The sequence below is a fragment of the Pelodiscus sinensis genome, chromosome 1 (assembly GCF_049634645.1).
Source record: "Pelodiscus sinensis isolate JC-2024 chromosome 1, ASM4963464v1, whole genome shotgun sequence".
In the NCBI taxonomy this organism is placed as follows: domain Eukaryota; kingdom Metazoa; phylum Chordata; order Testudines; family Trionychidae; genus Pelodiscus; species Pelodiscus sinensis.
Window position 1 is genome coordinate 313306698 of NC_134711.1, and position 144179 is coordinate 313450876.

Consider the following 144179-nt stretch of genomic DNA (forward strand, 5'->3'; position numbering starts at 1 on the left):
CATCCTTAAGCCCTGTTCAGAGTCCACTCAATGTGGACTTACTAGTTCGAACTAGCAAAACGCTAGTTCGAACTAGTTTTTAGTTCTAGATGCGTTAGTTCGAACTAGCTTAGTTCGAATTAACTAATTCGAACTAAGTTAGTTCGAACTAGCGCTGTAGTGTAGACGTACCCAGACAGTGGAGCTATTTCGGGATAGCTATTCCGCGTCTTTTACACGGGCCTGTTATTTCAAAATCTATTTCAAAATAACAGGCACACCATTCTGGCATCTCTGTAACCCTCGTTCCATGAGGGTTAAGGGATGGCTCGAAATAGCATGTTATTTGGAAATACATTCGAAATAAGCGATGCAATTTTCCTAGCTTATTCTGAGATAAGGGTGCTGTCTAGATGCACCCCGTGGAACCTGGGGAGTTTGGTTTGTACCTGGCCAGAGAGAAGAATTTTCTTGTTTAATTCTGAACTTTAACTTTATAAATTACCCCTAAGGAGTGCTGTTGGGATTGGATTGGAAAACCCTGTGTGGAGTTCATTTGGGGAGCTCAGAAGGGAACCTGAGGGGAGAGCCTGCATGCAGGGCTATGCTGAGACTACTAAGGGGTGCTGGACGCAGCCACTCCCCTGTGGTGGGAACCGTGATGCCGTTTCTACTGAAGGCAATCAGGCCTGTCCATTGACTTACTTGACAGTAAGGTCAGGGGCAATGTTAATTTAAACAATGCCTCTGATTATGGTTCTAATATGGGGTATTAATCTAAGATTTCATTAGGATTATTTTGCTTTCATTTCAAATTCATGCTATTCATGGAAAATAAATGGAATAAACTTTCAAGGTTTCATAAGCATAGGGATTATGCATTTCTTTTCACACCGAGTGAGTTCCTAATTCTCCTTATGCAGGCACTATGCTTCCATAACGTTGCAGTTAATCATTGACCCAAGCCAGGATATTACAAATTGATCACAACAGCGTTTTTCCCCAGGGGTTTGCAGCTAGTCTTTCTGCTGATGTGACAACCTTGGTTACAGATACTGCATTTCTGTAGCCTGAAACGTGATGTGCAGAGGCCTATTATAAAGGGTAGATCATGGAGTTACCAAAGAAAGAGAGAGCCTGAGACATAAGCCCTCCTATCGAGGGTTGTTCTTAGGATTTATGGGGACCTATGCAGTACTATTAAACTGGTGCCCCTATGCCAAACGGCAGCCCAAGTCAGGGGGAATGATGATATTTTGGAGATGCCATTTTATAATCTTCAGCAACACACTAATGACATATTTTAAACTAAGGTCCTGTTGACTAACACAGTAAATTCAGAAACTGAGGCCATGTCTTCACTATGAAGGAAGGTCAAATTAAGATACGCAACTCCAGCTACATTAATTATTAGAATTATTACATTATATAGTTATTACATTAATTATGTAGCTGGAGTCAATATACCTTAATTGGAGTTTCTGGGTGGTCTCCATGGGAGGTCGACAAAAGCAAATGCTTCTATTGGCTTCCCTTACTTCTTCCAAGGAGCAGGAATACCAGCACCAATGGGGGTGCCATCTGAATCCAATTTAGCTGGTCTTTATTAGGCCCACTAAATCAAACTCTGGAAGATCAATTGTGGTAGCATCGATCTTCTGTGTTTTGAAGACATGCCCTGTGAGCATATACCTGGGGTTGGCAAATGCCTGTTAAATGGCTTGTTGATCACTTGAATGGCTCTTTCCCAAGTTCTGCTAATAGAACTAGAAGGCTTTTTCACATTCAAGTTAACTAGATCCTCTCCAGAGGAAGCAGAGTCACAGACCAGGGATAGGAAAAGGCAGGTGGTTGGACGATAAAACCCAACGATGTCCCAAATTTTCAAGTGCTCTATGCAGCTGCATATTCTATATATAGTTAAGAATGGCACTGCTTGCATCAGGAATGGCATGGGGCCTGAGGTCTGAACTAATATAAAGTTAGCAAAAAAGTTCTGCTTTTGGTGGAAAAAAATTGACTTTTAATTTAAAAGCCAAACATCTGAAAATTAAAAATTATTGTCTGAACCCCAAAATCTTCAGTTCAGAAATTCCACTATGGTGCACCATGGGAGATATAGTTTGGTCCATTCTCCTCTATGGGCTGGGCTCCCAAGATGGACTGTTTCTGATGACATACCATAGCCATGGGACTCCAATGTTGCATGATAGCAGCTCAGCAAGAGGCCATGAAACCATGATATGTTATGGAAGATGTTGTCCGGCCAGGGGGACCAGCCCATTGAACAGAATGGGGTCATGAGGCACTTGAAATACAACTCTCTTGGAGTGCTAGACATTTAGAATTGAAATGTTCAGTTTTCAGCCAAAAGTTTAACATTTCCAATTTTTTAGTTAAAAGTCTAAATACTCCACAGAAAATAAGCCTATTTTGTGACCATCTCCTTTCCATCTTTTGTGTGCATGCTACGGTTGCAGGGACCAGCTGTCTGTGGAAACCAGTCCCAAGTTAGAGACTAAGAACTAGTATTCATTTCCATCCTCTGAGCTTTTACCCTCTCCCAGTTTCTGAAAATGTGCTCTCTCCTTGTGACTTGCCTCCCTGCTACTGGGTCCTTCACCCTTTTGAAGGAGGCTCTTAGGAATTCAGTTTAAATTTAAAAACCAATTATCTGTGTCATCTCAAAATGAAAACAAATCTTTGCATCACATTTCCAGCAATTAATCAATAATCCTCTATAGCCTGGTTCTTTAGAACTGCCAAGTGACCTATTAATGTGCCTACTGCTCAGATCCCCCAAGCAAGAGCAATGCCTCGTTTCTCAATCAATGCTGAAATTGAAAAATCGTGGTGCACAAGCCTGTCTTCAAACTCTGCACAGTAGAAGGGGACTGACCATCTGATGCATCTGAGAACATCTAAATCTACAACATTTACTCTGATTCTGGCAGAATAAAATGTCAGGGAGGATTTAAGCTTTGCAAGGAGAAAGGCAAGTCAATTAAAATCAATATTAAATAAAAACATTGCTTTTTCCCTAGCCAAAGTAAATAGTATTACTGTAAGCTTGTTTTTCTTACAGAGTGCTTTGTCCATGAAAGCACATACAATATTAGTTTATATATGACAGCTATTAAAAGCTCTTTTAGTTAAATCTTTGAAAATGTGTGATGGATTTCACTAGTCTAACAAAGAAAAACAATCAGTTTCTCACTAGGGTTACGTAGAATGGTCATGCTGGCATGCATCCTGTGGAAGAGGCTTTGTGAACCACCCCTTGCGGTCCACGGGGGGCCTGCAGCATGATGGAAAAATATGGATGTATTCAGAGGCATGGTGGTCGGGGCCAGGATGGGGCTGTGGGTGCTGTCAATGATCCCCCTGCAGTTGGGGAAGCCTATGGCGGCAAAGCCAGTGAAGATGGGGTCCATGTTGCCCAGCGTAATGACCTTCCGCAGCAGGAGGGCGTTGATGTCCTTGACCGCCTATAGAATTATAGAGACGTAGAATCATAGAGTTCCAAGAGACTTTGGTCACTGAGGTCCAATCCAGTCCAACCCCCTGCCCAAAGCAGGGTCAACCATTACTAAACCATCCCAGCCAGGGCTTTGTCAAGCTGAGACTGGAAAACCTCCAGGGATGGAGATTCCACCACCTCCCTAGGAAATCCGTTCCAGTGTTTCACCACCCTCCTAGTGAAATAGTAAAAAAGAGTCAAACCTGCACAAGCACAACCCTGACCGTGGGTCTCCCCATGCCAAATTGGTTCCTGATAGTGCAGTAGCTGTCTGGTGTGGCGAGCTTCCAAAGTGCAATGGTGATGCACTTCTGCAGGGGGATGGCAGTTCTCATCTGAGCGTCCTGTCACCAGAGGGCAGGGGTGGGCCAGTCACAGAGCTCCAGGATGGTGGCCTTCCACATGTGGAAGTTCTGGAGCCACTGCTGGCTGATACCCTATATGTTGCCCACCTCTCCTGGAAGGACAACAAGCAGATATCCATGTCTCACCTACCCCTGAGTGCCCAAACCCAAGGTCTGGTAGCCCATGGAGCGGTGTAAGGGGGATATTTCCCCCCCTTTTTATGACTCATCCAGGAGACAGGCTAGCCCTAAACATCTTCAAATCAAAATACAGAAACACTTAACATCCAGCAGGCTAGCAGAGCATGCAGGAACTAATTCAAGCACATTGAATCATATTGTTGAGTTAGTTTGGGGGATAATCACAAAGGGGGGCTACAACCAGCATGTACTTCCCTATCCCCTACAGTGACTGAGCTGACTGCACAGCCACCCTGCACATTATTACTGTAATTCAGCTTGCACCATGCACCTTAAGTCAGAAGGCAGGAGCTCCCAAGGTCAGACTAATGAGAGTTTTCTCTTTGCTGATCTAGGTTAAGCTCCTCTCAGCTGGAAGTTGTTTCTTTGCATGACTTACATTCATTTGCAAGTTCACAAGTATTGTTAGTGCTAATATCATCTCTTCAAAGCAGGGAACAGTTTCTGACCATGTGCATGTGTTTGGAACAGTCCCACTTGGTTTTTAAAAATGTTTATTAACAGTATCCTGTGTCTATCCAGTGGTTGACATCGTGAATGATTCCAAAGCACATTACAAACTCATTGGCACGTATGTCAACACTCAGAGGGTGACTGGTGCACATGTACACCTTCCCAAGCTAGCTTTGATCTAGTTAGCTTGAATGACAAAGGCAGTGAAGTCGTAGCCACACAAAGCTAGCTTGAGTACGCCTACACACGCTGCAGTCACTCCTCTGATTGCAGTGTTGATGTATCCTATGTGTATAGGAGCCACTTTTTCAGCCACCAAAATGAAGCCATCTCTGGGGTTGTATGCACCAGCTAATAAACAGAAAACAGCAACATTGCACAAGAGATTATGGCACAAAAAGAAGAAAGTGCAGTCAGTTGAAATCAGAAGCAGAAGGCTGTTCGGCAAGTAGGAGTTTACCTCAGAACATTTGCAAAAAGTGAGACGGAATGTTTAATGGACAAATGGTCAGGATTCCCAGTTTTACATCTCATCCAAAAGACAGCGTCTCCCCCGACGCAGCATTCCTTACCACTGGGGCACTGACTCAGCTCTGACTCAGAAGGAAGAGCTCCACCTACTGAATAACCAACATTCAAGTACTGACCAAGATGAATTGGAGGCTATGTCTAGACTGCAGGCTTCTTTCGGAAGAACCATTTTTGGAAGAGATCTTCTGAGAAAACTTCTTCTGAAAGAGAGCATCCACACACAAAAGCACATTGAAAAAGTGATCTGCTTTTTCGGAAGATAGTGTCCACACTGAATGGACGCTATCTCGCATGTAAGTTGTGATTACTATGGATGGAGTGGCCACCAGGGCACCTGTGCTTTTTCCTCTTTCCTCTTCTTTCCAAAGAACTCTCTTTTTCCTGTCCACACACACCTTTTTCCGAAAGAGCTCTTTCGGAAAAAGGCTTCTTCCTTGTAGAAAGAGGATTACCAATGCCAGAAAAACCCCTCTGTTCTTTCGATTTACTTTCAGAAGAACGCAATTGCAGAGTGGATGTAACTCAGGTTTTGTCGGAAAAACAGGGTTTTTTTCAGCAAAATTCTGTAGTGTAGACATACCCTGACTTAGCCTAAGGTCAGAGAAGGGCACAGATTTCAGTGGTGTGGGAGATAATGACTTCACACCTCTTCCAGCCTTTTGACTGACGTCACTGGAATCTGTATGTGCCCAGCAAGGGTAGAATTTAATGAGATATATTGTTGTAAACTCTGAATATATGCATGACCAAGTTACTGCTGTATATTTGCATTTTTATCTCAAAATTATGGGAGATTTATTGTTTCTGAGACATCTGTACAGGACATGAGTACTGCATTGAGAGATATGAGAAGGACAACTCTATTTTAGATATAATCTGGATGAATACTTTATAATTTATGAGGAATTATAAAAGTGGTTTGTTTTTGTTTCTGTCTTACAGTTTGTCAGAGTAATATCATCAACCTCATGCAGTTTGACATGAATTCTTCAAAACATTGCTGGAGATGCTACAGAAACTAGTAATACAGCTATTTCTTTCTGTATAATGAACCGATCATCGCATTAGTTTTCCTGAGAGTTACACAGCATCAACAAGCTAATGCTAGTTCTCCATCTGGATCTCAGAAGCAGCAAAGCATTTAGAGATACACAAAATTGCTCCAGGCACCCAGAAGAGTTAATCTGGCTCTGCTAGAGGATGGTCTAATTTGCACCAGCCTGCTTGGATTCCTGAAAGCACCATATACCCACTAGACACTGCTGGAGCACTCCATGTACGACTCATTCCCAATGTCTTCTGCACCAGGAGCTGGGAGAGGGAGGCCTTAGGAGCTGCCTTCTACCAGATCTGTGCCTTCAAGGGATCACCTTGCTCCCCACAAAAAGGGGTAGAGTGTGGCTGACAATCTCTCTCTTTATTGATATATACATACCTCATTCTACTCAATGGTATTATTTCAGAATAACTGACATTATTCCGAAATAACATAGTCTGCATCTACATAGCAAGCCATTATTTTGAAATAACATTGAGCAGGAGGACTTCTTATTTTGACTCCTGTAACCCTCATTTTACGAGGAAGAGTGCTTTAACTCAGATTTCCTGTTATGTAGGCAGCACCAAAAGCCAAAATAAGCTATTTTGACTTAAGCTACGCAATTGACATAGCTCAAGTTGCGAAGCTTATTTTGGCTTTAGCCCTGCTGTGTAGACATGCCCTTATTGTCTTATTGTCCCAGCTGAAGCCAGTGGTAAAGCTCCCATTGACATTAATCAGCCCAGGAGTGAGGGAGGAATTTAATCAGAGTGCTGCTATAAGGGTCAGAGATGGAGAAGACTGATTAGTTCCCATATAATCCATCTCTGCCAATGCAGGATTGCTCTCAGCAATACATGATCTTGTATTTTTGGCCAGTCTAACTTAAATGTCCCATTGGATGGGGATTCCATAATTCTCTTCAGAGACTATTCTATAGACAAGTCAGTCAGTCTCTCAACAGTTTTCCTCCTCCTCATCAGAAATGAGATATCACTATATAAACCAAAGTTGTTGCCATCCTTCCAGTGCTTGTATATTATTATTGCCATCCTTCCGCCAGGTGTTATCATCAGTGAAAAGAGCTAAACTCAGATATCATGGGGGTACCTCTTAAAGCTAATAAACAGCACTGGCTTCTGCTAACCCTGTATTCTATCCATGCCAAATGTGGATCAATATTACAGTCGAGGGATGTTGGTTGTACATGAGAGTGCACATGCTTTGCTTCCACTTCTGCATCACCTCTTGCCATGATGCTTCTTAATGCTGAGTCTGAGTCCTCAAACTTCACCAGATCCAGATCAGTGGTGTCAGATAGGGAATTCCATAGCAAAGTTCACTCTGCACTATCATTAACCATTCTATGTTTGTGTGTGTGTGTGTGTGTGTGTGTGTGTGTGTGTGTGTGTGTTGTGGAATGGGAGTGAGGGGGTCAGTGGCATCATAGGATGCTTGAACAGTCTCCACCACCAGGGTCTCATTCCTAGTCAAAGGCAGCATTCCCTTTCCCCTGCCTCTTGTTTCTGTAGCTTATGTCCAGCTCTACTGGCCATCCATGCAAGGTTGGAGACTAGGACAACTCCTCACTCTTGGACTATTAAGTATAGTTATTTGCTCCCCGCCCCCTATAATATAGATAACAGCAGTTAACAACTTGAATGAATTTTAATCAAAACGACCAGAATGTCACAGTGGGAGGGTGGGTAACTTGCAAATAAGGCCGTCTGGTTCTATTCCTCACATTCGCCAACAGATGGCAGCAGACAACTGCGTCCCTAAATTACAGAGCAGCTGCAGGCTTGCATCTGTATTGGGACAGTGTTTAGGAATTCCAGTTGTGGATTGGGATGCATGGTGGGGGGGGGGGGGCGGGGGAAGGGGAGGTGCTGCACACTCTCAGAACAAAAAACACTCTCTATAGTGAATAGTTTACTGTGACTGTGCAATTAACAAAACCAATGATTGCCCATTCCCTGTACTTCTAGCTTGAAAAGGCTGAAGATAGGGTAGCAATACTAGTTACCCCAAACAGTGTATGTCGATGTTTAGGGTATCCACAATAGGTGATAGAATATTCCCCTTTACTTTGGTCACTGATTTCTAAAGCTATTGCTATTGAGCTCTTTTGATTTTTTCACAAATCAATCCCTCCTTTCCCCTACTTATTTTAATTGCTGTTCTCTGAACTGTCTCCAGTGTTCCAATCTCTTTCTGATGATGTGCTGACAAAAGCCTTCACTATTCCTGATGCAGTTGCTCCAGAGGCAACTAGAGAGGACCTGTTACCTACCTGCTCTGCAAAATGCTGCTACTACCTGTGGAATCTAAATTTTCATTGGTCTTTTTTGCTTTCAGATTACATTGTGCACCTGTAGCTTTCTTCATCTCAGTCAGTATCTATGGTTGGTTTTGAATCTCAGATTAAACCTTGCTTGTTAATTTGTTTCCTGTATTTTCCCCATGTTTTTCATCCCTGCGTTTCATTTCTTACTCCTCACAGGAGTTCACAAATCCTTTTTAGTTTGTTATTTGTGTTACAGTAGCTCATGGGGCACTAACTCAGATCAAGGCCAGAAGGAGGAAGTGGGTGACAGGGGATGGATCACTTGATGATTATCTGGCTCTGTTCATTCCATCTGAGGCACCTAGCTTTGGCCACTGTCCCAAGACAAGATACTGAGCTACATGGTCCTTTGGTCTGATAGAGTATGGCTGCTCTTGGTTATTACTGAGCTAGATACAATACCAACACATTGTAAGAGACACTCCCTGCCTCAAGGAGCTTAGTGTCTAAGTAGGAGAGACTGACAAAAAGTGAGGCGAGAAGTACTGTTTTATCGCAGTGGACAGATAGGGAATTGAGGCAAGAGATTAGGAATTCAATTCTGTAAGGGGGGCTGAGATCCAAGCAAAGGTTTTAAATGTTAATGTTATGCATGTGAGTAGATCCACTGAAATCAGCAAATAAATTGAGCTAAGTAGGGCTGCTTATGTGTGTAGTTAAACCTGTGAATTGACTCTTGAGCAGAGGACAGGTTCCAGGAGGGAAATTTTTGGAGGATGGACTAATAATAAATTTCAAAAAATTACTTTTGCTCCTATGCAGAACAAAAATGAGACCTTGCAACTTTTTTTTTTTCAGGGACAGAGAGACCACCCAGTGTAGCAATAGCTAGATTGCTACGTAGGGGAACCAAAAGCCTGCACAGGTCCCTGGCAAAGTGTGTAGTGCCAGAGGGGAGGCACCTTGGGTTGAAGAGGGGTTGCTGTGGGCAGCCAGATCGCCACACTGCCCGGAGTATGGCTGTCCCCCAGCCCTGAGTGCGGGGCTTGGTGCTTTGGCAGTGATTTAAAAGGCACAGGGCTCTGCCCACTGCCGCTTTGAATTGCCAGGCCTTAGAGCATCTGTCCTCTTTACTCCCAGCCCATTGACAATCCATCGGCAGGCCTGTGTTTTAGGTACTGAGCAGGGATGAGGGTGACACTGCTTCATATCCTTGCTCAACTGATTCAGGCCTTCCCCATCCCAGACAAGTGTCCCAAACACTAGGCTACTGAGTGACTCTCTCCCTTTGGGGCTATTCTCTTTTTGTCACTGGGAGGGAGAGGGAGAGAAAGAGAGAAAGAGAGGGTATGTCTACACTACCACCCTAGTTCGAACTAGGGTGGTTAATGTAGGCAACCGGAGTTGCAAATGAAGCCCGGGATTTGAATTTCCCAGGCTTCATTTGCATCTTGCTGGGCACCGCCATTTTTAAATGTCCGCTAGTTCGGACTCCATGCTCGCGGCTACACGCGGCTCGAACTAGGTAGTTCGAGGTGGTTCAAACTAGGGTGGTAGTGTAGACATACCCAGAGAGACTCTATAGCCTGATGCTCAGAGCACTTGCTTGGTTTATAGCAGACTCAGTACAAGTCTGCCTGATTTAGCACAGGACTTGAGCTGAGTCTGCCATGTCCCACCTGGGAACACCTGCCTGACCCTGGGAAATTCTCAGGAAATGGTAAATATTTTAATTTGGACAAAATGACCTTTTTCAACAGAAAAATGTTTTGTTAATTTTTTTATCTAGCCCTACTCTCCTGCCCTTATTTTTTAAGATTCTTTCCAGTGAAGAAGCAAAATGTATCTACAATGAATAGGGGCCTGCTTTCACTGAACAGCTTAATAAAATCCCACCACTGCCGGTATGTTAGTATAACCCTAAACCTGCTAGCAGAAATGTACAACGCTTGCTTCTCCTCTTACTTGCACTGGTATTAATGAGACGTAAACTCCATCCAAGTCAGTGGAGTCAGCCCATTTAAGAGCTGAGGAGAATGAAGCCCACAGTTCTGTAAGTAGTCCTTGAGCTGCGCTAGTCCTCCTGAGTACTATCCACTTATACCACAGGGAAAATGTAATCAACCATGTTGCAAGTGGAATTAAGAGAAAACATCTCCCTCAACTATATTAATTCGTTAGGCCAATTCTCTTAATTACAGCTAGATAAACCTTAACTTCATGTTCAGATTCCCCCTCAGGCCTGGCACTTAAGGGAAACTTCTTGTTCCACACTGCAATTCTTTCCTTTTCTTTTTGAATGGTGTTTTGCTCCATCTCATCCAGGGATGGAGAACTATGAAGATTAAAATGAAAAGCCTCCTGGAGTTCAGCTCCTCTATGCACTGGTTGCTGCAATGTTAGACTATCTTGTTGGTTGCTGGCACCAAGCTATCCTCTTACCTCAGGCTGATTGCTGGCTAGTTTATAAAAAAAAAACCATTTCTCTCTGCTTCTGACACAGAGGCTTTTGGTGGGGAGAAGAATATATTAAACATGTAGAAGAAATAGGGAACCGTTTCAAGTTTCTTAAGAGTTGGTATAAAATAAAGGCAGGCTGCTAGCAGGAAAAAAAAATCAAGATCTTTAAAGGGCCCTTCTAAAGTGAATTCTTTCAAGTCCCACTTCTGCAGTTTGATATACAGTCCTAAGTGTGGGGGACTATAAATCTGGTCAACATACACTATTGCTGTGAGCAAAATAAGCAAGTTGGATCCACCACGTGATGGACAAGCTGTGGCATGCTGGTGAACTACTGTGCTGGCAATTAGCGGAGCTTGACTATATATTCCATTTTTTGTAATGAGTTGTGGTGGAGGCGGAGCTAGAACTGAGTGTTTGGCTTTTTTGCCATCAGCTAGAGAAGAAAATAAAGCGAACCACGTAACTCTGCAGAAGGCATGGAAGAGGGCATCTGTGCATAAGGTATTTCACTCATCATCAATTATCCTAGAGTGCCATTTAGAACAAGGGCTGTACATTAGGCCTGAAATATTGGGCTTGAGAAAAGCAATTGTTTTGCTCCGTTAGAAGATTAAATATAAGTAGTAGCGGTGGGATTTTCAGAAGTGCAGAGTAGGGATGTAATCATTTACAGCCAAATGACTAAACATTAGGTTAACCGAATGTTTAACTGGTTAACCTACTAAGCGGGATCCTAGCCATGTGGAGTGAGTCACCAGCTGGGGCCCAGCAGGGCAGGAGCAGCTATCTACCCGTGACAGGCCATGGGTGGGGGCTGTTTCCAGGTAATGGGTTAACTGTTACCCAGTAAGCATCACCCAGAAAGGTTACCCATTCACCTCCCGGTTATCCATTCACATCTCTTGTGCAGAAGTGTTAGTCATTGAAGTTAATAGTCCAGCTCCCATTAACTATGATGGGAATGAGGCCAGTGCCAAGTGCTTTTGAAAATCAAAGGCCTAAGGTTCTGCAAATACTAACCATGAGGGTGTTCCCCCTCTTGCACGGGTGAGTTTGCCAAGTCAGAACCCATTTCCTTGCTAGCATGTACATGATTTATTTACTTATGGGACTTCATTTAGCTTGTGCATTGATGCTAGACTAGTCTGCTTCTAATACGTTTCATTTTCTGGGGCTCATGCATTGGCACAATGCTGTCTTTGTGTTACAAGTGAAGTCATAATGTGCTGGTTTCCTGAAAAGTGGCACATTAAAACCCCCATCTGGACTTCTGGGTGATTTGAATATTTTCATTTCCATCTGCCCCTTCCTAAGAGCCACTCATTTACCATTTCAATACTGTGGTATCTGCAAGAACTGTAGTGCTAGAGCATGAGAAGTTGAAAAAGCACAGTGACTTTGAGGGGACCATTGTGATGGGGCGTTCCATATTCTCCATGGAGATGCGCTTATGAATATGACATCACTGGAAAAAGGGAGGAGGGAGGAACAAGGAGTCTGTGCAGCTCTCTTTACATTGAGAAAGATGGTGAATTTCATGAGTTTATACTGTGCAGATCTCTATCCAGCATAAGCCGGATTTACCTATGGTTCAGCTCCCAGACAGGCTGTGTACTGGAGTTCTGGGGAAAGGCCTTACACTAAGCTGCTTACAGTGAGTGTTTGCAGCCTTGGAAGTATGACCCTGTCCCTGTATCTGTGCTGAAGCAGGCTGGAGAGCTGGGCTCAAGAGAACAAGGTTACAGGGAGCCCAGCTGTCAGGGAAAGCAGGCTCAGTAGAGTTTCAGCACATCAGGTAACAGTCTCAAGAGGTATGTCTACACTACCCTCCTAGTTCGAACTAGCGGGGTAATGTAGGCATACCGCACTTGCAAATGAAGCCCGGGATTTGAATTTCCCGGGCTTCATTTGCATAAGCGGGGCGCCGTTATTTTTAAAACCCCGCTCGTTCGAACCCCGTGCAGTGCGGCTACACGGGGCACGAACTAGGTAGTTCGAACTAGGCTTCCTAGTTCGAACTACCGTTACTCCTCATTCCACGAGGAGTAACGGTAGTTCAAACTAGGAAGCCTAGTTCGAACTACCTAGTTCGTGCCCCGTGTAGCCGCGCTGCACGGGGTTCGAATGAGCGGGGATTTAAAAATGGCAGCGCCCCGCTTATGCAAATGAAGCCCTGGAAATTCAAATCCCGGGCTTCATTTGCAAGTGCGGTATGCCTACATTACCCCGCTAGTTCGAACTAGCGGGGTAGTGTAGACATACCCAAGGGGATCCTGACCTGTCACAACCACGTCGTCTTAACTTCTCCAAGTCAGAAGTCAGTCCAATGAAAGATATTGTCTCACCCACTTCATCTCTCTAAGCAGATGTCCTCACAGAAGCACTGTTTTGTTGGCTTCACTGCATGTACACTGGCGGTTTTGCCAGCATATCTATATCTGGTAGGTGGTGTAATTTTTACACACTTCTAATGAACATAGTTAGATTGGTAAAACTTTGCCATATAGATGAGGCTTGGTTCAATCATTGAACACATGTAGAAGAGCTTTACCTATCTCAGTACATCCCTGAAAGCAGAGATATTACCCCCGATCTATAGCTCTGGCTATTGCTATATTCCCTAAGACTGGGGAAGAGTTGTGGGCTGCTGTCTGTACATGCGCTACAATCAGGGTAGCTCAGGGAAGATGAATAAGTCTTTATTAACATACAGGCCCGCCAATGGCGAGGGGGAAGGAGGGAAAGAGGACAACTGCTCTGGAACCTGGCAATCTAATGGGGCTTCTGGTGACTGCTGCTGATCCGCTGAAGCCCTGGGACCCTTAAATCACCACCGGAGTCTAGAGTGGTGGGCTGCAAAGTCCCAGGTAGCGTACTCCAGATGGCACTGAGGGGGGAGGCAGTGCAGTCTGGGCAGCACTGTGGGCCTGCTATCCCAGCCCTGCCCCTTCCACTGAGGCTCCACCCCTTCCAGGGACATGGAGCTGGCTCCCCCCTACCTTGCCCAGTGAGTTTGTCGGCTCGCCTGTTAACATAAGCAAACTGCAAGGGGCAGATGTGGCACATTGCGTTGCACTGTGTGACCTTGCCTTTAGAACTTTCTGCCAGTGGGCAACTCCACAATGCTCTTGTATATGTGATTTTTAAAGCAATAAAATGGGAGACAGACAGCTATGATGCCCATCTTCTGTATATGTGAATGAAAAATATCTGTCATCCTGTGCAATGAAAAGTCACAAAACTTCATCCTTGTCTTGGGAAGGAACCAGCCAAGTCTGAGCTAGTTGATTTCTTTTTCCATTGCAGTTTTTCAATGATAGATTCTCAGCATGTTTTTAGGGGAAGCAGGTGGAAGAAGGGCAGCATATGTGCAGAATTGCAAAGGGATTTTTAAGTTGTTTTAATTTATCAGCGCCTACAGGAGTTGACAATTCAGGTGGCATTAAATAATGAAGTGAACAGTGCAAATTGCTGTACAAAAACAACTTCCAATCACTTGAATCCTGGTACCCAATTACTACCTGTGTGAAACATCTTGACAGCCCATATACTAGCCTTACACGTCATCCCATCAGAGACCAAAATTTTTCAGAGTTTAGAAACAAATAATATCACTGAAATATCTTAACCAAGAGAAATAAATCATGTCAAACCAAATAAATCAAAAGACATTCATTTATTTCACTTAATTCTCTTACAAATGCTCTAAGAAAATGGTGAAGAGGCGTGTTCTCTACCTGTGATGTATAACAGGCCTGTACGGTCTCAAGGCTGCGATGTTGACAGATTCCAAGGACAGAAGAGACTACTGTCATCATTTAGTCTGACTCCAGCACCTCACAGGCCATAGAATTTCTCAGAATAAATCCTGTTTGAACAACAGCATAGATTGTAGAAAAACATCCAATCTTAATTTCCATCACAACCCTTAGCAGTTTGTTCCCACAGTCAATTACCCACTCTGTTAAGCCTTATTTCAAGTCTGAATTTGCTTCAGTTTCCAACTACTGGATCTTGCTGTACCTTTTTCTGCTAGACTGAAGAGCCCATTTACCACTTTTTTGTTCCCCACTTTGTTATTTATGGACTGGGATCAAATGACCCCATAACTTTCTCTTCGTTAAGCCAACTGGATATAGCTGTAAGTCTATCACCCCAAAATGTGATCAGATCCTTATCATTCTCATGGCTCTTCACACTTCCAGGATGTTGATAAATGGGAAACAGTTCAATGAACCCCAGGACTGGGACTGGCACTTGCTTTGCCCAGAGGGATATTGGCACATCCCCCATCCCTCATGAAGCCCCATCCAAATCAGTGGTCATTGATTTCAGCGGGATTTGGTTCTAAAAAATGGTTAGTTACAGTAGGACTAAGGGGGAAAGGAGAGCACAGGATTGATTAAGAAAACTCCAATAAAACTCCTTCCACTTATAACATTTTGGACTTTCCTTACTTTGAGAACAATTCTCATATGGATGCTTCATTTTTTTTTCTCCCAGGCTATGTCTACGCTACAGAGTTTTTTCGGAAAAATAGCCATTTTTCCAAAAAAACTTCACTTACATCCACACACTGCAATCGCTTTCTTTCGAAAAAAAATTGAAAGTACAGAGGGGGGTTTCCAACATTGGTAAACCTCTTTCTATGAGGAAGAAGCCTTTTTCTAGAAGAGCTCTTTTAGAAAAAGGCATGTGTGGATGGGGAAGAGGGAGTTCTTTCGAAAGAAGAGGAAAGAGAAAAAAGCACGGGTGCTCTGGGCTACTTCTAGACTGCAATCCTCTTTCGAAAGAGGCTTTTTTGAAAAAGAGCATCTAGACTACAACCAGTACTTTCGAAAAAGCAAGCCGCTTTTTCGAAAGAGAGCACCCAAGCAGTCTGGATGCTCTCTCTTAAAAAAGCACAGTTTGCATTCAATAGTGCCTTTTTTCAAAAGAGCACTTTTGAAAAAAGGTGTTATTCCTTATAAAACAAGGTTTTCCGTGGTCGAAAAAACTGCTGCGTTCTTTCAATTTACTTTCGAAAGAACATGGCAGCAGTCTAGACGCAGGGGAAGTTTTTTTCGAAAAAACTCTGTAGTCTAGACACACCTGGTGACCACTCTGTCCATAATAATCCCAGCTGAAATGTGAGATAGCACCCATTCAATGTGGAAGTGCTTTTGAAAAAGCAGATTGCTTTTTGATGCACTTTTGTAGTGTGGATGCTCTCTTTCAGAAGAAGTTTTTTCAGAAGATCTCTTCTGGAAAAGCTTCCGAAAGAATCCTGCAGACTAGATGTTGCCCCACATTGTTATATTTGCCTGCAGTTCTGAAGATCGGTAAAACACTCAGACTTTTACCTTTAAGAGGGGGAGGGGAGGGGATTTTCTTACTCATCAAGAAACATCTCACTTCTCCAATCCTCCCGCCTCCTAAACCAAAAGAAAGCAAAAAACCAAGCCCCGTGGTGTTACTAGCATTGCTTGTAATACTATTGAAAACACCGTCTTGGTCACAAATCTCTTGTTATGTTTTAGGAGCTACTGTAATATGCACAACTGCAGAGAAGTGGGTACATTCTGAGAACTGGCATTTGAACAGTGGTCAGAGCTGTTTGTGGTTATAAACTTCACCTGGATATCACATCCCCAAAGCCAGCTTACTTTGGGATCACACTGTGTAATGATTTTAATTTTTTTTTTACTGCAGTTAATATGGCATGAACAATGCCTAGAGCTGCCATAAACTGGTAAAGAGAAGGTTCCAGGGAAAGTACAAAAATGAGGGCTTTGGCTTGACTGAGGTTTTCTTATAGCATGAAAGCTGCAAGCGACTGCTTTTCATGCTCAGACTGTCTTAGGGTCACCCTACTTTTGCTGAAAAGACACAAGGTCAAGATTCTCTGCTGTGGCTATGGGTAGGCATGGCCCAGCCAAGGGGAGGGCAATATGGCACTAAGCCACCATTGTGCCTCTGTGACCCTCTTCTAGAGTAATTTTTGTAGTAGCCCCAAAGGCTCCTCTAATGTCTCCTCTTTATACTGCTATCTATGGCCTGTCTATGGCCTGCTCCAACTCAGAATCCTCCTCCTTTTATTCATTGCCATGCCTCATTTGCATATCTTCTTGTGCAAGAATGCGCAATGTAGATGTAGCCTCTGAGTATAAGACATGTCCCTATATTTACATGAGCAAAGTGCTTCTTGTGTAGATTTGACTTTGATGAGCCTTGCAGGTTAGGTTTAATGCTCACTGAAAGAGCCAAAGTGTGTGGGAAACAGCTGCTGATTGTGTACACAGAGTAGCGATAGAAAACAGGGAGCTTCCACTCTGTCCATATATGCAATTCTTGTAGTGGACACACAGGGAACCTCCTGGAATTTAGATGCCATTTGAATTCAGACCTACCGTCTACTTTGCATCTCAGAATACTCTGCAAATACAAGCACTCCTGAATTGTGGAACCAGACTTCATAGCTTTTGGCCCACTATTAACTGTGAGGGATAAAATATTTATCCAACATCATTTTAATCCTGTCATGGATTTTCCCATTTTGGAGGCTCTTTGCAACACTAATGATTAGCTTTATTCATTATATTTGTTGGAAACTGATACAGCTGTATCTATCAAATCTACCTACGAAGCCCAAGACACAAGAACATGTGCAAATAACGAAACAGCAAAAACACAATCAAATATACAAAGATCAAAGGAACTCCTTGAAATTCCACGTGTTATAGAAAAAAAAACTCAGGAAGAGAAAGAGAGAGAGAAAAGTGAGAGGAAAGTTCCATGGTTTCATATAAGTTAAGGCCAGAAGGGATCATTAGACTATCTAATCTGAGCCCCGGTATATCACAGGTCATTACATTTCCCAATGACTTTAGTTAAGCTAAAGCATTTCAGGACTGTGTCACAGCTGGAGAACAGGAGAGATTGAGGGGTCACCAATGCCTGGGGCCCCTGCAATGGCAGGGAACTGATTAGATGAGATATGCCCTGATAATGCTAGCAGGAGATCTATGCTATCTATCTTATTTTGCAGAAGAAGGTGGAAAATGCCCAAAGTCCCTGCCAATCTGACCTGGGGGAACATTCCTTCCCAACCTTGAACATATGAGCAAGAGACACCAGGCAGGCATTTAAGACAGCAGATTCTCTGTAGTGCCTAAGCCAGTGTCCTGTCTACAGCTGTGGCCAATCTCATGCTTCAGAGGTAGACAAAAACAATCCCCAAATACATCTGGTCTATTGTGCATCAGTTTTCTTGAATGATTTTCCTGTACAATTTTTCTAAGCATCTACTATTGTATTTACTCTCACTGGTGACAGACATGGTATAATAATGCTAACACTTATTTAATGACTACTGCAGTATTACCTATAGACCAGAGTCAAGCTGGGTCCCATTGTGCTAGGTGCTGTACAAACACAATAAATGACAGTCCCTGCCTGAAAGCACTTTCATCTACCTGTTACACCTTGCCTTTTAGATTGTAACACAAATACCCAGATAGGGCAAGAAAGATGGAGTCATAAATATAACAGGGTATACACATTTACAGCCACTCAGTAGTAGTGATCCCAGCTCTCTCCCTGCCCAGCAGTTATCAGAGTGTAATTTATGAGTTTTGAGAGGGAACCTGAAGGAAGACAAGGTGGTGGCTCTGCAGGGAACTTTTCCTACTTGTAAGTGGCAGCATGGGAAAAAGGGCAGAAGTGCTTGTTGGAGAGGTGACTATCTGAGAAAGACACCATTGGCAAAGGTGGAAGCTGACCATTTGAAAAATTACTAGTCGAATAGGTAGTGGGTTGAAATTAATATTTTTCATCCCTGTGCAGAATAAATTTTATGTGCACCAAGGCATGCACAAGTGTGAACTGCCAGTAGAAACACATGTTGTTGGCAGTGGGTGCTCTGCTAATCAGCTGAATGGTATTAGAATATCTTCTGGATGGCCACCGAAGAACTGTGCTTACTGGGAAACTGGTCTAAGTTTTGGATGGCTTTGTGAGGACAAGAAGTTTGCAGCTGGCACAATGGAAGAGGGGAAGTCAATGGAGGACTATTAGAGAGGACTGAATAGTCAGAGCAGTGGGCCGAGATGATCTTAGCATGTTGAATGGATTTAACCAGGATTCAAGGCCTCGGTCAAGCATCAGTGCTGTGGAGTGGTTATACAGCTCCTGATCCTCTATAGTTAGCAGGCAGGACCTGCTACTGGGGAAGTTTAATAAAGAAAGTTACTTCCTAATTAGGGAGTTTTCTAGTTACTGCTTAAGGCATGGCTCTTCATGGTTATAGCCTCACTATAAAGGTCAATGGAGGGAGCAATTACAAATAATCAAAGTGTGAAATGAGCAGGGCTTGGGCAAGAATTTTAGTAGCCTGGGCACTGAGAAAAGGTCATATTTAGAAACATTGTGCAGAAAGAAATTGCAAGATTTGGACACTGTGTGCCTATGGCAAAAGTGCCTAAATGGTACAGTGTAAAGGAACATGCTCCTTGGACAAGAGAATTTACTGTCTGAGACAAAGGGAGTATTGGGCTGATTCAACTCCAGGCAAGGGCAGTTGGATCAGAGTCACAGCCTGCACAGTTCACTGCAGAGCTGAAGGACTGCTGCTCATGATACCATTTTATGACTAATTCTATTACTATAGGGCTGTGTCTAGACTGGCAAGTTTTTCCGCAAAATCATCTGCTTTTATGGAAAAACTTGCCAGCTGTCTACACTGGCTGCTTGAATTTCCGGAAAAGCACTGATGATCTCATGTAAAATCATCAGTGCTTTTCTGGAAAAACTATGCTGTGCGAACGACTTTTGCACAAAAGGGACAGTGTAGACAGCACAGTACTGATTTCCACAAAAAAGCCCCGATCATGAAAAAGGCGATCGGGGCTTTTTTGCAGAAAACCGCGTCTAGATTGGCCACGGACGCTTTTCCGCAAAAAGTGCTTTTGCGGAAAAGCATCCTGTCAATCTAGGCGCGCTTTTCCGAAAACGCTTTTAACGGAAAACTTTTCCGTTAAAAGCATTTTCGGAAAGTCATGCCAGTGCAGACGTAGCCTAGTAGTACCTAGAAACCTCAACCAACAGGACTCCATTGTACTGGGCACCATGATGATGTAATTGTTGGTGAATATAGGGGACAGACTTTAACAAGGCCTGGCAATCAACATCTATTCTAACTCAGCTACCTCATTAGAGGTTGCATTTACAAGCCTTCCTGGTACGTAGTAGTTACTTCTTCTACTAACGTCTTTAGAGTGTTGCTATACCCTCTTCCAGGGGAACAAGATTTGACTGCACTCTTCTCTATCTGGATGTTTGTTTACTGTTTAATCTGTGTCTGAGATCTTATGATGACAGAAGAAGTCATTTAGCTGACCACCATATTCCTCTTTAATAGCCTGACAGCTTCCTTCATACCCCCTCTGAAGCCTGCCAAGTGCACTCCTTTTTCATACAGTAACTTAACTACTCCCCTTAAAAAAACCTAAAACCCCATAATTCTCCTGTGGGTCTTTTTTTTATTTCCACAGTGATATTCTTAGTAAGATACTCTAATGTAGGCACAGGTGTCTAGAAGTAGTCTCCAAAGCACTTAGAACAATTTCCTCTGAGCTTGATTCCTCTTATACATAATGTAACCATAAACTGTATTGACAGTTTCATGGTATTATCTATTATCCATTCTCATTCTCATAGTCTGTGCATGAATTCTTAGCATATATTCTTTTCTCTGAAAACATATGAGCTCCTTCAAACCGAGGGACCCAGTGGTGCTGTAACATTTTAATAGTGGGGGGAGAGGCGGAGCTGAAAGCCAGCCACTGTACCCCTGTCTACCCCCTCCTTCCCAAAGCCGGGGTCAGGAACAGGACTGTGTCTCCAGGTGCACAGGGGCAAGAGGGCCAAAGATGGGACCAGTAGCCAGGTGCCTGAGCAGCAGCTGGGAGCTTGTGTGTGGAGCGGCAGTAGAGCCCCGTGTAAAATGTGGGGGTGCTGCAGCACCTGTGCACCTAATTCCCAACCCTATGTATGAAATTGAGCAAGTCAAGTTGATATATTTGTCTGTCTTTGATAAGTTTCTGGAAATAATTTCTTCAATGTTGTTTGCTGGTCCAACCGGTCAGGAACGTATAGAATTCAATGCCACATTAAGCTGCATTTCCCTCAGAAGGCTTGCTCTTACCCCTATGGTGGGCTGTGCCAGCCCCACACCGGCTCAGAATGGGTTAACAAGAACTTGTAGGCTCAATCAAGGGGCTAATGGAAGCCTGGGCTCAATGAGACTTGCCCTTCTGCACCTGCAGAACTATCAAGACTGGAGGGGAGAATAAAAAAAGGCCTGAAGCCAGCTCAGCTGAGGGGGGGTGGAGCTGGATCTTTGGCTATCTCTCAGTGAGTAAAGTGTGGTTGGAGTCAGGGAGTTGGGCTGGGCTTCTGGCAGACAGCACCACTCTGAAGAGAGTTAGGCCTGCAAAGAGGAACCCAAGGTAGTTGGGAAGGAAAACAGGAGGATGAGAGTTCACCTGGGATTCTCTGTGCTGGTGAGTGGAAAAAACTCCCCTGCAGCTGGATGGTAGAAATTGCCAAGAAGCTCTGCACTGAGCCTGTGAAAGAGGGAGGAGCTGATACTGAGAGTCTCAGACAAGGCACAGGACCCAGGCTGGGTAAGGTAGGAAGTGGGTGAGGGACTTGGCCAAGAGAACCTGTGTAGTCAGGCTTTGATATCTATCAACATGTTCCTGGTCCAGAATTCAGTGGAGAGAGGCCTGGGTTCCATTACCAGCCCATTGAAAAAGGAGGCACAGAACTCTGAAGGAACCTTAAACAAGGGGAAGGATTATTGAAAGCCCCCTGAAACTGGGCTAAGAACTAGTCAGTCTGGGCTTAGGCTGAAGCCTCTGTGGGAGGTCAATGGACTGATCATTTGTTGGACTATAGGTTTACCCCAGAAGAGTTGCAAATGTGATGATTGGCAGGGGGCTGAGACACTGGGGGGTGGGTTCTGAGGTAGGAGAGCCTGCTATGCCCAGCTGTGAAAATACACACTGACAGTTGAGTCATGCTTGCATCACTGTAGAGATCAGTGGCCATTTTGCTACTGACACTAGGAGCAGGGGTGAGCTTTTAGAGCATGCCTACACAAAGAAAAAACCCATGGTGCTGAGTCTCAGCCTGGGTCAGTTCACTCAGGCTCATGAGCCTTTCGCTGCCGGACTGAAATTGCAGGGTAGACACTCCTGCTTGAGCTAGCAGCCAGGCTCTGAAAACTGTTGATCGGGGAGGGTCCTGGTGCCCGAGTGCAATATTTACACTGTCTTTAGTCCTGCACCCAAGAGCCTAGTCTATTAACCTTTACTCTTTAACCCTGTGTAACGGGTTTTTCCTTTCACGTAGACATACCCCAATAGTGACTCAGGTAGTACTTCACTTGTCACTCTTCCTCCTGGGCCCTGTGTTTATTGAAATACACCTGCTGCTTCCTAGCCATTCCTTAGTCACCCAAGGATAACCCCTTTCCCTGTTGTATTTTCTAACCTTATTAGCCTACTGTGCAATACAGTGTCAAATGCCTCTTTCTAATCAAACTAGATTATCTCTACAACATTGCCCTTTTTCCCCCCCTCACCCTCTGTTATCTCCTTGAACAGTCCAGAGGGGCTTGCCAGGAGAGATTTACCTTTTATGAAACCTGGCTGAGTAGCTGTGACCAGCTCATTCTTTTCAGTGTTTTGCAATATCTGGATTTCTCCTGCATCTTCGATTGGATGAGCCAGTCAATCGGCTTTTCAGCATCTGCCTGTTCTTATCATGACTAGGTTAGGTTTGTCCCTCTCCAAAGAACAGCTCAAAATATTTGTTACTAAATGAGACCTTCTGGCATTTCCTTTGAGCTTCTAAGGCAGGAGTGGGGAACCTCAGATACACTGGCTGCATGAGGGTTAGCTGCTAGCAGGCTACCAGATGCTTTGTTTACCTGAGCGTCCATGGGTACAGCTGCTTCTAGTTCCCAGTGAATGCTGTTCACTGTTCCTGGCTAGCAGGAGGTGTGGGGAGTGGCGCAGGCTAGGACACTGCATCTTAAAGTGCCAATTGGCAAGAAATGGTGAACTGCAGCTACTGAGAGCTACAAGTGGCCATGCCTGTGGATGCTCAGGTAAAGAAATTATCTAGTGACCTGCCAGCAGCTACCTCTCATCAACTGCATCCAGCTCATATGCCAGAAGTTCCCCACCCCTGTTCTAAGGAAATGATTTGCTCAGTATTGGGCCTTGACTGTGTGCAGTGATTTGATTTAGCCCCTCGAGGGGCATCTAAGTGTAACCCACACACCTAGTGAGGTTCACTGTCCCATAGTGGCACTTAGACCACAGCAACAGATAAGACCAAGAGACCTCTACAGCATGGGCTGAGAGTCAGCTGGCTTTTAGCCCATGCTGTAGAGGTCTCTTGGTTTTATCTGTTGCTGTGGTCTAAGTGCCACTGCGTGGGACAGTGAACCACACTAGGTGTGTGGGTTACACAAGCACAGTGTAAGTGTCTGATGGTTTTTATACAGTGTTGAGCAGTGTTCCCGCTAAGATTTCTTTCCATCCATGAGTAACCAACATCCTCAGTTTATAGCCCTCTCTTAGACCCTCCCCCAGGATTAGATGATCTCTCAGGGTCCCTTCCCATCCTATGATTACTGTCAGAGTTCAAAATACCAAAAGGACATTGGTGGGTTTGCTACCAATATCATAAGTATGAGATCCAGCAGAAAAGTTTGAACTATAGCATCTCTCAACTTTTATTAAGATACCAAGATATGACCACAGTGTGTCAATGTTGCAAAAGTGAAAAGTATTTAAGCTTCCTCTGTACCTTCTGTATTGTCCATCTTGCCAGAAGCAAGTCCAGTTGCTGTTGTATGTTAGATTAGCCTCAAGGCTGCTCTAAGTCTGCACGACCCACAGTTCCACAGAAGTCATATGAGGCCAAAAATAAGCACAGTTCAGCACTGCTCTAGATTTCCTTAGAATGCCCCTATACTGGGAGCTTTGGGCAGGGGGCACCACAGACCCATTTCATTGTCTCTAAGAAAGCTAGGGTGGTCCCCTACCTACAGTGGGGGTAAGACCCAAGTAGTGAACTGAGATCAATGTCTTTAGGGTACTTTTGTGCCATTGGCATGCAAAATGGTTCTAGGGCATCCGATGGTGTGATGTGTGACTCCATGCCTTTGTGCCATTGGATCAAGAGCTACTGGGTTGTCCAGCCTTCTCCTTCACATGTTCACACTGCATAATGCTGCACAAATGGGGAGCAGGTTTAAAACTAATAAAAGAAAGTTCTTCTTCACACAGCGTGTAGTCAACCTGTGGAACTCCTTGCCAGAGGAGGCTGTGAAGGCTAGGACTATAACAGAGTTTAAAGAGAAGCTAGATAATTTCATGGAGGTTAGGTCCATAAAAGGCTATTAGCCAGGGGATAAAATGGTGTCCTTGGCCTCTGTCTGTCAGAGGCTGGAGAGGGATGGCAGGAGACAAATGGCTTGATCATTGTCTTCGGTCCACCCTCTCTGGGGCACCTGGTGCTGGCCACTGTTGGTAGACCGGATACTGGGCTAGATGGACCTTTGGTCTGACCCAGTACGGCCTTTCTTATGTTCTTACGTACAAGTAGCATGGACCCACTGGCACAACCAGGTGAATCCAGGGCAAAGCGCTCCTTTCCCCCCTCTGCAGTGGTGCCGGGAGCCTGGGGCACGCTGCTGCGGGAGTCAATGTCTAAAGAGAGATGCAGCACCCTACAAATGTAAAATCCAGATATTGGTACCAGCTGTACAGGAAGAAAAATAATAGTGAAACATATAGAAATAGCCCTTTTTCAATAAACATTCACACCATCCCCAAAGCCACATCCATCTGTAGGCCACTTCATATCAGGTATGGAACCTACACCACACCGAAGTTAATGGGAGGTTTGCTATTGACTTCATCAGTAAGGTCAGTATTTTTTTGCAGTCACACATGTTACATTATTGAACATAATATGAGACAATAGACTGATGGCTAAAGAGATGGCTATGCAGAAACTGACATGTGCTGGCAGTTTGCTTTACTACACAAACACTTTTTTCTGCAATCATGTTAGTGCTTTAAAATTGCTTACAAGACACTGAACTAAGCACAGAAATAGCAGGAAAGAAAATTCAGTGAGAGGAAGTAGGGAATAGGGCAATGGTTAACTGCTTTCCTGGAAGCAGCCTCCCACCCATGGCAGGCTGCAGGCAGAGGATTGCTCAAGCCCCACCAGGCCCCCACATGGGGTTACCAGCCAAAAGCTGGTGGCTAGAGCCAGGAGTCAGACCTGGCAGCCTGCCCCATGCGGGGCTGAGAGCTTCTCCAGTAGGGTTGAAGCAGTCCCCCACCTGGGATCCCACTTAGTCGGTTAGCTAGTCAAACCTTAGGTTAACCTAACATTTAACTGGTTAACTGATTAATTGGGATTTTACATCCCTATCTCTAATCTGACCTCCCTGCATCATAAAGGCCATTGAATTTCACCCAGTGATTCCAGCAGTGGAGGGAACTGTTCTTCCCCTCTGTGTAAGACTTCATCACTGTGCTTGAAATTGTTTCATGCTTTACTTTCTGCATGTGAGGTGTTGATGAAACTGCTCACATCCCTAAAATTAACCTTGCATGCTTAAGTGCTTTGCTGAATCTGAGCCCATGTTGAACACTATGGGTATCTTAACAGGAAACCCAAATCAAGATTCTGTTTAACGCTTTATAAATCATGATTTACTGAGCCACTCAATTTTTTTAACGTAATGACCCTATATATTTAACCTCCAGAGCATTCCTTTTTCTTTTGCTTCTTTTATGGTGTAATTATTTTATTCCAGTTCCTTTGCCTGTATTACGCCACTGCTGAGAGGTTGTGTCACCTTAACTATCCTACAGTTAGCAGAAGTAATGCTTTCTGAAAACAAATAAGGATAGCTTCCTGCTATGCATCCCCGAAGGGAAAAATGGTCCAGCATACAGAATGCCATTATCGGATGGAATTCAGAGGCATATACACAAAGGGATTTAGCCAGGTTGCGGGGACACTATTTGCATATGAAACACTGAATCAGTAAAGCTTTACCAAGAAACCACTGCCCAGTAGATGGCATTAGTACCCTAAACACTCAGTCCTGGACTAAAAGTGCAGTGTGGTGCAGATTTTGCAATACATTATTTATGAAAGAAAATTAACTTTGAATCTGTGCATTTTGCCTCAGGCAATATTAAGCAATAAACAAGATTTTCACACCAACAGGTAACGAATAGTTTTCTTAACAAATTAGATGAACCCTGATGTCTCATTTCAGATTACTTTGGAGCTTGATGTCTAATACATTTCTCTTATGTTCAAAATCTCTGTTTTACACAGAATAAAAGGAAAATGACTAGAGAGATACTGTTCTGGGCAAAGCCTCTTAGCACTTTGATGGCAAATATATTTTAGCTTTTAATATTGATTTGTAATCATAAGCATTTCAAACATGTAATTTTGGCTGCACTGTGCTACAGAATGGTAATTCTGAAATTATAGATCACCTTCCCTCAGGTGATTGAATGCCATGCAGATACCTCTTCAAAAATACCCCTGTGGCATACTCCAGGTCAGCATTACGATATACCCATTTTACAGAAGAGGAAAGCAAGGCAGAGAGCTGGAGTGACTTGCCCAGAGACAGTGGCACAGCTGAGAGGGTAACTCAGGAGTAATGACTCTTGAGCCCCTACTCTGACCATTAAATACAACTGCATCCAAATACCACATCCCTTTGGCCCTGGAACCAGTGAAAATGCAGTAATACATATATATACAAGAGGTTTGTTTTATCTGTAATTAAGACTATGGATCCAATTATGACATGACGTGGAAAAAAAGCTTCCTTTCAATATTCATTATTATTTTGAAACAAATGTTGGATACGCAATTCTGGTACAGCTACAGTTCTGTAGGATATTTTTACAGTTCTTAAAGCATGTTGGGTTATTTACAGTGCAAACAGAAAAACAGTGAGAATGGACAATTTTGTTGCTATGGCACTTGAATTCAGCCAAAGAAAACTGAGTTTGTCTATCTAAGGGGCTATTAGGGCTAACTAAAAAGACTATCAAAATCTTGGGATAATACAAATAAGTTTTCAGTCTGTTATTCTTTTGAAATGGTTCAATTTTCTGAAATTTCTATTGATTCCCTACCCCCCAGTATCTTTAGTTTCAAAACAATTTTCAGCCCAAGGTTCTGCTCACTCCCAGTGGTGAAAGTAATTTAAAATTTCTTACAGGTACTGTTGTATTGCAACCCGGGTCCCTCCTAGCTCTTTAAATAGCTCCCTGTTGTCTCTTGCTGAAGCTCAGCCAGCTCTTGCCAGAGCTGTGCACCAGGGAGTACCCACTTACTTCACTTCTGCTCACTCCCAGAGCAAAAAGATTGGGTATTTAAGAGTACTTTCATATTGCCCTTCTGAGATCTATCTCAAAGTGATTCTTTTATTGGAAGACCTCTGAGGAGGCAAGACTGTTACTTGCATCCTGTGTGACCTTCACCAAGTCACTTAACCTCTCTGTGCCTCATTTGTGTACAGAATAGATGGAAATGCTAGGCTAGGTTTTTGTTTCACTTCAGATCACTGGACCAATCTTTTGCTATCTTTACAAATGAAAGCTTGGCAAATACAAAAGTACACAAGATTTTTTTCCAGAGGTAGCATCTGGCTGCTTTGTAATGCACTGGCATCTTTGGTGTTACCTCTCAGGCCATCAGAGAGTTAGACTGTTAATGTCTTGTCTAGGCTGTTTCCCCTGGATACCACAGATTAAGGAATATTTAGATATGCTAGATGTATTCAAGTCATTGGGGTGTGATGAAATTCATCCTAGTGTACTTAAGGAACCAGCTGAAGCTATCTCAGATCCGTTAGCAATTATCTTTGAGAATTCCTGGAAGACAGGGTGAGATCTCAGAAGACAGGAGAAGGGCAAACATAGTTCTCCTCTAAATGAGGAACAAAAAGGTACCGGGAAATTTATAGACTAGTCTGTTTAACTTTGTTCAATTTGTTCTAGTATCTTTCCAAGTATCAGTTTGTAAGCACCTACAGGATAATAGGACTCATATAGGACTATGAGGAATAGACCGCATAGATGTGTCAAGGGCAAATCATACCAAAATAACCTAATTTCCCTCTGACAGGGTTCTTGTTTGGGGAGAAAACAGAAAGACTTTATATATCTTAATTTTTAGCAAGGTTATTGACACAATGTGACATGACAGTCTCGTATGCAATCTAATGTAATTTCATATAGATCACTATAAGGTTGGTGCACAACTGGTTGAAAGACTATTCATGAAGTAGTTAGCAATAGATTGCTGTCGTTTGGTCAGTCCTAAGTTTGGTACTAGTGCACATTTTAAAAAAATGACCTGGATAATGAATTGGAGTGCATGCTTATAAAATTTGTAAATGAAACCAACCTGTGAGGTGTTGCAAGCATTTTGGAGGACAGGATTAGAACTACAAATGACATTGACAAATTGGAGAGCTGGTCTAAGGCCTTCAAGACAAAATGCAACGAAGACAAGTGCAGAGTATTGAAACTTCAGAAGGAAAAATCAAATGTCCAACTACAAAATGGGGAATAGTAAGGCTTGATGGTAATGCTGCTGACAATGATTTGGTGCATATAGTGGCTCTCAAACTGAATATGAATCAACAAGGTTAATAAAGTTGCTAAAAAGGCTAATGTAGTTCTAGGCTGCAGTAATAGGAGTGTCATAGGTAGGACTCAATCTATTCAGAATGGGTGAGGCCTCAGCTGGAGTATTGTGGTCAATTCTGGATGCCACACTTCAAGAAAATTGTGGACAATTTGGAAAGTCCAAGGGAGAACCAGAAACATGACGCAGGTCTAGAAAACATGACCAGATTGGGCATGTTTGATCTTGAGAAAAGAAGGCTGAGGAGGGACTTGATAACTCTCTTCAAATATGTTAAGGGCTATTATAAAGAGGACGGCGATTAAGTATTCCTTACATCTGCTGAAAGTAGGACAATGTAATGGCCTTAATGTGTAGGAAGGGAGATTTAGGTTAGATAGTAGGAAATAGTTTCTAACAGTAATGGTCGTTAAGCACTGGTATAAGCTTTCTAGGGAGGTTGCAGAATCCCAGATAATCACCTGTCAAGGACGATCTAAATTAACTTGGTCCTGCTTCAATGCTGAGGGCTTGACTTGACTTCCTGAGATTCCTTCCAGTCATAAATTTCTGAGATTCTATTATTTCATGCTGATTTTTGCAATTAAGGAAATTTGGAGGCTGCTTGTTTCATATAACTGAGAATCAGGCAAGGAACAAACGCATGCATGTATTATAATTAAAAATGCTGTGTCCTCCCTCCACCCCCAAAGTTAATGTACCATATTGATCTTTCTGTCCTGTCTATTGTCCTTAGAGCAAGATTCTCAGAGTAAGATACTTTAAATATCAAGATTAGAATCATGGACAGCACATGACTCCAGCATTTGGGGAGGCTGGGTCTGACCACTGGTGGGGGAGGGCCAATAGTGCCTGGACTGTGGCCCTGACCCCTGCTCATCCCTGAGGCTCATCCCACTAAGTCTTCTCCTGAGTCCCTTGTCAGATTTTTACCCCCCACTCCATGCTAGGTCCCACTCCTGCTCAGCCACTTCCTCCGAGGGCTTGTTGCTTGTGCTCCTTTGCTCCCTAGAATCCTAGGGCTGGAAGAGACCTCAAGAGGTCATCAAGTCCAGCCCCCTACTCAAAGCAGGACCAATTCCAAGTAAATCAACTCAGCCAGGGCTTTGTCAAGCCGCAATATAAAAACCTCTAGGGATGGAGATTCCACTACCTCCCTAGGTAACCCATTCCAGTGCTTCATCACCCTCCTAGTGAAATAATTTTTCCTAATATCCAACCTGGACCTCCCTCACTGCAACTTGAGATGATTTCTCTTTGTTCTGCCATCTGTCACTACTTAGAACAGCCTCTCTCCATCTTCTTTGGAGCCTGCCTTCTGGAAGTTGAAAGCTGCTATCAAATCCCCCCCCCCCCCCCCCACTCTTCTCTTCTTCAGACTAAATAAACCCAAATTTCTCAGCCTCTCCTCATAGGTCATCTGCTCTAGCCCCCTAATCATTGTGGTTGCCCTCCGCTGGACCCTCTCAATGCATCCACATCCTTTTTGTAGTGGGGGGCCCAGAACTGGACACAATACTCCAGATGTGACCTCACCACAGCTGAATGAAGGCGAATAATCACTTACCTAGATCTGCTGGCAATGCTCCTCCTAATGCAACCTAATATTCCATTTGCCTTCTTGGCTACAAGGGCACATTGTTGATTCATATCCAGCTTCTCATCCACTGTAATCCCCAGGTCCTGTTCTGCCGAACTGCTACTTAGCCAGTCAGTCCCTAGCCTGTAACAGTGTTTGGGATTCTTCCATCCCAAGTGCAGGACTCTGCACTTGTCCTTGTTGAACCTCATCTGATTTCTTTTGGCCTAATCCTCTAATCTGTCTAGGTCACTCCTGATCCTATCCCTGCCCTCCAATGTATCTACCTCTTTCCCTTAGCTTAGTGTCATCCGCAAACTTGCTGAGGGTGCAATCCATCTCTTCATCCAGGTCATTAATAAAGATGTTGAATAAAACCAGCTGTAGAACCGTTCCGTGGGGCACTCCACTAGGAACCGACCTCCAACCTGACATCGAGCCGTTAATCACTACCCAACAGTCTAGCCAGCTTTCTAAGTGCTTCAAAAGAGGGGCAGGCAGTGGGGTGTCTTGAGGAAAGGGGTGAAGACACCTCATTGACCCCCCGGTCTTCCCCTGCTGCTCATGCCTATCTGCCTCCTCCTTCAAGAAGCCCCCTTGCCCACACCTCTGCCTCTCAGGGGCTGAAAAGGTAGGAGTAGTGTGTGTTGGGAGGGAGAGGAGGGGAGTGAGGCTGCAGGGGAAAGCATTGGTGGAGTGGAGACAGGAAGGGTATGTATACACAGCAACATTATTTCAAAAGAACTAGTGTTATTTTGAAATAACTCAGTCCATGTCTACACAGTGGGCAGTTATTTTGAAATAATGTCGAAATACAGTCAAGCTGGAGGAATTCATGCTCCAACTCCCCTTACTCCTCATACAATGAGGGTTACAGAAGGTGGAGGGCTCTATTTCAAAATAAGTGCTGTGTATATGCTCCCAATTTCAAAATAAGCTATTTTGAAATAAGCTACACAACTGATATAGCTCAATTTGCACAACTTATTTTGAGGTAAACCCTCATGTGTAGATGCACCTGAAGATGTGGACTAACAATGGGAAGAGGGGCACCATGGGTGGGGCTAGCGGTTCCTTTTCAATGGTGTTGCTTCAAAGACATCAGGCTGGTGGTGTGCCCCCAACATGTAACAGATTCACGTACTTTGTAGATCAGGTACAGAAGGTGATAACAGCTCCAGGACATTATGAAGTAATTGAAGCTTAACAAAACGTAAATTTTTTTAATCTCTCCTCGTAAGGAAGCTTTTGAATAGACTTAATAATGTATTAGCCCTTCTCTGTACTTTTTCCATTCTAATTTTATCTTTATTCAGATGGGTAACCAGAACTGCACATAATATTCAAGATGTGGGTGAACCACAGATTTTAATAGTGGCATTGATATCTTCCATCTTATTATTTATCCCTATCCTAAAGGTTCCCAATATTCTATTAGCTTTTTTGACTGCCGTTGCACATTGAGCAGAAGCTTTCAGAGAATGATCCACCATGACTCCGATATCTTTCTTGAGTGCTAACAACTAATTTAGACCCCATCATTTTGTATGTATAGTTGGAATTGTTTTTGAAGGTGCATTTCTTTACACTTATCAGCACTGAATTTCATCTGCCATTTTGTTGCCCTGTCACCTAGTTTTGTGAGATCCCTTTGTCAGCTTTGGACTTAACTACCTTGAGTAATTTTGGTTAAATTATTCATAAGTGAACACACTGAAAGGTTACTTACCTACTTAAAAGATAATGACAGCTTTTTACTTAAGAACTGCTTGTTGTGAATATAATTACTGCTCTAAGTGCTCTACTTCAGTGAGCTATTAATGGGACACTGTCAAGGTGTCTGTTCCAAAATCAGGCTTTTAAAAAAGCAAAAGCTAATGTTAATAGAAATATTTTCAACATTTATTTAGCTTTCGATTAAAATAGTTTAGTTTAAATATTACCATGCAGTATTGGGAGTCCAGAGAGCATCACACGAGGTCCTAGTGCATACAAACCAAGAAGCAACATTGACCGTAAATGTACAGAACTTGCAACTGGATCTGTGCAGATGTTGCCAAGTGGTTAGACACTGACAGGTGTTTTAGAAAAAGCTGGCTACGTCTAGATTGCATCCCTTTTTCGGAAAAGGGATGCAAATTAGACCTATCGCAATTGCTAATGAAGCGGGGATTTAAATCTCCCCCGCTTCATTAGCATAAAAATAGCCGCCGCTTTTTTCTGGCACGGAGCTTGGCTGTAAAAAAGCGCCAGTCTAGACGCGGATCTTTCGGAAAATAAAGCCTTTTCTGAAAGATCCCGTTTCCCTCTTAAAATATGGGATAAGGGATCTTTCGGAAAAGGCTTTATTTTCCAAAAAAGGGATTCAATCTAGACGTAGCCGCTATGTATTGACAGGTGGATGGGAGCCTAATTAAGAGGATTATATGCTAAGATGTGTGGCTAATGCTTTTAGCAGCCTGGTATCATGCTAGAGAACACCCTCTTTTCGATGTGCAGTGTGAACTCCAGTAGATATGAGGGGAACCTGGGGACAAAACTCACACCTTGCTTGGCTACTTCTGTTCATGTTTACCTATAACAGGGATGGTCTGATACTGGCCCTTTAGATAGCACCGGGAAAGGAAATACTTTAGTTATTGTGAGCTGAGGTGCATCAGCTGATTGACAGCTGTGGTGTCAAACAATCAGACAAGCTGTTTACAGCACGTGTCACCACTTACATTTTGGAAAACTACTTTTCCTTACAAGTCAACAGATGGAAAACTGATTGACAGTGGAATTTCACCACTAACTATTAATATCCACTTTAAGGTGACCATCTTGCAATTGCCTTGAATTTTCTCCTGCTGTTGGCTGAGGGTTGTTAATAAAAAAGCAGGCACCCAAGAAAAGATCCTAATTAAGTCTCTTGGCAATATAGTTTCAACTCCACTCAAGTTAAGACATACTAATTTAACAGTGAACAGTTGCCTGAGGATATGTCGACTCTTAACATAAGGTGAAGTTCATCCTGGCTCTGGTTTAAGCTAGTGTCTTATTTCTTTTGGCATAAAACCTAATGACTAAAAGTCTCATATTTTATGGAAAATGTACACGCATGCAACACCACCCTGAATTTGGCTAGGCAGAAATTGTGCCAAATTGGCAGCAGTGCATGCGGTGTTGCTAGGCATCTTAGAAATGACACACCATAGTGTAGGGCAGGGTTACTCAACTTTGGAAGCCCCTGGGGCCACAGAGATACTCACAGCACAGGCCGAGGGCCGCAACTTAAGTCTGTGATGTTGTTAAAGTGAAATATTTACCCGATTTCCACCCATATGACAACACTTTTAATGAGCATTGACAGTCCAGGAATTTAACTACTAAAATGCATATCAATAGAAGACCATTACATTGACTCACCGTTGTGGAGCGTGTTTCCAGTGGAGGCCAAAGGATCCCACCCGCAGGCCATGTGTTGAGCCCCACGTAAACCCGAACTGCACCGTAGGCTGCAAACAGATGGGCTGAGGGCTGCATGTTGAGTTGCCTTGGTGTAGGGGTAGGCAACCTTTTCTTCTGTGGGTCATGGGCCATTGACCCCCCCAAAAATTGTGGGTCACTCATTGACCTGGGTGAGGGGTGGTGGTGGTGTAGGAGCTTGGGGCTTCCCCTTGCAGTGGGGCAAGCTGGTGCTCACAGCTCCAGCCGCATGGGGGGCACACAGGTTTGGGGCTTCCCCTCACAGTAGGGTGAGCCTGGGGGCACCACAGGTTGGATGAAATTATGACCCATGCTGTAGTGATTCAACATTGTTTTTTTAGTCGTTGGGGAGAGAATGCTCTATTGCTAAGGGTTCAACGTGACCATGCAAGATGTAGGATTTACCCAAATACATGTTTCCTTTACTACATCTGGTAGCATTTGCTCTCATTTGAAGGGAAAAGCCCTCTGTGGTGGAGTATGATACTTCTGCCGTAGTGTGCTTATTTCATCACATGCACTCTAGTGGGCATTTAGACAATTTCACTAAACAGGAGAGATTTTTCTTTAAATAATCCACAATACTACTTTTGTTACTTCCAAAGAGCCATAGCTATTCCATTGAATACTGGCGGAGCGGGTTGTTGACTTCAGCTGGAGTTAAGATTATGAACAAACTTTTTGTTACAAGGTTGAGACTCACCACTGTAGTAACCCTTGCTGATCCCTAGGAATTAGCTTAGTCCTCAGCAGGATGTTCCCTTCTGGCTGGTGTCTCACACATCATTGTTCTGTACTCTCCCCACACTCTGCTTGAGACCCACATTGCTCCCAGGATCACGACATCCTCTTGTCTTCAAGATACTGTTCTCTGGCAGTGACCACCACACTGGTTTCTCACTCCCCCCCGCCTCAGGGGTATCAGCAGTCCTCTGTCTCTACCCCTTCCACTGTGGCCAGCTGCAGCCAGGGTCTAGTTCCTCACCTCAGAGGTAAGTTGCAACCTGTATCAGCAAATGTTCTTGGTGGCAAGGCTTGGTGTTTGGGGGGGGGGGAACGACCAAGCCCACTACTGTGGGGTCCAGGCCAGGGACCTCTGGTGGCAGCCTTATCCTGCCCTCCTTCACTCTTCCTTAACTGCCTCCTATTCTCTGTGACCCTGGCACACTTCTGGCCCCAATATCAAGGCCTTCAGCCTGGCAGGTATCAGGCTGGAGGGCCTCTCCTGCTCCCCTGAGCCTGCCCAGTACTACTCTTTCTAAGGTGCTTCTTCTTAGGATCCAGTCCTGCACCCTTCCTGGTCAGGACCTAACTGCCCACTGCTCTGCTGAGCAGCTCCTTATAACCAGGGCTGCCCCACTAAGCTGTCCTCTGATTGGCTTCTTACAAGCCTCTTCCTGATTGGGCCAAGGCAGGCTCCCTCCAGCCTGTCTTAACCTCTTTGGCCAGAGGTTAAGTGAGTGTCTTAACCTCTTTGGCCAGTGGGATGCATTTGCCCCACTACACTTGTAAATAGCAAGCAACCAACAGGGGAGGTCTATGGAGGAGTCCTCTAAGTGAAGAGTAGGTATGTGACCCTGGAGGTGAGCCTGTTTGTGTGCTTGCTGTGCACCTGCTTGATTTATGTTTATAATGTGGCCTGCTTGATGGGCTGTGTCCTGAGTCTAGAGACCTTCTATGAACAACTGGAGGTTTCCTCATGAAGCTCTTCTTCATTAGGAAGTTCTAGACTTCCATGCTTTGATTCCGAATCTCTTTAAGATCCTTTGATAAAGGGGTAAGATACTTTGAAGGGGATCAGGGGTTTAAAAGGCTAGCCCCTAAGAGATACTAGTGACCAGGAGCAGCAAATGAGAGTTTTGTGAAAGACTTTAGAGAGGGAGTGTGAGAGGCTAATGTACCCAATAAACATTCTTTGAACTTGGGCAAATCAACTCCCCCATCCCCCTGAAAAGAACCAAACAAAACCCTTTCTTAGAAAAAATAATGTAGGCAGAGTGGGGGCTATCCAGTTTATTGAACTGAATGCAGTATTGTGACGTAGTGGGGGTACTTGCTGGGCTGTGGTGACCCCTGCTGTCTGGAGCAAGACCCAGCAGGGAAAACCTCACTATGCAAAGGTAATGCCAAACTTGTTGAACCAGACACCCCCCATGGAGAGGAACAAAGGAAGGTGGATGCTGCCCTGGCTGGGGGGCAGGGCTGGAGGAGAGTTAGTTAGTTCCTGGCTGGAAGGCAGGGAAGAAGGAGCTGGGGAGGGGGACTGGGACTCCCCTATCTCAAGGGGGGCACTGAGGCCTCTTAGCCCCAGTTCCTGTAACCAGATTACATCTGTGCTGCACTGTGCTGGAGGAACAATAAACAACCTCCATTCTTCTGGCTGGTGAAGTCTGTTCATGCCATTTCGGGGTGCAGGAGACGGGGGACCCCCAACGCGCCGTCACAAGTATGTATGATTCTTTGCAGTATGGGCAGATGGCATACGTGTGCATTTCATGAAAACAACACATCACCCTCAGACAGAGTACAGGCTGTTGAGATCACAATGGCTGAATTGGAGGAGCTAAGGGAGACTGACAGGAACATAGATGAGACTTTCTGGGACACAGTAGAGAGGTCCCAGCCCCAATCTGACAGTCTCTGTGCTCTTGAAAAGGATGAAAGTCTAGGAGACGGGAATACCAAGCCAGAGGGGAGGGAAACAATCTTATATTTGGGACCATCCTTCCAGATGATGTCATGGTATCCTCCTGCATTGAAGGTATACTTTGGGAGAAAAAACCCACTTATTAGGAAGAGACAGCTAATAACAATGGTGGATTCAATCACTAGAAATATAGATAGTTGGGTTTGTGATGGCCTGGATGGTAAATTGTCTGCCAGGTGCGAAGGTGTGGACTTCTCAAGATCCCTAGAAATACTTTGGTGCAGTGTTGGTGAGGAGCCAGTGATCATGAGCCAATATAAAACTAACATAAGAAAATACTTTTACATACAACACACAGTGCATCTGTGGAACTCATTGCCAGTAGACGTTGTGAAGGACAGAAGTATATATAGTCTCAAAAAAGAACTAAGTTTGTTCATGGAGGATAGGTCCACCAATGGCTATTAACCAAGATGAGCAGGGGCACCACCCCATGAGCTGGATGTCCCCAAACCTCTGACAGAAGCTGGAATTCGATGATAGGGAATGGATCACTCAATAATGGCCTTGTTCTGCCAATTCACTATGTAGCATCTGACACCAGCCACTGTGAGAAGTAAGGTTACTGGGCTAGATGGAGCATTGGTCTGACCTAGAATTGCCATTCTTATGTTCTTAATCTTGAAGGTGTACTCAGGACTAAGCAAGATAGTTCTAACAGAGCCAGCCATCCCAAATTATTGTTTTTCTTCAATGTATGTCTGTAAAGAGACATTGTTTGCAAACAGGTAGGATGTCTATTTTCCTAGTGGATGTTTCCTGTCTTTAGTAAAGAAATTATTTGCAAGCAGTTTCCTTGCCAAAATTCAAGGCAGGTTTTATCACTGCAAAAACATGTATCTGAGCAGAAGCATCATCCATGGATTGTCTCCAACATTATATGCCCTTTAACTTCAAGAGCTGTTGAACTGAGAGTTATCTCTGCTCCTATTGAAAACAGGACAATGTTGAACATTTCTGAAAATCCTACTTTGTACAAAGAGCTTCTCTCTCTCTCACACACACACACCTTCCTTTCCCTCTCCTCCGAAGCAGAGGTCTGTAAGCACATTAATCCCTGTATACTAAGATATTCCAGATGAATAACAATACACACTATTTTATGAATAATAATGCCTCCCATAGAGACAATAACTTTGGAACCACACTATTTACAAAGACACTTGCTTTAATACCAGCACCAAATATACATGAATCTATTTGCAATATGCTTAAAAATGTTACTGCTTCATTGATTTTTTGCTACACAGAATGAATGAATGAGACATCTGAGAATCAGACTTCTGGGTGGAGGGTTAATTAAATAGATTCTGTGGAAGAGAGATTTGGAAGTTAATAAAACAACTCGGTTTTTCTGCATTACAGTAAATGTTTATTCATACCATATAGGAGAATAAATGAAAAGGCATAAATCATAGAGAGACAGTACCAGAAGTAGAAATAAATTCAAATAATCCCTCCAGTCTGGAATATGGACCATATCTATAAATAATTCAGTATTTTTTTAAAGAATTTCTTTTAATCTTACCTATATACTTATAGATGCCTCACTTCAACCATAATATCTTATCAATCAGCACAGAAACACAGTTGAATGTTATCCTTACAATACTCTGTGAGATAAAGAAGTATTATCCCCATTTTACAGATGGAAAAATGAGGCATGGGTGATTTGCCCAGAGTCTCACAGGATGTGAACATAAATCACTGGATTCCTGCTTTGTTGTGTTAAGCACAGTGCTAACCTCCTCTGTTTTCATCTCCACCATAATCATACAATTAGGGAGGGAAAAATATATCCTCAAAGGTCTGAAGTTTACAATTTAAGCAGAGTTCAACTTACTAAATTTCCAACCATCTAGCATCATTCCATGATTGCTACGTTTGGGTCAGCTTGTTACAATGGTACCACCCCCTTGGTGCTGTTGCTCTCTAAATGTGATATCCTTTGTTATATTTACAAAAATCTACCTCTTCTTGATTAAAATGACCAGTTCACACGTGGACTCTAAAATAACTGGAAAAGACAATTCCCATACTAATGCTTTTGTTTTTATCAGTCAAGAGAGAGCATGGGAGAGTAGACGCCGTGAAAAGAAAAAGTCCAAGAACAACTTCGTTGCTATTATGGCGGATCTCATTACTTGTGCCACTTTGACTTGAAAAAATTTCCTAGGGGGTTAAATCAGGAAGTAAGGTACTAAAAGCTGATTGTTGAAAGCCTGATGCAAAGCCTCCAGAAGTTAATGGGAGTCATTCAGTTGAGTGCCTTAACAAAAAGACTTCTGCTAGCTAGGACTCACACCAGCCTGTCTCTTTGCAGCATATTTGGACCAGCATTGAGAAATGATGCCACTCTCATTCCAAAATAACCATTAGTCCTGTGACACCTTAGAGACTAAGGGCACGTCTAGACTATCCTCAGCTTCTGAAAGAGGATATGCAACCTCATTTTCTTTCGAAAAAGGGAGGGTTTTGTGCGAAAGCCCCCATCTAGACTGCTCTTTTTTTTTTTAAAAACCTCTTCTGAAAAAGGGATCAGAAGAAGATATGCAAATTTGTGCCAAATTTACATATCTTCTTTCGGAAGCCAAGGGTAGTCTAGACGTGCCCTCACAAAATATATATAGTATCATGAGCTTTTATGGGCAAACCTCACTTCGTTAGGTGAGCTGGAGTGGGATAACAGGAACCCAGAATTTATAACAGAAAAAGGAGAAAAAAGGTACCTGTCCATTGTAGGACTGGTGCTAATGAGGCTAATTAAGTGGCTTGGAAATTAGAAATGTTAAATATTGGGTAACTGAATAGTTGAATAATCACATGAATTCTTATCTGTTACTTAACTATTCTATAGTCCCCGGGGGACAGTGCACTACCGCACCACTCCCAGGGAACCCCTTGCTACTCCACTGATACCCCCTGTATCAGAGGCAGCAGTGCAGGATGCCAGGCAGGAGCCAGTCCTCAAACCAGCTCCCCGTGCAGTCCATCTGCCTGCCACCCTGTGTTGCTGCCTGTGATACAAAGGCAGCAGCAGGGGGTGGCAGCAACCCCTGTCCGTGGGGGGTCTGAGCTCCCCATGGACAGAGGCTGCTCAGTCTCCCATGGTGTAGCCTCTGTCCACAGCAAGCCCAGGTTTGCTACAGACAGAGGCTGCTCCATGGGAGGTTGAGCAGCCTCTGTCTGTGGGGAGCTTGGGCCTGTGCAGACAGATGCTGCTTTGCAGCAGCCCCTGCCTCTGTCTCTCCCCCTCCCCACCTGTACTGCTGCCTCTGAGTGATATGGATGCTTGGAACTGGAGAGAGGTTACAAAACTCATGCCATATGGTCAGTGTATAGGAACAGCTTTTGGTTATGACTGGCTTAGTCCTGCTTCTCATTGCAGTCCTCCTGAAGAAAGTTTTCACAACTCAGTACCCATCCCTTGACCCATCCACCCCAACCTTAGTATGGCTTAATAAAAGTCTTGGGGCAGAGGATTATGGATTTCTGTGCCTTAAGCCCCAAGATACCACGGTGGTGAGTGTGCTTTTAAAATGCAGCCAGCTATCGCGTGCTAGCTTTGCTCTCTGAAGTTAGGAAGGATGGGAAGTGACAGCTGGGCCTGAAACAGAACTTGTGTTCCTGAATGGAGGTTGGGTCCAAGGCTGAATGGAGGTTGGGTCCAAGGCTGATTTCTGCAGTTGGGGCCTAACTGTAGAATTCACACACAATGTAGCATTCACATATAAGAAATATCTGATAGGCCCAAACTTATACTCCTGTTTCAGAACCACTTTGGCCTTTGGGAATGTTCAGAACTGAATTTGAAACTGAACATTGTGGTTCATTATGTGTGGCACATTGTGGTCCCAGTTGTGGACCAGAGCCCTCTTTCAAAGTCCTGTACACATCTAATTAAAAGGAATAGTTCCTACCTCAATGAGTTTTCAATCTTAATTAAAGAAAAGTTGATAAAAGATTGACTACTGCAGGAGCTCATAGAGATCTCTCACATTAAAACACCCATACACAAATTTGAAAGGGATATTTTCCTTTGCAGATGAAAAAAGTCATTTGCATAAACTACATTTTATTTACAAATACACTATTAAGCATCCATTATTCTGGCCTGCTCTTCAAGTGGGTATTGCCACATGTCTGCTTCCCTTAGTCTAAATAGAAAGCAAGGCAGTGCTCACCAGGGAAATGCTAAGTGAAGTATGATGATTAGGAAGACATCCTAGCACAATGAGGAGAGAGATTTAAATATGATGGGATTTAAAGAAAATGGCATGTTAGTGTTTCTAAGTAGAGTATCTTTGCACTGTAGTGGAATGGCTGAAAAGTTTTTATGTCAGTGCTTGGATTTCAAAGTATCAGGAAGCAGAATTGATGTGAGGTCTTCGGAAATAAACAGAGATGAAGTCACTTCAGACCTGTTCCTTGTAGTGGTCTGAGAAACTGAAGTGGACTGTGTCAGTGGCTTGTAGCTGTAATTTTAATTTAAGAAAAATGGTAGTAAGAAACATAAGACGAAGCACAGGAAACAATGAGAAGACCTGAAATAGAGGACATTTTTTGTAAAGACTTGTGTAGAAAACACATCTGCTGAGGTCTTCCCACAAAAAATGCCTAAGCACTAGAGTTGGTTGAGAATGTTTTGACTAATTTTTGTCTGAAAATGCTGATTCACCAAAACCAAACTTTTCATGGAAACATAAATGTTGCATTGGAAAGCTTTCTCAATTCCAGGATGGAATTTCTGAGTGAGAGGGGAGGAGAGAGAGAGACTCCACCATCCCAGTATCCAATGTTTTGGTGGTTAGGGCACTCAACTGAGATTTGAGGGAGACAGGTCTGAATCAAGTGCAGAGCAGGGGCCTGTAGCTCTAACACTCACATCCCATGGGAGTTGTAAGCCTGTTCAGTCTCTCTTGGGATGGCTGAAAACATCAGTGCACGGTTTCTAGATCTGCTGTCGCTGCTCCCAGCTGTTGCTGATGGAAAGGGTTACTTCTTTGATGTCACCCTTGCCTTTCTTGTAGGCTCCTTAAGGCCATTCAGTATCATTTCTCATGGGCTGTGAACTGAAGAGCCTTGAATTCTTGGGGATAAAAGGGCTTTAGAGAATTAACGTGATATACCTGAGGCTTAAGGTTAGGGTTTGGGAATGCTATGAGGTAAGTAAGTGCTCCTATGCGCATTCGGACTGTGAACGGTCCATCCCATGATGCTTCCATTTTATTGGCCTGGAGCACCTTCAAGACCATGACTTGCTCACCACCCCTTAGAGAACACTCTCTGGCATGTTTATCATACTGGGCCTTCTGTTCTCACTGAGCATTCTGCAAGTTTTGTTGAGCATGGGCTAACGAATCTGATGGTGTTTTATAGTTTGCATATAAAATCCAAAATGTTAGTTCCTGGAGAAGGGATAGCCCTCTCCTATTGCTGTTTCACTAGTACAAAGGGAGAGACCTATCACACGGGGATGAATCACTTGATGATTATCGATTTTGTTCAATCTCTCTGGGGCATCTTGCATTGACCACTACTGGAAGACTGGATAGTAGGTTAGTAGATGGACCTTTGGTGTGACCCAGTATGGCCATTCTTCTGTTCTTAACCCAGCAGACATGTACTCTATGTTGAGGACCAGGTAGCCGGGTAGTACCTCAAGGAAGAAGGTCACCAAGGAATTGGGCAGTGAACAGGGCATCTGGACAGCAAGCACAGGGGAGTACAGGAAAGGAGAATAAGCAGGTGCAAAAGAGATATAAGACTGGAATAGGCAATCAGCCAGCAGTGTCTTCAGGGGAAGAGAAGGACCAAGCATGGGCAGGAGAAGAGGATGGCTAGAAAACTGAGAGGCATATGCTGAGAAGTGGGTGGCAGAGAAGCATGTGGAAGGGGAAATTAAATGAAGAGCAGAGGGAGATTTTCACCCTCTCTAATTACAATCAGTTGGACATCTGTCTATTCATGATGTTTTGGTGGGGGTCAATGATGAGCGATAATTTTGTCTATACACAGAGGGGTTTCATTTTGAGAAGAAAGAAGGTCTCTTTCCTTATGTTTCATACTTTTGGTTTAATTACCCTTAATGGTGTCTTCCTCAGCACATTACACAATAGAACAGCTGTCATGAGAGTAGGAACTTTCTACTTTAAAAGTTTAATGACATATCATTTAGCATTGTCTGTGGCAGTAGCAATATGCTGGAGTGAGCTAGTGCTAATTTCTTTGACTCTTTTTCGCCTTCTGTTATCCTGATGTAAATAGAAAAGTTGCCTCCAATTTTTTAAGAAATATTGTATAAGACTAGTTCAGTTAAGTTTAAACACATGAGCCGCTGTTTGCCCAGAAAACTGACTTCATAGATTAGGGTGGGGGATTGATTGCATGCCTTTTGATTTTTAAGTCCTACTTCCTCTGTCCTCATCGGGAGATCCATCGGGAATTAAGGAAAAGATAACTAATCTTCACCTTTCTGTTGAGGAAAAAGTAACACAAAGAAACTTCTCTCTTATATGAATTGTTGGTCGATATTCAGTCTTTTTTTAAAAAAAAACACTTACTTGCATTGATGGTTTAAGAAAAAGCTAACATTCTTCGGTGTCTAAAAGTAGGGATATATCAAGGAGGTATTCGTAAGACTCTTCATGGAATATCGTGTCCAATGCTCAAAAAGGATGTTGGAAAAGTTAGTTCAGAGAAGAACTAACAAAAGTTTGTAGTTCAGAAAACACATCTTTCAATGAAAGACTGAAGAAGCTCAATCTTTTTTAGTGTATCAAAGACAAGATTAAGAGGAAACATGATGGGCTATAAGCGCACGTCTACAAAAGTGTTATTTTGAAATAACTCATATTATTTCAAAATAACAAGGTGAGCATCTAAACAGTAAGCCCATTATTTTGAAATAGTTTCGAAATAATGGTCATCTTATGCTGAATTCAGTAACCCTCATTCTATGAGGAATAACACCTATTCCGAAATAGCTACACAGCAGCAGCCATCACTGCCTTCCCTGCTGCTATGGCAGACCCCTGAGCCCTTCATGGCTGCCAGCAGTGCTGCAGGCAGTTCCCAAGCCCCTGTCTTGGGGCAGAAGAGATGGGCACCATCTTAAACTGGTGCAGTGATCCTGGATCTTGAGATCTGGGGAGAGGAGACTAACATCCAGGATCTCTGCATCAGATGTAGGAATGTTGAGCTCTATGGCAGAATGGTTGGCAGCCTGGGCCAGAGGGACCATGTGCACCCAGGAGCTCAGGCAGGCCTACACAAAGGCTGGGGAGCGCAGCTCCCACTCAGGGGCGGCACCCCAGACCTGCCTCTACTTTGACCAGCTCCACCGCATCCTGGAAGGTGGGTCAGTTTCTTTCCCCACCTTCCCAAGATGTTGCCCAGGGATTGGACGAAGCTGGAGAAGGCCCATTAGGTGAGTTCCATCACTTTCCCTAGACACGCACAGGGGGAGGGGGCGGGCGGCTGCACACTTCTCACTTGCCCTTCTCAGCCTGGGCATCGCACAGCATTCTGTGCATGTGGAGTGCCAGTCTGGAGCACACAGCTATGAGGCTGCCTCAGAGGACCCTTGTGCTCCTGCTCACAGAGTTTCTGGAGAGGCTTGACTTACTTAGGTTTGCTGTCCCTTAAGGAGGTAAGCAAAGGTGGGGAGCTTGAGACACAACAGTATAGGGGTGTCCCTTTAAGCACGAGCCTCATATAGCCTCAGGAAGCAGCTACAGGAAGTGACTGTTGTCCTGATGCTCTGCCCAAAGTGCTTCCAGGAGGCTTTAAATGCAGTTGAGGCTCCAGTGAGTGTGGACTTCCTATTTTGAAATAGCTCAGTGCTGTTTTGATGGACATTTGCTTTGGAATAGCTTATTCCAAAACAAGCAGGCAGTGTGTATGTACCCTAAGTGTGTACACAGGAAGAATTTTTCTGGTATTTTCTAAACAGGCAGATTTTATTATGAACTGACTAAAAATTTATACTGGAAATAAGATGCAAGATTTTTTTTAACCATTTCTGTTGATTAGTCATTAAAATAACATACCAAGGGAAGGGGCAAGTTCTTCACCTGTTGGAGCCTTTATATCAAGGTGAGATGTAACTAGGTGATAGGTTTTAGAAAGACACTAAAAGTTATTGGGTTCAAAGCAGGAAGTATTGAGAGAATGTATATGGCCTGTGTTATGTGGAGGTCAGACTTGATGATCATATTACTCCTCTCTGGCCTTAAAAATCTATGAATTTATATATGAATCTGTGTCAAAAAGACAGTTAACCGGATCTTCTTCAAATGGCCTTGCCAGGTCAAAGGCAGACCTGTTGTTGCCTGATAGGTTATCTCCCACATAATGATAGCATGGCTACAATAAGTGAAAATGATTCCCAATGAAGTTTCTGCAACCATAACAAAAGACTAATTTTCTGTGCATAATCCCATCAAACGTCCTCTCCAGGAACAACCGTAGATGACGAATAAGTAGCTCTTGTGGCATGCCTTGAAGGTCACAGGTGTAACTGATATAAATAGATTCAGCCCCATTGACTTCTGTCTTCTCGTGACAAGTATTAATTAGCTAATGTTGTGCCGCTCTTTGAAGATGTAAAGCACTACGGAAACACTAAATAATAGTATTCAGGTACTTGTCAATGGGCTTAAGTGGTGCCAGCCATTGAATCTCATGATTAAAGTTGAGCACCTGCTCAGCAGCTTCCTGAATTTGGGAATGTATATCCAAGGGGTAGTAGTGGCAAGTGTTAGTGGGGAATCTGAAAAGAAGCCCAAGCAGAAATATAATTAATGAAGGATCTGAACTCAGAGGCAAACAATCAAGTATAGTAATATAATAAAAACCTTGAGTGAATCAAAGTGTTCCATCAATCTCTATAATAAAAACTTTATGCTTGAATCCGAAGAGTATAGCAGTATGAATCTACTACTGACTGCTTGTCAAATGGTCAGAGAGGTTAGAGAGACGATGGAAACAAAAAACCAAATACTAATGAGAGATTTCAGCTATCCCTGTACTGATAGAGCATACCTCAGAACTGAATACACAGATAAACTTTCTTGGCACCATTAATGATTGCTTATTGGAGCAGCCAGTCCTCAGTAATAGTGACTGTAAAGGAATTACATTTGACATTATTGCGGGAGGAAAATACTAAAAAATGCCCATCACAATAGCCTTTAACTTCAAAAAGGGGAACAGAACAAAAACAAGGAAGCTAGTGAAGCAGAAATTAAAAGGAAGTCTCATCAGAATGAAATGCCTGCAAACTGCATAGAAACTTTCAAAACTCCTAAAGAGAGGCTCAAATTCAATGTCTATCCCAAGTTTAAACATAAAATCATAAGAGGACCAAAAAAAAAAAAAAGGCTATCACGGCTGAACAACAGAGGAAGCTAATTCCTTCTCCCCACTCCTCTCCAGTGACAAATCTGAACTGTTCCAGACAGTGGAGAGGAGGTTTTAGAAACAAATTTAAAAAATATTAAACATCAGTAAGTCACCAGGACCAGATGATATACCGTACTCAAATATGAAATTGCAGAACTACTGACTGTGATATGTAATCTATTGTCTAAATCAGCCTCCATACCTGCTGACTAAAGGATAGCTAATGTAACACTGTGGGTTTTTTTTGTTTTTTTTTAAAGGCTCCAGAGATGACCCTGTCACTTACAGGCTGGTATGCATAACTTCAGAGCCAGGTAGACCAGTTAAAACTATAGTAAAGAATGATCAGACACATAAGTGAACATAACATGCTAGGGAAGTGTCAACAGGTTTTCTATTGAGGATCCTCATCATTTTGTGGTGCAGTGTAGACCAGTGAGGGGCTATCACCCCTGCCTTCTAAACTTGGGTGCCTCACAATGCTATGCTGTGGTAACCGTTCCCAAGCCTCTCGCAAATAGCCTTCCAGCATGCAGGTAACATCCTTGATCTTTGTGTCTGGCTGCAGCCTGCCAGCCACACATCAGTCACACTCTGGCTCCCATCAGCCTTAGTTACTACTTGCAGCATGACCCAAATTCACTCCTAGCCCTGGATTTTCCCTCAAAACTTGTGTTCTGCACTATCTAGCCCTTCCCTTAACAGTCCAGATTTAAGAGGTTTATTGTCCCTCTATCAGTATACAACAGTTTGCTATACTAAATGGAGTTACCCACATAGTTCACAACACTGGGTAAGTTTTGATTAAAGCATAAAACAAGTTTCTTTAACTGTGTAATAAGTTTTAAGTGAGTGCAAGTATAAGGCATTAAAATCAAACATGGTTACAAAAGAAATAGATAAAATGCTTCCAAGGACTAAAAGGGTGTGTCTACACAGCAAAGTTATTTCGGAATGACAGCTATTATTCTGAAATAACTATGTGAGTGTCTAACTGGCAATTCTGTTATTTTGAAGGTTTCCTGACTTCTGTAAACCTCATTCTATGAAGAATAACGCCTATCCCAAAATAGCTATTTCAAAATAAGGAGTGTGTAGATGCTCCACTTCTGCTATTTCAAAGTAGCCCTTCACCTGGGCTATTCTAAGTTATTCTTCCAGGGGCTCTAAATCGAGATAGCACTTCTACATTAGGGAAGCCTGACTTGGACTAATTTTGAGGCTTCCCTGCAGTGTATACATGCTATTTCAAAATAAGCTATTTCAGAATAACTAATCCGGAATAATTTATTCCAAAGTAACTGTGTAGTGTTGTCATACACAAACTTAACATACTAGACTTAGTTCAAGGTGAAGTCCCATACCATATTTGACCAGAAACATTGCTGACCAAATTCTCTGACTGGTATCTACTCCCGAAGTCCAAAGACTATTTCTTTCGTCTTTGGTGAAAGCAAGAGAGGAAGAGGGAGAGACAACTAGAGGTGGTTTTCCCCCTCACTTTTAAAGCCACAGTATGGGATGCATGTTCTTGAGTGTTACCCCCTAGATAAAGATTATTCCTGCTATGAGGTTGGACTCATGAAGTCTTATGACAAAAGATGCTCCACACTCTTGTTTGCTAAGATGCAGATCGGCTTGTTCCTGACTTCCTTCTGTGCCAAAGAATGTCAACTTTGATTATCCCTGGCTATAGGTGTCAGCTTGTCCTTTGTCTTTGAGAAACTGGTTTACCCAGATTTAATTTCAGCTTAGGTTTATATCTTTATGTATAATGCTGCTACACACATTTCAGTGAGTTTTCAAATAACAGCTTACAAGGTGTGTTAAGTACAAGGATTATTGTAATAGAGTTTAGGTGTGATTACACGGATGCGTTCAGTCATAGGGTGTCAACAAGCACATGGAGAAGGGTGATCCAATAGACTTACTGTACTGGACTTTCACAGAGCAGTCACCAAAGGCTTGTAAGCAAAGTAAGCAGTCATGATGTAAGAGGGGAAGTCCTATCATAGATCAGTAACTGCTTAAAACATAGGAAACTAGAAGATTTACCCAGTACAACCTCTCCCTGACTTATGAACCGGTTACAGACCAAGCAATTGGTTGTAACTTGGTTTGTTTGTAAGTTGGACCCCATAGAGTTACACGCGACCGCGCTGTTTGTAAGCTCAGGGTCTGTCATTTACAACAGCTTCGGTCGTAAATGCAAACGGTCGTAAGTCGACCATTCACATCTCGGGGACCGGCTGTATTGCTTGGTCATTAATTCAAATATGTTTTTTTTCTTGATTTAAATCATCATTCTGGGGTGGGACTGAAGGGTTCAATATGTAGGCTGCCCTTGGGAGAGAGGACAACCCCCCCAGCCCTCTCTCTGAAGGAGCTTGGGGCCAGGCGAGAAGTGCCTGTCCATGGCTACTGCAGCAGGCACAGCTGGTGGAAGGCTACATGTCGCCTGGCTGGGGGATGGACACACAGACAGACAAACTCTCTGAAATATATAGTAGAGATATCTGTTCCTTTCTCCATCCTTGCCCCCTTCTGGGTTATAGTTGTCCCAGTCCCCATCTTTGGCTCCTTGCTGCTCTCCCTGTGGTCATTCTACAGTATAACTGTCCCTTTTATCAGACTCTTCCTTTCCATTTTATGAGAAACAATCAAATTCCATGAACATGCCATTATCCTGGCAAAACCAAACCCTTACCTTGTTATGATAAGAGGAAGCCGCATACCAAATTTGGAGATCCTAGCTCTTCATGTTTAGGAGGAGTTAATGAACAGACTCGCAATGGGTTGGAATACTTTGTCAGTTTTTCATGGATGGAGTAAGTAGAGGGGGTCCACAAGTATCTGCACTGAAATCAGTGCTCTTCAACATATTCATAAATGATCGTGGAAAAAGGGGTAAACAGTGCGATGGCAAAGTTTGCAGCTAAATCAAAATTACTCAAGATGGTTAAGTTCAAAGCTGACTGTGATGAGTTACAAAGGGATCTCACAAAACTGGGTGACTGGGCAACAAAATGGCAGATAAAATCCAATGTTGATAAATGCAAACATCCATTGGAAAACAATTTCAAAAACACATAGAAAAAGATAGGGTCTAAATTATCTGTTATTATTCAAGAAAGAGATCTTGGCATCATTGTGGATAGTTCTCTGGAAACATCTGCTCATTATGCAGCAGTAGACAAAAAATATCTAACAGAATACTAGGAACCAAAGAGACAGATAAGACAGAAAATATCAAAATGCCACTATGAAGTCCATGGTACACCCACAATGCATGCAGATCCGGTCACCTTATCTCTCTCACAAAAAAAGATATATTAGAATTAAAGAGATACGAAGTAGGGCAAGAAAATATGATTGGGGGTATGGAATGGCTTGCACATTAGGAGAGATTAAAAAGACAGGGACAGTTTAAGTTAGAAAAGAGTTGACTAAGGGGGAGCTTGATAGATGTCTATTAAATCAGGAAAGGTGTGAAGAAAGTGAATAAGGAAGTGTTATTTACTCTTTCACTTAAAGAACCTTGTTTCTAACTGCCAGAAGTTGATGACGGGATAAATAAATTGCCCTGTTCTGTTCATTCCCTCTGGAGCATCTGGCACCAACCACTTTTGGAAGACAGGATATTTGGCTAAAGGGACCAGTGGTCTGACCCAGTGTGGCCATTCTTATGTTAGATAATTCCTTTTCATGATATATGACAGCAGAGAATTATGTGTAGTCTATGTTGATATCATCAGAATTCTGCCCCATGTGAATCAACAGCTCAGATAATCATTTGAACGTCTAGGAAAGTTCCTTTTTATGGATTTTGGGTGTTTGTACTGCCATTACATGCAGAGAAATGGATCCAAAGCCCATTGAAGTCTATGGAAGGACTCCGATTGACTTCTGAGGGTTAGGGAACAGAGAGCTGATCTCAGGCCTCTCCAAAACAACTAACCCACAGGCTAAGCTCTTTCCTTGATCATCCCATGCACTTGAGCAGACTCCTCATCCTTATAAAACAGTGTTTCTTACCACTTTGAGGAACCTGTTAACTGGCCACTCTATTGTGTTTACTTACTGGTGCCATGGCCACAGTGCTTAGCGGTTCCTAGTGGTTCCATTTCACTGTCTGTGGCCAAGGGGAGCTGTGGGAAGCCATTCATGAAAGATATCTTGTAATTAAAATGAAATCCCAGGATGTTTAGCCCAGAAGGTCTCAGAGTTTGGGGAAAAAATTCCTTAGGCTCTTATGGAATTATTTTACTTCAGTGGTAGCTGAAAGCCCATACAGTTGCATGGGTGCAATTTGTAAAGTCAGGTGTATAAAAAAAAGCCAAAAAAGATGACATCTTCTTTCTCTGTGCTGTGTTTTAGTGAGCAAAGTTGTGTTTGTCCACATTTCCAGGATGTGCACAGAATTTCCTGATGGCTTGGGACATAACTACTTTTTTGTTAACCCACGTAGTTGTTATCCCCACCCTCCCTGATTGTCACATTACAGACTATCACGGTTCTCCTAGGACCCAGTGATGATTGAACATGGTGATGTCCTAATCCAAAAGCACTTTTAGCCTGCTTATAGCTGTTTCCATCATAAGAACATAAGAACGTCCATACTGGGTCAGACCATCTCTCTTGAGTAGTTGTAGCTAAATTAGTCCCCATCATATTGTATGTATAGTTGGGATTATTTTTTCCAATGTGCATTACTTCACTTTTATGAACATTAAATTTCATTTGCCATTTTGTTACCCAATCTCTTAGTTTGGTGAGATCTTTTTGAAACTCTTCAGTTTGCTTCAGTCTTAACTATCTTGAGCAGTTTGGTATAATCACTTCATGTTGATGATTCAGAATACATTCTAAGCCTCTGAGTGACACAGAGGCTGTGTCCAGACTCCATGCCTCCTTCGACGGAGGCATGTAGATTAGCCACATCGGAAGAGGGAAATGAAGCCGCGATTAAAATAATCGCGGCTTCATTTAAATTTAAATGGCTGCCCCGATCTGCCGATCAGCTGTTTGTCGGCAGATCGGGAGAGTCTGGACGCGATGCCCCGACAAAGAAGCCTTTCTTCATCGACACAGGTAAGCCTCGTGAAACCAGGTTTACCTGTGTCGATGAAGAAAGGCTTCTTTGTCGGGGCATCGCGTCCAGACTCTCCCGATCTGCCGACAAACAGCTGATCGGCAGATCGGGGCAGCCATTTAAATTTAAATGAAGCCGCGATTATTTTAATCGCGGCTTCATTTCCCTCTTCCGATGTGGCTAATCTACATGCCTCCGTCGAAGGAGGCATGGAGTCTGGACACAGCCAGAGAGAGTATGCAAGTCTTTAGAGATTTATGTTGATTTGTGCAGTGGTGAATCAGGGGTGTATACTCCTGTGTGTATGCTCGGGGTTATGGTATGTGATGGTTATGCTGTTGTGTTGGGTTATTTGGAAGAAATATGTTAGTTGGCCTAATAATCTACCATCTGTGCAGTCTCCTGCATACAACCAGTGAAATGATTGCATGCAAATTAGCTATAGAGTAAAGGTTGTGATTTGCTGAGAAACTTATGATGTTTCTGTAGTCGAGAACTCTTGGCATAGCCTAGATACAAGCTTTGCTGGTGCCAGGATGTAATTTGCAAAATCAAAATGGCTGAGGACTTAAAAATTGAATGGTAATGGACCACAAATCCAAGTGATGATTGAACATGGAATCATAGAATATTAGAACTGGAAGGGACATTGAGAGATCATCAAGTCCAGTCTATTCAACTTGCTCTTAAATATCTCTAGTGATGGAGATTCCACAACCTCCGTAGGCAATATATTCCAGTGTTTAACCACCCTGACAGCTAGGAATTTTTTTTCCTAATGCCCAACCTAAACTTCCCTTGCTGCAATTAAAGCTCATTGCTGCTTGTCTTATCAGAGGCCAATTTTTCTCCTTCTTCCTTGTAACACCCTTTTAGATACTTGAAAACAGCTATCATGTCCTCTCTGTCTTCTCTTTTCTAAACTAAACAAGGTCAGTTCTTTAAGTCTTCCTTCATAGGTCATATTTTCTAGATCTTTAATAATTTTTGTTGCTCTTCTCTGGACCTTCTCCAATTTCTCCACATCTTTCTTGAAGTATGGTATGTCTCAGAACTGGAAACAATATTCTAACTGAGGACTAATCAGTGAAGAGTAGAGCGGTACTCATTTCTAGACAGTCATTTCCCATTCTGTATTTGTGAAACTGATTCCTTCTTAAGTGAAGTACTTTGCATTTGTCCTTGTTAAACTTCATCCTATTTATCTCAGACAATTTCTCTATTTTGTCCAGATCATTTTGAACTATGACCTTATAGTCCAAAGCACTTGTGTACTCTCCCAGGTTGGTATCATCTGCAAACTTAATAACTGTACTCTCTATGCCGTCATCTAAATCATTGATGAAACTATTGAACAGAACAGATCCCAAAACAGACCCCTGTGGAACCCCACTTGTTATACCCTTCCAGCATGACTGTGAACCATTAATAACTACACTCTGAGAATGGTTATCCAACCAGTTTTGCCCCCACCTTATAGTAGCCCCATCTTAGTTGTATTTCCCTAGTTTATTGATAAGAAGGTCATGTGAGACCGTGTCAAATGCCTTACTAAAGTCTAGGTATACCTAGATTGGTTTGACATGATTTGTTCTTTGCAATTCCATCCTGCCTGTTATCTGTCACCTTATTATCTTCCAGATGTTTGCAGATTAATTTCATAATTACTTGCTCCCTTATCTCCCATGGCACAGAAGTTAAACTGACAGGTCTGTAGATTCCTGGGTTGTTCTCATTTCCCTTTTTACAGGTGGGCACTTTATTTGATAGCTAAAGGCTGAGATACCTCCTCTATCAGCTCCTTGAGTATTATAGAACACCAGAACATAAGAATGGCCATACTGGGTCAAACCAAAGGTCCATCCAGCCCAGTATCCTGTCTGCCAACAGTGACCAATGCCAGGTGTCCCAGAGGGAATGAACCGAACAGGGAATGATCAAACGATCTCTCTCCTGCCATCCATCTCCACCCTCTGACAAACAGAGGCTAGGGACACCATTCCTTACCCATCCCAGCTAATAGCCATTAATGGACTTAACCTCCATGAATTTATTAGGATGCATTTCATCAGGTCCTGATGACTTGAAGACTTCTAACTTTTTAAAGTAATTTTTAACTTGTCCTTTTTTATTTTAACTTCTAAACCTACCCCCTTCCCACTAGCATTCACTCTGTTAGGCACCCCTTCACCATCTACCATCAACTTGTTTTGGTTTTCACCAAGAAATTAAGCACCTCTGCCATTTCCGATTTTCCTGTTATTGTTTCTCCCTTTTCACTGAGCAACAGGCCTACCTGTCTTTGGTCTTCCTCTTGCTTCTAATGTATTTGTAGAATGTCTTCTTGTTACGCTTTGTCTCTAGCTAGATTGAGCTCATTTTGTGCTTTTGTCTTTCTAAGCTTGCCCCTGCATACTTGCATTATTTACTCATATTAATCCTTTGTAATTTGACCTAGTTTCCACTTTTTATATGACTCCTTTTTATTTTTAGTTCAGTTAAGACCTCCTGCTTAAGCCAAGGTGGTATCTTATACACATTTCAGGAACACCTAGGAAGTGCCATTATGCTTGCACCATCCCTACAGATATTAAGAGCGTGTACTTGCCCTGAACCTAAATAAACAGAGACAACAGTTGGGAAAAAGAAAGCATTATGAGCCTAATTTTATAGATGGGAAACTGAAACACAGTGACTTGTCCAAGATCACAAAAAAATCTGTGGCAGAACCAGATATTGGCCCTAGATCCCTGGCGTGGGAGATCAATTCTTTAACTTAAGGCCATCCTTCATCTTAGTCCATATGAAACAGTTCTCAGTGAGATTATGCCAAACCAGAGTCCTTTTATGATTCAGTGGTGTACCCCCAGAAAAGCCCTACTGCAAGTACACCTCTAGCACTTGCTAGTCTCAAACACGGTGAGCATGTGAGCATGTTGAATTAATTTTCCACTTGGAGCTAGTGTTTTAGAAGATGGGAAATTAAAATAAATTGCACAGTCATACTGAATATTGGTGGGGGTCAAAGTGCTCTTTAAGCTGTGCAGCAGCTCAGCCCCCCAGTTGCTTAGGGGCTCAGGGCTCGGCACACAGAGCTGCTTGGCTGGGTGGGGCTGATTAAGCAGCTGTTGGCTGTACTGCCGTTAAGTTTAGAGGGAACCTAGGTGAGGGTGGTTCTCTAAAGATTTTGACCTTTAGCTTTTTAGTTTTGTAGTGACATTTCACACTTTGTTATTAACCATCTAAAAAATCAGGTCACCTATGAAATTTTACATTCAACCAACACTTCAATTTGGAGGACGGCAGAGTCTTTCTGGTGTCCTGTTTGGATGGCATGAGATATCAGTCTTGCTAAGCACCTGCTATCAACGCAACTAATCATGCATCACATCATTATCGTTCATTAAGGCCAGCAAATTAAGAAAAACCCTCCATGATTTCAAAATGATGCAAAGCCATGGGTCCTCCATCCATCTCAACCTTAGTAAACAAAGTGTTTTTTCCTGAACTACACAATTATTGAGCAGCGTGTCCTTTTCTTTGTGATCTGCACATGCATTATTGAGCATAACTGCCTTACAAGGGAAGTATCTGGATAGAAGATTAGAAGGACTGTGTTTAGAATCTTAGATGAGGGATCAGGGTTCTCGGGTTATATTCCTAACTCTGTCGCTTGATCTTGGACAGAGCTGGATAAATACATGATGCAATAGTGTTAGCAAAATAGTCATTCAGCTTTCAAATAGTTGCTTGGTATGCTGATGGCTGAGCCACCCTTTTATGTGCTAGAAATAAGGGTTCAGGTTTGTGTGTGGGGAATGACAGAAAAACATCTGTATTCCCATTAGAATAAGGACCTAGCTGCATGTAGAAGATGTTTTCTTACCTGTGATAGGATTGCATTTGATTCAATATGAACCGTGCTGCTGTCTTAGGGTATGTCAACACAGCAGCGTTATTTCAGAATAACTGACATTATTTCAAAATTACATAGTCTTAGTCTTCTACACACAATCAGTTATTACAACAATGTCAAAATACTGTTGAGCTGGAGGTCTTCTTACTCCAACTCCACTAACCCTCATTGTACGAGGATTAAGGGAAGTCAGAGAAAGAGTGCTCTCTTTCGAAATAAGTGCTGTATAGATATGCCCAAATTCTAAATAAGCTGTTTCAACTTAAGTTATGCAATTAGTGTAGCTCAAGTTGCATAGCTTATTTTGAGTTTAGCACTGCTGTGTAGATGTACCATTCATCTTCCCAATAGCTGCATCTAGTCTCCTGTGTGAACTAAATACTGCCCTTCTTGGGGCTTGGTTTATTAAAAAAAAAAACCCCACCTTTTAAATGTCTGTTTAAAACAAGTATTATCCTGACACCATAGTCTCTTTAGCACCTTCCTGGGCTCAGTAGTTCTTTTCAAAAGCCCAGATCCTACTGCCCAACATTTCCTTAAAACTTTTCACTTCTGGCTTCTGCTCCTGCTCTTTATTGCAGGATGCTCCACCCAGGTCTTTCTATCTGGCTAGAGCAAAAAAGACCTTCTCCAGTCCTCCTTTACTCTACACTCGATTGCAGGAATCTTCTCATTTCTTACAGGTCTTTCTTCTCTCTTCTCACTTATGGATCAGGGTCCCGCTTACTGTGAAATCCTGCCCCAGGGCTACTACCAGATAGAATCATAGAACTGGAAGGGACCTCAAGTAGTCATCGAGTCCAGTCCCCTGCCATCATGGCAGGACCCAGCACTGTTTAGATCATCCCTGACAGGTGTCTGTCTAACCTGCTCTTAAATATCTCCAGTGATGGAGATTCCACAACCACCCTAGGCAATTTATTCCAGTGTTTAACCACCCTGACGGTTAGGAAGTTTTTCCTAATGTCCAATCTAAACCTTCCTTGCTGCAATTTAAGCTCAGTGCTTAAATGATCCTGGTCACCTGAATCAAGCACCTGCCCAACCTCTAAACCATCATCTGGGAATGGTTAATGAGACAGTGTGAGAATAATGTCACGTTTGTAAATTGTTCTGTGTCCCAAGTTGATTAGGTGCTGGCCCTGAGGAGACTGCTTAAACAGTCTGAATAGGAAAAAGTAGGAAGGGTTGTTATTTATTTGTACAACCATGGCAGCTATCATCTTCACATGAGATTGGGGCCCCATTGTGCTAGGCTCTATATAGTGAAAGATGGATCTTGTCCTAATGAGCCTACTGCCTAATCAGGGAAGACACATAATAGATAGGAGGAAATTCAGGAACAGAGAGTAGAAATGAGTTGCCCAGGCCAACACAGCAGGTCATGGGCAGAGCTAAAAATAGAACTCGTGTCTAATACCTTAGCCACTGAAACACATGGTCTCTCAAAATGGTTACCTTCCAGACAAGAAGGGGGAGTGTTTAAATGTGTTTTTAATAGTTAATATACACAAGTCCTTTCTTCCAGATTGTTTCCTCCATTCGTACCTACAGCCGTTGATTAAATGTGAAGCAGGCGCGACAGATCCATCAACCTGATGTGTTTTCAAGGTGTAATCCCTTACCAAAAGGAGTCTGTTGCCATTTATTAATAAAACATTCCTCTTAACTATACCTTCTCATAGCAAAAATAATATAGTCTTTTATGCCCAGTGGTTTATCTTGCCCTTATAGCACAATCTACAAATTAATTTTGTAATTTGTTCCTGCAATATTCATTTTATTTATAACCCAGAAGCAATTACATTTGCTTTTATACCACATTGTCCTGGTGATAGATATGTGGTTGCCACTCAGATATTTGACAGCTGACATAAATCATCCCACGATCAAAGTGTCTGTCGACTCGAGAGTCTGTATTTGCAGCAGATGCCTCCACAGAGTGAAAAGGAAATTCTTCATGTGAGTCTCATTTGAGTTAACCATCTTGCTTAGCTCTGACTTTGCAGTCTGACAGCTTGGTTATCTTATGACAGCCGCGACTCTTCAAATGTACATTTACAAAGCTACCAAAAGTGTCACGTTATCACTTATACCAAATAATGCCTCTGATAGAAAAGTAATACATTAAAATATATAGGGTCACAGTGCTTAAGAAGCAAGAATAGACTGCATGTTTAACCATTCAACTAATTTATCCCCAAAATGAATGATAGTATTTTTACACACAACTTGGCACTAGTTCCTTCCCCCAGAGGGGAAGCCATTGCGCAGCATGGGAAATGAAGTCTGACCAACAAGCCCGGGCCAAAGCAGAGAAGGAAAACCATTTGCTACACTACAACTTCTGTGGGGCACAAAGGCAGCATTTTTAAAATGAAAGTATTTTGGTTTTTGGTCGGAACATTTCAGTTTTCATTTTTTAGAAACTTTCTGGGACAAGAACATGTCTATTTTTCACCAGGTGGTATTCAGTGACCTGAGTTTCTGAGGTGCTGAGAAATCTCAAATTTCAATAGATATGAGTGGGAACATCAGGAGCTCAGCACTTTCGAAAAATCATAGACAATAGCCTCTCCAGCTGCTTTACATGTATGGCTTTGTTAGGAATTCCTGGCTGCTGAAAAAAGGGACTTGTCCTAAAACACTGTGATCACCTCAGTAGATACTGAGTGCAGGGGAGGCTTCAGCATATCCATGATCCTTAAACCAAAGAGACTATTTTCTGCTTGACTGAGCGCTGTGGAAATTGGAATGTGTATCAAATTGAATTAGTACTGCTTTATGATGGCATGTGGCACCATAGTAAACAAGACACTGTAAATCTGTTTAATTCTCTCTTCATAGAATCCGCACAGGCACATCTAGTGACAGAAGAAACTGTTCTGGGTGATAACAGTTCGATTGGCACTGTTGGACATTGTGTGGGTGATGCATATGATATTCAGGAGCCAAGTTCATTGCAATATTGTGAGTGAAGGAAGTGAATTCAAGTTGGATCTGATCGTTTAGAAGACAGATAAATATAGCTTCTGAATTAATATATCAATCTGCAATAAATTGCTTAATTTGTCTTTGTCCTCAGATGAATATTCCTGAGACAGACTACAGAAAATTAATTCCCAGTTAAACTACATTTAAATTCCCTTACAGCAGTCCTGTTTGTTTGCTGACCTCCATATCAATGACTTTCTAAACTTCCGAAAGGAAAAACAACTTGCAGTCATAAGTAAACATACAACATGTCTGCTGGAAAAGAAGCACAGTGTAGTGGTGATAGCAGGGCATTAGAAGTTACTGGAACTGGGTTCTGTTTCCTGCTTTGACCCTGATTTCCCATGTGATCGTGGACAAATGACATAACCATTCTGTGCCTCAGTTTCTTCTACCAGTCGAACAGGTATAATAATACTCTAGTGTACTTTAAAGTGATAATGAGTCTGGATGAGTAATTATGAAATCCTGAGATCCTTTGGTGATATAGAAGTGCAAGATATTATTGTTCTAGCCTTTAAAAGTTTAGAGTTCAGCTTGTGTCGAGATACGCACTTCAAGGTCAGAACAGTTATTCAAAATGCATCTAACCCTTTGGAGTCTGCAAAATTGAACTAGAGCTTCTGTAAAGAACAACCTCTATCAGGAGATTTCTTGGCCTCCCTGCTCATGGTATTTCAGAAAATCTAGTTCCAGGCCTGATGGGGACCATGAGATGTGGAGACTCAGAAATGACAGGTAACAATTATAAAAGTTCACCAGGCTGCTCAGATGATGCCAGCAATAGCTTGGCCTTTTACCTTTCAGCTAAGGCACTCTGATCACGCTGATGTTGAGCATGGGAGGACCGGGATATACTTTGGATCAGGCCCTATGTTCTGAATGGTAGGGAGTGGGAGATGGGAAAAGGGAAGGAAAATGGATCAAACTCAGGGCTTGTCTGTACTTAAAATGCCACAGCAGCACAGCTGTACGGATAGTGCTCTGCCATGATAGTGCTTCAGTGGCAATGCTACCTATGCCAACGGGAGGGCCTCTTCTGTCGGCACAGGTTGTTCCCATCTCTGAAAGGCAGTAGCTATGTTGAGAGAGTTGTCTACACTGGGGGTATGTCTAAACTACATGGCTCCGTCGACGGAGCCATGTAGATTTGTTGATTTGGCAAAGTCAAATGAAGCCGCGATTTAAATGATCGCGGCTTCATTTAAATTTACATGGCTGCCGCACTGAGCAGACAAACAGCTGATCAGCTGTTTGTCCACTCAGCTCACTAGTCTGGATGCTCCCCTGTCGACATCAAAGCCCTTTGTCGGCAGCCCCGTTATTCCTTGTGGGATGAGGTTTACCGGGGCTGCCGACAAAGGGCTTTGATGTCGACAGGGGAGCATCCAGACTAGTGAGCTGAGTGGACAAACAGCTGATCAGTTGTTTGTCGGCTCAGCGCGGCAGCCATGTAAATTTAAATGAAGCCGCGATCATTTAAATCGCGGCTTCATTTGACTTTGCCTATGTGTCTAATCTACATGCCTCTGACGACAGAGGCATGTAGTCTAGACACAGCCTGGGAGTTAGGCTGTGTGTCATGCAGGAAACTTAATTATGGTGACATAAGTTGCTAGTGTAGATGAAACCTCTAATTTAATTAAAGAAGAAGAATCTGTGAAAGAGGGATCCTTAAAGAGTATCTTAGGGCAACTTTTTCTCCAGTGTGTTTCCCCTTTATCATTTTATTTCTTTAGGAAATCCATTAATTGTAGTCTCCCATTGAAAGACATGAATTTTTAACTCAAAGAGCAAAATTCCCCCTGCCTAGCATGATCCTGAGCTTCAGAGTTCAGATCTCCTTGAATTTGTGGATGAGAGGATCTCAGATATTACTTTGGAGCAATGTTTGGCAAATGCTGATTCTTGCATGTTGTATAATTGTGGTGACAGCAGTGGGCCAGATTGCTCCCTGCCCAGGAATTTGGGCAGAGGGAAACTAAGGGCATGTCTAAACTTCAACTAAAAACCCATGGCTGGCTTGTGCCAGCTGATTCAGGCTTACAGGGCTGTTTATTTGTGGTATAGTTATCCAGTTTGGGCTGGAACCCTGTGAGGTGGGAGGGTCCCAGAGCTCAGGCTGTAGTCCAAACCAGAGCATCTTTACCACAAATAACTCATTAAACTGAGTCCTGCGAGCCCAAGCCAGCTGGACTGGGTCAGCCGTGGGGGTCTAATTGTAGTGTAGACATACCCTGATTTCCTCATGTGGCGTATTCCAAGCAGTTGTCCATTGTGGATGGGATTATAGGTAGTTCTGCATCAACTCATGACAAAACAAATCTTGGGGAACAGCTAGGAAGGGACCATTCACTATGCAGGACCAGGAGTTGCCTGTGGCAAACGTGGCATGGTCCAAATTATACTGAACAATAAGCTCTGAGACCAGGCCTACGAGTCCAGCTGTACACATTGCACAACTTTCCCAATTAACTAAAACTCAGACATATTTTTCTTTCTCAGCCATTTTATGATGCCTGCTCTGGTGGAATCATTGTGGTGAGCTGTAAATGATGTATGAAATGGAAAAACTCCTATCCAATGCCTTCCCAGCGGGGCTCACAGGCAGGCCTTTGCAATAACTGCCTATAGCACTATTGGTTTGCTATTCACAGTAATCATCTCATAGCTAGATGGGAAAGTCCAGATGCCTCAGATAAAATGAAAACATTTGTAAGCACATTTTTGTGTCTTTTCCCACGTGCTTTTTATTCCTCCTCTCCTATTCACTTTCATCTAAGCTGCTCGCTATTTTTTTTTCTTTGAGGAGGGAAACACCCAACATTTCTATCTTTTCCAACTCATTGCATAGGTTACGTGTCTATGAAAATGCCTGGTCAAATTCTGCCTTTCATTTGCACTGATTTTTAAAGTAACTCTCTCTCTCTCTCTCTCTCTCTCTGTGTGTATGGTGTAGATGTTCTAGTTCAGCCACAAGTTATTGATGCTGTGTGGAAAAATGTTATGGCCTCTGTTACAGAGGAGTTTAGACCAAATGATTCCATCTGTTGTTCACATCTCTTAATGTAGATATGGCCCAATGAACAAGTTGGCTCCTCATCCCTTTCTAAACATTAGCATCCTTTAAAGATGCCTGAGTGATGGCTCCCAAACATCAAGGCTCCCTAGATTACAAGTTTACTTTTGAAAATCTTGGCCATAAGTGTGTATAATTAGGAGACTGAGAAGAGCATAGGGCCAGATTGAGAGCTCGCAACCTCATTGGTGATTACTTGCTCACTATTTGCATAACTGCTGTCCAGTAAGAGTCCAAGGTTCGCAATCTGATTTGCAGTGAACTATAACAGAAAATATGGCATGTGCAAATTGGACACATACAAGTCGCCCAGCCTGTGACTATAAAATCGGAAATAAGTTACTGAAATCCACATAGGATACAATCAGAAGCCAGGATAAGCACTCCAAGATAACAGCTACATGTTGGATGAGAAGGCTGGCTGATGAATGCCGAATAAATTGGATTCTGCCAATCGATTTTGTAGGGAGGCTAGCAAACAGGGAATTACAGTAATCAAGTTCAGATGTTATCAAGATGCAAGTTAAAATCTCCCAGTCATATGAGAGGAGGAAAAAGTGTACTCTGGCAATATTCTTGAAATTTTTTTTAAGAAAAGATCAAATCATAGCATGTTTAATAAGACTCAGCAAAGGCCTCCAGCCAAAATTAGATCTCGATTTATAATACAAGAATCCAATACTGTATCAAAATCAATAAATAATAAAGAGATTGAAGATGTAAAAATTAACTACATAAAGGAGCAACTAGGTTTTATTGTCATTTGTTTATAAAATGTATAAGAAATAGTCATATTTTTTAAAAACTTGTCATCATATAACTACTACAGAACTATGACGAACAACTATCAAGAGGAAAACATTAATTGGTGCAACTTCATTTTATGTTCAGAAAGAGAAAGTTCGCCTATCAAATTCAATGTACATTATAAGATCAAATAAAATTTGTATGTTTTATGCAGAAGAAAAAGTACTTAGTGTATGATCTTAAATTATCTCCTATTCGATCAAATTTATTTTACTGAGAGTTTCATAAGGCCTTAAATTAAGATCAGATTATACTTCTAAAAAGTCAGTAATATGACAACAACCACTTCCAGACACACTGATCCAAGCAGATGCAATGAGAGTGCAATTTAAAATTATAAGGCTTTTTAGTCTGTCACTGGGCATCTGGGGTTTGGTATGAAATTTCAGGGTCAAGCTCTGGTTATTAAAATGATGGTGTTTTCAATTTTTCCTTTCAAAATGAGATTACCCTGTGAGATGTCTCAGGTTGAGCATTTGAACTCACTAGATCTTTTTGAAAATGATTACTCACATGAAAATGATTTGATTACTCATATAGAAATGGATGCTGTGGAGTATAATTGGTATGGATATGTACGCCTTAAAGATGGGAACAGGTCAGTGCCCCATTGTGCTGGACAGTTGAAACATAATAAATAAGTCTTTGCCCCAAAGGACTAATACACTTTATCATTGTTTTTAGTTTATGGAAATAATAGCTTTTTATAGAGTAATAAAGTTAAAACAAGAAGCAATAGTTAGATCATCTAGTCTGACCTCCTCAGTACCACAAGCCAGTAAATTTCACCCCTGTGTTGAGCTCAATAACTTGTGTTTGGCTAAACAAAAGCATCTCTTCCAGCAAGGCATCCATTCTTGATCTAATGTCATAATGAGATGGAGAATCCCCCGCTTCCTTGGTAGTTTGTTTCAAGGGTTAGTCATCCTCACTATTAAACATTTGTGCCTTATTTCTAATTTACATTTTTCTAGATTTAGCTTCTAGCTACTGTTTCTTGCTGTGTCTTTTAAACTAGATTGAAGAGTGCTTTAGTACCCTGTACTCTTCCCCCACTGAAGGTACTTATATAATGTAATCAGGTTATTTCTCAGGGCTCATCTAGACTGCGCGGAAGATTCGAAAGAGGATATGTAATTTCAGCAGGAATTTGCATATCTTCTTCCAATCTCACTCTCAAAATCAGTCTGGACGTGTTTTTTCGGCAACCCCCCTTGTTTCAAAAAGCCACTTTTCCTCAAAAAATGTGCTGAAAAAAACCCTTGTCTAGACTACTTTCACTTTTGAAAGTGAGATTGGAAGAAGATATGCAAATTCCAGCAGAATTTGCATATCCTCTTTTGAATCTTCTGCGTAGTCTAGACATAGCCTCAGGCCTTGTTTTCACTACTGGTAGATTAACATGGTGGTGATTGATCCATCAAGGGCTGATTTAGAGCAGTGTTTCTGAAAGCGTTCCATGAAATCACTTTCAGAAACACATTAACTGACTGCCCTGGTTTGTTTATTTACTGATGCCGCGGCCATGGAGCCTTGCGGCTCCCTTTTGCTCTATTTCATCCTTTGCAGCCAAGGGGAGCCACGGGAAGCAGTGGCCTGGTCCACACCACTTCCCGCGGCTCCCCTTGGCTGCAGAGAGCAAAACAGAGCCAATTGGAACCATGAGGCTCTGTGGCCATGGCGCCAGTAAATAAATAAACTGGGGCGGCTAGTTAATGTGTTTCTGAAAGTGATTTTGTGAAACACTTTCAGAAACACTGATTTAGAGGGTCAAGTGAAGACTCACTAAATAGACCACCAAATGTGCTCCTGTCATCCTTGGTACAGTTTAAGGTGTGCTAATGGGAGAGTTTCTGTAGACACCACAAGTTATCTAAGTTATGTCAGTATCAACTACATTATTCATGTGGCTTGTTTGGAAAGGAGAAGACAGAGGGGACATGGTAGTGATTTTCAAGTATCTAAAAGTGTGTTACCAGGAGGAGGGAGAAAAATTGTTCTCCTTGGCCTCTGATAATAGGAGAAGAAGCAATGAGCTTAAACTGCAGCAAGGGAGGTTTAGGTTGGACGTTAGGAAAATATTCCTGTCAAGGTGGTTAAACATTGGAGTAAGTTGCCTAGGCAGGTTGTGGAATTTCCATCTCTGGAGATATTTAAGAGCAGGTCAGGGATGGTCTAGATCAGGGGTCTCCAAACTTTTCAGCCCGAGGGCCGCATTAACTATCAAACAGCAGTTCGGGGGCCGACTACACACTTGAGGTCCAAATAAAAAACAATCAAAACATGGATGTTGTTTTTAATTATTTATTTAATATTATTTTATTCAGTTATTATTTAACAACACATTGATACACTACACATGAACACCTGTATTAGTGTGAATGGTGAAATTGTTTCCTGGATGCCAAAATAGCAGACATTTCTGGCTTTAGATTTGTTGTCCCTAACATCAACAGTGACCTGAGATTATCATCGGACAAGTTTGTTCTCAAATTGTTCTTCACGTATTTCATTCTTGAAAATGATACACGTAAATTTCCGTAATTTTTTTTCCGTAGACAAAAAGGTCTCCACGGGCCGGATGAGAGGGCCTCGCGGGCCGCATCCGGCCCGCGGGCCGTAGTTTGGAGACCCCTGGTCTAGATGGTGCTTTGTTCTGCTGTGATGGCAGGGGACTGGACTTGATGACCTCTCAAAGTCTCTTCCAGTTCTAGTGTTATGGAGTTGGGTAACTTATGCTGACTTTAGCCTGTAGTATAGAGTTGCCCTCAGTCTCCTTTTTCATATGATAAACAGACTGAGCTAGTTAAGTCTCTCAGTGAAAGGTCTTTTCTCCAGACACAAGTCATTTTTTGTGACTCTTTTCTGTACTCTCTCCAGTTGTTCAGAATCCATTTTAATATATGTGCTGCAGCTAAATGTGTAGTATTGTAGGAGTAAGCTCACCAGTGCCATAGAGCAACTGTTCCCAATCACTGGTCCGCGCACCAGCAGTGGGCTGCAAGCCCCTCTCTGCTGGGCCATGCCATGTACCTGGGCCATGCCCCCAGCTTTTATTTAGCCCTCCCTCTAGGGTTCCCCAGGGAATTCCCTTCCCATCCACTTACCTATGCAGCAGCAGAGTGAGTGGGGCGGTAGGTAGCTGGGTGTGTTGCAGCTAGAGCTGGGACCATGGTGAGGCTGTTCCTACTGGGGAAGCCTCACCATCGCCCGCTCTAGCTCCATGATGGGCAGCTGCCCCTGTGACCCTGTTCTCTTCCCTCCCTGTTCAGCAGGAGTCTCCCTCTGACAGCAGATACACACATTATTATTATTATGCATTATTAAGTGCATAGGAAAGTTTGAGTGTGGAGAATATGTCAGCACTGTCAGACCTGTTAACTTCTGCCTCTTTAATTTGGGCTGAAATTGAGGCAAAAGGTTTGCGCTGGAGAATACTCTTTAACAAGTATTAGCAACTATTTTATTGTTTTTTTTAAATGTGTGTGCAGCAGTTTTTCAGATTCTTGTTAACCATGTCACCCCCTCCTTTGATTTGCCTGATATACCATGGGCTAAAATTACCACCATGAATATGCAAATAAATTAATTACCATAAATATGCAAATAGTTCCGTGCCAGTCCTCCAACAGTTTTTTAATCAGTTTGACGGTCCACAGTATAAAAAAGTTTGGGAACCATTGCTGTAGAGAGAAGTAAAATCACCCCTCCCTACTCATTATCCTGTTTTTATGTCTCAGGATCTCCTTAGCTCTTTTTGCCATAGCACCCCATTAACACTCATGTTCCACTTGTTCACTATGACCCATAAATCCTTCTCAATCACTTTTAATCAGTGCATAGTTCCCCATACTGTATGTATTGCCTGTATTCCAGATGTATACATTTGTATTTGTCGATTTTTAAAGCATGTTTTGTTTGAATGAGCTCAGTTTATCCGGGGATCCTGATTCTCATACAACTGCTTGTTCTCTGTGAGTCTTTGTGCCAGCTGCAGGCTTTATCAGCTGTGATTTTATATTTACTTCCAGATCATTGATGAAAATCCTGAGTAGCATGAGGCTTGGCACCAAGCCCTGGAGAACGCTACTAACCAGTTCTTAACTCAGTTAACACATTGTAGCAAATCTCTGGCCATGCCCCAACGGTCCTACACTTCCTGACAGTGTTTACCTCATAGACTTTCTGTGACCCTCTACACAGCCTTTGGCCCTTTACTAGAGGCAGGAGTCACAATCTGAGCCATTCTCATCATAGGCTAGTTCATAGTTTGGGGTGAAACCCCTCTGTAGTCCTGGTCCTTCCCTCTCAGACTCTGTAGTGGCATAGGGAGGGTTGAGGGGAACCCAGGCCCACCCACTACTTGGGTTCCGGCCCAGGAACCTTAAGGCAGTGGCAAATGGCAGTGTTTCCTCCACTCCCAGTTTTGCAGCCTTTCCCTGGGCCACTTCCCTGAACAATCCCTCTCAGTACCTTCTCCCTAGTAGCTGAGCAATTCTTCCTGCTCCTCCACAGCACTCTACCATGTCCTTAGCTCTCTCCATGCACCTCCTCACTCTCAGTCCGTGGCCTTCTCTCCTGCCTTTCCTGAGGGGAAGCCTTTTAAACTGGCCCAAGCAGGCCTTAATTGGCTGCAGGTACCCTGGTTAGCCTACTGCTTCAGGCAAGCTCTTAACTGGCCTCAGGTGCTTGCCTGCCTTGATTGTGTGGCAGCAGTGCTTGTCCAGGTCACTCAGGGAACAGAAAACTACTCTCCCAGTTTCCTGTATATTTGCCCTCCATCAAGATACGGTAGCCAGCTGCCCGAAGTCTGTCACAATATGCTCTACTGATATTTATAGTGCTAATTTTTTAATCAGAATATCATATGGCATTAAGGCAAATGACTTAGAAAAGTCTGTGTGTATTATTTGTGCGCCTTTACCACCTTTATCAATCTGACTGAAAATCTCATGAAAAAATGCAATGTATATTTTTTTAGAATACCTATTGTCCCATAAACCCATGGAATCTGGGATTAATTATATTCCTATTCTTTAATTCCATATCACGTGAATCTCATATCAGCCTTTCCATTATCTTGTCCAGAATTGTTACCAGCTTAACTGCCCTATAGTTACCCAAGTCATCTCATTGTGAATATGGGCATAACATTAACACCACTCCAGTCTTCTGGAATTTCCCCAACATTCCATGATTCAATAAATATTTTAATACATTTATTTATATTCGATTATAAAATTTTCACTGTGCTCTGTCTGCCTCTGTTTGCCCTATTTATTATTATAGAATGAACAATACAATAAAAAATTGAAGTGAGCACAAATCTTTATAATAAATAGTAATGGGGGAAAAGAAAACCCTATTTTTTCTGGCCCCAAATATAGATACATTTCAGTGGGGAAAAAAATCAATATCATGAAACCAGTATTGACTAACAGGATTCAAATCAAGGTCCAGATAAAAAATTCACTCAGTTATAGATCAGAGAATTACTTGGCTGTAATTTTCATCCCTGCTTCCTGGTTAGTGAAATACATTGCACACTGGATTCTTTAATTTATCATTCACTTGTCTCTTGGGAATAATTGCTGCTGTTAAATCAAACCAATTTTCCCTGGGAGATATACTACATCTTCTCAAAATAGCTTAAATATATATAACAAATAATTCACTCTATAATGCTTTTATCAGTATGCTTGATTTGTACCTTTTAATGGGTTAGAGAGGTGTCTAACGTGGCTTATTCTAATAATAGCGCTTTCTTTCTTGCCCCACAATGCTGTTTAATAAGCCAATTTTAGTGTCATCTTTCTAATTCAAGAAGAGAGATTAAAGACGGTGGCTTACACATGTTGCTAGGCCATAGGTTTTTAATTTATTATGTTCCATCAATAAATGTTGAATACTGCTTTTTTTTTGAAGACCTATGTCTATCATGTATGCAGTGTTGTTTTAGGCTGTGTCTTCACTATGAAATTATGAATTTATTATGGTTGATTTCTTACCACCCAATTTTGTAATGCTGAAGGTTCATGTCCCCACTGTGCGCAAGAATTCAACATAGTACAAAGTTGTGCATCCCCAGTAAAGAGATTGCCATTGACTTTGAGAGTGATGCACTATGGGTAGCTATCCCCTAGTGACTGTGCTGCTTTGCATTCTGGGTTATGCTCCCATTATGCATTGGGACCAAAACTATAGCCGGTGGGTCTGGGTTCTTATCACTAAAGTGCTCATCTACTCCCTCCCTCCTTGCTTAGGATGAATGCAACACAGTCTTTTCATGTCCTTTCTGGCTTTGGTTACCCACGCAGATGCAATAGCAGCATGAGCATGGCCCCTGTTATGAATTCTGTTCTGCATCAAAGGATTGTGATACTGATGTCTACCTTCGGCTGTGTCCAGACTCAGGGGTTTTTTCGGGAAAAGTAGCCTTTTCCCGAAAAAACTTCCTCTGCGTCCAGACTCAAGCCGCGTTCTTTCAAAATTAATTCGAAAGAACGCGGCTTTTCTTTCGATGGCGGTAAACCTCAATTTACGAGGAAGAATGCCTTCTTTCGAAAGTTCCTCTTTCGAAAGAAGGCGTTCTTCAATGTAAATAGGGTTTCTTCAAAAGAGAGCATCCAGACTCACTGGATGCTTTCTTTCGAAAAAGCAAGCCGCTTTTTCGAAATTCTCCGTGCAGTCTAGATGCTCTCTTTCTAAAGAGGCTCTTTCGAAAGATGCTTTCGAAAGAGCCTCTTTCGAAAGAGGCTTGCAGTCTAGACATAGCCTTAGTGTGCCTAATGGTGGAGTATGTTCAGAGCGTAAGTACAGCACTTCAGGAAGAGGATGAAGATAAATATAAGGATACTCTGGGCACACCGTTTAGGCAAGCCCTTGTGTTGAGCAAATTAGAAACATAACCAGCAATCAGTCCTCTGAAATGTCATCAGATAAGCACAGAGTAGTGACACTGCATAGTGCTGCAGGTATGGGATGATCAGCAGTGGCTGCAAAATTTCCATATGTGCAAGGCCTCTCTCTTGGAACTTTGCAAATGGCTTTCCCCCACCTTGAAGCATAGGGACACCTGACTGAGATCCACTCTGACAGTGGAGAAGTGCATGGCCATTGCCCTATGGAAGCTTGCAATGCCAGACAGCTACTAGTCAGCTGGGACTCAATTTGGAGTAAATCTACAGTGGGGGCTGTTGTTATACAAATAGCCAAAGTAATCAATACCATTCTGCTACAGAAGGTAGTGACTCTGGGAAATGTGGATGCCACAGTCAAGGGCTTTGCCATGATGGGGTTTCCTAAGTGTAGGCGAGTGATAGACGAACATACATCCCCATTTTGGACCCTGACCACCTTGCCAAAGAGTACATAAACCACAAGGGACACTTTTCCATGGTGCTGCTGGCACTGGTGGATCACAAGGGCCGTTTCTCTGACATCAGTGTATGAAGGTCAGGAAAGGTGCATGATGCACACATCTTTAGGAACTCCTGCCTCTTTAGAAAGCTGCAAGCTGGAACTTTTTTCCCAGATTGGAAAATTAGAATCAGAGGTAGAAATGCCAATAGTAAACCTTGGCAACCCAGCTGACCCCTTGCTCCTGTGGTTCATGAAGCCTTAGATGGGCAGCCTGGACATCAGTAAGGAGCAGCTCAACTACAGGTTGAGGAAGTGCAGAATGGTGGTTGAATGTATTTTTGGTCATTTAAAAGGAAGGTTTAGGAGTCTACGGAGTAGGTTAGACCCCAGAAAATGCAACATTCCCTTTATGGTGGCAGCCTGCTGTTTGCTTCATAATATTTGTGAGAGCAAGGAAGAAAGTTATCTGGTAGGTAGGGTATAAAGCAGAGCACCTAGCCAGAGATTTTGAGCAGCCAGACAACAGAGTCATTCACGTTGCTCTCAATGAGGTGCCCCTGCATTCAATGTGATTGTCTGAAATCTCCTTGCTCCCCCAACAATACAAGCAATAAAAAGATAGTTGTTCAGAAATCATGCATTTTTATTTAGGAAAAATAACATGGACAGGAAAGGAGTCCATTGTGGGACCCAAAAAGGGGGCTGGTATGTGAGAAGGACAGGTTGAATGTGAGGCTGCCCTTGAGTTCCCCCCACCCATATCCTACAGACACTAGGGGTGGAGGCTATGGAACTGGGTGAGGAGGGAAAGTTGTTCTGCAAGAGGTGAGGGGGGACACTCACCTATCACACCACCATGCACTCCATCATTCCCATCAGGGACTAAAAGACATTCTCTTGGTGCTTCACTTGCAGCTCTATGCACGCTTTCCTCTCCTGCTGCTTCGCTGTCCTATCCTGTCGTTCCACTTTCATTTCCTCCAGTAGCATATTCCCCACTCCATTTGATGGTTACCTGTTCTGTTCATTTCCTTTGGGACAAGAGGCATTGGCCACTGTCAGAAAACAAGATACTGGGTGAAATGGATTTTTGGTCTGACCCAATATGGCTGTTCTTATGTAAGAATATTGAGTGGTTTATAAGCATCTCACCAAAGGAATTTGATCCAATAAAAGATATTACCTCACCCACCTTGTGTCTCTGTCTATTGTGGTGAGATGGTGATCCTCAGAAGTGGGGGAATACATTTGTTTTCTGCTAACATTTGCTTGTTATTTTTCATTTGGAAAAGTAAAAAATTTAATAATTTTATGAAGTTTTGACCTCCCCCTTCTGAAAAGTACATGAACATATTTCTCAGTGTTAGGGTGTTTGTGAAAAAGCAGGGAGTCGCTTTAGCTCACATTCATCTACAAATGCTACAGCTGCTAAAAAATGGTGGCTATAAGTAAAAATCTGAAAAATACATAGGCTTAAAATTGTCCGCAACCTCATATAGAGAGGTAAGCAGCATTATTCCCATATTACAAATGAGAAAATTGAGAGTGTCTTCAAGTGCCATATAAATGCCAGGAGTTATTAAGGCTGGTCATTAGGAATAATGATATTCACCACCATTGCAATACTGACCCATTACTTTATCATCAAATGGGGGTACTATTACCTGATATCAAAAAGATTAATACAGAACAAGGGCTGAGTATTGAGGCATATAGTCAAATCAGTTAGCTCCAATCCACAGCCCATTCTATGCCTGAATGAGAAAAGCTTCATTTAGCTTTTGTATGTGTTGTACTTCACCCTTTTACTTGAGAATGTGGAAGAAATGTGCTGGGGGAATGTATTTAGGTTACAATATGTTTGAACATTTTAAAGTCAAATCCGACATATGTATTTATGCAAAGGATGTGCCATAAAAAAAAAAGAATCTGACTTGAAAAGTTGTTATAACAGTGGACCACAAAGACATTCCTTCGAGACTGTTTAGTCCAGATTAAATCCACAGTTCATCTGCTCAATCCACATCTCCTCAGTGCTTTAATCACAAGGACTTTTTTCCCCTTTTCCTCAAAAAAATTGAATCCAAATGTCCACTAACCCCCTTTGTAAAAACTGATTACAAATCTCTACCAGCACGTACAGAGTTAACTTCTGGCAGGTCAAATCTAAGATGAAAAATTAAAGTTTAATGTCAAATTCTCCTAAGTACAAGCATCTAGTCCTGAGAATCAATAGGTGAATGTGAATGGGACTTCATTGTAGAATAAATACATTTGCAATGGTGTTTAGCTGGAGACTATAGAAAAAGCATGAAGAAATTTCTTGTTTAACTGCTTACTTATTAGCCCAGAGTGGCATAATTGAAAATCCTTGAAATTACAGCAGGAAATTATTGACATTTAAAATGTAATTTCAGTCCCTGATAACCTGGCAGTAATGACCAGCTTCAGTTTTTTAATTCATGTATGTTTTTTTTAAAATCTTCCACTGGATGGTTTATATGCAAACACCTGGCTTAGGGCATTTAGCTATTAGCATACATGTGGCAATACAGAACAGCACCATCCCAGCGGGGTATTTGGGTGGGAAGCAATTTAGCTACTCCACTGTAACCAGCTCACTCAATGGGCTAGAGTAGAGTGGAGAGGATGGTCCTTTCCCAAATATCAGTAATTCGAATCCCTTATGTGGCAATTGCCATGCTGTCTAAGTGATAATCCTTCCCCTTTTCTCCATTATTCTGGTCCCATTGTTTCATAACAGATCTGCTAAAGATAGTTTTTATATTACAAGCATGTAATCCACATCTCTGAAGGGATTAATAACCCTGACAACTGGATACTTAGCTTCATTGTAGCTCTTCGTAGAACTTCTTTATTTGATCTGAGTTTATGATGATAGCTTTTTGGTGCATAAGGTCAGAGCTACAGCTAGTGACTTCAATGGACTTAGGCTGATTTAAACTATCTGGGATCAGGTCCATAGACTTCACATCAGGTTGAAATCTTTTGAGCCTTCTTTTCCTAGTATGTAGTTGTTCATTGCCTTAAAAGTGCTTTAGAAACACACAATAGTTTATTTTGTTAAGGAAGTAAAAAGGAAGATCTGCTTTAGTTCAAACAGAAATTAACTCAGGGAAGTCTTATGTCCAGGGTTACAAAGAAAGTGAGACTAGATTAATAGATTCCAGGGCTAGAAGGCACTGTTGTGGTAATCTAATCAGATCTCCTGCATAACTCAGCAATAGAATTTCCCCCAAAATAATTACTAGAGTAGATCTTTTAGAAAATATCCACTCTTAATTTAAAAATTTGTCACTTTTGGTATATTGTTCCAATGCCTAATTACCTTCACTGTTAAAAATGTATACCTTATTTCCAGTCTGAATTTGTCCAGCTTTAGGACTACTCGGTGTTTTTCCAGCCATTGGATTATGTTCTACCTTTCCTAGTTGACTGAAGAGCCCATTATTAAATATTTCTTCCTTATGTAGGTACTTAGAAATTCAAGTCACTCCTTAACCTTCTTTTTGTTAAGCTAAATAAATTTAGCTCCTTGACTTTATCAAGGCAAGGCATGTTTTCTAACCCTTTACTCATTCTCGTGGCTTTTTTTTTCTGAACTCTCTCTAATTTATCAACATTCTTCTTGAATTGTAGGAGCCAGAACTGGACACAGTATTCCAGCTGTGGTTGCACCAGTGCCAATCACAGAGGTAAAATAACCTCTTTTCTTCTTGAGGTTCTCCTGTTTATGCGTCTAAGAGTCACATTAGTTTCTCTGGCTATAACTGTACATAGCTCATATTCATCTGATAATCCACCACAACCTCCAAATCTTTTTTAGAATCACTGCTTTGCAGGATAGAGTTCTCCATCCTATGAAAATGGTCTACATTCTTTGCAACTAGATGTCTCTAATTACATATAAACCGTATTATAATTCATATTGTTTGCTTGCATCTATTTTATCAAGCAATACAGATTGCTCTGAATTAGTGACCTGTCTTCATTATTTACCAATTCTCCAATTTTTGTGTCATCTGCAAACTTTATCAGTGATAATTTTGTTTCCTTCCAGGTCATTATTAAAAATGTTAAGTAGCTCAGGACCAAGAACCAACCCCAACTGTACTTCACTGGAAGCACATCCACTTGATGTCAATTTATGACTACATTTAGAAATCTATTATTTAGCTAGCTTGACATCAATTTAATGTTTCCCATGTTAACTGTGTATCACTCTAGTTTTTTTAATCAAAATGCCATGTGGTACTAAGTCATGTGCCTTAAAGAAGTCTAAGTATATTACATCAGCACTAATACCATTATTATCTTGAAATATCAAGTTAGTTTGAGAGGATCTGGTTTCCATAAACCTATTTTGGCTGGTATAAAATATATTACACTCCTTTATTTATTATTGCACCAGCTGCATCATCTTCCCCAGATTATAAAAATTGTAAATTTGTAAGACTGGAAGGGACCTGAAAAGGTCCTTCAGTCCCATACCCTGCACTCATGGCCAAACTAAGTACAGGTGTTCATCTAACCCTGCTCTTAAAAATCTCCAGTGATGGAGATTCCACAGTCTTGCTAGGCAGTCTATTCCAGTACTTTAACCATCCTGACAGGAAGTTTTTCCTAACCTAAACCACCCTTGCTACAATTTAAGTCCATTGCTTCTTATCCTGTCATCAAATGCAGCAGTCAAAAAACAGAATGTCGGGATTCATCAATAAGAGATTATCATATTGTCTCTATATACATCCATGGTATACTCACATCTTGAATACTGTGTGCAAATATGGACACACATCTCAAAACAGATATATTAGAATTGGAAAAGTTTCAGAAAAGGGCAACAAAATGAGTAGGGGTATGCATTGGCTGCCATAAGAGGAGAGATTAATAAGACTGAGACTTTTCATCTTAGAAAAGAGACAGCTAAGGGGGGATATGATAGAGGTCTATAAAATCAGAACTGGTGTGGAGAAAGTAGATTAGGAAGTATTATTTAACCCGTCTCATAACACAAGACCTAGGGATCACTGAATGAAATTAATAGGCAGCAGTTTTAAAATAAATAATGGAAGTATTTTTTGTCAATCTGTGGAACTCTTTGCCAGAAGATGTTGTGAAGGTCAAGGCTATAACAGGGTTAGAAAATGAGTTAGATAAATTCATGGAGGATAGGTCCATCAATGGCATTTAACTAGGATGGGTAGGGATGGTGTCCTTAGCTTCTTTTTGCCAGAAGCTGGGAATGGGTGACAAGGGATGGATCATTTGATGATTACTTATTCTGCACATGCCACTGAGGCACCTGACATTGGCTACTGTCAGAAGAAAGGATATTGAGCTAGGTGGACCTTTGGGCAGCTCCAGAATCGCTGTTATGTTCTTACCCTGCCCCTTGCTCTTCCTCTTGCTTCTAATTCATTTGTATTCTTGTTATCCTTTATGTCTGTAGCTAATTTAATCTCATTTTGTGTCTTGGACTTTCTAATTTTGTCCCCACATGTTTGTGTTATTTGTTCATATTCATTCTTTGTAAGTTAACCTAGTTTCCACTTTCTATAGGACTCTCTTTTGAGTTTCCTATCCTTAAAGATCTCTTGGTTAAGCCAGCGTAGTCGCTTGCCATGCTTCCTATCTTTTCTATTGAGTAGGATAGTTTGCTCTTGTTACTGTAATAATCTCTCTGAAAAATTGCCAGATCTTTTGAACTCTTTCCCGCCCTTTGACTTGCTTCCTTTGGGATGTTACCTATCATCTCCCTGAGTGTGCTAAAGTCTGCCTTCTTAAACTCCATTACCTTTATTGTACTGTTTTCCCACCTACCAATCCTTAGAATAATGAATGCTACTGTTTCATGACCACTTTCACCTAAACTGTATTCCGTTTTCAAATTCTCTACCATTTCCTCCCTATTTGTCAAAATAAAATCGAGACTAGCCTCTCCCTAGCAGCTTTTTCCACTTTTTGAAGTAAAATAACTTTCTCCAATGCATTCCAAGAACTTGTTGGATAGTCGGTGCCCTACTTTTTAATTTCCCAACAGGTGTCTGGATAAAGTCCCATATCGCCACCATGTCTAATTTATGCTTTGGATGTTTTTGTTAGCTGTTCTGGAAAAAAAAAGCCTCACCCACGTCGTCTTTCTGATTAGGTGGTCTGTAGTAGAGCCCCGCCCTGACATCACCCTTAGGTTTTTACCTCTTTCATCCTTACCCAGAGACTTTTAACAAATCTATCTACTATTTCCACCTCAACCTACATCTAAGTGTATACATTCTTAATGTATATAGCTACACCTCCTCCCTTCCACCTGTCCTGTCCTTCCTGAATAAGCTGGATCCTTCTATGCCAATAATACAGTCATGCATATTATTCTTTGTGATGCTAACTATCTCATAGTTGTGTTTGTTATTTAGTACTTCAAGTTGTTCCTGCTTATTCCCAATACTTTTTGCATTAGTATTTGGACAATTAAGATATTGATTTGATTTTCTTTTATGTTCTCCCTTGCCTCTCCCTAGCCCCTGCAATAACAGCTCATGCTCCCTCCCAGATTCTGACCATTCTCCTAGGACTCCATGTTTTTGACTTACCTGTGGACTTTTGTCTTCTGCCCCCATCAAAACTAATTTAAATCCTGCCTCACTAGGATGGCCAGTCTGTAACAAGTGGATCCCATGTCTACATAGCTGTCTTTCTTCCCGGGACAGCATCCTGTGGTCAAGGAAGCTGAAGCCCTCCTGGCTACACCGTTCTTACAGGCTGTGTCTAGACTGTAAGCATTTGCTTTTGCGGAAAAACTTGCCAGCTGTCTACACTGACCGCTTGAATTTCCACAAGAAAATTGACTTCTGATTGTCTGAAATCAGTGCTTCTTGAAGAAATACTATGCTGCTTCCATTCGGGCAAAAGTCCTTTTGCGCAAAGCTTTTGTGCAAAAGGGCCAGTGCAGACAGCTCAGATTTGTTTTGCGCAAAAAAGCCCCGATGGCGAAAATGGCGATCGGGGCTTTTTTGCAGAAAAGCGCGTCTAGATTGGCACAGACGCTTTTCCGCAAAAAGTGCTTTTGTGGAAAAGCGTCCATGCCAATCTAGACGCTCTTTTCCGCAAATGCTTTTAACAGAAAACTTTTCCGTTAAAAGCATTTGCGGAAAATCTTGCTAGTGTAGACGTAGCCACAGTCTTTGCCCTATAGTCTATTAATCTAGCAATATACTAACAACAGTAAATGGCTATATTTTACTCTGCCTGACCATTCAGAGCCCAGAGCTTGTGGGACAAATGCACCTGGATATCTCCAGGTGAAATAATCCAGTAACTCAGGACAAACCTGAGAGTAACACATTTCTAGAATTCTGAATAGAATAAAAACAGTAGATTTATATAGATACTGAATTGACTTCTGATATTGGTGTCAGTCTCAATATGTGGATTAGTTCATCTAGGCTATGTCTAGACTGGCATGATTTTTCGCAAATGCTTTTAATGGAAAAGTTTTTCCGTTAAAAGCATTTGCGGAAAAGAGTGTCTAGATTGGCACGGATGCTTTTGTGCGAAAGCACTTTTTGCGGAAAAGCGTCCATGCCAATCTAGATGCGGTTTTGCGCAAGAAAGCCTCGATTGCCATTTTCGCCATCGGGGCTTTTTTGCGCAAAACAGTTTTTAGCTGTCTACTCTGGCCCTCTTGCGCAAATGTATTGCGCAAGAGGGCTTTTTCCCGAACGGGAGCAGCATAGTATTTGCGCAAGAACACTGACAATCTTACATTAGATCATCAGTGTTCTTGCGCAAATTCAAGCGGCCAGTGTAGACAGCTAGCAAGTTTTTCCGCAAAAGCAGCTGCCAGTCTAGAAAAACTTGCCAGTCTAGACGCAGCCCTAATGCTTAATAATTCTGAATGCAGTAGCATGTAGAGACAAGAAAACATAACATATAGTGTTTCCATTTACAGTCCTGGCCTTTACATTAAAATATGTTATATAGTACAGGATAGAAATTTGGATCTCCATGGAAGTATTTTCTCATCTGTAGTATTATGCAGATTGATAGGAGACAGAGTGAGACCAGGAAAAACATTAAGAACATCTTTCTTGAAATGCGGCAGATGGGGTTTAATTTTACTTTTCCAGGTTTTCATCTCCACAGAGCACAGAACTAGTGAAATATTTTAATTTTTTGAAATGTCCTTCAACTTGTTAATTTCAAGGCCCAGAGTTCAGTGTGATTCATTGCAGCAGTGAATAACGAATGCCACTGAAATAGTGAGATTGCTCAAACTATTTTAGAAATTAATGGACTGACTGTGATATACTGGAGCCTCTTTCATGCATCTATAATTGGAGTGCCAATTTATTTCCAATCATTGTAAGCACTGTAATTATAGTGCCTCAGTGTTGCCTGTTTAACATTCATATGGGAAGCTAGCAAAATAATGCTGGCAGGAGACCAAATATATTACAACAGAAATAAATAATAAAAATGGGAGGTAACAGATCTCATATATATATATATTTTTTTTAGATTTTGTTTTGGTCAACATGCAACATGGTCATGATAGAATAAAAAGGAACAGAATAATGCTCATGAAATAGCATAAAACTGTCTTCTAAATACATTGTAACTCATTGTGGGGAGAAAATGGAAAACTTACAAATCTTATTTCTTAAATAAAAATCCCATAATCTGTAATATACAAACAGCCTTGTTCTTGCCAAATTCTGTAAGCAGATTCTAGCTCATACCAGGCCTCTGATACACTTACAAATTTCAATGGGTGCCTAATGGGTTGTGGGATACATAAAGCAATTTAACAGGTTAGGTTAACATTGATTGCAATACAAGTTAGTCACCAGAGTTGCTTAGGTGCTTTGCTAAATCTCACTAGGAAATTTATCTGCATCTTGAAGCACTTCAGTACCATGAGCATGAATTGTTGAGTTCAGTAGCAATATGAGTTCAGTAGCAATGCTTCACGGTTCAGGCAGGATATAGGTGTAAAAAGACAAAACATAGGTATTAAAAAACAAACTAAAACAAAGAAACCAAAACTAACAAACCAACCTCCCTCCTCCAAACAAAACCGTACTTAGGAGAACAGTATGAAATTTGTGAGGAAAGAAAAGATCATGCTGTGTGGCATGGCTGCTGATTAGAATTCAACTGCTGTGTTACCTAGCCCACAGAGATCCCACTTAAGGTGCGGCATAAGGTTATTACAGAGTTTATAAAAAACCACCACTACCATTATCGAGAAAGGTCACCGAAAGAAGCCAATTAGAATTCTGAAGGGCATGAATCGTTAATAATATCCTCCTCCAAGAGATCAGCCAAGAGTTCTGTAGCAGTCTCCTGTTCCCAAGCAGGTGAGGGCTGGATCCTTGCAGGGTGTAAATGGCATAACTCACCAGGAGCTTCATTGATTTACACCAGTGGAGGATCTGGGCCAATTTTTCCAAATATAGGCAACTCTTGACTGCATCAAAATTGGAAACAATAAAACAAAACAACTGGGAGGTTTTGTAGGGTTAAACACAAAGTATCTACTAAAGGATACACATTGAATTACAGAAAAACTGTCATTATCACAGAGCATCCAAGTAAGAATATCGAATATTTTCCGGCATGCTGGACATCCAGTAGGGTCTGCATCTTTCAAACTTTCTTGATGACCCAATGTTCAGACTCCTCATTGGACCAGGCAGGCTGGCTTAAGGTATGCCATCCATCTACACAAAATGCATAGCTGTGTTCGGCTTATCTTAAGCCAAGCTTCTGCAGTGTCTACACTGTGGGAGGCTCATGGGAGCACACACTCCCCTCAGCTTCCCTTACTCCTCAGAGAATGAGGAGTATAGGACGCTGCCCTCAACATTCAATTTGGGGGTATACACTAGAAACGCTAAATCAAATGCTAGAAGATCGGCTTCCAGAGGGTCAATCTTCTCTGTAGTGTAGACATGCCCTTGGAATTTTGCAGTAATTTTATTTTTTGGGTTCCTCCTTAAAGCCACAGAGACATATCCAATATCTTCCTACTGTGATGCCAGTAGCACAGAATCTCTGCTTGCTGTTTACATGCTTTTTTATTTAATTTTTAATGTTCACACTTATTAAAAGAAAGGGAATCACTTTGCCCACCAGTGAAATCTTAGTGCGATAGGAAAGAAATAATTAGGTGTGTCTTTTCCCTATTGCAAGGTTCCCTGTTTACAATGCTGTGTTTTATGTGGTGCTATGGACTACCAGCTCCCTGCAGTGACTGTACTGTTATTGAGATAGTTTATGGGAGTAGCACAGATACTTCCCTAGAGGTTTAAGTTCCCTAAGGCTGGAATGGTCAAAGATGATGAGAAGAGGACATATACAGATGGCAGAGCAAATAGACAATACTGTGGGTATGTCTAGACTACATGGCTCCATCGACAGAGCCATGTAGATGAGGTTTCTAGACATAGGGAAATGAAGTGGCGATTTAAATAATCGCCGCTTCATTTACATCAAAATGGCTGCCACGCTGTGCAATAGTCTGGACGCTCCACGGTTGACAAGGGAAGCCCTTGTTAACCGCCCTGTTAAGCCCGTTATGCCTCGGGCTTCCCTTGTCAACTGCGGAGCATCCAGACTACCGCACTGCGCCGCCAAACAGCTGATCGGCACAGCGTGTTAGCCATTTTGATGTAAATGAAGCGGTGATTATTTAAATCGCCGCTTCATTTCCCTATGTCTAAAAATCGCATCTACATGGCTCTATTGATGGAGCCATGTAGTCTAGACATACCCTGTATGAGCCATTTATCTAGATACAGCATAAGCACTCGAATTAGTCCCTTACCCATCTCACAGATGATTTTTGATGAGATGCCTCTCTCCTTGATAGGAGAGGAGATTTGATGGCAGAGGGAGGTACAAATGCTGTGAGATCAGGTTCAGGATTGGTGAGATTTATAGACAGCAATAAAACTCAAACCCATGTACGACTATGTACAGCCCCCAACACAATGGGCTTTGATCCTCACCAGGGCCAGTCCACAACATTTTGGCCCCTGAGTCAGGGAGCTCAAATGCCCCCTCGCTTGGGCCCAAACTTTGAAAGGTCTCAATTCTGCCTTCTCCCTGTTCTACTCCTCTCATGGTACTGCTCTGCTCATTGGTGTCAGACCCTTGAAGGATTGGGTCCAGGAGGAACAACCCAAAGAAGAACTGTTGGGAGAAAGACAGGAGATGCTTCTTTAAACTCTATTGAAATACACCGGATTAAGGGAATTTTGTGGTGCTTTCTATAAAGGAAATTACATTGAAAAGAAGCTGTATCCTATTATGTAGTGGCTGCTGTCTTCACCTACATGGGCTTCAAGTCAGTAAAGAATGTAAGGAAATGCTTAGCTTTCATCATGTCCTTAAGTCCCTTTCTGAATCAGGCCCATAGTTTCTGTAGCGCCGGTACATAAATCATAAATCCTTTGGTATATATGGTTGTGACTATTTTCTTCCACTACAGGCAGTCCCCGGGTTAGGTACAAGATAGGGACTGTAGGTTTGTTCTTAAGTTGAATCTGTATGTAAGTCGGAACTGGCGTCCAGATTCAGCCGCTGCTGAAACTGATCAGTTTCAACAGCGGCTGAATCTGGATGCCAGTTCTGACTTACATACAGATTCAACTTAAGAACCCCAGGCATCCCCAAGTCAGCTGCTGCTGAAACTGATCAGCAGCTGATTCCAGGAAGCCGGGGGCAGAGCAACTCTGCCTCGGGCTTCCTGTAGTCAGCCGCTGGTCAGTTTCAGCAGCGGCTGACTTGGGGACGCCTGGGACAGAGCAGCTGGGTGCTGCCGGGTTGGTCCAGTAGCGCCGAGTAGTGCCTGCTCTACCCCAGGCGTCGTGGGCAGAAAAGCCTGGTCTGCTGGGGGGGAGGGGGCACTAGCTGCGCCCCACCCCCAGCAGACCAGGGAGACGCGAGCAAAGCCGCGGAGGACGCCCGCAGTGGGACAGCCCAGATGCACCATGGCTATCCCGCTGCAGGAGTCCTCCAAGGCTTTGCTCCCCTTCTCCCTGGTCTGCTGGTCAGACCAGGGAGACGCGGAGCAAAGCCACAGAGGATGCCCGCAGCGGGACAGCCCAGGCGCGCTGTGGCTGTCCCGCTGCGGGCGGCCTCTGAGGCTTTGCTCCCCGTCTCCCTGGTCTAACCAGCAGACCAGGGAGACGGGGAGCAGCTTTTCTCGCCCTGGAGAATGCGGGCATCTGGGCGTCCCGCCGCTCCCGTCCTCCGGGGCGAGAAAAGCTCAGTTCGTAACTGCGGATCCGACGTAAGTCGGATTCGCGTAACTCGTGGACTGCCTGTATTTGATCTGAGGAAGTGGGTCTGGTCCATGAAAGCTCATCATCTAATAAACCATCTTGTTAGTCTTTAAAGTGCTACATAGTCCTGTATTTTGTTTCAGCTACACCAGACTAACATAGCTACATTTCTATCACTATTCTACATAAAATATGTTGTTATTCAAAAACCCTTTTAAATACCTTGAGCATAAAAAGGGGTAAGCAAACTAAAACCTAGGCAAAAGCACATTCTAAATGGCAGCATCAAATTGAGTGATAATATGGTGTTGCAAAGCATTAATATGCCTATTAGTTTAGCATGCCCTTTTCTGCCATTCAAGTTAAACAAATTTGCAGAAATGGCTTTTTCATTTGTCTATTTGTCACTTCCAACGTAAGCTGCCCCGGAGCCAGAGTAAGAGAACATTTCACTAAAAGATGATGCCTCATGATGTTCTCCAAAGGACTTACAGACAGTGAAGAGAAGGCAAATAGAATGCTGTTCTGTCCGTTAAACATAAGTATACTGAGGCAGAGAGTGAGAGAGAGTGAGTGGACTTGTGGTTACCTCAAAGGACAGGACTAGAATTCAGTAGACCTGGTTTCATTTCCTGGCTCAACCTAGGTTGTCTGTGTGGCCAGAGGAGCTGACAGCTATGCTGGGGCCATGGGCAAGATGTGTATGTGGGGAAGGTGGGGGTGGGGTCTCTGTACTACTGGAAGTAGTGGGCCCTCAGGCAGAAGGGGTAGGGAGTGGGCATCGAGTGCACCATGCTGCCTCCCCACAGCCCTTAGAGCTGCTTGGAGTGCCTGTGTGGCACTCTGGTGGTGATTTAAAGGGCCCAGGGCTCTGTGCACCACAGCTACCATAGTAACAGTGGCTGGAAACCCAGGTCCTTTAGAATTGCCAGGCCCTGAGGCAACTGCCCCATTTGCACCCCCAATGGCAGGCCAGTGTGTGTCCTTGGGAGATTGTGGGTGCTTCAGCTGTACACCTGTAAAATGTGGTTAATATTTATTTTCTCCCACTCTTACTCTGTCCTGCTTCTTTACCCGTTAGTCCTGCCAGAAGTTCTGCACTGATGCAGGGGCCAGCCCCGCACAGCGCTCACTGAAGGGTCAGCCTCCAAACTCAGGGCTACTGTAACACTTGCAATATTACTAGACAGACTGTGACCATTCCTCCCAAAGCCAAACTCCAAGTGGATGACACAGCTGGGAATAGGACCCATGAATTTTGATTCTAATTTCCCCATAGTCTAAATTCTAGAAAATCCAGCTGCTCACTTATAAGTGTTCTATACATGTAAAGTGATCATTCAAAATGCAATTGACTTATCCCTGTCTAGTGAACTGCAACCATTGCTCTTTCTTTAGATGATGTTCACGGGTTATTTAAAAAAAAAAAAGGGAAAAGAAAAATTCATTTATATAAAATCAGTACCTCCAAAGAGCTAGTGATAGGCATTCACTGTAAGATCACTGGATGACATTAGAGTGCATCCCTGAAAAGGACTTCATAGTAATCAAGCATATAATTACTTAATTTTTATGCTCAGTATATGATTGGTCAATTAATGATACTGGAGCAGAAAGTTTTATCATTTATCAAATGCCATCTATGGATTTTGTAGACACTCATTTGAGGGGTTATGCTGCTGCTAATAAATTGCCTCCACGATACCAGGTTTGTCTGTTCTGCTAGTCATGCAGCAATATTTTTTTATTTACATATTAACTTAGCGAATTAAGGAATGCCTAATATGGCATGAAAGCAAAGTAAAGCCGCCTTTGGGAACTAAAGAAATAAAAATGTTCTTCCTCAAAAAAGGCTTTTGAGCTACTTTTTATGTGGCCATAAACATAGAAACCATTTTTTGATCAGGAAAAAAAGTGTCAGAGATCAGAAAAAGCCATTTTCCAAAGAGGTTAGCATCTTTCGTCTGGATTGTGTTACTGCAGCAGCATAGCAAATAACGTATAATGGTTTAAAACATAAGATACACTATATTTGAGGCCAGATTATAGTATTACCAGCCCCAAGCATGCAAAAATCATAAGGTTACTTTCTCCATCTGCTAACTTAAGTTTAAAAAAAAAACCCTCGTGATTTTAAGATAATAATAACGTGTGTGTTTTTGTATTTGCTTTCTGGGGTTTGTGCCTTTGGAATTCATGATTCATGCTTTTCTCCACAACTGCAGTAGCTTTTAACATGTTCTTTTAAAAAATTTTGAGATTTTTCTGCCATCACATGACTCCAGGAGCTGTGATATTTATATTTTTCTTAAAGTGACAAGTGTTGGCGACAGTAAAGTTATCCAACCTATTGGTGCAGCTATAGAAGATGGAAAGCATGAAAATCTTAACCCTGCCCTCCATGAAGAGTGGGCAAACATTAGAGTAAATTACATCCACTGAACTTCACCAGAGCTACCTGCCATGCATGTCTGGAGGTATACTTGGCCCAAACTGGCAAAGCAGGTCAATGAGTCTACTCAAGCCAGCTGATGGAGTGCCTAAACAGGCACAATTTACCCCTTAGACTTGAAGCAAATTACCTGAGTTTGGGAAACAGTGGTGGAAGGGTGCTCTTGCAAAGTTGTGAATAACTTTCCTTGCTATCAGTGTTTCTGCTGATATGTTGGGCATGACTTTCCGTCATCTGTTTGCATAGAGCCTAACTTTGCTTTGCCCAGTTCCTTTATAGCAGGTATAGATAGCAACTGACAGTTTTGAGCAGCATGTGGGGCTGCAGCAGGCAGGAAACCTGCCTGGGCTCCCTGCTGGGCTGCTGGGCATTAACAGCATGGAGGGTCATGGCAGGCTGGATCCAAATGTTTGGCAAGAAGGATCTAGCCCATGGGCCACATTTTGCCCACCCTGGGCTAGATGGACTATTAATCTGACCCAATATAACTGTTCTCTTGTTCTTATGAGATTTGGCTCTGACTTACGTCCAGTAGGCGTCACATCCACTGTGGTTCACACTCAGTGGGAGGCATGTGGCAGTGTATTACACAGACATCTCTATTTTGGATCCAAGGCTTACAATTTGTTGTTTGTTTTTCCATGCTGAAGTAGATGGATCCCACATGCCCCAGAGCAGTTACTGATGGGTCTAGTGGAGAAGAGGTAACACGCCCTATACTCAACACTCTACTCCTGGTTTCTAGTGGTGAGGCTACAAGGGACAGAACACTATCATGGAATCTACACTGCCCCTAGGCAATGAACATCCACACTGAAGCAAGCCACAATCTGACCCTATGACTGGTGAAAACTGACACCACATTCTAAATGCAGTCCTGGTGTGACTCCATTGATGTCAGTGGATTTCCATCCGTGTCCACCAGCGCTGAACTTAGCCCTATTGGGTTAGGAGCAAATCAACAAGACATCCACTTCTGGGTGGTTCATCCTCTTGGTTGTTATTTCGTAGTCCCAGATTTATCTTTTAATTACTATTGAAATGATTAGAATTGTTCACAAATAGCTTATTTCCCTTTTTATAGTTCATTTAAGAGATGCTTGTGGAAGCAGTATATAGCAGCAATGATAAACAGACTTTCAGTGCAGTTTCCTAAGAAGCTTACCTTAATACACTCATAAATACAATTGCTGGTTGTTAATTCTTCCATTACTGGGAGCTGTGGTTTAAAAAAACAAAGCTCCAGTTAATCTGCAAATATTGTCATCTATATTTGAAAGAGGTTTTAGAAAATGTGGCTGGAGGTTGTCTCTAGGATTGAGGTTCCAGACTGAGCTTGGCAAACATTTTCAGAGAAGAAGAATGAACTGCCATACTGGGTCAGAGAAAAGGGCCATGCAGCCCAGTAACCTGTTTTCCGCCATTGATCATGATCAGGTGCCCCAGAGGGAATGAACTGAATAGGTGATCCATTCCATGTTGCCCATTAAAAATGCAGTCCTTAGTTGAAACTGTTCGTGAATTTGCCCAATAGTTGTGGCTGGGTAAAAGTCAGGGTCAGTCTCGGAAAAGTATGTGAAATTTGTGCCCTCCCCTTGTCCACTGATTAGGCCTCTTGGCAAGGATGTGGAAAATGCAGTTTTGAATTCCCATCCTGGAACTAGCACTTGGACTCAGGTGTCTCCACTCCCAGAGCAACCTGATTATTGGGTAGGCTTTTGTGTTCTCAGTTGTTCCTATTGTAGCTGATCCCCTGTATAAATATTGAACTATTTGCTGTGCCAAAGAGAGAAACTATATCCTGTGTTGTAGCTGTGTCAATCCCAGGATATTGGAGAGACAAGGTGGAGGAGATAAAATCTTTCATTGGGTTAGTCCAATAAAAGACATTGCCTCACCCATCTTGTCTCTGTAGTTTGGTGATTAAGGTACAGAACTGGAAGGTAGGAGATACAGATTCAAGTTTTCTCTCTGCTCGATTTAGAGGAAGAATTTTAATCTACATCTCTTACCTCCCAGGTGAGTGTCTTTATCACCAGGCCATACAGTTGCTCTCTGAGTTGTGTGTGTACAGAACTTGTACAATGGGCCTCTTGCTGCTACTACACTACACTTCAGTAATAATGACAAATTATAATATGCCAGGGCTGACTGAAAGAATTTTTCTTTTCAAATATTTCTTCCTCTCCATTTCTACTCCTCTCTTTGCAGAAGGTCTCTTGCAAGATCTTTGGAGAACATAAACAGTGACATGAGCTGCACCTATTCCTCCCTTAGGGTGTGTCTACCCAGTAGTCTTATTTTGGAATAACTGATGTTATTGGGCAGACATAGTCCGCGTCTACCCAACAAGCAGTTATTTTGACATAAGGCTGAAATAATGTTGAGCTGGAGGACTTCTTACTCTGACTCCTGTAACCCTCATTTTTTGAGAAGTAAGGGAAGTCAGAGGAAGAGTACTCTCTCAGACTTCCTGCTGTGTAGACCGTGTCAAAAGCCAAAATAAGCTATTTCAATTTAAGCTACGCAATTGATGTAGCTGAAGTTGCATAGCTTATTTTGGCTTTAGCCCTGCTGTGTAGACGTGCCCTTAATCAAACTCCTGTCCTCTCCCTCAGCAGGATGGGAAAAGCTGCTTTTCCTCATGTTTAGCCACTTACCTTATCACTGATATGCTCATTTTGTTTCCTTTCCCTTTTTCTTGTGTTCTCTTGCTCTCCTATTGATAAACTCATTCAACTGTTCCACTAACTTAATGTTAGCTACTAAAAAGCCTTGAATTTCCATCATTCCTAGAAATCTTTAATGTACCCGTTGCATGCATAATTGTCTGCTACTCGTGACAGCTTGGCCATGCTGAACTTTGCACTTACATAGAGGGAAAAATGCAGGACCTTATGTTCCCTAGTCCCAGAACTCTTCCTGAAGCTAAAGCAAAATTTCTATTAGTTGTACTAATACTAGGGCTTAAATCCTCTTTCTGGTCCAGTGAGCAGAGGACAACATGACTATGGAAACTTAAGCAAGACTGACGTTCTGCCCAGTAAAATAGATCTGCATGAACTATTCATTGTGAACAGTTATTTTCCCTCCAATTTGGTCCTTTTACCTGTTCATAATTCTGAGTTTTGCAAAATTGCTCCTCATTAACTGTTTTTTAATAGATTTTAGCAAAACATTTGGTCCTCTCTGTTTTTGTGCCCTGGTTACTAGAGCATGCTCATTTGAATATTCAGCGTCAGGCTAGAATTAGGTTAGTAACTCTTTGTGATACTTAAGGGTTTTTTTTGGTGTCCTTAGGCTGTGTCAACATGAACATTTATGTTATATTGTAGACAGCATGGTAAAGCATGTCCTGCATGGCAAAAGTCCACTAGCTTCAGTATGAGCGGTGAATGTTCAGCGCAGGCAGTGCCTAAATAGAGTAGACCCCCTACTTGTAGGCATTGAGGTTAAAAAAATTGGCCTATAAATGACTTATGCAATGGCTCTGTGGAAGTGCTAGGAACTCAAGAATCCCAATGCCCTTTCTCCAGCTTCCTATCAACAAATTTGTCTTCCCTCCAGCTGTAAGCCACCCAGTTTGTTCCTTTTAATTACCATGTTACCTGATTTCATGTCAGCTGATGAGTCTGATTTAGGGAAACCCATTCTTTCTGCAGCAGGCACTGCCATAGCAGGCCTGTGTGCACAATATTTTTTGGTGTGTGTGTGGTTTTTTTGTAAATGTGGACCTCAAGAGTGCAAATACACCTGTCCATGGTCCCCCAAGTATGCAGGGAAATCAGCCTCAGCCTTCCCCCGGCCGGCCAGAGCATGGGGAATGGAGGATTGGGTAGTGCGCTACTCCTGCCTTCCTCCAGCTGGCCAGCCGGAGCTTGCTTACTTGGGGGACCGTTCTGGGGGGATGCGTTCCCACCCTTTGCACAACCCCTCTGCATATGGGCCTGATAGATTGAATAATGGGAATACTGATTTTCCACTAGTGTCACAATTCAGACACATGCCTTAATGCCTTTTTTGCTGGCTTCTTTCTTATATGGCATGAACTTCGAGTCTTGAAGGAGTAAGCAATGCAGGCTAGAAAAACAATGGAAAGCATCTGGGCTCTGTGTACACAATACTATGCAGAAATCTCATGTCTCACTTTCAAAAAGCCCTGACAGCTGCTAGGACCAACTGCTTTGCTAACAGGATTGTACAGAATAAACAACAGAAAATATTATTATTTCCAACTATTAAAAGTGTTTGGATTCCTGCTCTCTCTCTCAAAGGTATCAGTACACTTTTGGAGAGCAATTCTACATCACCTCATTTCTTTTTTAATTTGGAATTTGAGGCATCAGATTTAGAATAGCGCTGTGCAAATGTGTGGGCTTTTTTAAAAATTAATTGGCCAAACCAAAAAAAAAAAAAAAAATTCATTTTGAGTTGCCCTGAAACAAAGATTTTTCAAATTTGATAAATCAAAACAGTTGGAAAAAAATAATGTTTGTTTAACAACAAAAGAACAGTTGAACTGGATAAGATCAATGGTCCATCTAGCCCACCGGTGACACCACCACTGCTTATCTTGGCCAGGTAGCCAATGATGTACCTTTCTTTCATGAACTTATCAAGTTCTTTTTTGAACACTGATACAGTTTTGGTCTTCAAAACATCCCCGTGCAAAGAGTTCCACAGGTTGGCCTATGCCTATGCCTGTGAGAAGATGTACTTTGTTTATCTGCTGCCTATTAATTTCATTGGGTGACCCGTGGCATTTACTTGTTCACTTTCTCCATACTAGCTAAAATTTTATAGACTTAGTTGTTTAGCAGTTTCCCATTTGGAAAAAAGTCTTTTTAATCACCTGAATATGGACACTATTCCAAACCTCTAAACCTCTAAACCTTTTACTTACCCTACTCTGTGCCTTTTCCAGTTATCTTTTTGAGAGGGGGTGACCAGATCTGCGTGCAGTATCCAAGACGTGGGCATCCCATGGATTTATGTAGAGGCACTATGATATTCTCTGTCTTGTTATTTATCCCTTTCCTAATGGTTCCTAACATTCTGTGTTTTTTTTATTGCTGTTACACAATGCATGGATGCTTTCAGAAAACTATCCCCAATGGCTCCAAGATCTCTTTCTAGCATGCTAACAGCTAATTTAGACACAGGGACTCAGAAAATGGGTGTGCTATACCCAGTACGACCACTGCTCCACTGAATTACCTTGAGGAAGTCATTTCCCCTCATGCTCTTCAACTGTCTTCTCTACTAAGAGTTATGTCTTCAGGGCAGCTCTTATGATGTGTATGTACAGTGCCTGACACCATGGAGCCCCATATCTTGTTCCAGGTGCTACTGTAAAATAAATAGCAAATAATAATCCATTTTTAAACAGGACACTTCACGGGGTACTCTCTGCACCCAGTCCAAGAATGGTGCATCTACAATGCTCCCTTACCCTTCTGCAGACAATGGGCTTACCTGAGGCACACCGGCTCCACAAGCCCATTCTGTTGCTGAGCCCTCCCTTGTCAGCCATGTTGTATTGACACTTTGAACTCTGGGTCTGAAATGGCAGCAGAAAGAGTACATCTAAACTACACCCTCTGTCGGCAGAGGGATGTAAATTAGACGTATCGAAAGTGCAAATGAAGCCGAGATTTAAATATCCTGTGCTTCATTTGTCTAATCACATAATGAAACTTTTGAAAAAAAGCGCTATTTCAAAATTGAAACCACAGTCTAGACGTGGTTCTTTCGAAAACGGGGCACTTTTTCAAAAGATCCTGTAAACCTCATTTACAGGATCCTGAGGTTTACAGAATCTTTTGAAAAAGCACCCCATTTTTGAAAGAACCACGTCTAGACTGCAGTTTCAATTTCGAAATAGCGCTTTTTCAAAAAAGCGCCATTACGTGATTATGCAAATGAAGCATGGGATATTTAAATCCCAGCTTCATTTGCACTTTCAATACATCTAATTTACATCCCTCTGCCAACAGAGGGATGCAGTCTAGACGTAGTCCCGAGGAGTACAGGATCTTTCGAAACAAGCCATTTCTGTCGAAAATGCCCTGTCTAAACTGCCTTTTTTTCCCCAAAATCCCCATTTTGAAAAAAAGCGGCAGCCGCCATTATGGAAATGAAGCACGGGATATTTAAATCCCAGCTTCATTTGTACTTTCGATGTGTCTAATTTACATCCCTCTGCTGCCAGAGAGGTGTAGTTTAGACACACCCAAAGTGACTGGAGGGAGTTGGCAGCAGCCATGGTTATTTTCTCGAGAGCAGTGGAATGACAGAGCTGGGTGTGAGATGCTTCTACTTGAGTTTGTTTGGCTATGGTGGTACAAAACAAGCCCCTGGGAACCGGGTACGGACTGACATTTTTGTTACCCAGTCCCTCTCAAGTTTCATCTGAATCATAGAATCATAGAATACTAGAACTGGAAGGGACCTCAAAAAGGTTGTCAAGTCCAGTCCTCTGCCCTCACAGCAGGATCCAGTACTGTCTAGATCAGGGGTGGGCAAGGTATGGCCAATGGACTGGATCTGGCCCCCAAGCTGTTTGATCCAGCTCCTGGCCCACCCTGCCACTCCCCATCCCCCCAGGCCAAGTGAGACCTGGAGACAGGGGAGTGCACAAAGTCATTCACTGTTCAAAGTAGCTGGCAGCTTCCTCACCCTGCCAGAGGAATGTGGGACCTAGAGGGAACTGCCCCTTTCTACCTGAGGCCCTGCCCCTTCCAGGGGGCCAGAACTGGCCCGCAACTGCCAATCAACATTTGTGAAGTGGCCCTCTGGCAAAAATTATTGCCAATCCCTGATCTAGATCATCCCTGAAAGATGTTTATCTAACCTACTCTTAATTATCTCTAATGATGGAGATTCCACAACCCCTCTAGGCAATTTATTCCAGTGTTTAACCACCCTGACAGTTAGGGATGTTTTCCCTAAAGTCCAACCTAAACCCATCATCAGAGGTCAAGGGCAACAATTTTTCCCCCTCCTCCTTGTAACACCCTTTTAGGTACAAGAAAACTGTTATTATGTTCCCCCATCCCTCAGTCTTCCCTCTTCCAAACTAGACAAACCCAATTCTTTCAGTATTCCCTCTTAGGTCATTAATCGTTTTTGTTGCTCTTCTCTGTACCCTCTTCAATTTCTCCACATCTTTCGTTAAATGTGAACTAGACACAATACCACAATTGAGGCCTAATCAGTGCAGAGTTTCACAGCGAATCAAGGTGTCCTAATACTACACTGCTGTGCCTCCTTGGAGTGTCTCTGCATCTTGGGACAGGGACAAAGGCCTTCATTTTCACAGCCTTTGAATCAGTGGATTTTTCTGTGATAGTTGCAAGTGGACTAAAAATCAGCTGGTATCTCTTTCCCATTCTTTGAGGTCACTGAGCATAAAGGCAATAGAAATCCCTTTTGGGGGGTATGTTAAGCCTGATCCAATGCCTAGTTCATGTACTGGAAATACCCTCATAGATGTCAGTGCACTCACTGGATCAGGCACTTGAACGGGACAGGTTGTAACTGTGTCAGATAAGTGGCATCTTTGTTATCCCTTGTTCTTCTCACATCCATCCCTTGTGGATGGATTTCATGGGAGGTAACAGCTCTTTTCTAGAATATATTTGTATGAGCAGCAGCAGAGCATGTATGTTCCTACTGCCTGCAAAAGAACATTCAGCAATGTTCAGGTAGGTAATTTCTGTACAAGAACAAAATCCTTGTACATCTCCTGGATAAAGTCAGGTTCCTGGATGTCAGTATTGCTGATGGACAGAAAATGGAACCAGTTTTTAAGCTTTTCTAGGGTGGCATTAGTCTCTATGATCAAAAGGGAATCTTTTTAGATGTAGTTTGCATAAGCATCAACTGAGAAAGGGGAAAGATTGTTTTATTGGTGATGGGTTGGAGGGTATTACAGTAAAACTCCAATAGTCTGTCATTCAATAGTCCGGCACTCCTGATAGTCCGGCATCAAAATGGCAAGAGCCTAGTGAGTGAGCTTCGGCAAAAAATGAGTCAGGTAACAGCAGCAGCAGCTGAATTGAGCAAAAAGGGTAAAAAAGGCTTAAAAAAACTAAACATTACAGTATACTGTATACAGTATGTACAATAAAAAGGGCTAGGAACACTTTATATACAGTATATAATGTATACAGTATATATATAACCATCTTATAGTACCTCCTGATAGTCTGGCATATCTGATAATCCGGTACCACCTCGGTCCCATAGGTTCCGGATTATCGGAAGTCTACTGTAATATGAGAGCAGTAGAGAATCCTTAAATAAATAACCCTGGTGTACTAGAATGAAACAGAAACATTTGAAAGCTTGCTACTAAAGGGAGATTTACCTTATGCACAACCGATAGCTGAACAAAAATTTGTTCAAAAAACTACTATATTATTATGACCTTTAGAATCCCTTTATAGTTCATTACCATATATTCCTTGATCAAGGAATCTGTTTTAAAATGGGCGTTTTTCTAAAATTAAAGAAATATTTGGTAGATTTCACATTTTAGTCCAAGCTTTATAAAGACTGTCTGAAAACACTAGGCCAAATCTGCAGAGGTATAAATCATCATAGCATCATAGACAGGGCTTGACAAGTGGTGGCAAGCCCCGCTCACCAGCTGCACGGTTTGGCATGCTGCGCATGCACTGATTTCGCTGCGGCGCCGTGCCGGCTTAAAATCTACTCACCCCGGGCAAGTAGATTGACTAATTTGTCGAGCCCTGATCATAGATATCAAGGGAGCTATATGGATTTATATCAGCTCAGTATTTGGCCCAATGATTGATCTAAATTTAAGCCTCCTCAACTAAATCATTTTGAGGATCTGCTTTCAGATCTTTCTATTTCAAATTGAGCCACATGAAAAATGAAACAAAATAGTCACAAAATATTCAGAAATTCTTTTTAACTTAAATTCTAAATTTGCTATGGAAAAAGTCAACAAAATTCTGAATTTCTAAATGTTTTTACTATCTTCAGGGCTGCTTGGGGGAAAAAAACACCTTTGATTTTTTCACAAAGTTTGGTTTCTGTGGGACTTTTTATTTATTTTTATTGTTTTTTGTAGAACATTTTGAATTTTTAGATTTTTGTCCTACTCTGTTTCTCATCAGCTCCCTTCATCTGTCTGACTCACTCTTTCATAGCTGCCAAAATCCACAGAGAAGGTGGATACAGAAAGACAAACTTTAGGATTTGTATATACACTATATTGTGGACACTATGAATTTTTCTTTAATTTCCAAATTAAATAAATCTTAAAAATGTAAAATTCAGCTGAAATTTCAGATTCCCAGTTTGGGGTTTCAACAATGCAAGCCCATCAAAATTCCAATTGGATATCGTAAACCATCTGTGAATCATCTCAGTCTGGTTGCGTGTTCACTTAAAACTTAAGGTAGGCTTGTTTACAGTTCAAACCACTTTTGGTTTTCTTTAAAAAAGAACAAGTAAGCATGAAGTATTCATAGAAATGCAAGACTGGAAGTAACCTTGGCAAAGCATGTAGTCCAATCTTCTACACAGAGGAATGATTAAGTATTGTTGTGACTGGGTTGAGTTTGTGGCATAAAATGTTTCTAGATGGGATTCAAATTAATTGAGTTATTATTACCAATGACTGTATTTTACAAGGCCATATAAAGGGACACTCCTTTTTTCCTCCTTTGTACTCTGTACAAGGCTCAGGCACAGTAGGAGCATTTAGGTCCTGATGTAATTCCTCTGCCCACCTCTGTTGGGTTGGGAATCTATTCATTTGCAATAGAACTTAGTTCTGTAAGCCCCCGGGCATATGATGGAATAGGAAGCAGCAGGAAGTGGCTGGTACAGCTGAGAGTTATTATCTAATAAAATAGTACAATTGCCTGAAAGTTGAAGTATTGAAGTATTATAAAGACCTAATATATATTTATTTCGCTGAACGTTTCAAATAAGGATAATACTGAGTTTTGGCTACAAAACCTTTGAGGAAGTCTATTAAGTTTTCTTCATTGAGAGGCAATATGGTCTAGATCGGTGATGGGTAACCTACGCTAGTGAGTGGGCTGCATGAATGATCCTCCTTCATCTCCGTGGCTTGCAAGATTTTCATATTCAAGACTGTTTCCCAAGACAGGGTAGTTTTGCTAACTGCTCTTGCATACTTAGCATTTGTAGGATGTGAGGACTGAATTGTAGCAGCACTTTGAATGGATGCAGAGGGAGTCTCTGCTAGGGTTGCCAGGTGTCTGGTTTTGAACCGGACAGTCCAGTATTTGAAGGTTCTGTCCAGGAAACAAATTGAGAAAATACTGGACATATAAAATGTCCAATATTTTCTAATTAGGTAAGTTTTATTATTATCAGGAGTATCAGTACCTAGTTGCGCACTGCCTGGCTGGCAGACACGCAGCACACAACTAGGGAGGGAATCCTCAGGGCCAGATTTACTCATGCTTCACCGGGACCGTGCATGGGATGGGCAGCACCTGGGATGTGTGCACCCAGTCAGTCCCGCTCCCTGCTGGCTGATTCTCTCCCCCCCACACTCCCCTCCCAGCCAGGCCCGCTTCCCATGACCCCCTCCTGGCCAGCCCTGCTTCCTGCCAGCTGGTTCTCCCCCCCCCCCCCCCGCCCCGATCTCCCCTGGCCAGCCCCACTCCTCCCGACCAGTCCTGCTTCCCGCTGGCCGGTTCTCCCCCAGCCAGCTCCACTCCCCCCAATCCCCTCCCCACCAGCCCTGCTTCCTGCCAGCCGGTCATCCCCCCCATCTCCCCTGGCCAGCCCTGCTCCCCTCCTGGCTGGTCCCCGTCTCCCCATCTGAGATCAAGTATGTCCGGTATTTTTTTTGAAACCACCTGGTAACCCTAGTCTCTGCATTGCTGTCGCAGTCAATGCTGTGTGCAATCAGCGTGCTTTTCCCTTCACAAGCCCTTGCTTTATGTGTGTGTCACTTCAGTAATACTGGTAGGAAAAAAACTACGCAGACAGAAACCATAGGAACCTGTCAACCCTGCATGTAGAAAATGATAAACAAAATGTCTCATGGGCCATACGGTGGTGTAGAATCTACTGGATAAAGCACTCTAAGGAGACTTAAAGTCTATTTCTATCTTTGTCACTGGTCTGCTGAGTAACCGTGGCAAGTCATTTCAATCCCCGTGCCTCAGTTTCTCTGCCTGTAAAATGGAGACAATGATACTTCCCTTATTTGGAAAGATAATTGAAATCTACTCAAAAGAAGAGCACTTTATAAAAGTGTCACCCTTCTGCTAGGTGGAGCCAGCAGAAATCAGGGCCAGGTTTAATATCTAGGGCTTCTATTTCACTGAAACAACACAGAACCAGCTCAAGCCCGCACCCACTAATCTGGGGGAATTACACACAATCCATGGGCACCTCTGAGAGGCAATGTTTCCCTACTCACAAGCACGGAGTCCGAGTGTAGAAGAGAAACTTTCAATAAAAGGTGGGAGGTAACTTGGCAATAATTTGGGAAAATGTTGCAAATAGAGTTCATAAACATCAACCACAAGTACAAGAATTTCAGCTCTGATTGAACATTTTTGAGCCTCCTAATTAACCCTACTTAACCTTTTCTATAAAGGGGGGGCGGGAGGAGGGGAAGGGGAGGGGAGAGAGACAGGGTTAACCAGACTAGGGGCATCCTTGTAGAAAGTTCATAACCTCTTGGCTGAGACTCCTCTCCCACCTCCCTTTATTTTTATAGTGTATTAAGCCCTTGTTTAATCAAAATCTTTTCCGCTGAGGTTTGAGCCCCTCTTTTGGGACAGCTTAAGCATATTCCTGCTTGCCTGTATTCCTACAATAATTACAACATTGGTAACAGTGTTCACTACCCCTGTATTCAATCATAAATTGATTTGTAACCCAAAGTTGATTACTTTGAGCAAAACACTGCTCTATCAGTTGGATATCTAAGCAGAGCAGGAGTAAACTGTATTTATATAAACACATCCAAAGTCTCTTCTGTCAGGGAAAAATTCATTCAGATCCTGAGTACAAAAGCTAGGTGGTACAAAGTGGAAAAAGAAAATGGCATTGTATATATAGACCTTATAGCAACAAAGTGTTTGTTGGGAAACTTAACAAAACTCATACACTTGGCTTTTTCACTAGAGTCAGCTCCATATTTCTTTTTTGGCTCTAAGGCTATGTCTACACAGCAGCTTTATTTCAGAATAACTGACATTATTCTGAAATAACATAGCCCGTGTCTACACAGCAAGCAGTTATTGCAACATAATGATGAAATAATGTCGAGCTGGAGGATTTCTTACTCCAACTCCTGTATCCCTCATTTTATGAGGAATAAAGGAAGTCAGGAAGAATGCTCTAATTCAGACTTCCTACTGTATAGACAGCATCAAAAACCAAAATAAGGGTATGTCTACACTAGCTCCATAGTTCGATCTAGAGAGGCTAATGAGGGCGACTGAAACTTCATTATCATGTTCTCGGCTGCTCGCCATTTTAGAAATTGACTAGCTCGAAGTAACTGCCTATGTCTACACGCGGAAGTGAAACGGGATTCTGAATTAAAGCCCTTAAATTGAATTGGCTGGTTAACCTCATTCCAGGAGGAATAGCAGCTAATTAAATTTAGGGCTTTAATTTGGAATCCCGTTTCACTGCCGTGTGTACATGTGGGCAGTTACTTCGGGCTAGTCAATTTCTAAAATGACAACCAGCCAGGAACATGCTAATGAAGCGCAGGATATTTAAATCCCGCACTTCATTTGCAATTTCAGTCACCCTCATTAGCCTTCCTAGATTGAACTAGAGGGCTAGTGTAGACATACCCTATGCTATTTCAACTTAAGCTACACAATTGATGTAGCTGAAGTTGCATAGCTTATTTTGGCTTTATCCCTGCTGTGTAAACGTGCCCTCAGATGAGAGTTTTCCTCCTGTGCAGTTATCCTTTACCGGGAGATGGATTCAGAAGGCAAGAAGAAACAAAAGACGAAGCAAATGGCCCAGATGAGAGTTGGGAGGGGAAGACAAATCATGGAAAAAAAAAAACCAAACAAAATAGGAAGTAAGAATGAAAGAACAGCTGAGCATGAATGGGAAAGGAAAGAAAGAAGGATAATGGGAAAGAGAAAATGACTGGGCTATATCAAAAAATCAATCCAAGTGCTGTTTAAACTAGCACCATTGTTTGGAGGACAGCTGTGGGCCAGATTCTGATAGACTTGTTAAGGTAACATCTAACTGCAATGATATTATAAGAGCATTGCTAAGGAATAACCAGAATTTCTGACCTGTGGGAAATTCAGAGACTTTGACACTGATGTTGCTCTAAATTAGGTTTCATTTTCAGTTCAGCTTCTAACTTTTTGTGTGACCTTGGGCAAGTCAGCCTTTGTGTCTCAGTTCTTAACTTCTGCCTGCCGAGTTCTTCAAGTAAATGGTCACGTTGCTGTTTTAGCACCTGTAGCCAGACAGACCCCGCCCCATCTCATCCATCTTATTTGCCTCTCTGAGGTTCCTGAAGCATACAGGACAGAAAAGGAGCAATAAAATCAGCATAGTCTATGCTGGCTCATCTGATCCTGAGAAGCTGAAAACATAGATATGAGGAGAGAGTGATTAAGGCAATAAGCTGACCTCGAGGCTGCGAGAACTGCCCCGGCTGGCACCCATGTTGATACGATCACACACAGTCCCTGGGAGAGGAATCTCCCACTGAGAAAAGAATCCCCAGTACTTCCAATTTAGTTCTCTCTTACAAGTGTAAATTAAGTTCACAACTCCCTTGTAAGAACTGGTCTCACAAAAGACAGACCAGCACCATTTGGCATCACAGATAAGAAAGAGAAATACATGACCCCATGGATATAAAGATGGGTCCAGCAGCACACTCACTTTGAGTGTCAATCTACCCTCTACCTGCTGGTCGGGTTAGGTGTTTGACCTCCCAAGGTTCCATGGGGACGCCCACCTCGTATTTTCGTCTTTCCTAGGAATTGAGGGACCGGCCCTGGCCTGACACGCTGAAGTCGAGAGGCACAGAAGGGGGTAAAAATTGTACCTGGATGTGGTCCTTTGTCTTAAGTGTACACATAGACAAAGCTCTTTAAAGATTAAGCTGTCACTTGGTACCATTATTTCTATTTTCTATCTTTATTTTCTTTGTAACCATTTTTAAGATCTATATTTGCTAGCAGTTAAGAAATAGAGCAATAGCCATTGTAACCATATGATTTATAAGCTTCCTTAATAAACCTGTAGCTGTTTAAGCTTTAACCTGACTCCTTCAGTTGCTGTAACAGAACCAAGCACAATTTAAAAGAACTTCAGCCGGTAATAAGGGACAGGTATAGGAAGAGCTTGGGCATTTGGATCGTGTCACTCCCAGGTGACAGATCCGTTGGGGCATCTCTCAGTCTTCCCTAGACTGCCCGCTGCGAAGGGATCCTGTATCCTAGCAGCTAAAATCTGAGGTGTAATTTGCTCTTCCTATAAACTCAGGGCGTCTGTCAGCCTGTTGGCTGCCCTCTGCAACAGGACCCCGGTCCTAGCAGTAAAGTCATGGACGTTAAACCTTTTCCTCTGTCACACACACACACACACACACACACACACACACACACACACACACACACACACACACACCTGTCCTGACCATCGGCTGACAGCACCTGACTCACCAGTGCCTGTCTAAATGTTGCTTTATTTCCCATCTAGATGCAAAAATGAACCTTCCGGTCTCCCTTTTCCGCTACAAGTTCTAAGCCCCAGCATAATCAATCACATTTACTCCTGTACTGTACTTGACTCACATCTCTGCTGCGTGCACTCCATTTCTCCACATTTCTGGTTCATAACATGCTCTGTTGCTATAAAACTCAGCGGCTATGCATTTCATGAGTCAATGTATATTCACAATATATTGGTGAGAGACCAGCACACATTCTGCATCCTTGACTGGCCAATAAAAATTACCAGAGACGTGACCCATCTATTACACTGACACACAAAATCGAGTCCCAGGCTGTCTATTATTCTGAGTTTGTCTACAGAGATATGAATTCATTGGTATTTGTTTTTCCCCTTTCCCTTTGAACAGTGGCTGTTTTGATCATTATTTGAAGGTTTTTGAATGCATAGATATTAAGTCTTGAAGTATTTTGCTTCATAATATTTGTGTTCTGTATTTATTATGATGATTATTATTATTAATAATAATTTTCAGTTTGAGTCTTAGCTTTCCTGGTGCTTTAGTGATTTTAAATATTTTTGTTCTTAAATGCTGCTTACTGGGAGCTTGCATTCAGAATGTGACTAAACCTTCGGATCACTACCTCTTCCTGCTTCTCCATGTAGGAACTAACGATATGGCCAAGAATGACCTTGAGCGTGTCACAGCAGATTATGTAGTGCTGGGAAGAAAGATCAAGGATTTGACGCACAAGTGGTGTTCTCGTCCATCCTTCTGGTTGAAGGAAAAGGTCCAGGTAGGGATCATCGACTTGAGAAAGTAAATGCGTGGTTGCTCAGGTTGTCGTCGGAGTGAGAGCTTTGGTTTCTTCGACCATGGGACTCTGTTCCGGGCACAAGGATTGTTAGGAAGAGATGGGATCCATCTAACCAAGAGAGGAAAGAGCATCTTCGCGGGCAGGCTTGCAAACCTAGCGAGGAGGACTTCAAACTAGGTTCACTGGGGGATGGTGACCAAAGCCATGAGGTAAGTGAGAAAGTCGGATACTGGGAAGAATCACAAGGAGGAACAAGCAACAAAGGAGGACCCCTGATTCAGATGGAGAAGGTAGGGTGATCAACTGGTTATCTAAGGTGTTTGTACACAAATGCGAGAAGCCTGGAAAACAAACAGCAAGAATTAGAAGCCCTGGCCCAGTTGAAGAACTATGATTTGATTGGAATAACGGAGACTTGGTGGGATGACTCGCATGACTGGAGCACTGTCATGGAAGGGTATAAACTGTTCAGGAAGAACAGGCGGGGGAGAAAAGGAGGAGTTGCATTGTATGTAAGAGAGCAGTATGATTGCTCGGAGCTCCAGTATTTAGAGGGAGAAAAGACTGTTTAGAGTTTATGGGTTAAGTTTAGAGGTGGAAGCAACAGGGGTGATGTTGTGATCTGCTATAGACCGCCAGATCAGATGGATGAAGTAGACGAGGCTTTCTTTGGACAACTTAGAGAAGCTTCCAGATCGCAGGCCCTGGTTCTCACGGGCAACTTTAATCACCCTGGGTATGTCTACACTACCCCTCTAGTTCGAACTAGCGGGGTAATGTAGGCATACCGCACTTGCAAATGAAGCCCGGGATTTGAATTTCCCGGGCTTCATTTGCATAAGCCAGGTGCCGCCATTTTTAAATCCCGGCTAGTTCAAACACCGTGCCGCGCGGCTACACGCGGCACCAACTAGGTAGTTCGGACTAGGCTTCCTAGTTCGAACTACCGTTACTCCTCATTCCACGATCGGGAGAGATCCAGGAAGATTGGAAAAAGACAAATGTAGCACCCATCTTTAAAAAAGGGAAGAAGGACAATCCAGTGAAATACAGACCTGTCAGCCTTACCTCAGTTCCCGGAATAGTCATGGAGGGGATCCTCAAAGAATCCATTTTGAAGCACTTGGAAGAGGGGAAAGTGATCAGGAATAGTCAACATGGATTCACTAAGGGCAAGTCATGACTGACCAATCTGATTAGCTTCTATGATGAGGCAACTGGCTCTGTAGATATGGGAAAGTCAGTAGTGATATACCTTGACTTTAGGAAAGCTTTTATATGGTCTCCCACAATATTCTTGCCAGCAAGTTAAGGGAATATGAATTGGATAAACAGACTATACGATGGATAGAAAGCTGGCTAGACTGTTGGGCCCAATGGATAGTGATCAACAGCTCGCTGTCAAGTTGGCGGTCGGTTTCTAGCGGAGTGCCCCAAGGATCTGTTCTTGGACCAGTTTTGTTCAACATCTTTATTAATGATCCGGATGAGGGGATGGATTGCACCCTCAGCAAGTTTGCGGATGACAGTAAGCTAGGGGGAGAGGTAGATATGCTGGAGGGCAGGGATAGGGTCCAGGGTGACCTGGACAGATTAGAGGATAGGGCCAAAAGAAATCTGATGAGGTTCAACAAGGACAAGTGTAGAGTCCTACAATTTGGATGGAAGAATCCCAAGCGTTGTTACAGGCTGGGGACCGAAAGGCTAAGTAGCATTTCAGCAGAAAAGGACATGGGGATTACAGTGGATGAGAAACTGGATATGAGTCAACAGTGTGCCCTTGTAGCCAAGAAGGCTAATGGCATACTGAGGTGCATTAGGAGGAGCATTGCCAGCAGATCCAGAGAAGTGATTATTCCCCTTTATTCAGCTCTGGTGAGGCCACAGCTGGAATATTGTGTCCAGTTCTGGATCCCTGTGATGGGGCTGGCCTGCCCTGCACTGAACGGGGGGCAGAGAGCCCGTCTATTGGGTGGAGTATGCCCCTCCCCCACAGCCCTGTATAAAAGGCTGCCGGGCTGCTCAGTTGGGGCTGACCTCTGGGGAGAAAGGAGCTCCTGCCCAACCCCCCGAGCCACAGCTGGACCTGCTGCTGGAACCAGAGCCATTGGGACTGCCGCCGTTGCTGCTACCATCCCTGGGTCGAGCATGCCCACAATGCCAACTCCGGGGGGCTGCCTGCCCTACCGCAGTGGACAACCCCTTCACTGCTGCCCCAGCCTCGGGACCTGCCAACATTATGGCCGCCACCAGCCCAGCTTCGCCAGGTGGGGTCTCTGTCGGCCACAGGGCTGGGGTAGGAAGCAACCCAGAGCAAGGGGCAGGGAACCCCTCAGTGGGCTCAGCGCATTTCGGGGAGAACACCCCGCCGAGCTGGTAGTGGGAACCATCCACCACTAATAGGGCCCTGGGTTGGGGTCCGGTGGAGAGGGAGGGCCTGGACCCCCATACTCCATCCACTCAGGGCATGGACTAGGCCTCAGGGCCTGCTTTAACCTTGGGGAGAAGAGGGCGGGGCTGGGGCCCCCGCCACAATCCCCCATTATAGAAAGGATCTGGATGCATTGGAGAGGATCCAGCAGAAGGTGACAATAATGGTTTGGGTGCTGGAGTGCATGACCTATGAGGAGAGTCTGAAGGATTTGGGTTTGTTTAGTCTGAAGAAGAGAAGAGTGAGGGAGGATTTGATAGCAGCCTTCAACTTCCTGAAGGGAGGTTCCAAAGAGGATGGAGAAAGGTTGTTCACAGTAGTGATGGATGGTAGAACAAGGAACAATGGTTTTAAGTTACCGTGGGGGAGGTCTAGGTTGGATATTAGGAAAAACTATTTCACTAGGAGGGTGGTGGAGCACTGGAATGGGTTACCTAGGGAAGTAGTGGAATCTCCATCTCTAGAGGTGTTGAAGTCTCAGCTTGACAAGCCCAGGCTGAGTTGATTTAGTTGGGATTGGTCCTGGTTCGGGCAGGGGGCTGGACTTGATGACCTCCTGATATCTCTTCAAGCTCTATGATTCTATGAATATATAGCTTGTTGATTTTAACGTTTCCTAGCATCATAGGTCAATATTCAGGGCTCAGAAGCTGGGAAGAATCAATCCCAGCAATAGGTCCTACTCTATTTTGGGGGAATTTGTCCACGCAGTAGTAAATCAAGCACAGAAATAGCACTGAATAGCCACATATGCTCACTGAACACGTATGCCTTCTCACATCTTGAGCAAGATAGAGGTTAAAAAGGTCCAAACTGTAAGTTAATTCAAAAGAAATCCAATGCACTTTATGTAAATATAGCTTGCTTTTTTAAAAAAATGTTTATCACAAACTGTTTCACCATCTTTGGCTTTGACATGCTCCTGCTTACTATTTTTTTTGTTTGTTTGCAAGCAGCTGTTTTCCTCCTATTGTGGTTTAGCTGAGAAATAATTTAACAAATATGATGCTAAACTGAACAGAAATTATGCTCCAGCTAAGAACTCCCCAAAGAAATATCAGAAATATTTACATCATAAACATACAGCATTAAAGCAAGCGCACATCTGCTTTTGAATAGTACTAAATCCTCCAAGCTATGTTCAAAGACATTGTCAACATAATTAGCATACTAACAGCTAAGTCAGGTATAAACTGATTTTTCAGGAAAAAAAGGACTGGTTGCTTGCCGTGAGAGATTTTTAAGAATAGAAATCTACATTTATAAGCAATATTACAATTGAAACCAAACATTTATTTATATCTTAATGGGTTCTAAACTGTGCAAATATCTCTTATAGTAATAATCCCCCTTTCTGGTGGGGTTACAACCTGAACTTTCTGGATCTCTCCTGCTTAAGTAAAATGAGTAGTTCCATCAGCTAGTAGTAGTAATAAGCTGCTATCAGTGTTTCCTCTAACATTTTATATCCTTTGGTGGGATGAATCTTCTTTTGGGCTGCATGAATTTTCTTATGTGCAACACCAATATTGAGGTATTATGTGGATGTGTATCACCAATACAAACAGAACACACACACATTTATTGAACAGTCTATATGAGTGAAAGAAAATATATTAAAATGAGATACCTGTGTCTAGTTGATGTAAGGTACCCTTAGTGACTACAAAGGTGCTGAACAAAGGGAGGAAATTAGCCTTCTTTCACTCAAGGAAGAGTAGAAGGCCCAGAACATATTAACAGATGGCTTCAGGGTTTGTAGACAAATGCATGTTTCAAGGAGCTTGCAAACAAGGTTTCATCCTAAACAACTAGCATCACACCTCTTAGTTGCTATTTCTGACTCAGAAGAGCCAGAACTCTACCACATAGCAAAGATCTGGCCTTAATGCAGTACAATTTACCATGTATTAATTATTAACACAAGATTTTAAAAAATCATTAAGTTCAGAGTTTTAGATATCTGCAACACTCCAAAAAATCTGTTAAAAGAATCTCTTTCTTTCTTAAGCTGTTAACACCTATGTAAACTTTGTTTGAAATGAAATCATGCAAAAATCTTCCTAGCACCCCCCATGCAGCCTGCTTTCCCCCTTCCTCCAACCCAGCCAGCCAGAAAGGACTGCAGCAAGTGAGTCAGGACACCCAGAACAAACTGCCCCCTGCCTGCACCTCACTGCACAGATGGCAGCACCCTCCCTTTCCCCCCATGCAGTCAGCCCTCTACCTCCCCCTTCCCAGCCCAGGAGTGTTGAAGAGACTGCTGGGTTTTTGCCTCTCTGTCTCCCCACAGACTGGACTCTCCAAGCTACCCTCCCCTCTTACTTCCCCCCCAAACCAATTAACTAATTACTCCTTCCCTTCCCCCCAGCCACTTATCCCCTGCTTATATCATCATCTTATCTGCTCTGGTAGCTCTTCAGTTCAGCATGCAGCAGCTCCATTTAGCTATTGAGCTGTTGTTTACAGATGCAACGCCCTCCGCTGGGCAGCTGAGCTCCCTGCTTGTATGGGAGCTTTGAACCTGAGAAAATAGCTTCACGATCATGCAGCCATATAGCTTAGAGGGAACCTTGGCTGTTGTTATTTCTAATTAATTATGCGATAGTATCTGACCTCAGAGCCATGTTGTGCTAGGTGCTGTTCCAACACATAATAAAAATCAGTCCTTGCCTCAGAGTTTATAATCTAAGTAGACGAGACAGACACATTGTGGGAGAAATAACTTATCATTTCCAATTTATAGATAGGGAACAGAGGCAGAAAGAAATTAAATGCCACGCCCACTGTAGCAGAAGTGCATATTTAGGTCACAGTTACTGAGTCTCTTTCCACTGCTTGTAGAAGAACTACACTTTTTCCACTTTTCTGAAGAACAACAAGTCTCCAGTAGGGCATATAAAACACTCTTTGTTGTGCTTCATTGTTGCCGATCCATGCACGTGTCAATGCAGCTTGCCATGACTACGAACAACACATTCAGGAGTTTTAGTTTGTCAGAGGAAGATTTTAATCCCTCCCCTGATGTTAACATATGAACGGCCAAGATGTATAATTAAATTAAAAACCATAGTGTCAGACCCATCTAGTTTGGAGAGCCCCTCAATGTTAGTTTTAAAACTTTAAAAGCACATCAAGAACAGATGGTTCTACTTGCACCCAAAGTGAGTGGAGGATGCTGATGGGAGGAGCGTGGATATGTGTTTATTTTAGGTACTTATATAATCGCTATCCCCATTGTGGAAGAATATCTCATATTTTTGTGTATACAATTTCACTACACTCTATGAGGAAGGGCAGTTATCACCATTTTATAGGTGGAGAACGAGGTATAGAGTCTAAGGGTGCATCTAGACAGTGGTGTTGTTTTGGGATACTTCTGGTATCCCAAAATAGGTATTTCCTACATAACATAAGAACGGCCGTACTGGGTCAGACCAAAGGTCCATCTAGCCTAGTATCCTGTCTACTGACAGTGGCCAGCACCAGGTGCCCCAGAGAGGGTGGACCAAAGACAATGATCAAGTGATTTGTCTCCTGCCATCCCTCTCCAGCCTCTGACAGACAGAGGCCAAGGGCACCATTTTATCCCCTGGCTGATAGCCTTTTATGGACCTCACCTCCATGAAATTATCTAGCTTCTCTTTAAATTCTGTTATAGTCCTAGCCTTCACAGCCTCCTCTGGCAAGGAGTTCCACAGGTTGACTACACGCTGTGTGAAGAAGAACTTTCTTTTATTAGTTTTAAACCTGCTCCCCATTAATTTCATTTGGTGTCCTCTAGTTCTTCTATTTAGGGAACTAATAAATAACTTTTCTTTATCGGCCCTCTCCACACCACTCATGATTTTATAAACCTCTATCATATCCCCCCTCAGTCTCCTCTTTTCTAAACTGAAAAGTCCCAGTCACTTTAACCTCTCCTCATATGGGACCCGTTCCAAATCCCTAATCATTTTAGTTGCCCTTTTCTGAACCCTTTCCAAGGCCAAAATATCTTTTTTGAGGTGAGGAGACCACATCTGTACACAGTATTCAAGATGTGGGTGTACCATAGTTTTATACAGGGGCAGTAAGATATTCTGGGTCTTATTTTCTATCCCTTTCTCAATAATTCCTAGCATCCTATTTGCCTTTTTGACCGCCGCTGCACACTGCGTGGAAGTTTTCAGAGAACTGTCCACGATAACTCCAAGATCTCTTTCCTGATTTGTCGTAGCCAAATTAGCCCCCATCATACTGTACGTATAGTTGGGGTTATTTTTCCCGATGTGCATTACTTTACACTTATCCACATTACATTTCATTTGCTATTTTGTTGCCCAATCACTCAGTTTGGTGAGATCCTTTTGGAGTCCCTCACAGTCTGCTTCTGTCTTGACTATCCTAAACAGTTTGGTATCATCTGGAAACTTTACTACCTCACTGCTTACCCCTTTCTCCAGATCACTTATGAATAAGTTGAAAAGGATTCCTACCCTTTGAACAAGACCATTATTTCAAAATATTCTGACAATCCTTTAAACCTCATTCCACAAGGATTAAGGGACATTTTGGAATAGCAGTTTATTTCAAAATTAACTCAAAATAAGATACACAGATTGTGTAGCTCAAATTGTGCAGCTTGTTTTGAGATGTGTGTGCAGTATAGAAGCTCCCTAAGTGATTTATCCAAGGTTACACAGGAAGCCTGCGACAGAGCAGGGAATTGAATCCAGGAATCCCAAGTGCAAGATTATCACCATAACTACTGAACTATATTCCTGGGCTGGTGTACAGTTGCCTCCCCGTTATTGCATTTCAGATGAGGACGACCCATAACTGAGCTCTCAAGATGCATGCGATTTGGGAGGTGAGACACATCCCACAATACAAGGCCATCTGCAAACTGCTGAGATTAAATGAGCCTAATCCATTTATATAATACAGAAATGGGAGCATATTTTTATCTGCAGCTTGATATGAAGTAAATGATTTTAAAACGCTACCTAGAAGAAAGTAGCTCCGTAATAAATTCAGCAGGGGCTCAAGTCCTATTTCCATATATATTGCTGGTCTTATCAGTGTTTTGTCTAAAATGTTCAAGTAATCTTAATTATCTAAACTACAATCAAAAATAAAAATCAGCACTGTGCTCCATCTTATTAAAATGCAGCGTTTGGGATAATGCTACTTTGGAAAGCCTCATGTGTATGCCATAAATTAAACTTGGAAGGCAGAAATAAATTACTTTTCCAGCCAAATTATTTTCTCATGTGAAAAACAGAAGCATCCAAAAAAAACCCCACTCTTTCCTTATAGCAGGCACATTTGTAGCTGATTTCCAAGCAGTGTTAATTATTTATAGCAATTATCTACTATTACTATACTATAAATGAATATACATGGCTTTTCTTGGTGCATTATCTAGGAACTGGTGTGTGTGACTTGCATATGCAAAACCAACTCTTTCCTACAGAGCTGGAGCCAATTGATTTTTAAACACTTCACTCGACTGGATGCATATGTCACAGCTTCCACACAGTGGATGCGTTCATGGCATTGAAGTGTGAATTTACAAGGTTAATAAGTGTGCCACATCATGCTGGTTCGCTTTATGACTGTTCCCTCAAGGTGAGATGGGGAGCATTATGAAGCTTCACTTGACATCCTCTTTCCACTCTTCAGGAGCTTTGATTTTTACCTTTGCTAGTGTTTCAAATTCCGAAGCATGGCAGATACAAAGACAGCCTGGTGAAATATATTCCTTCTAGTTATCCTTTTATTTGAGCTGTGATCCAGTAACAGAAGCAGAAATTTGTGAAGATACTATGGATTTGCTGTCTAAGAAGTGAATAAGTTGATAATTACTTTGCATGTAACTTTTCTCCCTGACTAACCCATGCTACTACTGTTCTGTATTATTTGTGATACAATAATGCTTAGTGAACCCATCTGAGATCAGAGGCTAGATCCTGCAGTTAAGATTTCATAATTTAAATAAAGGATGAGAGAAAGGAATTATTGTTATTCTCATTTACACGTGGGGAACTGAAGCACAGAGAAATTTCAGTGACTTCCCCAAGGTCATACAAGACTTTAATGCAGAGATGGGAATTGACCCCAGATCCTACGAGCTCATTGCATAAACACCAAGACTATAGCTTGATGAAAAGAGAGAAGCATCACATGTATATTAGATCTGCTGAAACATTTTGCTCAGATTCATTGGCATTTTCCAATGAAATTAAGTTTAATAAGAACATTTCTGACCAGCTCTACCCCAAGATATCCTGTCCCTCTTTTTATGGGCTCATCTTTGCTGAGGTGCTAGGTTGAGCAATAACTCTAGTGTTGCCCCTTGTCTCCACACAAAAAGTTGTAACCTGAGTGAAATGGCTTGTTAAACTTCAGCTTGCTGGCCCATCAGGCTAGGGAGGTTGGAGCTCAAGTGATTCTGAAGTTGGAGTTAGGAATGCAGCGAAGAAGCAGTAGTTAACAATAGTTCATCACTTGCCAAGTCAATTATTCTTTATACCTGGGGTTGGAGCTCTTTTCCCATAGCTCTATGGGGCCAGTTAACTAAAACATCCAACCTGCTGTCACCTGCAAAGAAATTAAGTCATTTACACACCTGACAAATTGTTTTTACATAACCATTCTGATGACTCACTGCATCTGGATTGAATAAAATCCTACTTAAATTTAATATCAATGTTGTCTTTAGACCACCTGCGAGACTAGTATAATGATCTTTAAATGAGTATATCCCAGTCCCTCAGTCAGTCTGAAGATACAAGCTGCTTCCCAAAGTTTGCTGTCCTATTCACTAATTTAGAAAGGCAAAGCTGCAGAAATAGTAACGAACAGATGAGCATTAATTAGAATGAAGCTGCTGGTCTATGCAAATTAGGAAGGAGGTGTTTTTTGTCTAGCTAGAGATTGATTCCTTTCATAATCAAATGCCATTTTCAGCAGTTTCTTTTTAAAACGAGCTAGGCAAAAGTGAGATAAGCCCAAAACACAGTATCTGTTGCTTTGGATTCTCTTAGATATCTGCCCAGAGTGACATGACTTACATTAACAAATAGGTTAGGGGTTTTCAATACCAATTAATTTAGTATTTGAGAACAAATAGGAGTGGATAAATTTCAGGGCAAATTGAAATGTTTCAGATATGTGAATAAAATCTGATCTTAACATAAATACTATAGTATTTTGCATTTCCTTGGTATCATTTATCCCAGAGGCCTAAAGCACTTGACAGAATTTGTCTGCATAAGCCTCACAAACTGCCATCTGTGGAAGATTATTTCAGTAATATACATATAAAAAGCGCTTACCTCATGCTCTGTTTTTGTTTATTCTATTCTACAGTCATCATTATGGGTCCTGAGCATTTCTATGATATCTGGCCTCACTTGTCTCACCACTGAAATGCAGCCATCACCGGAGTGGAAGATGGTACCTCTCTGGTAGCAACAATACCCTACAGGTGCTCAAATTAATAGGACCATATAAGAGAGACAGAATGGTAACTGTGCATGGTAATTAGTTATAGAAATGTAGCTGTGTTAGTCTGGTGTAGCTGAAACAAAAAACAGGACTATGCCGAGGGGTGCAGTACAAATAGATACATGTACTAGAGGAATCATTTTTACAATTTATAGATTTTTTTTTGTCATTAGTAGTTAAGGACAGTTGTGTTTAAAAAGATATTTGCTAGTTCGGGGGAATCCCTAGGGTTAACCAAGACCACCTACAAACTGTGTGTTCACTCCAAATAACGGTAGTTAAAATATATTTAACACGATTTCTAACACAGCACGTTTTCCCCAGAAAGATCTGGCCATTGATACATGCCATTGGTGGTTTGGGATGAGCAAGCTGATTTAGAGAAGAAAGGGGCATTGGATGACTCTGAAGAAGACTTCACCTTGGTTAGCTCATTGTTATTACCATCGAACCTCAGGATTACAAGCACCTCGGGAGTGGAGATTGTTCATAATTCTGAACAAAACTTGACTGTTCATTCAAAAGTTGACAGTTGACCCTTAACTTCATACAGTTTTGGAAGTTTGTTTGTGCTGTAGAAAAAAATGCTGTTTTAAACTATCTTTATGTAAATGAAACAAACACAGAAAGTTTCCTTACTTTGTCAAATCTTTTTTTCAGTTTACGTTTAACACAGTACAGTACTGCATTTGGTTGGTTGGTTGGTCTCTGCTGCTGCCAGATTCCATACTTCCACACAATGAGGCGTGTGGTTGATCGGTCAGCTTGTAACTCTAGTGTTCATAACTCTGAAGTGCTATTGTATTATTATTTTATATTTCAATAGTGCCTATGGACCGACTGAGAATAGGACATCATTGTGCTAGGCTCTATACAAACACCCTGAATGAGCTCTTCCTTGACATGGCTGGATAACCGTAGTCAGAGAGTTGTTGTTAACGGTGCTAAATCCTGCTGGAAAGGGATAACAAGTGGAGTTCCGCAAGGGTCTGTTTTGGGACCCGTACTGTTCAATATCTTCATCAATGATGTAGATCTTGGGATAGAGAGTACGCTTATTAAGTTGGCAGATGATACCAAACTGGGTGGAGTTGCAACTTCTTTGGAGGATAGGGACATAATTCAAAATGACCTTAGCAAGTTAGAGAAATGGTCAGAGGTAAACAGGATGAAGTTTAATAAAGAGAAATGCAAAGTGCTCCACTTAGGAAGGAACAATCAGTTCCATACATACAAGATGGGAAGCGACTGTCTAGGAAGGAGCATGGCGGAAAGGGATCTAGGGGTCATAGTGGACCACAAGTTGAATATGAGTCAACAGTGTGATGCTGTTGCAAAAAAAGCAAATATGATTCTAGGTTGTATCAACAGGTGTGTTGTAAGCAAAACTTGTGAAGTCATTCTGCCGCTCTACTCTGTACTAGGTAGGCCTCAGCTGGAGTACCGTGTCCAGTTCTGGGCGCCACATTTCAAGAAAAATGTGGAGAAATTGGAAAGGGTACAGAGAAGAGTGACAAGAATGATTAAAGGTCTAGAGAACATGACCTATGAAGCCAGGCTTCATGAACTGGGCTTGTTTAGTTTGGAAAAAAGAAGATTAAGGGGGGACATGATAGCGGTTTTCAAATATCTCAAAGGGTGTCACAAGAAGGAAGGAGAAGAGTTGTTCCTCTTGGTTTCTGAGGACAGGACAAGGAGTAATGGGCTTGAAGTGCAGCAAGGGAGGTTTAGATTGGACATTAGGAAAAAATTCCTAACTGTCAGGGTGGTCAAATATTGGAATAAATTGCCAAGAGAGGTGGTGGAATCTCCCTCTCTGGAGCTATTTAAGAACAGGTTAGATAGACATCTGTCAGGGATGGTGTAGACGGAGCTTGGTCCTGCCTTGAGGGCGGGGGGCTGGACTCGATGACCTCTCGGGGTCCCTTCCAGTCCTATGATTCTATGACCTCTAGTGATGAGCTGTGGAAGAGGACTTCAGGATCTAATCTTGTTTGCATGGGCACACCCACCTGGCTTAGGTGCTGAGTATGATAGGATTTCATTCCCATGTCACTTTTGGCTGATGAGGGATCCCCAATCTCCCTGTTATTGGGGCAGGAGTAATAAATGGGTGTTATCCTTGTTGAATGAATCCAGGGTACCAGAACTGTACTTGGCATTTCCCAGTTTAAGGATTCACCCTCAACTAAATGTCACTCACTAGGCAGGGAACATGGGTTCCAAAATTCAGTGAGTTGAAAGGGGCTTGGACAAGTTCTTGTAGCGGGTGGTGTGGGTGTTCTGAAGAGTTCTGATACCATTTGACCCTTCTAGCCACTATATAACAACAGAGCTATTTGGGAGTCCTGTTACACATGCAGAGCTGCAATTACTGATGTCTAATTCTAACTACTAGACCTGCTTTGGGACAGTGTCTCTGATGAAAGAGACTGTTCAGTGTTCCCCAGCAGCAAGGCTTCCCTCCATTAACTGCTGATATCATTGAGAGCTGTGTTAAGCTATGGGCCCTGAAGCCATCTTGGCTCTGGTCTACACTATTTTGAAATAACAGGCTGGTTATTCTGAAATCTGTACTCCTGCTTTGCTCAGGGAATAACGCTTATTTCAAAATTGTTATTTCAAAATAGCGTTAGTGTGGACGATCTGCTGCTGCTAATTCAAAATAATTGGCATCCAGAGGCCTCTCGCAGCTGCACTTCTGACTGCTCTGGCTACACCTGCCATCTCCACTGCTCTTTCTCCTGTGGAGCTTAAAACTACGGGCAGCTGAAGGGCTTGTGCCACGTGGCAAACTTTGCCAGCCCCATGCCACACAGCAGGATCCCTGGAAGCCATGACAGACCCCAGTGCTCCCTCAGCTGCCACTGGCCAGGGACACAGGAGAGCTCTGGCCTGGACTGGTGTGGAGATCCTGGACCTTATTGAGGTCTGGGAAAAAGAGACCAACCTCCAGGATCTTCACACCAGAAAGAGGAAAGTGAACATGTATGGCTGGATTGCCACCAGCCTGCCCGACAAAGGCCACAGCTGGATGCTCAACCAGGACCAGATGAAGCTGAAGGAGCTCCAGAAGGCCTACCACAAGGCCAGGGAGCAGAGCAGATGCTCCGGGGCAGCACCACACACCTGCTGCTACTTTGACCAGCTGGATGCCATTCTGAGAGGGGGGGACCAGTTATCCCCCCCGCATCATCATGCAATCCAGCCAGGACATGCCTGGTGTCAGCCTCCATGGGGGAAGGGGGTTTGCGGACAAGGAAGAGGAGGAGCAGGAGAGGGAGGAGGAGGAGGCCAGCCAGCTGATCATGCCAGTCAGGACTTGCTCCTTACCCTGAGCCACCTCCCAGGATGTGTCTCGGGCCTTGGACGATCCTGGGGAAGGCACTTCATCTGAGTGCTATAACTTTTCCTGTCTACACATGGGAGCAGGTGGCGGGCTGTGAGGAGCTGCATGCTCCTCACTCAGCCTACTTGGCCTAGGAGGGCACACAACAGCCTGTGCACTGATGGTGTTGGTGTCTGGCTGCTCATCCATTCTGGCCAGCCGTTCAGCCTCTGCCCTGCACTCTAGCAGTAAAATCTCCCCCTTGCTCTCACAGAGGCTGTGGAGCACACAGCAGTCTGCCACTAATGTTTTTAAGTACATTAGAAGCAGGAAGCCTGCTAAAAAACCTGTGGGTCCCCTAGATGATCGAGCTATAAAAGGAGCAATCAAGGACGATAAAGCCATTGCGGAGAAAGTAAATGATTTCTTTGCTTCAGTCTTCACGGCTGAGGACGTTGGGGGAGAATCCCGAATCTGCACCGTCCTTTGTGGGGGGTGAATCTGAGGAACTGTCCCGGATTGAAGTGTCATTAGAGGAGGTTTTGGAACAAATAGAAAAACTTAATGTTAACAAATCTCTGGGACCGGATGGCATTCATCCAAGGGTTCTAAAAGAACTCAAATGGGAAATTGCTGAGCTATTATCTGTGGTTTGTAACCTACCCTTTCAATCGGCTTCCGTACCTAATGACTGGAAGGTAGCCAACGTGACACCAATATTTAAAAAGGGCTCTAGAGGCGATCCTGGCAATTACAGACTGGTAAGTCTAACTTCAGTACCGGGCAAATTAGTCGAAACAATAGTAAAGAATAAAATTGTGAAGCATGTAGAAGAACATAATTTATTGGACAAAAGTCAACATGGTTTCTGTAAAGGGAAATCCTGTCTTACTAATCTGTTAGAGTTCTTTGAAGGGGTTAACAAACATGCGGACAAGGGGGATCCAGTAGATATAGTATACTTGGATTTTCAGAAAGCCTTTGACAAGGTCCCTCACCAAAGGCTCTTGTGTAAATTACATGGCCATGGGATAAGAGGGAAGGTCCTTTCCTAGATTGAGAACTGGTTAAAAGACAGGAAACAAAGGGTAGGAATAAATGGTAAATTTTCAGATTGGAGAGGGGTAACTAGTGGTGTACCCCAAGGGTCAGTCCTGGGACCAATCCTTTTCAACTTATTCATAAATGATCTGGAGAAAGGGGTAAGCAGTGAGGTAGTAAAGTTTGCAGATGATACCAAACTGTTTAGGATAGTCAAGACAGAAGCAGACTGTGAGGGACTCCAAGAAGATCTCACCAAACTGAGTGATTGGGCAACAAAATGGCAAATGAACTTTAATGTGGATAAGCGTAAAGTAATGCACATCGGTAAAAATAACCCCAACTATACGTACAGTATGATGGGGCTAATTTAGCTACGACAAATCAGGAAAGAGATCTTGGAGTTATCGAGGACAGTTCTCTGAAAACTTCCACACAGCGTGCAGGGGCGGTCAAAAAGGCAAATAGGATGCTAGGAATTATTGAGAAAGGGATAGAAAATAAGACCCAGAATATCTTACTGCCCCTGTATAAAACTATGGTACGCCCACATCTTGAATACTGTGTACAGATGTGGTCTCTTCACCTCAAAAAAAGGCAACTAAAATGATTAGGGATTTGGAACGGGTCCCATATGAGGAGAGGTTAAAGCGACTGGGACTTTTCAGTTTAGAAAAGAGGAGACTGAGGGGGGATATGATAGAGGTTTATAAAATCATGAGTGGTGTGGAGAGGGCCGATAAAGAAAAGTTATTTATTAGTTCCCTAAATAGAAGAACTAGAGGACACCAAATGAAATTAATGGGTAGCAGGTTTAAAACTAATAAATGAAAGTTCTTCACACAGTGTGTAGTCAACCTGTGGAACTCCTTGCCAGAGGAGGCTGTGAAGGCTAGGACTACAATAGAGTTTAAAGAGAAGCTAGATAATTTCATGGAGATTAGGTCCATAAAAGGCTATTAGCCAGGGGATAAAATGGTGTCCTTGGCCTCTGTTTGTCAGAGGCTGGAGAGGGATGGCAGGAGACAAATCGCTTGATCATTGTCTTTGGTCCACCCTCTCTGGGGCACCTGGTGCTGGCCACTGTTGGTAGACAGGATACTGGGCTAGATGGACCTTTGGTCTGACCCAGTATGGCCGTTCTTATGTTCTTATGCCACCATGAAGGGGAGGTTGCACTCACTGAGGTCCAGACAGGAGACTCTGGAAACTCGCCTTTAAATGGCTGAATGCACATTCCACCACCTTGTGGCACCAGCTCAGCCTGGTATTAAAGTGCTCCTTGGTGGGGCCAGGCTGCCCATGTAGGGCTTCATGAGCCAGGGGAGCAAAGGGTAAGCTGCATCACCCAGGATGAGGGTGGGCATGTCCATGTCCCTGACTTTGATGGTGCAGTCAGGGAAAGAATTGCTGCTGTGCATCTTTCAGACCAGGCAGGAGTTCTGGAAAATGTGGGTGTCGTATGTCTTTCCCGACCAATCAACGTTGATGTCGGTGAAGTGGCCCTTATGATCCATGAGGGCCTGCGTCACCATGGAGAAATACCCTTTCCTGTTGTAGGCCAAGGCACAATGGTAGGGGGCCAGGATGATGATGTGCATGCCATCTATGCCTCTCCTCCCCACAGCTGAGGAAGCCTATTGCAGCAAAGCCATCCACAATGGTGTCCACATTCCCCAGAGTGATGACTCTCCGGAGCACCACATGGTTGATGGCTTTAGCTACCTTCAGGAGCACGGCCCCGACTGTGCATTTTCCCATGCAATACTGGTTCCCGACAGAGCTGTAGCTGTGTGGCTTGGTGAGCTTCTACAGAGCGATGGTGACGAGCCCTTGCACAGAAATGGTGGGTCTCGTGCGGGTGTCCTGTCACCCGAGGACAAGGGTGAGCCACTTGCAGAGCTTGAGGAAGGTGGCCTTCCACATGCAGAAGTTCTACAGTCACTGCTGCTTGTCCCATAGCTGCAGGACCATGTGATCCAACCAGTCCGACCTGGTCTCCTGCTGCCAGAAGTGGATTTCCATGGTGTCCAGGGGATTGAGAGGCATGTGCCGCAGCAGGAGTGCCTGGTCCTGTGTGATCAGGGCCTACAGTCAGGGCTGGTCCTCATCCTGCTGGAGCAACATGCGGGCCATCTGGTGCAGCACTAGGTCTTTGAGCCTGGCACATGGCAGGTTCCATGTATGGAGTCCCGTAGTGTCTCCAAGGGCAACCAGAGCATCCATTTTGTGTCCTGTGATGGGGAGGCAGTGGAGGAATAGCATATGAGATGCAGCTGTAGAGAGGAGCCCCTGAATGCATGCGTCACAGATTGCCTGAGCAAGCAGCCACCGGAAGTATCTGCCCTCTTGGTGCCCTCACCAGAATGCTTCCAGAGGCTCTAAATCCAAGGTAGGCTCCGATCAGTGTGGACACGCTACTTTGAAATAATTCTGACTAATGTTGATGCTCCCTGTAGTGCGGGCATGCGATTTCAATTTTGTTAAATTGGGAGTTATTTCAAATTTAGTTATTTTGAAATAATTTCCTAGTGTAGCCATGCCCTCAGGGAGAGACCAGCAGGGCTGCTGGTGGAAAGACATGGTAAGTGACCAACACCCTGTTGGAGGGACACAGCGAGTAACCAGAGAAGTGGCTGGTGGAGAAGGCCAGGGCAGTGGTGCAAATAAGGTACTTCCTTATAACCCTCCACACAGGGGGGAAGCTGAACTCTACAGCTGCACCTCTGAACTTTGGGTCTGCACTGACCAACTGTTAGTAGGGTGCAGAGAAGGGATGGGCATGTTAAAGGGACTTTTGTGCTGCTGGACTTAAAGATCTGAGGGGAAAAGGGCACTGCCCAACCTACTTGGGGGTGTGTTTTTTGCTCACGATTTATGTTTATGAACCCTCTTTGTAGTGTTTTCCCAAATTAACACCAAGTTACTTCCCTCCTTTTATTAAAAGATTTTTTTGCTACACTCAGACTCTGTGCTAGCAAGAATGGAAGCAACGCCTCTTACACACCAGCCCTTGAGTGCCTCTAATTGTCCTACGTCATTGTGTGGGGGTTCAAGCCGATTTTGTGTTATATTGATAGTAAGAAACCCTTAGCGTGTGTCTACACTGCACCTGTAACTCGAATTAGCTTCACAATTTGAGCAATGTAAATAGCGTAGCTTATTTTGCGTCAATTTTGAAATAGCTTATTTCATAATTTGGCACTGTCCCTTACTCCTTGTGGAACGAGGTTTACAGGGATGTCGGAATAGCAAGCCTGTTATATTTCAAAATAACATGCTTGCTGCTAAGACGTGGGATAGCTCTTTTGGGATACTAGAGGTATCCCGAAATAGTGCTGCAGTGTAGACGTAGCCCTAGATACCGAACATGGCCCTTGTTGCTACCAACTCTGACTGGAAGCTTTATGTCAACGCCCATGTAACCAGCTGTGTCTATGGTAACGAGAAGACTCATGCTCAGTTATGTGTCAGCAATCTCTGGCTGAAGGGATGTGTGACGGGAGTCTGGTTGCCAATTATTTGTCTTTATTGTTTATATTAAAATGTTTGTAAAATAGGAGAGAAGTGTAATGATGAGTGGAATTGGAATCAGAAAGACCATGCTTCCTGGAAGGATTATTATTGAGAAGACTCCAAGGCTATATCTAGACAGCAAGCCTCTTTCGGAAGAGGCTTTTTCGAAAGATACTTTCAAAAAAGCCTCTTTCAAAAAAGAGTGTCTAGAGTACAACCAAAATACAGGACTATGTAGCACTTTAAAGACTAACAAGATGGTTTATTAGATGATGAGCTTTCGTGGGCCAGACCCACTTCCTCAGATCAAATAGTGGAAGAAAATAGTCACAGCCATATATACCAAAGGATACAATTAAAAAAAATGAACACATATGAAAAGGACAAATCACATTTCAGAACAGAAGGGGGATGTGGGGAGGGGGGGAAGGATGGTGAATGCCAGTGAGTTAATGATATTAGAGGTGGGAAAGGGTAGATGTCTGTGAGTTAATAGTATTAGAGGTGATAATTGGGGAAGCTATCTTTGTAATGGGTAAGATAGCTGGAGTCTTTGTTCAGCCCCCTCGCGGAGAGTGTTGAATTTTAGCATGAATGCCAGTTCAGAGGATTCTCTTTCAAGTGCAGATTTGAATGTCTTCTGGAGTAGGATGCAGGTGAGTAGGTCATTGAGACAGTGTCCTTTCTGGTTGAAATGGCAAGCAACTGTTTTTTCTTTGTGATTCTGTCTAATTATATGGCTGTGACTATTTTCTTCCACTATTTGGTCTGAGGAAGTGGGTCTGGCCCACGAAAGCTCATCATCTAATAAACCATCTTGTTAGTCTTTAAAGTGCTACATAGTCCTGTATTTTGTTTCAGCTACACCAGACTAACACGGCTACATTTCTATCATTAGAGTACAACCAATACTTTTGAAAAAGCAAGCCACTTTTTCAAAAGAGAGCACCCAGGCAGTCTGGATGCTCTCTTTTGAAAAAGCACAGTTTGCATTATGTAGCATCTTTTTTTGGAAGAACACTTTCGAAAAAAGATGTTCTTCCTCGTAAAACGAGGTTTTCTGTGGTCAAAAAAACTGCTGCGTTCTTTCGATTTACTTTTGAAAGAACGCAGCAGCAGTCTAGATGCAGGGGAAGTTTTTTAAAAAAAAGACCACTTTTTTTGAAAAAACCCTGTAGTCTAGACACACCCCGAAGGAATGAGAACAGTGGGAGTTAGGTTGGAAGCAGCCCAGCTACAAGGACAGAGCTGTCTACAGGGTTTAATTAGCTTACACTTGTTCAGCTTGATGTGCATTCAGCTTCAGGCTTTTCAAATGGAACACGCAGGTCTGGGTAACTCATTCAGGGTCGAATGGATGTTACTCCCCCTCACTGCCTTGCATGGGTGTGTAGAGCAAACCACAATCTAGCCCACTCAAGCCAGGATTTCACCTGTTGGCATTTACCATTTATGCTTATTGAGAGAGAATTCCAGGCTTGCTACTTATACCAGTAAACACAGTGTAAGTTGGTTCTGTTTCAGCCCTCGTGTGCTGCTGTCTCCTACACACATGATTAATTTACTTCTGCCTTTTATTATTTTTGTTACAAGAAAAAGCACCCAAGAGCTGAACATGCGATTCCCCTGATTATTACAATATGCTCAGTGATGTAGAAAACTATATTGAGGGAGTTTATTCATTTTCCAGATTGCTTCTACTGAGATTCATGAGATCAGTCCTGGTGCTTTAATGCTGTGATCCACTCTGCAAAAAATGTGGCCCTGGCAACACTGAAGGGCTGTAGAATGGAAAAGACTATTTGCAGCTTCTTCCAGAGCTTTTTAAAAATCTATCTGTTGCTACTTTTATTCTCAAATAATAATGAGAATCCAAAATAAGATGTGATGAGTTAGGAGAAAGGGACCAGGGAGGGTGACATTTTAGCAGTTTTAGATGATTTGGTGACATTGGATGGCTACATGATTTAGGAGTTGAGGTTTCATTTTTAAAAGTGGTATAAGCACTAAACTGTCTAAGGGTATGTCTACACTGCCACCTTAGTTCGAACTAGGGTGGCTAATGTAGGCATTCGAAGTCGCAAATGAAGCCCGAGATTTAAATATCCTGGGCTTCATTTGCATCTTGCCAGGTGCCGCCATTTTTAAATCCCCGTTGGTGTGGACTCCGTGCCTGCGGCTACACGCGGCACGGAGTAGGTAGTTCAAATTAGGCTCTCTAATTCGAACTACCGGTACATCTGGTTCCACGAGGAGTAACGGTAGTTCGAATTAGAGAGCCTAATTCGAACTACCTACTCCGTGCCGCGTGTAGCCGCGGGCACGGAGTCCGCACTAACGGGGATTTAAAAATGGTGGCGCTGAATTTAAATCCCGGGCTTCATTTGCAACTTCGAATGTCTACATTAGTCACCCTAATTCGAACTAAGGTGGCAGTGTAAACATACCCTAAGTCTCACTGAAAATCAATGGGATTAGGCACCTGCGGCCACATTTTAAAAATATATTTAGATGCCTAAAGATGCAGATAGGTACTTCTTAGGATTTTTAGAAGTGCTTAGGCACCTAAATCTCACTGAAGTGATTTTAAAAATCCTATAGGCACCATGTTGAATCTTTAGGCTCTTGAAAAAAAAATATCCTTAGGTATCTCAATTCACAGAGGGTATACCTACACGGCAACATTACAGGCAGTCCCCGACTTACGTGGATCCGACTTACGTCGGATCCCTAGATACGAACGGGGTGAAGCAACTCCCGCACATGCGCAGCAGCATTCCCGGGGCTCGCTCACCTGGGTCCTAGGATCCTCCTCCTCCTCGGGCCGGCTCCGACTGGGGTCCTGCAGAGCTGCCGGGCAGAGGAAAAGTGCCTCCTCACGCCCGCTGCCCCCCCCCACCCCCCTGCCAGCAACAGGCTGCCCCCTCCCCTGAGCAACAGGCTGCCGAACAGACAAAAGCAGCCTCTCTGCCCCTCCTCCCCCTATACATGCCGGGCTCCCGGAGCGCAGCAGCGTCCCGGGGCTCGCTCACCTGGGTCCTAGAATCCACCTCCTCCTCCTCTTCGGCCGGCTCCAACTGGCCTCTGCCTGCAGCAGCTGGCCACAGGGACAGGGATCCCGCAGAGCTGCTGGGCAGAGGAAAAGTGCCCCCCCACGCCCGCTGGCCCCCCCCCCCCCCCGTGGCCTCGCATCCTGCACGCCTCCCCCCTCCCCCCTGCCAGCAACAGGCTGCCCCCTCCCCTGAGCAACAGGCTGCCCAACAGCAGACAAAAGCAGCCTCTCTGCCCCTCCTCCCCCTATACATGCTGGGCTCCCTGGGCAAACAAAGACTCCACCAAAACAAACAAAGTGCTGGCCTCACTGTGTTAGCAAAAAAAGGACCCTCCTCCTAGAACCCTGGGTGGTGTGTGGAAATAAAGCTATTAGCTCAAAGCATGGTGCAGAGCTGTTTGGTATTTGATGAGTTACTCCTTTAGTCCTGAGTTTGTCACAGGGACAGAAATAGATGTGAAATCTTCTGAACAGGGGAACAGACAGCAAAACAAACATTAGAGGGGAGTTAACCTTTCCCTATGCTATCCACAACTAAAAAAAATGTTTGGCTAGAGTTTCCCCTACAATATGTACCAGTTCCGACTTACATACAAATTCAACTTAAGAACAAACCTACAGTCCCTATCTTGTACGTAACCCGGGGACTGCCTGTATTTTGAAATAACACCAGGTAGCTATTTTGAAATAATGTCAAAATACTGTCAAGCTGGAGGACTTCTAACTCTAACTCCCTCATTGTACAAGGAGTAAGGGAAGTCAGAGGAAGAGGGCTCTATGTCAAAATAAGTAGTGTGTAGACTCTCCCAGTTTCGAAAGAAGCTACACAAATCGAGCTACGTCAATTGTGTAGTTTATTTCAGAATAGCCTATTTCAAGTTAAGTCCTGCTGTGTAGACACACCCTAACACTCCAGAAGGAGACAGTGTGGTATAGTGGGTGTTGCATGGGCTAGGGGCTTAGAATACTTGAGTTCTAATGCCATCAGTTTGCTGGATGACTCTAGGCAAGTCATTTTACCTCTATGTCTTGTTTGTGAAGTATGGATAATTATACCTACTTTGCGAGGGAGGTACTGTTGTTTATGAGTTGTGCCATTTAAAAAAAATTGCCCCAGGTCTAGTGAGGCACAAATTTATCATTTGAATAATTTGCAATTATTTTTTTCTATATAGATAAATAAAAGCAACTCCCATTATCTCAATGCTCTTTGGACTAGCTAGCATTTGTCAACTGATCTCCCACAGGGACATTGAAAAATAAATCAGCTAAGTAATGTTGAAGGGCATTCGGAGGGAGCAGCTTTTATTCCTTTTATTTATTTTTAAGATTAAAAAATATTTCAAGCAAATTGGAATTGTAACAGAGTATTTTTCTTATCTTTGCCGTCAGCCCTCCTCCTGCTACCTGTTACTCATTTATTGTATCTTCTTTTAAATCAGATTATTAGCTTGTAGGGCAGGGACTGAATGCTCTGTGTTTGTACAGTGCCTACCACAATGGAACTCCAGTTCTGACTGGGTCTTTGAGGGTTACAAAGAAATAATATATAGTTAAGATAATAGCACTAAGGATTTTTAAAAGAAACTCTTCAAAAACACTTAAGATGCAGACACATCTTTCCTCATTTCTTGCAAACTTGTTCTCTTTGGCTTCCCTGATACCCAAAATGCCTTATTCCATCAATCAGATTATGTTAGTCCTCTGCTGGAATTTCCTTGATAGTATCAAATTTCACTTATTTGTTTTGCTTTTTAGGTCCCGCACAGCTGCTCCCTGTCCTAATTCCTTCTTGTCATGTTCGACTTCCTCCCCTTTGCTCTTGCATGATGCTAGTCTGAACCTCTGTGTCCTTCTCCCACTGCAAGTCTTCTTCCAGGCTGCCCTTATGCACAGGTATGACAGAGCATTGAATAGCCTGAAGCTGACTCACCTCTGTTTCCTTCAGTGTCCCCGGGGGTAAATCGATGAGACAATAGTTTAAGTTCTATGTGATTAAGTAATTAGGTGAATGATTTAGCTGTAAACAGTTGAAAGAGAGGCAGGAACAGACAATAGAGAGGAAGAAGAGCCGACAGACAGGTGAACTGACCAATAGACCAACCCACTGACCAGGGAAGCTCAAGATCCCAAAGAGGCTAGTGATCTCTGCTCTCTTCTGGCTTGGGTGTAGGTAAAGACATGGGGGAAAGCCTGGTGTTGAACTTACTATTGGCATGTTTGAAGACTGCTGGCAAAGAGAAGAAACTTTGCCCTGTGACAAGTGGGGAATTTCCCAGGATCTTCCGCCAATGCAAAAGTGCCAGACCAGGCAGCATTGAGGAACTCATACGGTGGGTACTGGGATAACAGAAGTAATGACACAAACCCAGCAACAAGAGAGATAGTCCTTGCTAGTGTGGTAGGCAGAACAGCAGAGCCTATAGCAATTCATTAAGGGCCAGGTGCAAGTGTAACAACAGCTCATGGAGAAGCTGATGAGCCCACTGGCCGGGGGTGCTGAGCAGGTGGGGGACACGGGACTATGCAAAATGGGTCCAATAGATGACCCTGATACTTTTTTATTAACAGTCAAGAGCAGCAGTGGGCAGCCTGTGGCCCATGGGAATTCTGCATGTGGCCCGTGAGACATTTTGTTTCCAGTTGCCCATAAGAAGGGTTGCCAGATTCCTCTGGTTTCCGTCTGTGTTGTTTTTTTTCCTACCAGTATTATGAAAGTGACACATACATAAAGCAAAGGCATATGAGGTAAATGCATGCCGACTGCACGCTGCATTGACTGTGGGAACTGGGGGCTCCTTCTGCATCTCATCAAAGTGCTGCTATGGCTTAATTGACATGCCCCACAAATTCTAGGTACACAAGCACAGTTAGCAAAACTACCTTTCCCCTGGAGACCATCTTGGTTATGACAATCTTGCAGCCCACTGATCTAAAGGAGGGCCAGGCGTGTGGCCTACTCATGAGTCTAGGCTGCTCATCACTGGTCAAAAGAGTGGCATCAGTAGTGGGTGGAGAGAAGAGGGTATGGGGCCTCTGGTTGCCTTCCGATCTTGAGCAGGAGCCTGGACGTGGTGCTTCTCAAGATCCCTTCCAGCCCTAGATTTGTGTGATTACACACAAAATTATGCTAAAGGAAAATTAAGGTTGTGAAGTGAAGCACTGACAGACTAAAAAGTGCCAGAGTGAAGGGTGCCCATGCAACTTGAATCTGGCCCACCCCCTTCTGCATAATGATGCAGACTTTATTTCATGATCATATCTGTTTTTTTCCCCCCACAAAACCCGTGCCTCACTTGGCATGCAGCAGGGATAGTGCTCTGTTAATTGGCAACTTTTCATATTTTATCTTCTTCCTAGTTTTCAATAGGTGGGCCCAGGAGAGTGAACAGACATGCTGGGCCTCTGGGCAAGGTGGTTGGCGCCAGCTCTTAATTCCCAGAAGGAGCAGGAACTTGGGCAGAAGGGGCAGGTCAGGGGGCAGCCAACTCTGTGCTGCCCAGAGCACACCATGCTGCCCCCCTTCATCCCAGCCCCTGTCCAACCCTTAGAGCTGCCAAGAGCACACCCTGCAGGGCTCTGACAGAAATGTAAAGGGCCCAGAGCCTTGAGCACCACCACTCAGTTGTAGTTGTGGTAGCAGCTGAGAGCCCTTCAGAATCACCAGGGCCCAGGACAGTTGAGCCATCAGCAGGCCTGTTTGGGCCTGGCTTTATTTACTGCTCCCTATGTAAGCCCTGCTTTGAAGAATTATTAATTCATGTTTAAAGGTTATGAGAGACAAGCAGCTGGAAAAGAGCCTCCAATGTGATGCGGTGGCAAAAAGGGTTACTGCAACCCTTGGATGTATAAATGGGAGGGGCGTAGAATATAGAAGTAGGGAGGAGATTGTTACCGCTATCCACGGTTTTGGTATGCACGTTTTAAATCTTTAGCAACACAGAGTTTAAATAAATACTTGGCATTAAAGATCTCTGGAAATGGCAGAGAGGGGCTAAATAAGAACAAATAGTTGGAAATTCAGATCACAATCCCCTCGTTCACTCAACCTCTATCCCAGATCCTGCATCCCCTCCATTAATATCACGGAAGAGCACAACCTTTCACCACTTACCAATTTCCTGGAGTGGCTCCTCCATCAAAAATTATTGCTCACCCCTGCAATATTGGTTAGGATTGTGTTCATCTGAAAGGGGGAAGGTAACCTCCAGGAACTAAAAGTGTGTGTGTGTGTGTATTGCAATTTTGGGGAAATGCTGTAGTGGCATAGCTGCAGCTTTGTAGTGAAGACAGGGTGGCAATGAAAAAGGTTCTTTCCTTGCTGCAGTAAATCCACATCTTCATGGGGTAGTAACCAAGGGCATGTCTAGAGTGCATCCCTCTGTCGGCAGAGAGATGCAAATTAGGCAGGTTGACATTGCAAATGAGGCAGGGATTTAAATATCCGGCACCTAATTTACATAAAAATGGCTGCCACGTTTTGCCGACTCAGCACTTTGTCAGCAAAAAGCAGCAGTCTAAAGGGGGGGCCTGTCGAGAAAGAAAGCCTTTTTTGACAGATCCCTTATGCCTTCTGCAAGGAGGTTTACAGGAACTGTCAAAAAAGGCTTTCTTTCTCGACAGGTCCCCCTCTAGACTGCCATTTTTTGCCGACAAAGTGCTGAGTCAGCAAAACGCAGCAGCCATTTTTATGCAAATTAGGCACAGGATATTTAAATCCCTGCCTCATTTGCAATGTCGACCTGCTTAATCTGCATCCCTCTGCCGACAGAGGGATGTAATCTAGACATACCCCAAGTGGTGTCTGCACCAGGGCTTAGGTTGGTTTAATTACATTGTGAAATGAATCATTCTTGAATGATGACGTTAAGATGACTTGACTCTGTAGTGTACATGAGGTCTGGTACTGTAAACAACTCCAAAGAATTATTCCCTGGGGTGGTTTGCGTATGGTTGTTCAAACAGCCATCAAGAGGCCCAGGCACAAAGACAGGACCTTTTGGCAAATATGGGCCAGCTTTAATTGAGAAATGAACTGGTTTTTGGTTCAGCAAATGTACACAATTTATTGTCCAAAGGAGCAGACAATTCAGCTGAATTATTAGTGAGATTGAAACTGACCAGGATCTTTACAGGACTGCCGGGAAGCTACTGGCAAAGCATTTAGATCCTGTTTTACATGTTTTATTTGCATGCTCTTATCCTTGAATAAACACATTTTGTTTTGAAAGAGCTAGTTGAGATCGTTCTTGGAGAGACACTATCATCTACATTTTTTGTTAGTCTCTAAGGTGCTGCAGGACCGTTCGTTTTTTAAAAGTTTTTTTTAGTTACAAACTAACACAGCTACCCCTCTGATCCAAATACATTTGCTAGTCCTTAAGGTGCCACATGATGCTGTTGTCTTTGCTGAAACAGACTAACATGGCTACCCCTTGGAGACTTTTAAAGAGCAAGAGTAGATGTTAGCCAGACCTGCTTGTGATAATCACAGTGGAGTGCAGTAAAGCTGCAAGCTAAAACCTCCAGGTCAGGAGGGAGTGGGATGTGGGATCCTGCCCAGAAGGAAGGGACAACTAGAGGCTGAAAAGATTTCCTGGAGCAAATGATTGCAAGGGGCTAAAGATGTAGTTACCCTAAATCTCTGACACCCCCTTCTGACTTCAGCAATGAATGAGCCAGGCATCCTATGGACAACAGTCTTCTGGACTGCACAGCCCTGATTCATCCACAGAACAGACGCATCCTGCATACTGAATGAGGCAGAGGCTTGTGGAAAAAAGTCATATGTGAGTGGAGATGGTAAGAAAATAGATATGAAAAGGGGGCTGAAATAAGACCACAGAGTTCTGCCACAGAGTTCCTGGGTGACCTTGTATAAATCATTAAAATCCTTCCAGTGCTCACTTGTAAAATAGGGACAATAGTACTTTGTCTTGTCCATTTAGATTGGAAGCCCTTTTGAGGAACAGAAATTGTTTTTTACTGTAATGTAGGGCCAGCACGATGGAGCCTTGATCTTACTTGCACTCTCTAGGTGGCACTGTAATACAAATAATGCACTTTTAGTGGGATTGGGGAATACTTTATATCCCAAGAATCTTACCTAGTACAGGTGTATTCGTGAGCTGCCTTCTTTCAAGAAAATTGGAATGGCCTCTATTGAGATGGAAACACGAACACATTCTGTGCAACTGCTTGTAGCATCTCTAATAAGATTATTGAACTAGAGTTGCATATTTGCAAGGATAAGTATAATGTTATGGGAATAACAGACACATGGCTGAACCAGCAAAATGATGGGATTTGAAATACCGGGATATAGAGTTCACTTGAGGGGTAAGCAAAAATAAAACAGCTGCAGGAGGAAGGATGCGACTATTGGCTGGGGATTATACTAAGTCTGCAGTGAGAAATTATATCAGTATTTAGGGCTGACACAGCAGAGACTATATAAACTAAAGCCAAGGACAATACAAAGAGGCAGCTTATTCCTGAAAGTTACCACAGAGAGAAAATAGATTGTGAAATGCTCTGCCTGATAAGACAGGTCTGCAAGGAGATCAGAAGAACTTTAATCATGGGGAATTTTAATTACTTAGATATTGATCAGAACAACTATGGATCCGCCTCCCTTCCCCATCACAAACACTAGAGAATGGTTCTTGAGGTAATGAAAGCTGACTTGCTCCTGCACGTTGTAGAATGGTCTACAAAGCACACGGTTAGTTCCTATTCTGAGCTTGGCCTTCCTCCTAGCAAAGGAGCCAAGTAGGAAACATCAGCTAGAGCTGAAAGGCCTGTTATGGCTGGCGCATCTGGACACGTGCATGACTTTGGGAAGGGGTCAAGGATCCTTTGCCAGTAGAGTTGCTTCCTCTCCCACAACTTACTCCATCAGTCCTCATTTTAAAGGAAATGGCCTGTGTCTTCCCGACATAACCTAATTATCATATTGAATGCTAGCGTTTTTATCTATCATCTAGCTTCATTTAGGGTGCGTCTAGACTGCAGAGTTTTTTCCAAAAATACTTCACTTACGTCCACACACTGCTATTGCGTTCTTTCGAAAGAAAATCGAAAGAATGCAGGGTTTTTTCCTACATTAGTAAACCTCATGCTACGAGGAAGAATGCCTTTTCTGAAAGGGCTCTTTCGGAAAAAGGCATGTGTGGATGCAGAAGAGGGAGTTTTTTCGAAAGAAGAGGCCTCCAGGAAAAAGCACAGGTGCCCTGGTGGCCATTCCATCCACAGTAATCACAGCTTACACGTGAGTGAGTGTCCAATGAGTGTAGACGCTCTCTTTTGGAAAAGTAGGTTTTTTGATGCACTTTTGAAGTGTGGACGCTCTCTTTCAGAAGAAGTTTTTTCAGAAGATCTCTTCCGAAAAAGCTTATTTCGAAAGAAGCTTGCAGTCTAGACGTACCCTTATAGTGCTGCCCATCACCACTAGTATTTAAGCATCGAAGAAAAGTTTATAGCAATAACAAAGGCCTTAGTGGACTACATGGAATCTCTGGTACTTCTTCCTTTTCAGGGTAAAATCTCTGTTTGGATAGGCGCTTTGTTTTAAAACCACTTTGGCTGGTGAGTGTCATGGTGATTTTGTTTCCCTGTTTTAGCTAGTAAGGGTGTATTGGGTAGAAGTGCCTGTGTTTTGTCATTGTTACAGCATAGAGGTCTTTTCAAAAGAACCAGGATTTGGGCAGAATTTCTTAAAGGTGGGCAAACTCTGGATTTGCCTTGTTTCTGGAAGTTTGTTCCATAGCTAATCAACTGATCCCCAGCTCTCTTAGGCTTTGTGATTTGCATTGTCCGAGAGGAACGTACTGTATCAGTGGGTTAGAGTGAAATTCAGTCTTTGAATTTGTTTGCAGCACGGCCTACAAAGCACACGGTTAGTTCTTATTCTGAGCCTGTCCTTCCTCCTTATAAATGAGTAACTTGGGCTGGATCCATTGATGAGAGCTAAAGCCTTGAAAGCTGAGTGGGAGCCAGGGAAGGGAACTGGGGTGCTCATGGAGAAGATGGTCAGCCACATTTTGAACCAGGTGATGCCCGTGCATTAAATTTAGCTTCAGACAGGCCTGCCAGCAACAGGGGCCAAAGTGGGCAACTGTCCTGGTGGCCAGCAATTCAAAAGGGCTCAGGGTTCCCAGTTGCCACTACCACCCTGGACTGTGTGGTGCAGGCAGCACTGAAGGGCTGGTGGGCAGAGGCTAGCTCTAATGACTCACGCTCCTCCCACCTTAGGCCCTACCCCTTTTAGGAGTATGGAGCTGCCCCCGACCCTCAACCATGCCTAGAAGCCTAGCACTTCGGTTGGCCCTTCTGGCTTCAGATGTAGGCCTGGAGTCCCGACACATCAGGGTTGAGTTTTGATGGCAGGGTAATATGAGGGAATTTGCTGTGCTGGTGCTCTACTGTGGAGAAATAAAGTATTTAAGTTTACAGGGCTGTCGATCCAGCACTTAATCACACACACGTTATTTAAAAACATCCACCTGTATGTCACTTGTAAAATTGCATCACTCTCCTCTCTGTACGTTAGTGGGCCACCTTTCTGTTTTGCTTGACAATTTTTACAGGTGCTGCAGACAGCACCGAGTGAAAATATTCACTGATTGTTCTTGGAGTTGCTGCACTATACATTCCAGAACCCCCTCTGTACTTGACAGAAAATGAAGGGAGCAGATAAGCTGCCATCCTTTTGTTTTTGTCTCAGTTGTGTAGCTTTTGAATGATTTACTCTTCATTTGCTGGCCTGCTCTGCAATAGGCTACACTGAGTTATTTTTTTTTGGTTGCTGTCGATTGCATTGCAAGGGGTAATAGATAGTATGCAAGGTTTTCTCTTGCAAGAAGAACGACTTGTATTAGTGCACCAAAAGGTGGATGTGTGGGTCATAGCAATGCTAATAAAGTAAGATTTACTGCTGCTTACCTAGCAAGACTAGAGGATAATGGAGCAGCAGCAGCAATGTATCATCATCTCTAGAGGCCTTTGGCAATACAATACAAACTATTCGGGCCAGCTGCTGCAAGGTGCATAGTGCCTCTTGCAAATTGCCTAAAACTCTCAGTGCCCACTGATAGGACTTGACACTGAGGATGCTCAGTACCTCACAGAATCAAGCCCATCCAGGTAGCACATGAGTCACAATTTTATCTCAAGGCATTTGACAACATGATCAAACCTCACCAATACAGTATTAAACAAGAACTTTAAAAGCACCACTTTAAAAGCTTTGCTTAACCATAAATTAGAAACAATAACAGGAAACACTCAGGAGTGAACTCCATACATGTGTAACATGAACAAAGGAAATTCTTCATCTAGTTGTCTATAGCTAACATTAGTGGAGTAATATTTTAAATCAGGGCCCTGATTTTGCTCTGTTACACCACTACAACTTCCATAAAGCCACAGGGGCTGTAATGGTGCAAGTTAGATCAGAATATGGCTCCAGAAGTTTACAAATCACTGGTGCAATTTAGTCTGATCTGTAAATACTGCCCATGTCTCTTGCTGATATACAACTCATTTTTTAAAATTGAGTAGTCCTGTGGCACCTTAGGACTACACAAGAGCTCCTTAGGAATACTCTATAGAGAAGATCAAAGCTACTGCTGTTGATCTTCCAGGGTTCAAACTAGCGGATCCAGTGAAGACACGCTAATTTGAACTGAGAGAGGCACTCTGGTAGATGCCGGTAGTTCTGCTTCCACGAGGAGTAAGCAAAGTCGAAGGAAGAGTGTTCTCTCTTCAATTTCCTGCAGTGTAGACAGTGCCAAAAGCCAAATTAAGTTACTTAGACTTCAGCTATGCAATTAACATAGCAGAAGTTGTGTATCTTAATTTGACCTTATCCCGTAGTGTAGACGTACCCTTAGAGTCCAACAAAAATATATAGCTTTCATGGTAAAACCCACTTCCTTAGATGAGTCCCTGAAAACTCATTACTCTACATATTTTTGTTGGTCTCTAAAGGTATGTCTACACTATGGATAAGGTCGAATAAGATACCTGAAATTGGGTATGTTAATTGCATAGGTGAAGTGGAAGTAGCTTAACTCGATTTTGAAATAAGCATTATTCCTCTTCACAAGCAGGAGAAATTAATAGCAGGCTTGGTAGTGTGTACGCTCCGCTTGTTATTTTGAAATGAAGTGAGTTATTTCAAAATAACTCCCCAGCATAGACATGCCCTTAGTATCCAAAGTAAAACAAAAACTGGTCTTCAGACCCATCATGTGTAGCCCAACCCTCATGGGTCTGTCTTGTTCCCCAGGAGGCTGAAGCTCTTCTGGTGGCTCAGCTACCAGGCCTCCTGAGGTCCTACACATCCTTTCTTCTGTCTCTTAATCCAAGGTATTCTTAAAGGGCAACTACAGACACATCACAGATCTTACTATGGTCTGTTTTGTCATACTAAACTAGACCAGTGTGTGAAATGCATCTGTCTCCTCTGGCAAAGGCCTGTGCCTGATGCTTTATGGAAGGTGATGAGCACTCATCTTAAGCCTGACCATACATTCATAATAGGCCCGCTGTCTCTGAAGGACACATTCTTTTCGACCTTTGGGGCAAAGAGCTGATGTCCTGAAACACAGGACTGGGTTATTCGAATCTAGTGCTTTCTGTATCCGTAAATTCCACTGGCCGACTATGCGCTACGTGAAGACAGATTTTCCTTCTTTTGCTTGTTTGCAGTGTTTGCTTGAGAGTGTTTGCAGTGTTCGCTTCCCACTGGGGGCTACATTAATGACTTCCTTGTTCTCATGGTATGTGCTAGCATTAAAGGGAAGAATGACCAATTTTAAAGTAAACCTTTCAAAATAATAAATGCCATGACAAAATAAATACATTGGATAGCCTTAATGAACTTCTGGGATCCAATCCTTAGTATAAATTGACATGTCTTTCATGTCTGGCAACCAACAGAAAGACACAAGCTATAAGTCTGTTGGACAGATCCTCAGATAATGTAAATTATCATAGCACTGACTTCAAGAAAAGTAAGCTGATTTACAATAGGTAAGGATCTAGCCCAGTATTCAGATCAGAACAAGCAGGATCTTACAAAAAAATCTTTAGTCAAAAATACTCATGTTTCCCCAGGTCTAATTTATATTAAACTGGAGCCGAGAAAAGTTTATTAAATGCTGGAATGTTTCCCCAGAACAAGATAACTGTGCCAAGATGAGGTGGACCAAATTCCCAAATAGTAGGTCAGATAGCTTGTACCAACTGGTTTACTTTGCCCATAACGATTGTAGAGACTCATTCTGGTGTATCCAAGTGGGTCCTTTCATTGGCCACCAGAATGTAGCAATTAGAAATTAAAGAATAAGATAAAAAAGAGCAAAATCTTGGCAGAGGTTTGTCCCTAAAATGTCAGCCAGTACTTTTAGCAGAAAGAACTTGCATTAACAGTCATCCCCAATCCAATGAGTGTTACAAAATGAATTTCAAAGACTTTAAGGTGACTCCAGTGAATTGTAGAGCAGATGAAGAGAACATATGGAAGGCAGAGCTAACATGAAATGTAAAAATAGACTCATTAAGTCAAACAGGCAGGCAGGATTGGCCTCATACTTCATCTATATTTCATCAGGTCAAACACTGGTTAGTATATTCAGAATATTCTGCGTTTCTATAAGGCAGAGTACATCCAGCAAGTCTGCAGTGCAAAGAAATATTATAATAAAGATGAGGTGCTTAGAGACAGGATATAGCAGGAGTTAAATCAGGAATAGAGTTGAGATGATGGAAATGATGGCCCATTATCAACTATTAGCACACCAAATGTCTTCTCTCAGTTCTTCTCATACATCTTGATCATGAGCAATAAGAAGTTTTAGAAAAACTTGGTACAAATTTCCCTAGGTTTTTATAAGGCTTTCTTCCACTCTGCTGGGTGAGTGCAAAATTTGGACTATCTGTGCCCTTACTGCTTCACACAACTAGTTTTATTTTCAATGCAGAATGTGTATTTTTGTGTGGAATTTTAATCATAAAATTCCACTCCTATAAACTTAATGATTAAGTTACCACTGTATTTATTCTTCATTTTCACAAATACTTTGTTTGGCTAAGAAAACGTATGCATATGGTCTTTATTACATCCAGTCTAGTCTGACGTACACATCTTTGGACTATTCCACTGTGCTATACAAGATTCCACAAAGTTATATCTTTCCCCTTTATTTGTAGAACCGAGTAGTAGGGTGCCATGGAATTTAGCCCTCTCTGATATTTTGCTTCTAGGCTGCCTGTTTATCTTTGCCTGTCTTGTCTAATTATAATGTAAGCTCCTCAGGGCTGGTACTAACTAGGACACTGATCTTGCAAAGACATAGATGTTTTAGATGGTGAAAAGTCTAGTTAATCATGCATGTGAGCCTCTAGTTAATCATGCATGTATGAGATCAAGGTCTGTATGTGTGTCCATCATAATAGGATTGCTGCCCAAATGGGGTCTTTGAGCAGCACCAGGATATATAATAATGTAATAAAGTTATTGTGGTGGCTGGGTAATTTTTTTGGTCACAGTCACCGATAGCCCGTAAAGTGTGTGACTCCTCCCAAATGGTAGGGTCCTGTTTTGGAAGTTATTCAGTAAGAAAGTTCAGAGGTGGGTATGTGAGCTTCTTGGCTTAGCCAAATTGTTCTTTGTAGCCATATCAGCACAGGAGGGCAACTGCCTCTACCCTCTTCCATCTTCATTCTTTGCTTCCTTCTTCATTCTGGGGACTCAGCCTGGTTGGGCTAACTCATCAGAAGTAGATCATGAATCCAAATCCTACCTAAACAGTCACATTTAGCTTAGTGCATGAACATGGTCACACCATTCCTCTCTCTGGGCCATTCTTTGTTGTTAAGTCCCATACATTTTCCCTCCATGAGCTATATCCAATTCTTTTGGCTAGCCCCTTTTATTTGTTCCTCCAGCTGCCCCCTGGCATACCTGCTATGGCCGATGCTCAGGCTTTATTCTTAACACATCCCAGATATCTCCACTTTCTCGCCTGGATAATTTTAGGGATAAGAGGTTTTTGAGATGGCGGCATTGTATTAAAAGAAAGATGACTATGATTACACTAACATATCATCACTCGTGTCAATACTGTTGCAACCACTGATGTATTGACACTTGTGCAAAACTGTGATCAGTCTTATACAAAGTATGTCTTGTGAGATATCATTGAATGTAATCTGTTGAAGAATGTAATCCTGTTTATATATGTATGCATTGTTCTATATGAAGTAATGAATCTGCTGTGTGTTGATATTTCAAACTGTAAGAGGGTCCTTTGGTTGTTCCCTCTTTTTCTAAGGGCTCACCCACCTAGCGCCTGTTCAGTCATGTGCAGTTTGTTTGGTTCTCTGAACTCAGTTATTGTCAGGGTGTCTTGATCTATACCAGGGGTTCCCAAACTTTTTGACATGGGGACCAGTAAATCCATTCACGAGCTTTTGGAGGACCAGTAACATTCATTTGTATATTCATTAAGCAAATTATGAATATTCAAATAAGTTGTTTCTGGTCCTCCCAAAGCCCCCAGTGCCAGCGTTAGCAAAGCTTTTGATATGGTCACCCACAATATTCTCGCCAGCAAGTTAAGGGAATATGGATTGGATAAATGGACTGTAAGATGGATAGAAAGCTGGCTAGATCAGGGTTTCCCAAACTTTTTACTTTAATTGGCACCTGGTTTTTTTAGTACTGTTTTTTGCAGCCCAAAAATATAAACGCAAATAAAAAAAAGAATGAAAAATGAATAAATTTTCAGTTTTCACCCGACTGCATCCTCCACCCAGACTGGGCCAGGGCATGGGGGACCTGGCGCTGCATGGGCACTCCAGGAGGTGGGAGCAGGAGCAGGAGCAGACTGGGGGTAGGGTAGCTGTCAATGAGGGAGGATGCAAGGAAGGGTAGGGTTGCCAGGTGTCCGGTTTTGTACCGGACAATCTGGTATTTGAGGGTTTTGTCTGAGAAACAAATTGAGAAATTACCAGACATATAAAATGTTTGGTATTTTCTAATTAAGTTTTATTATAATTAGGTGTATCGGTCCTTAGCTGTGAACTGCCTGGCTGGTAGATGTGCTCATGCTGCCTGAGTGTGTCTACCTGCCAGGCAGTTCGCAACTACTCGAGGGAGGGCATGGGGGGGGGGGGCAAAATGGAATCCCCAGGCAGACTCACTCCTCTGCCAGGGTCTGTAGGGTCTGCACATGCCCAGGTCAATCCCGCTTCCCCCACCCCTTCTCCTCCCGATCTCCTACTCAAGCCCTGCTTCCAGCGGCCAGTTCCCCCCGCCTCCCACCAATCTTCCCTGGTCAGCCCTGCTTCCCCAACGACCCCCTCCCACCAGCCCAGCTGCCCCCATCCAGCCCTACTTCCCGTAGCTGGTTCTCACGTCTTCTTCCTCTTGTTCTCCCCTGGCCAGCCCCCAGTCCCCTATCCAGCCCTGGTTCCGCCGCCTGCCCTCCCCGATTTCTGCTGGACAGCCCCACTGCCTCCAACTCTGCTTCCGTCACCTGCCCGCCTGTCCCCCCCATCTCCGCGGGACAGCCCTACTACCCCCAACCTTACTTCTGCCCCCTGCCAGCCCTCCCATCTCTGCAGGACATTCCCGCTGCCCCCAACCCTGCTTCCGCCGTTCGCTCGCCCCCTCCCCCACCACATCTCCATGGGACAGCCCCATTGCTGCCAACCCTGCTTCTGCCTGCCGCCCGCCTGGATCTCTGCAGGACAGCGCCGCTGCCTCCAACCCTGCTTCTGCCGCCCACCTACCTGGATCTCTGCGGGACAGCCCTGCTACTCCTAACCCTGCTTCCACTGGCTGCCCACCCGCCTGCCCTGATCTTTGTGGGACAGCCCCGCTGCCCCCAACTCTTCTTCCTGGCAGCTGGTTCTCCCTTTCCCCCACTGTCACCTCCTCCCAGCCTGCCCCACTCTGCTCCCCTACTGGCAGCTGTGCTGAGGCCTGGTATTTTTTCCCACGGCCCGGTACCGGGCCGCGGTTCATAGTTTGGGAAACGCTGATCTATATGATAGCTCCACTCTTTCCCCCTCCACCTGGAGGATTGCCCAAATGGGAGGAAAGGGGGACCCGGGCCCGCCCTCTCTCACAGGTCCCAGCGTAGGGCCCTAAGGACCAGTACTGTCACGGTTCGGTCTGACTGGTGGGACCCCTGCTGAAACACACCAACCCGCTAGCCTAAACAGTGAACCCTGCCCTGGGCTGCTTCCAACCCCTACTGCCCTAGCTCAAACTTCCTTGGCTTGTTCCTCTACCCCCTCCTGTCTCCTTCCTCCTTGCCTCCCCCCTTGGATGTGTCCCCCTCCCATGAGTTACATTGGGGCACTCCCCCACCACCCCATGCCTCCGTAACATCGCTGCTCAGCTGGGTGGCGGTGTGGGAACGGGCGGCACAGGCGGGGGGGGGGGGATGCGCCAGGTTCCCCGTGTAGTGCGGAGATTGGAGCAGCATGAGTGTGGGGTGGGCTTGCTCCGTCAGGATGGAGCGTAGCCGCCCCATCACACAAACATGTTGTGTTCCCGGGTAATATCCACAAGACAAATTTACATCAAGACCATCCAACCATGGTTGACAGGCCCTTAAGGAGAATCAAGTCTCCCAATGGGCTCCTTGTAAGCACAACTCAAAGCATGTAGACAAGGATGGCTCATGACTCAGTAAGGACATGTGATCCCTGACTCCATGCTTGTGCCAGTAAATTTCCACACACTGAGAGAATAAATTGGAGATTGTGACACCATCTTCTTGCCTTTTTCCTGTTCCACGTCTCTGGACTATGATTTCTAACAAAGGAGCTTTGAACAATCAACTGAGGTTCCAATGTTCGGGATAAACCAGGGAGACTTCTTGAGAAATGGCATACTTACCATCACTCCCATTATCCCAATCTATCTACAGACTCTGGATATGTCTACACAGCAAAGTTATTTCAAAATAACTTTATTAGCATCTACACAGCCAAACCGCTATTTCAAAATTAATTCGAAATAGCGGAGCGCTTATTTCGAATTTGGTAAACCTCATTCCACGAGGAATAATGCCAAATTCAAAATAGCTATTTCAAAATAAGTGCTGTGTAGACACTTACATCAAAATAGGGGGCCTCCAGCCTTCCCAGGGTACCCTGGTGGCCACTTCAGCCTCAAACAAGAACACTCCTCTCTCTTCCCCTTCCCCAGAGTCCTTAAAGGGGTTGACTCTGGCCACAGTGCCTGTGCCAGCTCCAAGCCTGCCAGCCCAGAGCCAGCAGTCACTGCCCTTGACCCAGTGGCCCCAAAACATGAGCCATCAAGCCACTGGCAGCCAGCCCTCCACTGCTCCCTGGAGCCTGCCAAGGCCCGGAGAAGGCAGGCGTCTTCCTGGTCCAGGGTGGAGATCATGGACGTTATGGTTTGGGGGGATGCCCCAAACATCCATGATCTCTGCACTAGACAGAGGAATGCAGCCATCTATGGCAGGAAAGCTGCCAGCCTGGCCACCAAAGGACACATGCAAACCCAGGAGCAGGGTCACATTAAAATCAAGTTGGTCTGGCGAGACCTCCAACCCTGAGCCCTGAGCTTCCCCTCCCTCTTCTTCCCCTTGCTTCCCCCTTCCAGCTCCCTCCTCCCAGGTTTCTCCCTCCCCTCTCCCACCCTCTCTCTTCCCCTCTCTCACCTCCTTTCCCCAGTCTCACCAGAGTTTCATTCCCTGCCCCCCAGTTTTGTTAAATAAAGAGAGTTTATGTTCATGAAAATACTTGTATTTTATTTGGCATCAGGAAGGGGGGTTAGGGAGGGGTAAGAGGAAGGACATGAGGGAGGAACGAGGCACAAGCCCCCAGTGGGGCAGAGCAGGGAGGCTTTTATGCTCCTCAGGGTGGAAGCTCTCCTGCAGGGCCTCCTCGATACTGACAGCCCCCCAATGGACCTCCCAGATGGCAGCCTGCGGAAAGTGCAGCCAGGCTTGCAGCAACTCATCCACAAGAAGCACCAGTATCCAGAGCAGCTCTGGTTCCATGTGGCAGAGTGCTGCGGTGTCCCAAGTGAGGGCAACCAAAGCATACAGAGACAAAATGCTTTGCTGTCCCTCATCGAGGTAGGCAAATAAGCAGGGAAAGCTGAGAACTGGCTGTCCGGGGGGGGGGAGGGGGGGGATTCCTTTAAGCACAGGCCTTAGCCTCAGGCAGCAGCCACACAAAGTAACTCCTGACCTGATGCCCTGCCGGACCTGGTTCTGGCTGGCCTTAAATGCAACTCAGCATCCACTCAGTGTAGACGCGCTATTTTGAAATACCAAAATGCTATTTTTAAATGCATTTTGTCTGTAGATGCGTTATTTTGAAATAAGCTACTGTATTTTGAAATAACGCTGTAGGGTAGACATACCCTCTGAAATCAGCTACAATATATATGAATCACATTCCCCATATAATAACTCTCTCTCTTTTTTTTTATGAATAAACCTTGAGTCTAGTTTGGCTGCAGCATGGTATTTGGTGAGATCCTGATGTTCATATTGTCCTGGGATGAGCGTCTGGTTCTTTGAAATGAAAAGAACCTATTACAGATGTGGCTTCTAGTTTTAATAAACAACCACCACAGAAGTATCATGTGTCTGGGTGGTGTATGAGAGGCTAGAGAGCCCGAAGAGAACTATTTGTGGCTTCATCATAATTTTGAAATCACTCTTTTGTTACTGGCTTAGTGAAGTCTTTTGATAGGGTATTCCACCAATGCTCTCTGTTCTCACAGTCTGACCTGAGATTGGTGCTCTTAGCTGTGCCCCATACCAGACACCATGACCAATCTCTCTAACAAATCTTGACAGTTATACATTAAGTCATTCTAAATAGTGTGCTTTCAAAGGCATTTGGACAGTGGATTTTACCTTTGAAAGATTTCCAGCATTCATTCCCTTCTGTTAAGAAGGAAATAACATTTGAATTGAAAATTTGTCATTTGGTCTTTAAGTTGTAGATTTGCAATGAGCAAATCTTGGTTAAATTGGTAAATGCAGATTGCTGCCTTGCCAATTTGTTACCTTATTTTCTGCGGGATAACTGCATTGGCTTTCATGTTACTGACAAGGTATGTGAATTGATTCACCTCTTGTATTTCTTTGCCTTCCTGAGTTCTGCAGTGTTGTAGTTCTCAGCAGATTTGTTTTTTCATAATTGATAATTAACCCTATCTATTTTGCAGTGTCATATAACAATAAAGTATTAGTATTCCTGCAGTTACAAAAGCCCTGAATAATAATCAACATCTATAGTTTATTACAAGAATAATAAAGTATGGATATTTGGGCATAGAGTGACATCTACATGATGGAAACTTTTCCCTGATATTTTACATGTTCCATCTGGGACACACGCCAATTCTTTTTATCCAATCTTTACAAAATGGTCTTATATCCTTCAGATTCAGAAGCATGTTTTTGATGTGGATTTAAGTTTGGATGACATGTAGAAAATTGAAAATGTCAGGGAGGTTGCTCCAGAATAAACCCATTTCAATCCAAAAAGATGCCAGTTGTTGAATAACAAACAGGGACATTTTAATTTTTTGTAGCAAGTTTGTAAGTTAGTAAATCAGGTGCTAGAATCAGGTGCTTCATCTCTTTAACTTCTGGTTGATTTTCCCTTGCCCCACCCATGTTTACAAATAAATATGGTGTGGTTTTACAGATTCATGCACCTTAAGTTCAGAGGTGCCATTAGAAGCAGTGTGACCCACCCTAACACAGGCCTCTGACCCCTGGATTTCTGCAACTGGGCCAGCAACTTGTTGAACTACAGCATATCTTTCACAGAGATGCCCACTCTTAATTAGAAGACTTCCAATGAAGGAGAATTTGCCACATCACCAGATAGTCGGTTCCAATGGGTATGAGAAATGAACCCATTGTATGCAGTCAGCAGTTAACAGTCATGTCATTACAATATGTAGGCTATCTCTGATTAAATATGAATAGTAGACTTAGAACAGAGTCACTTTGTCTTAAATGAAGCTCTGATCATGGAAGCAATAGAGTGAACCACACTAGATGTGCCCTAATGTGGTTCACTATTGCATGTGGAAAAACTGCGGTGTCCGGTCAGTTGATTCAGCAGGGTGCCATGCGGACTCAGCAATTCACCTGTGCCTATCAATTGCAGGATTGCAGGCTTACATTGTAAGTTCTTTTTGTGGAAATCGGTCTCTTACTATGTGTTTGCAGAGCACTCAGAACAACGGATCCACGCTCTGGTTAAGGCTTTCGAGTGCTACTGTAATACAAATAATACATTATAATATTACATCAAAGTAAAAGTCCAAAGTAGCTATATGTGTCTTAGCCTAAAGCGCGTGTCTTGAACTGTGAGGCCATTATTTCCAGTTCTTTAGTAGAAGGAAAGACACAAAGGCTAAGCTACATCTTTTATCGAGTCTTACAAAGAGATGATCATTATCAGAGGATCACATTTGCCATTTCAGACGAAAGGGAACTAGGAAAAGAACACCTCATCTTTCAGAGAAAATAGAAGTTCCATCTGCATACATAAATGTATAAGGCTTTCTGCATTCAGCACTGAGACTTATTAACAAGACGAAAAGGACAGGAGGAGAGGTAGGGCTGACCCTTGGAACACTGCTACACATAGACAAATTGTGACAAAGAGCTCCAGTATAATGACATTGTTAGGGGGAAGAAAAGGATTTTGAAATTAAGGCTTGGCCTACAACACAGAAATAGCACCAGGTTATGATGCTCATGTCAGAAAGAGAGCACACGTACTTTGCCATGTCACACACTCGCTTCGTATAGCTCAGCGAAGACACTGGTTTGAGATGAGTTTTGTTACAGAGGGATGCTTCTGTAAATGGAATCAGAGATGCAGTAGTTGGCTGTCAGAGAGTATGGAGAAGGCAAGGCTGTTGAGGATTCATTGTTACTTGTGATAGAATTAGTTTGCAAGCTGTATTCGAACATGCCCTGCTTTGGGCTTCAAATAACATGAATTCGTGGGTGCCCCACAGGAGAAACTTCAAGCAGTTTAATAAATAAATACATAAATAAGACTGGTAAAGCCCTGAGATTCCATATAAGCATTCCCGCTCAAAAAAGGAAAGGCAATTCATCTTACTTGATCCTCAGCAGTCAGAAACTTACTTATGGAAGGCTCCTCGCTATTTGGTCTGTCACATTTGAGAGATCTTAAAAAACCAACAATGGTCCTGTAGCACCTTAGGGTATGTCTACACTTGCACCCTCTTTTGAGAGAGGGATGCAAATGCAGCTGAGCGAAATTGCAAATGAAGCGTGGATTTGAATTTCCCGTGCTTCATTTGCATATCCGCGTTATGGTGCTATTCCGAAATAGCGCTATTTCGAAATAACAAACACTGTGTAGATGAGGTTATTTCGAAAGAAAACCCTTCTTTCAAAATAACTGGTAAACCTCATTGTAGGAGAAACAAGGGAATATTTCAGAAGAAGGGTTTTCTTTTGAAATAATTGTGTCTACACAGCATTTGTTATTTCGAAATACCACTATTTATAAATAGTGCCATAACGCAAATATGCAAATGAAGCACCGGAAATTCAAATCCACACTTCATTTGCAATTTCGCTCAGCTGCATTTGCAACCTTCTCTTGAAAGAGGGTGCAAGTGTAGGCATACTCCTTAGGCTGCAGGTTTTTTTTTAAAAAAAGTAGCCTTTTTTCAAAAAAACTTCACCTGCATCTACACTACAGCTGCATTCTCTCAAAATTAAATTGAAAGAATGTGGCTTTTCTTTCGATGGCGGGACATCGAAGTAGGAATAAGATTCTCCGGAAAAGGACGCTTTTTCCGGAGGATCGGGGCCAGTGTAGACGCTCTTTTCCGGCTTTTCTAAAAGCCGGAAAAAAGCGGCGGACATTTTTATTTAAATGCCGCGGGGGATATTTAAATCCCCCGCGGATTTCCCTATTGCGATCTCTGAAATTAACATGCCCCTTCCGGAAAAGGGGCCAGTGTAGACGTAGCCTGAGAAAAAACTATGTCCAATAAACAAAAGATTTTATATATTTGCAAAATTTCTACATTCTTTCAGTTATTAATATTTACAATAATAAAACAGAAGTTATTCTTTTCAGACAAAACCTCGTGTTTACTATTTCTACAAACAGGATCAGGGTGAGGGTTCAGGAGGGAAGGTTGTATTGGGCCAGGACTAAGCTCCCAGACAGGAGGCCGTTAGGAGTCAGTGGCCTCCATTAGAGGATCGCTCCCATAGGGCCTCCCTGATGTGAACAGCAGACCGGTGAGCCTAGCAGATGGCAGCTGTCCGGGGCTGGTCAAAGTGCCTCTCTTGACCATCAGCACCTGTCCTCCACCCTGGTAGGAAGGCCTCCCCTTTCCTGTCCACCAGGTTATGGAGAACTCAACATGCGGCCTCCACCTCAGGGATGTTGCGTTCCCCCATTTCTAGCTGTGTGAGCAAGCACCGGAATCTCTCTTTTAAATGTCTGAACGCACATTTCACCTGGTCGCAAGCCCAGTTAAGATGAGCATTAAACTGCTCGTTGCTCGCATCCAGGTGGCTGGTGTAGGGCTACATCAGCCACCTCATCAGGGGGTAGGCGGCATCAGCCACTATGCACACCAGCATGTGCACATCCCCATCCACAAAGTCACGATGCGGGAAAATTGTTCCTGACTGCAGCCTCTGGTAGAGGTACGAGTTCCTGAAGATGAGGGCATCATGTGTCCGCCCCGACCACCCAACACAAATGTCAGTAAAATGGCCACGATGGTTGACCAGGACCTGGAGGACCATTGAAAAGTAGCCCTTCTTGTTAATGAATTGGGCTGCTCGATGGTGCGGTGTATGGATTGGAATGTGTGTCCCATCGAGCGCTCCTCCACAGTTCAGGAAGCCAAGAGCAGCAAAGCCGGCCACGACGCTGTCCAGGTCTGCTAGATGGATGAGCCTGTTCAGTAGCTCAGAATTGATGGCCCTCACCACCTGCAGAAAGAGACAAATAGACAACAAAATTTTAGAAGGGGTGCCTGATCTCTTGGGAGGAGAACCCATTACCCACCATCCCCCTCAAATACCCCGGGAAGCCCCTCCTCAGAACTCCCCATTCCCCCGGCAGCTCAGGGTGAGTGGAGGAGCTCCCACCCCACTCCCACTCCCACTCTACCCCATCCCCCACTCTGCCTTGCCCTTTCCTGACAGTCTCCCTTTTTTACTCCCCAACTGTGACTGTCCCCCAACAATGACTTACCTCCATCAGAATGGACCCAACAGTAGACCTGCCCACTCCAAATTGGTGTCCCACGGAGCGGTAGCTGTCGGGGGTGGCCAGCTTCCAGAGGGCAATAGCGACCCTCTTTTCCAGGGGGATGGCAGGCCGCAGGTGGGTGTCCTGCCGTTGCAGAGTGGGGGCGAGCCAGGTACACAGCTCCCGATAAGTGGCTTTTCCGGAAGTTGCGGAGCCGCTGCTGGTCGTCCCACAGCTCCATAATGAGCCGGTCCCACCAGTCGGAAATGGTGTCAAGCTTCCAAAAACTCCTCTCCACGAAGAAGCTTGGAGGCAAGGGCAGTGGGTCTACATGACAGGCAAACCTTTTGTAGCTCTGGTCTGGGTCCAGATGGGGAGGAAGCCTCATGACTGTGTCTTGCAGTTTGATGGCGTGGGGCCATCGTCTGCCCTGGGGCAGCTCTGGCTCCATGGCAAAAAAAAAGGGATCCAAATCAGAAAAACCTCCAAACAAAAAAACCTGTTGTGCTGTCCCAGGAAGCTGGGCACTCCAAACAAGCACTGCAATACCTTGCTTATCTCCTAGAGGGACAGCAAAGGCAGCTGCAGGAGCAGAGCACAAGGTGTTTGGGGTGGGGTCCCTTTAACCACACGTCTCTGCAAAGGGCAGGCAGCAGCACCTGGAGGGATCTGCTGCCTCCATGCCCTAGCAGAAGCGGTTCCGGGTGGCTTTTTCTTTCGAAAGCGCGTCCAGCAGTCAGGATGCTCTTTTTTGAAAAAGCGGATCGATTTTAAAATCTGCATAATGTAATCTAATCACATGCATCTGACCAAGTGGGTCTTTGCCCACGAAAGCTTATGCTCCTACACTTCAGTTAGTCTATAAGGTGCCACAGGACTCCTCGTCGCTTTTGCATAATGTAATCTAGATACTCTTTTTTGAAAGACGCTTTTTCAAAAGTTTCTTTCAAAAAAGCGTCTTTCGAAAGAGGCGTGCAGTCTAGACGTACCCTTAGAGACTAACAAAAATATATACGTAGTATCATGAGCTTTTGAGGGCACAACCCACTTCTTCAGATGCTCCATATTTGTCATCTGAAGATGTGGGCTGCGCTCATGATACTATGTATATATTTTTGTTAGTCTCTAAGGAGCTACAGGACAGTTGTTGTTTTTAAAGTTTTTTTTAGTTACAGACTAACATGGCTAGCCCTCTGAGACTTTCAAACATTTGAGAGAGAGGGATATTTGCATTGTGCATCAAGCCCTGAATTGGGACTGGAGAATCTGACACAGGCATCGTGTGTGACCTTGGGCAAATCATTTAATCTTTTTGTACCTCATATCTCCACCTGTAAAAGAGCGATTACAATATTGTTGTCTGACTTGTTTAGTAAGACTCCGAGCTCGTTGGAGCAAGGCCTTTCTATTAGTATTTATATTATGTTGCAGGGTTCCTTCTAAGTTGTGCGCCTGTGTGGGCACGCACCAAAAATTTCAGTCCTGCCCACCTTCTCTGCCATGTGGTGCATGGCTGCCCCGCCCTGGGAACAGCTGGGTGCAGGGAGCTAGAGCCTGGGCTGCAGTACTAAAAATAGCACCATGTCCCCAGCTGCGGTCCTGGCCCTAGCAGCTGCCACACAGCCATGGCCCCAGCTGCTCCCAAGGGTGCAGTATTAAAAATAGTACCATGACTGCAGCCCCAGCTGATCCCGCAAGCTGGGCTGCATGGTGGGTGTCTGCCCCAAGTTCCAGGACTGCTGCTGGGACCA

At 43.2% G+C, this 144179-nt stretch overlaps 1 long non-coding RNA gene across 1 annotated transcript; it reads left to right on the forward strand.

Annotated features, from left to right (window-relative positions):
- Positions 1-21199: 21199 nt before the first annotated feature.
- On the forward strand, positions 21200-109819 carry LOC142827158 (uncharacterized). Its single transcript, XR_012901627.1, has 3 exons — positions 21200-21358; positions 109064-109181; positions 109526-109819. It is a non-coding gene; the product is annotated as an uncharacterized LOC142827158 (long non-coding RNA).
- The last annotated feature ends 34360 nt before the right edge of the window (positions 109820-144179 follow it).